The 142,598-nt window shown below is 43.0% G+C and overlaps 5 protein-coding genes and 1 pseudogene across 9 annotated transcripts; 2 read left to right on the top strand and 4 right to left on the bottom strand.

The window, feature by feature from the left end:
* Positions 1-40,618: 40,618 nt before the first annotated feature.
* Positions 40,619-53,078, bottom strand: CCKBR (cholecystokinin B receptor). 2 transcript variants are annotated; one of them, XM_003254853.3, is made up of 5 exons: positions 52,609-53,078; positions 42,818-43,069; positions 42,401-42,650; positions 41,935-42,092; positions 40,619-41,733 (listed from the first exon to the last, which is right to left on the bottom strand). In XM_003254853.3, exons 1-5 carry the CDS (start codon positions 52,757-52,759, stop codon positions 41,201-41,203), a joined length of 1,344 nt encoding a protein of 447 aa, XP_003254901.1. In that variant the 5' UTR covers positions 52,760-53,078; the 3' UTR covers positions 40,619-41,200. The 2 variants fall into 2 exon arrangements, with proteins under 2 accessions (XP_003254901.1, XP_012358736.1); XM_012503282.2 differs by having other exon boundaries at positions 40,619-42,092.
* Positions 53,079-67,149: 14,071 nt separating this feature from the next.
* CNGA4 (cyclic nucleotide gated channel subunit alpha 4) lies at positions 67,150-74,191 on the bottom strand. The gene is made up of 6 exons (XM_030829094.1): positions 73,150-74,191; positions 72,933-73,034; positions 72,624-72,730; positions 71,703-72,348; positions 70,634-70,983; positions 67,150-68,473 (listed from the first exon to the last, which is right to left on the bottom strand). The coding sequence occupies exons 1-6, from the start codon at positions 73,563-73,565 to the stop codon at positions 68,013-68,015; spliced, it is 2,082 nt and encodes a 693-aa protein (XP_030684954.1). The 5' UTR covers positions 73,566-74,191; the 3' UTR covers positions 67,150-68,012.
* Positions 74,192-77,756: 3,565 nt separating this feature from the next.
* Positions 77,757-105,490, top strand: FAM160A2 (family with sequence similarity 160 member A2). Of its 4 annotated transcripts, none has more exons than XR_004033615.1 (12): positions 77,757-77,905; positions 92,090-92,418; positions 92,548-93,186; positions 93,558-93,716; positions 93,909-93,995; positions 94,197-94,364; positions 97,764-97,843; positions 98,051-98,256; positions 98,663-99,442; positions 101,923-102,124; positions 102,261-102,423; positions 104,967-105,218. XR_004033615.1 is itself a non-coding variant. In XM_030829123.1 (12 exons), exons 2-12 carry the CDS (start codon positions 92,281-92,283, stop codon positions 105,326-105,328), a joined length of 2,919 nt encoding a protein of 972 aa, XP_030684983.1. In that variant the 5' UTR covers positions 77,757-77,905; positions 92,090-92,280; the 3' UTR covers positions 105,329-105,490. The 4 variants fall into 4 exon arrangements, 3 of the variants coding, with proteins under 3 accessions (XP_030684983.1, XP_030684982.1, XP_030684984.1); XM_030829123.1 differs by having other exon boundaries at positions 98,051-98,214; positions 101,923-102,101; positions 104,967-105,490; XM_030829122.1 differs by having other exon boundaries at positions 101,923-102,101; positions 104,967-105,489.
* Positions 105,491-105,702: 212 nt separating this feature from the next.
* C15H11orf42 (chromosome 15 C11orf42 homolog) lies at positions 105,703-112,214 on the bottom strand. The gene is made up of 3 exons (XM_030829125.1): positions 111,475-112,214; positions 106,186-106,984; positions 105,703-105,923 (listed from the first exon to the last, which is right to left on the bottom strand). Exons 1-3 carry the CDS (start codon positions 111,544-111,546, stop codon positions 105,793-105,795), a joined length of 1,002 nt encoding a protein of 333 aa, XP_030684985.1. The 5' UTR covers positions 111,547-112,214; the 3' UTR covers positions 105,703-105,792.
* Positions 112,215-117,024: 4,810 nt separating this feature from the next.
* Positions 117,025-118,121, bottom strand: LOC100582981 (olfactory receptor 52W1). The gene has a single exon (XM_030794683.1). It carries the CDS (start codon positions 118,051-118,053, stop codon positions 117,091-117,093), a length of 963 nt encoding a protein of 320 aa, XP_030650543.1. The 5' UTR covers positions 118,054-118,121; the 3' UTR covers positions 117,025-117,090.
* A 22,785-nt stretch (positions 118,122-140,906) lies between these two features.
* On the top strand, positions 140,907-141,877 carry LOC100594984 (annotated as a pseudogene).
* The last annotated feature ends 721 nt before the right edge of the window (positions 141,878-142,598 follow it).

The raw sequence follows: 142,598 nt of genomic DNA, 5'->3' as shown, positions 1-142,598 counted from the left end.
TCAAAGAGAATATCAGAGTTAAAATTACCAATTTACAACCAGCAAAGGAATAAGTACTTACAGTTTCAATGTTTTGACTTGTTTCCAGTCTTTTATTTGCCATTCCTTTAGAGATGGTTGGTGAATTTGGAGAATATACGTATCTCCATTGTCACCCTCTTTCATGTCCAAAACCTTGACTTCTATCCAATTTCTTTTGCTAAATTAAGATTCTTCATTATTTCAGATCTTCTTCATTTTAAAGTTGACATTTTACATGCCAACTTTATGTAAAATGTGCAGGAACATTTTACGTGCCAACTTTATGTAAAATGTGCAGGAACATTTTACATAAAGTAGAAACTATTACTTTTTAATTTGATAGAATTTGTTTTTAAAATTTGCAGAACATGACAGATGCAGTAGCTCACACCTGTAATCCCAGCACTTTGGGAGGCCGAGGCGGGTGGATCACCTGAGTTCAGGAGTTCGAGACTAGCCTGGCCAATATGGTGAAACTCTGTCTCTACTAATAATATATTTAAAAACATTAGCTTGGCATGGTGGCACGTGCCTGTAGTCTCAGCTACTCTGGAGGCTGAGGCAGGAGAATCACATGAACCCGGGAGGTGGAGGTTGCAGTGAGCAGAGGTTGCACCGTTACACTGCAGCCTGGGCAAAAAGAGCGAAGCTCCGTCTCAAAAAAAAAAAAAAAATTATGTCATTTTTTTCTTTATGTCATTTTGGTTTTTATTCTTTCATTTTTCTCTTTTAGCTACATATAGACACATGCATAGCCCAGGAAATTTTTACCGTAAAGAGTTACGCAATCAGCATAGAGCTAATATCATAAAGAAAAATACAACATCCACAATCATAAAATTTCATGCAGCTATGAAAAATGATTTAAACTAATTTTAATAAAGTGAGAAAATTCTAATAATATAATGGTTACAAAACCAGAAAACAAAATAATTTACATAGTATGATTCCAACTATGTTTTAAAATTAAAATGTGCATAAGAGGAAAAAGACTGGATCAAAATGTTAATAGTGATGAGAGTTTAGGTCACATACTTTCTTCTTTATATTTTTTTCTTAATTTCCAAATCAAGTTATGTTTACAATGAGTACATATTCCTTTTATAAACAGTAAAGAGTAAATATCAAAAAATGTTCAGCAACATTGAAAAATAGACCCAAGCAAATAAAAGCTGTCAGAAGTGAAAATAAAATTTATGAGCATAAAGGAGTAGAGAAAGGAAGATTGAGGCAATTCTATGCTGACATATGGAGAATTCAGAGAAGAGTTGAAGAGACTCAATTTAGTAAAAATGCTTCATTTGATTTATAGAGAATCGTGTCTTGAGACTGTAAATTTTATCCTTCCAGCATCCACATCAGGTTCTGTCAGACTGTGCTGAGAAGCAAGAAAAAAAAAAAAAAAAAGAAAAGAAAGAAAAAAGAAAGAGAGAGAGAGAGAGATTGAGAGAGAGGGAGAGACAGTCTCTGAGTTGCTGCAGTCAGTCATTCCTCCCCTGACAGAGCTTTATAATGGCGTACTCCTCCATTCCAGCTGAGCGGGCTCATCCCAATCACGTCAGCGCCAGCACGTGCAGGAAAATAAAACCGTAGGCATTTGAGTTACTCATAGGGAGCTAAGGCTAAATAAAGAGGTGACAGGGTAGAGGCGGTGGTGATGGTATGAGTCCTAAGCACTGGCTTTCAAGGCATACATACTTATGCTTCTCAGAGTATCTTTAAACCAGGGGTGTGACTGTGAACAGACAGAATCAAAAGACAGGAGTCCTCACTAGGGGAAAACAAGGTGAGGTGACAACACTCTATATAATTACCAACTTCTTATGTATGCAGTGTTTCAGCCTATATAATCACCAGCCTCTTGTATACTCAGTGTCTTGTATTTACAGCAGCATCTCAAAAAGCAAGCTTGCCATCTTCCATCCAATTTCCCTTTTTCTTCGTTACTTTAGCTAACCCTATCTCCATTGTCCCAATTCCCAGTGCTTCCTTTCTGCCCATCTCAGTTATCTCCCATATGCAATTAGTCAACAAATCTTGAAGATGCTAGGTATACATTTCACAAATCCATTCTTTCATGTCTGTTTCATTGCCACTATCCTAGAATAGAATCTCATTGATTCTCATATGGGCTCCTGAAATTATCTCTTAAATGTTTGTACTTGAATCTATTTTATATGCTCAGTTGGTCAGAATGCTATTCCTGATTTTTAAAACCATATGAACTTCTCTTCCTTTTAGTCAAAGTAGCATTCTTGTATGACATTTGTTATTATATATTCTGTTTGTGCAATTGTTCCATTCTTCACTGTATTGTAAGCTCCCTGAGGGTAAGGACATACTGAGTTTATCTTTCAGAACTTCGTAATGCTACATGTGTATTCAGAAGTCATAAAATGCTTGTTCCACTTCATAGTGGGCCCTTGGTGTATAACTTAGCATCCCCTCTCCTCTCCCCTGAGTAAGAAGAAGTTCCTTCCAAAAGCATGCCTTAGGTAAAAGAAATGGAATTGATATGTCCTCTTTGAACCATAAAATCTACCTCTGTAGCCTCTGTTTCTCCCCAAATCACCAATTAGTGATGGAAATACATTAATTCCCAGTCCATCCAAAACAGGCTGAGCTTATCATCCTTCTTTCATAATTGGCTGTTTCCTGGTAGGTGTTAGTGCCTCCATCTTTGTTGAGGATTGATGCCTATGAAGTGTTTTCTACTAGGCACAAGTAGATGTCCCTCTTGTGCTTTGATAGACTCAAGTTCCTGACTGCACCCAACTCTGAGATGACTGCTGTCACACTGTCACCACCACCCAGAGTGCTTTGCTTACCTTCCTGGGAGCAATTTGCTCTGTCACTAGGAATCTGTGTTCCTCAAGCTTTCTCCCACTCTACCATTGCCAGTGCTTTGATATTCTGCTATAGAGTGGGGCCTCTCTGCCCTTGCTCCAACTAGGTTTGGGGATGAATGCAAGATTTCAAAGGGGAAATCTTGCTGATCTCACAATGTCTCTGACAGCTCTCAGCTCTTTCAAGCATTCTATTACAAAAGAAAGTTCTCATGTTTTAGGATTTATCTTCTGAGTTTCTCAAATTCAGTTTGCAACATTTCTCTTAAGGGAAGGGCTGAAATCTTGATCTTTTCTCTAGATCAGTGGGTTGGGGGATCTAAGAGAATACTTCAAGCAGGCTCATTTTGATGTTTAAGCATTAATTACCCAGCCAGACTGTTAAATACATTGGACTTTATGATAGGGAGGGGTTTGTTCTTCTAATCCTTTTCAACTAGCTGCTAAACTTGGCCCTAGACTTCCAAGGTTTATAAACAAGTGAGCCTCAAATATATGGTCATGACCATCCACCCTTTATTTCTTGCTGAAATACAGACACAATAAAACCCACACATTTTGCCTAGCAGATTTCAGGTTATACTAATGAGAGGAAAGTAAATAGAAAAAAACAACATTCTAACTCAGATTGAACAAAAATCAACTTAAAGCTTACTTGAAGATAGCAGAATACTAAAACTGTAAGGATAATGAAATACCTAAAACAGGGGAAAAACTTCAAAAACAAGAAGTAACTACAGACAAAAATTAAAAATAAATATAATAAATTAAAAAGCTTAATAGCATGTTTTAGTCGGTTGTGGCTACTATAAGAAAATACAATAACTGAGTAGCTTATAAACAACGGAAATTTATTTCTCATACTTCTGGAGACTGGGGAGTCCAAAATCAAGATGCTGGCAGATCCAGCATCTGGCAAGGGCCTGCTCTCTGGTTCACAGATGGTGCTTTTTCTCTATGTCTTCACATGGTAGAAGGGCTGTGGACTCTCTCTTAGGCCTTTCTTATAAGGACATTAATCCCTTTAATTCTCATGATCTAATCTCTAATCACCTCCCAAAGGTGCCATCTTGTAATATCATCACCTTGTCTGTTAAGATTTCAACATATTAGTTTTAGGGGGACACAAACATTCAGACCATAGCACAACTTCAACAAAGAGCAAAGATGCAAAGCCAAACCCTAGAGGGAATCTCCGCAGTGTGGTAAACACTCACTTAGCAGACTGACTTTTCAACACTGCTTAAAGGAGCAGCCACGTAGATTCAAATAGAATTATGCTGTACTTTACTGATCCTTGCTCCTTGATTCACAGCTAACTGATCCAGCACTATGCACTCCATCTAAACTAGGTCAGTTACCGTCTTTTCTCCAGACCAGTTGTTCTCAACTGCAGGCATCCCCTCCACCACCGACCCCAGGGGGGACATTTACCAATGTCTGGAGACACTTTTTAGTGTCACAACTGGCAGCTAGTAGACAGACATCAGGGATGCTGTTAAACATCTTACAATGCACATGATAGTACCTTATGACAAATAATTAGCCTATCCAAAATATCAATATTGCCGAGGTTGGTAAACCTCAACATTTGAGTGATCCCTGATGTGACAGTTAAACAGACTATTTCTTACTTTGGTATCTATAGTTAAGAATTGGTGAAAGATATTCTCCTAGCATGTGATGAAGGGTGAGATGGGGGAGCTTTAAGTTTTACCACTTCTTTTTCTTTTTTTTTTTTTTTTTAGTTTTACTTATTTTTTAAGTTAGAGAGAAGATATTGCCTAGAATTCATAAAAACACTGCAACGATACAGGTTGTAATTCCAGATAAATTGTTTGGTAAAGAGAAAGTTGGGTTTATTATTTTTTTTCTTAGTTAGTAATAAACTTTTCTATGCCTCTTTCTCTACAGTACTCAATATAAGAGACTGTTGAAGCATTAATGTAACAATATTTATTGTTAGTCAAGATGAATCCCTCACTCAATCTGGAGTCCTGTAATACAGAACAAGCTATTTCTTTTGTGAAGACTCTACAATTCATGCTTCTGCATATGGTGTATAATGGAAAAAGATGCAAAGTTAATTTAGGATGACCTTCTACCTTGCCAATGATAGTACATCAGACAAACTCCAGGAATGTGTAGAAATATTTTCACAAGGATGTGGTGAAATTTTGTTTTTTGTTTTATTTTCCAAAATACTAGTACTCATTATCAGAACACCTTTCTGTGTCTGTGGTATAATAGAACATGGTTCTGGAATGTTCCCCCAAAAAGGCACCAGTGAACATATAACATCAGAGCAACCAGCAAAGCAAAATAAAAGGGAGTGAAAGCATATAAGATTATTTGCAAAAAGTAATTTTTAGGGTAAGATACAAAAGGGTAGGAGTATGTATATATCTGTGTATTTTTCAGAGATATCTTAAAAATTAGTTTTTTAGAGGGTTTAGTTCTTTATTTTTAAAAATAATTGTAAAAACTTTGTCATTCGTAAATTATTTACATATATATGCTGCTATCAAATGCACTTTTCACCTGTAGAGAACAACTGATGTCAACACGAAGTTAATAGCAATAGTAAGTGAAAATAGAAAACTGTCACGTGGTAGTGTTATTAAGGGGTCTCACCATAACACCATGTCATTAATTTTAATATGAATTTTAATATTTAATATGCATGCAAATTAGCTTTATCTGTGATTTTTCTGCTTTTGATTTAGGTGTGATTAAACAGAAAGGGGGAAGAAACATAGTGTGGATCCAGTGCAGATACACATCATCACCACAGCAGGAAGTTAAAAAGGGGTTTAATGATGTAGAAAAGGGCATTCAGGTCAGTGCATGCTGACCAGGCTTGTCAGCAGTTTGTCTGAAAGTAACAAGGAGGATTTAAAGTCCCAGAGACTCATGTCGGCTTAAGAGTCATGCCTCTCACGAACATCATTGTTATGGAAAGGGCACCTGTGCAGCCAAGTCACTGTCCATAGTGCCTGGTTTGGTGATTTCTTCAGCTTAGGCAGGACAAAGTGGAGGGGGCAGAGAAGGCTTCTGTGACAGGGAAAAGTACTAAAATGCTTAGGAGAAGCTGGGTGGTACCTAGGGCCCCTTAAGAAAGATTTGAGGAGGTAGATATACCTCTGGAACAGATTAAGCACTGGCAAAAGCTTATAGATCATTAGGGCTGTTGAATGTTTCTATAAATTTTGTTTCTGTTTAATTTAATACCCCAGAAGGTGGTCAAGAGGGGATATTCAGAGACTCCTGAAAAAATCAGAAGCGAGTCTCGAATATTTTGTTCAACTCTAATGGGTTAGGGAAGAGCCAAACAAATCATTATTCTCATGGTATGGCATGTTGAGTTGTATATAGGAACTCTCCCAGTGTACATTTCAAACATTACAGTAATTCAAAGCTTATTGCAGACAAGTTATCAAAGTTAACAAGAACTATTAGAAAGAATAGAGGTAGGCCGGACACGGTGGCTCACGCCTGTAAACCCAGTATTTTGGGAGGCTGAGGTGGGCGGATCACATGAGGTCAGGGGTTCGAGACCAGTCTGGCCAACATGGTGAAACCACATCTCTACTAAAAATACAAAAATTAGCTGGGCAAGGTGGTGGGCACCTGTAATCCCAGCTACTCAGGAGGCTGAGGCAGGAGAGCCACTTGAACCTGGGAGGCAGATGTTACAGTGAGCCGCGATTGTGCCACTGCACTCCAGCCTGGGTGACAGAGCAAGACTCCATCTCAAAAAAGAAAAAGAAAAAAAGAATAGAGTTAAACAGAGGACAAAGAAAGCATTTTTCTGGTCAGGTAATGGTCATCAACATGTCCTGTGGACTTCCATTATCCGAGGTCGGGGGTTGGGGATTGAGATGGCTAACACAATCTACAGTGGGAAGCTGTTGGGCATATGGGCAAAACCTTAAACAGCTACCTCATGGACTCTTTAATCTTCCCTGAAGCTTACAGAAGCTAAGGCTTTTCTGGAAAATAAGGAGAGACTCCTCACATCTTTTAATATGGCTCTGAGCCAGCATTATGTGGGTCCTGGGCCAGCTCTCAAAACAACAGCCCTGAGCAGATAAGGAAAATAAAACACAAGACACTGACCTCTTTTAGTATGTTATGCTGCCATTCATCCTTATGGCCCTATATAAGCTTTAATTTTTACCAGAAAGAGAGCTGCCTCTATCACCCCTCTAATGGAGCCTCCTCTCTATCCAAATACTGTGCTATTTGGCCTGCAGGTGAGGGGTTATCTAGCAGGCCATGCCTTCCAGGAAGGGAAGTATCTGTCAAGAGCTACTTCCTAGATGGCTTTGCAGTGATCAAAGGAACCAGGGCTGCCTTTGAGTTCAGTGGTTGTTCTCCTCCATCCCCCTATGGCTGTAAGAGACTACAACCCTGGAAAACAAATCACCTTTGAACAACATTGCAATGGAACTCAGATCAGATCTTGCCATGTGGACAGCCTTGGGTTTCTAGTATATTTCTCATTGCTCACTTGGGTGGCACAGTTACAAAAAAGAACAAAAATGATCAGGAAGCGACATCCCCAAATTTGGGTCTTTTCTGTGTGTACAACTTAACTATTGCCTCTGGAACGACAAGAAGCAGCACATGGATTTTTGCTTTTGTGGGGATGGTTTTACAAGTAATGCCAGTAGGTTACTCTGCTACAGTGCTTGACAGCAGCACCCTGGAGGGCCATACCCCTTCCTCTGTGCTTCCCTGAATATTTGAGATGTGCACAGCCTGCCAAGCAGGTGTGTAAGACTCAGTCTCAGGCGGTACTTGTCAGCAGAGGGACTTTTTAGACCCATCAAGAGGATATCTTGTAGGGGCTCTTAGTGGTATTCTGTTTCCAAAAAGAAGGGTGATGGAATGGGGGTACATCTGTTGAGCCAACAGTTATAATTAGTCATGGTAGATTTTAAAAAGAGCCGTATATTTAGAATTCACATTTATGATGTGGTTTCTCTTGTTCTGGCAAGATACACTCTGAATGATGTAAAGGATTCTGAGATTCTGGATGTGCTGAATGTGGAAAAGCATTGTTCAATTACATTCTTCTCATGGGCCCTCTTCATTACACATCCACAATCACCGTGTCCACAGTGTCCGTGGAAATTGGGTTTTCACATAATTTTCCACAGCTGTTTTCTAATTTGATACCCTTAAATGACACGGTAACTCCCTGTATGATGACTGCCAGAAGCTAAAGCCCCCAGGCAATTTTCTAAAGAAACATTGATAATAAATATTGGGGTGTTAGATGGCCCAATAAATGGCATCTCTGTTCCCTAATAAAGTTGGAATAGAAGTATGTGGCAACAGTAGACTTCCCAATCCTGAACTCCTCTGGTATCAGAGAGATTTGCCAAGTTATGGTCTGACCTGAAAAACCAGAGTCAAGCAGCCATCAGCACTACCGCTCTGTAGATAGGAAGATTCCCAGAGGGAGAGAAAGAGGGCAGGAGGACAGGGCTGGGCCACACACACCCAGTTCCCCTTTCAAGGCAGGTAATTCACTTGAGAGGCATAAGACCGAGGGTCAGAGGGTTTAGGGAAAAATCCTTCTCATGAAAACAATAGGTACTGCAAAGGAGCCTTCCTCTACTAACACTATTTTCTCAATTTTCCAGAAATTTCTTTTCCCTAGCTCAAAATAGCTTTGTCCTAAATTAGATGATTCAGAAACGAAGGACTGAGTCATGATAGGCTGTACATCAAACTGTTAACATGACACACTTGTGGTAAAACTTTTTAATTTGTTTTGTTCTTTTGTTTTTTTTTTCGGAGACAGAGTCTCACTCTCGCCTAGGCTGGAGTGCAGTGGCCGATCTCGGCTCACTGAAACCTCCGCCTCCCGGGTTCAAGTGATTATGGTGCCTCAGCCTCCTGAGTAGCTGGGATTATAGGCAAATGCCACCATGCCTGGCTAATTTTTTTTGTATTTTTAGTAGAGATGGGGTTTTGCCATGTTGGCCAGGGTGTTCTCGAACTCCTGACCTCAGGTGATCCGCCTGTCTCAGCCTCTCAAAGTGCTGGGATTACAGGCGTGAGCCAGCTTGCCTGGCTTGTTTTGTTCTTTTTACTTACTTTGACTCATCTGTCACAGAAGTCCTCTGCTAAACAAAGATGTTGGTGGATGTTTCTTCCCTGAGCCATAATTAAACAAAGTTTTTCAAATTGTCAAAATCATTCCAGCATTCTGGGGGATGCCCTTCACCTTGATGATGGACTTTCCAGCTACTCACTTTGGGCTTTATGACTCAAAAACTTGACATGTTCCCAAGGTAGCATTAACTTCTGGGTTTGTTTATTAACTGTCCTAAGAAAAGGTCTCACTCTCTGCTGTTAGGAATACATGTTTTGATAATGACGATGGTCCTACACACATTCAAGCAAGCCATAAAAACCCAGGAGGGCATATACTGTGGTGAAAGATGCAGGTTTTTTTTCTGAACTGGACAAGTATCCTCAGCATTTTTCCAGCAAGCCATTATCATTACCATCTTCTGTGCATTGACAATAGGATATATTAGCCATTGCTAAAGTGGGGTGCACAATCTCAGGGGCTACTCAGGATAGCCTTTTGAAATTTCCATTTTGATGATGAGATACCTGGTACAACTTCTCAGCACATTACAATGTCTGCCAAAATAGTGTCAGGACACCTCAGTCAACAGAACAGGAAAAACACCAAGTGCTTCTGAACAGGGCTGTCATGATAAAGCTTCTAGAAAGTTTCTGCGCTGGGTTGCTGGGAAGGTCGCCAGACTGGGCTGCCTCAAAAGTCTCTGATACTTTGCCTTAAAGTCTTTAGGCCCTCTGTGGCTAAAGCAAAGATGGGGATGAGCCATTAAAGGATAATTTAGTTCTAAGTAGGCATTAAAAGATAATTTTCATAAACAGGTAAGATCAGTACTCTTATACAGGTATAAGAATAAACATGAGTTAAAGGTTTTATTTAACTAATTCACGAGGAAAGCAGTGAAGTATTACAACCAGGTGAAAGGAGAATCCCAAGGACAGACACATTTATAGATCCAGACTATTAAAATGACTGTGCAAATACAACCAGATGGGGTTTCGTTGTTGTTGTTTTACTGGACACAATTCATCTGCATGTCTATGGACAAGAATGATTTAGCATTGCTGCCAGTTATCTACACTTTATAGAGCTGCAAAACAGCTCCCACAGAATTGGAATCAGACAAGTCAGGTGTGCTCCGGAATGACAACACATAATTTTCAATTTAAGCACAATTTTTTCCTTATAGTCTCCCCACTTTTAATTACAAAGAACCTCAAAGATTCTTGATGACAAAATGAGTATGGTCTTGTTAGATTTGGCCTAGTTCTTTAAACAGGTGCAGCAAGAATGTTAACCATATGGGCCTTCTTTAAGTTTGTTCCGCTGGAGGTTCTCTAAGAAATCTCAGCTTGATCTTTTACAAGCTTCTATTCATTTGCTGTCTTGAAGCTAAGACGGTAAGTCCAAGGAAATTTCTCCATAAGATTTCATCTGTAGTATCTATACATTTTGGCCTGATTCCTTTCTTCTTGAATCTTCCTTCCTTCCTTCGCCATGTTGGCCAGGCTGGTCTCGAACTCCCGACCTCAGGTGATCCACTCGTTTCGGCCACCCAAAGTACTGGAATTATAGGCATGAGCCACCGTGGCCAGCCTCTTCTTGAATTTTTCAAAACCTCTCAAGGCTCTTGGCCTGCCACGAAAGTGACTTCCCTTACCATCTCCAAGGCTGGATTCTGGATAAATCCAGGTACGAGGACAGTTTTCCTTGGAGAGCTTTGCCAGCACTGGCTCCATCAAATCAACCTTAGTTTCCTAAAAGGGGCTGACCATGCACAGGCTATGGCTTCCCTGGGCTGGCAGGAAGCTCCTCTGCAGCTGCTGTTCAGAGAGCTGCAGCCTGGTGGCTACTGATGCCAAAGACTGGGTACTTGGAGCCATTGGTGCGCTGGTCAGCAGAAGGCGTGCTCCCTGCCACCTGGGCGGAGAGGACTGGGGAGGATGAGGTAGGGTGAGGTTGGCGGGCTTACTACCTTAATGCTAACTCTCACAGCTGTTCGGAGATGAGCCCACCACCACCTGCCCCTGCTGGTCTCAAATCTTTTCTAAAAAGGACAAAAGAGGCTCACCAGTTGTTCCTCATGTTCCTGGTTACAAATTATTTGGTAAAGTTTATCCCAGAGATTATCTTTAGAAAACTTTCAAAAATAATTTAGCAAGAATATGAAGCACAAACAGAAGGACCTGTCAACCACCATGTCAGGCTTCGAGACATAAGAATTTTGGATCTGAGCCATTTTTACCTGTACTCTGATTTCCAGGTATGAGCCGTCATATGATCGATTGCTGATTTTATGTTCTGCTTAACAAATCTTTGCCCACTCCAAGGAAATCTTCTTGTCAAGTCATTAGAAGAAGCTTTAGGTCACCAACAAGAATGTGGGACTGTGACTCAGTCTCAAAATCAAGAAATTAAAGCAGTCAAAAGAGAGAGAGAAGGAAAGAAAGAAAGAAAGAGAGAAGGAAAGAAAGAAAGAAAGAAAGAAGGAAAGAAAGAAAAAAGTAAACAGGAAGAAAATATTGCCAGTTGCAGTGGTTATTTGGACCAGTGAAAAATAAGGCATAGTAGGAGAAAAGGTAAATTATGTTCAGGGGTTGCCCCCTAGTGTTCCTGGGCAAATTTGTAGTCTAACTGTAGGAAATGAACAGATTACCATTCCTGACCTTTGTGAACTATTCCCCTCAAGAGGAAAGGAGTGGTGAAAAAACTTTGGTGAAACAAGTTCTCTCTGAACACATCATTCTTTCTGATAGAGAAGGTGTACCTGTTGGTGATCCTGGTGCTGGTCTGGAATTAAGCTGGACAGATCCTATGCATTGCCATCTCTCTACCTACATCTTTTAGAAGAGCGGCCATTTCATGATGTTTTACATAGTATGGTAGCAGCATATTTATGTTACAGTCCTGATGTTAGTTATGTCCAAGAATGCATGTCATTGTGGTAATGCTCATTCTCAATTTGAAAGAGACCAATGCCTTCATTGCATTTGCAAAGATCTCATAAATAAGCCATGCCAGTCGGTCTTCTGTGTGGATCACAGCAAGATGTTAAGATGTTTTGCAACGTTTGAAGTATTCTCTGAAGACAATTTCTTCAAATTGTTTCTTCAAGTCTTATGGCCTTACATCAGACACATACTTAATACATAGGATCTTCACACTGTATCATAAATCACTACTCTACTTAATCTGTTCTATCCAGTCTGAGATATTTTGCAGAGACAGGAAGAAATTTTTATTTAGAACTGGACTAGGAACCCTTCATCTGTATGAAGACAGTTTCCTACAGATGGACTTGATTTATATTGCACAGTTTCTAACTAAACTGGCAGAGGCTATCATATCAGAAAAGCTGTTTAACTGTATTGCAGTTACCTGGACACAGAAGAGTACCAAGAAATGGCCCTAGGTCTTTGTGTCTGTAATGAAGCATATTAAAGAAGGAGATAAGGATATTTTTAAAATGTAGCATATTTAAAGTATTAGAAGTTCTAATCCATTATTTTCTGGGAATTGTAAGAATATTCTTTTTATATAAGTGCTTTCTTATCTCTATCAGCCAATCAGAAAAGAGCCTCTTTAAAAAGAGATTGATAATGTAATTTATTAGTATTATCTAGAGGTAGGAAAATTTTATGTACTTACACTGCGAAAGGTAAAGATCTTTCTAAATTATGGACACATAGACAAACAGAGACAAATAAAGCTTATACTTCAATTAAAAATTCCATCATGGGTTAAGGGTAATACAGAAACCCCAAAACTCACCAGTCTCAGTATGAAAGATTTGTTCTCCTTCCCAGTGAGCCCAGGATTCCTAATTCATTTGGGCTCAAAGTAGACAAATAGACAAACAAAAAGAACTAATAATCCAGATTCTCCATTTTCTCCCACACAAAAGAGAATATATCTCTACAAGTCATTCATCTATTTATAGAGATCACCAAATGGTCAGACTATGAAACCCAATTCTCAATCATTGCTGCTGCTAATGATTATTGCCTACAAATGAGCCAAAACCAAAACACAAAATTAGTAAAGAGAAAAATTAAAATTACAAAAATAGCAAAGATGCATGTGTAAATTGAGCCCAAACTCGTTTTTATTTGGGGGTGGGGTGGGGTAGGGAGGTTAAGGGGGAATGGTGTTTTGCATTGCTGTTATTTACAGCTTAGAGTTGTAAAAGAGCTCCCATAGAAACAGAAAGAGATGATAGGAAAGCTGGGCTATTGACAATGCATGGTTTTATTGAAACTCAAACTCTACTCTACATAAGGTAATCATTAAGGTTGGGATGCTGATGCCATTTTCAGTGTTAGAAAGCTATGGTCCTAACTGGGCCTGCCTGTAATCTAGTCACTTCTGAGCCCCAGCACACGACTCTAGGATTCTGTTTATAACTCTTCTCCAGTCCCAACCAGCCCCAGGACTTTCATCCCACCAGGACAGGCACCTTCTCGTAGCACTCACAATATCACCAGTCAGGCCACACACAATGGGGAGAAAAAAATCAACCCTCTTTCCATGTTTTTGAAATCCAGATGTGAAGAGCTAAACATAATTTTTTAAAACTTGAATTTGTTTAAAATCTCCCTAACTTTAGTTTCCAATGTAAAAAGCAAAGCAAAGCAAAGTAAAACAAACCAAAAACCCACTTACAAATCCAAAGGGATTTTCTTGAACTGTTTCAACAAGAAAAACAGCAGGCTTTTCCTACTTCTCTGAAGCTCCTAAATAAAATTTTTTTCTGACTCAGAGTTATAGTGAATTGCTCAACTTTATTTCTCGATGTAAAAAAAGAGAAAGAGAAATCCTCGCAAAAATACTGTAATAAGGCCAGGCGCACTGGCTCACGCCTGTAATCCCAGCACTTTGGGAGGCCGAGGCGGGTGGATCACGAGGTCAGGAGATCGAGACCATCCTGGGTAACATGGTGAAACCCCGTCTCTACTAAAAATACAAAAAATTAGCCGGGTGTGGTGGCGGGCACCTGTAGTCCCAGCTACTCAGGAGGCTGAGGCAGGAGAATGGCGTGAACCCGGGAGGCGGAGCTTGCAGTGAGCCGAGATTGCACCACTGCATTCCAGCCAGGGCGACAGAGTGAGACTCCGTCTCAAAAAAAAAAAAAAAAAAAAAAAATACTGTAATAAACTGTTAATGAGGACAGAAAGAAAAAAAGAAGGCAGTCCATCATTCACATGTCTAAAATAGTGCTCGGAAAAGGTGGAGATGCTCCCTTCTCTGAGAGCTTTGAAATGAAACTTTATGGCCACAATGTGGAGCTACAGAAAGTATGACATGATATTAAAATGAGTTATCTCTGTCTTAGATGCAGCTGAAGCCCAGAAGCAAAGTAGATAACAGAAGGTGGCAAGCCCCCTACTTCAAGGTGGAGTGTTGTACTACCAACGCAGGACCAGCAAAGGTTTTGTGAGCTACAGGTCAATATCCATTCCTCAATCCCTCATGGTTTGAGGTTGAAGAACTGAGGGAGCGGTGGGGTGCGGCGGCTTGTGCTTGTAATCCCAGCACTTTGGGAGGCCTAGGCGGGCGAATTACTAGAGGTCAAGAGTTTGAGATGAGCCTGGCCAACGTGGTGAAACCCTGGCTCTACTAAATAAAATACAAAAATTAGCTGGGTGTCAGGGCAGGCGCCTGTAATCCCAGCTACTCAGGAGACTGAGGCAGGAGAATTGCTTGAACCTGGGAGGCGGAGGTTGCAATGAGCCGAGATAGTGCCACTGCACTCCAGCCTGGGCAACGGAGCAAGATTCTGTCTTAAAAAAAAAAAAAAAAAAAAAAGAACTCCAGAAGAGAGACTCTGGAAAAAAAAGGTTGAGGCACTGTGGCACTTTTTTCTTCCACCTTCTAACCTTGTGGTAGGTTGGAGGTGGTGAGCTCCTCCTCATCCTGAGTCTCGTGAGATGGGGCTTTAAAAGATCAGCTGGAAAAGCTGGAAAACAATGTCTGTAGAATTGACAGGGCCAAAGTGACTCGTCTTTGACCCATGCTGGAGAAGATTAAAGGCAAAGGCAAAGATTAAAAGTAGGGCTGGACCGTGTATTTCTTGTGAACCAGATAGGGGAAGGGAAAAAATAAACATGAAGGTTGTTTTCCAGGAGATCCCACTTTAGTAAGTCGGCTTCCTCCTAAAGCGTGCTAGGCAGCAGAGGGTTAGAATCAAAGGCAGAAATGTATGGAGTAAGTGGCCAGCAGGAGGGGCTGTTACAGACCCATGTGTTCAGTGGAGCCATCTGTAAGGGCCCCACATAAGTGCCCTGTGTGAGGAGTCCATATTAAGCATCTGCAAAGATCATGGAACACTACCACCAAGTACTACTGTTCCCCTGAACTAAGGCCTTTTCTCCTTTCTCGCTCTTTCCTTCTCCCACCTCTACCCCAAACCCTGTCAGATCCATACCCTAGAGAAAGTAGGGGAGGAGAAGTAGAAGGATTAGGTTGGGAAACAAAGAAGCTAGCTGTGCCAATGCCTACCCACACCCCCACCCCTGCCCCTGCCCCTGCCTCCCTCTCTTCAGTTCAGGCTTCCTGAGTGAACCTCTGAGTATATTCAGCTTCCAGCCTGAATCGGCTTGAGCTGGGGAAGGAGAGAAAGAAGAAAAATTTGCCTTAAAGTTCAGAGTTTTGACTATTATGAGACTGTTTTATGATTAAAAATGACTGGAGGACTTTTTAATTTTTCTGAGTGTCTGGAGAAGCTACAGGAACCCACCTACCTGAGGTTTTACTAAGGGGCAATGAAGAAACTAGCCCCTGAGCAGAGGGAGCAGGTTAAAAAAAAAAGTTGCCTTATGATTGCATACTATCAAATGCCATCTGTTTTAGTCTTTTTTGTGCTGCTATAGCAGAATACCACAGACTGGGTAAGTTACAACTAAGAGAAATTTATCGGCTCAGAGTTTGGGAGGCTGGAAAGTCCAAGCTCAAGGGGCCAGCTTCTGGTGAGGGCCTTCTTGCTGTGTTAACCCATGTTGGAAGGGCAAAGACAGGGTGAGAGAGCAAATGAGGGCCAACTAAGGGACCCACTCCTGCAACAACAGCGTTAATCTACTTATAAGAGAAGAAATTTTATGGCCTAAACATCTCTTGAAGATTCCACCCCTTAATCTATTACAACAGTGATTAAGTTTCCATCATGTGCTTTTGGGAGCCATACTCAAACCACAGCACTACCCTTTTAACATAATGGCTATACAAGTTTGCTCCAAAGAAGGCAGTCTCTCTTTCCTAACTTCTGGTGAACAAACTACTATCCCTCTCCGGTAACTAAACAGGACTTGAGAAACTTTTACCCTGAGGATATTTGAAATGGAAAAATACCCTGCAGTCTCTGAGAAATTTGTCAACTACAAAGGACAAAACAATCAAGCTGGAAAATAACTTTCTGACTTGAGCTTTCTAACATTGGCTTCATATTTTTTTTTTTTTTTTTTTTTGAGACAGAGTCTCACTCTGTCTCCCAGGCTGGAATGCAATGGTGCAATCTTAGCTCACTGCAACAACTGCCTCCTGGGTTCAAGCAGTTCTCTCATCTCAGCCTCCTGAGTAGCTGGGATTACAAGCACGTGCTGCCACACCTGGCTAGTTTTTGTATTTTTATTAGAGATGGGTTTCATCATGTTGGCCAGGCTGATCTTGAACTCCTGACCTCAAGTGATCTGCCCGCCTTGGCCTCTCAAAGTGCTGGGATTACAGGCATTGGCTTCAAATTTTTAATATGTCATAGGATTTATCAGACAGAAAGTTCTGGAGATAAGGGCTTTTTAGAGGAGAAAAATAATACCCCAATGTTGGCTCATTCAGCTGGTCAAAACCATAGAGAAAGCAAACTAGACAGAGGAAACAATGAATTCTAAAACCTTACAAGGCAGGTCTTTGTATTTTCTGAGACTTATGTCCTAGGAAGCATGCCAAAGAACCTCTGAGTGAATTCTAGAGGCTTTGCACCTTAGAGTGGCAGGTAGACACCAGCTAGAGCCCTTTTCCACCTCTCTGCTGAGAGTGGTACTGTCCTTACCAATCTTTGATATAAGTTATGAGCTGATGAAAGAATTATCTTTAAGGACCTTGTGCATGTATGATTTCAGTGTAAGCTGCGCTCTTTATTTCTAAGTACAGTGAATGTTTGGGTGCATTTCCTAACGAGTAGGTGCATTATAATCAATTCCTTCTTTATAATGTATTGAAGTATCCTTTTTTTTTTTTTCTGACACGGAGTCTTGTTCTGTCATCAGGCTGGAGTGCAGTGGTGCAATCTTGGTTCACTGCAACCTCCGCCTCCTGGGTTCAAGCGATTCCCCTGCCTCAGCCTCCCGAGTAGCTGGGACTACAGGTGCCCACCACCACACCTGGCTAATTTTTTGTATTTTAGCAGAGGCTGGGTTTTATCATGTTGGCCAGGATGGTCTTGATTTTCTGACCTTGTGATTTGCCCACCTTGGCCTCCCAAAGTTCTGGGATTACAGGGATGAGCCACTGCGCCCAGCTGAAGTATCTTAAAACACACCTGAAGAAGAGGGTATTATGGAGTTACTGGTGCAGATGATACCAACATTGCTTCAAAATGAAAAGATGTAAAGCTGCCTAAACAGAATCCCTGCAGCACTACTGTGGTAGACCCTGTACGCTGACTAGCTAATTAGGCAAGGAGTCCTTGCTGGCAGTGAAGACCATAGGCCAAAGGCAGGGAAATGGAGCTGTGGGGCTAAAAATGAACTTAAGTATGAATAACTGGGGTGGGAGAATCCAAAAACTCTGTCCTATATATCAGTACTTTTCAAACTGTAATCTGTATGGGAATGATCTAGGGGTGTTGTTAAAGTACAGGTTCTGATTTAGAAGGTCTGGGATAGGCTTGAGAGCCTTCATTTCTAACAACTTCCCAGGGGATCACCCTGCTAAATCATCTTTTAAAGAAGGAAATAAATTGAGGGAAAGATTAAAAAAAAAGAGGGGAATGAAGGTGGAACTGAGCAATGTAAGCCCCAGTGCTCTCCCCAGGCCATGCTCTGGGACCACTTCCAGGGGAAGACTTTCAGATTCTTCAGCCACCAAATCTCCTTGGAGGAGTCTATTGCAGAATTCTCTTACAATAACTGCACCACCTTGCTTATTTAGAATCTCTGTTGTATAGAGTTGGGGCGGGAGGGGTGTTCCCTCTGCATTTGGAGGAAAACTTCACAGCTCTAGAGTAGTGAAACCCTGGTGGTGGTGAACAGCAGTGTCCCAGGGCAGTTGAACTACTCCAAGGAATGGAACTGAGATCTCACTGAGACTGCATACAAGGGAGCGCATACAAGGGATCTCATGGAAGGCATACAGAGGCATCACTGAGGATTCCTACATATACATTTCTGGTGGGGGGTATTATAAGGGGGCATGAGAAGAATTAGACAAATATGTGACCTCCAGATAACTACATATATGCTCCAAAAGTGCCAGCATCTGGACACCTGCCTCACAGAGGCCGTCACGCCAGTCTGTGTTAGCCAGAGAAGCAGTAACCACCCACAGGGAAGGGAGCACAGCATCACCTGGCCAAGGAAGGGGATGCTGCCTTTCTGCTTTTCCTTCTTCCCCAACACCAGTGGGAGGAACTGTAGCAGGAAAGTTATGGAAGTATCCGAGAGTCAGACTATACTCCATCTGTCCTTTTTACTCTGATAATAACATTACAATTTTTAAACATATTTCTTTCTATGAATTTGCATGTTTATAATGTTTGCTCATTTTCCTATTGTGCTTGTATTTTCTTATTGATTTATAAGAACTCTTTATATACATAAGTATATATACATATGTATGTGTGTGTGTATATATATATATATATATATATATATATATATACATACAAAGATACACAGATTTGTATATATAATGAGAACTTTCTTGTGGGGAAAAAAGCCCGATAGCTTGAATCTTAGAGATTGCCAGTTATTAATGACAATAATAATGGCAGCTAATCTTTATCAATAATTTTCCAGGTACTCTGTTAGATGTTTCACATGGATTTTCTCATAATCCTCCTAACAACCCTACAAGGTAACTGCTCTCACCTCAGAAAACTGAGATTTAAACAGTAGAGACCACTTATCCAGTGTAACACAGCTAGTGAATATTAACACCAGGATTTGAACCCAGGCACACACTCTAGAGAAGAAGACAGGAAAGGCAAGAGGCTCTTGAGAATTCAGAGGGTCCTGAGAAGGGGGTATGCCAAGGTTGTGGGCTAAGAGTTATTAAGGTCACAATCCTCTCCTTCCTCTCTCTTTAAAACAAATATTAATGGTGAGAGTGAGCTCTGGGCTAGGTACCGAGTAAAGGGTGGTGAAGGACACAGATAGGTCCCAGAGCTTACTGTGTGAAAGGAGAGAGTCACAACAAAAATAAGCATGTAATCTTGAATATTTGTACATGCTATGATGAAAAATTAGAAGGGCGTAACAGGTAACGGGTGGAGGACAGTTTAGACTAAAGGAGTAGGAAAGGCTTCTTTTGAGTAAGAAATATTTAAATAGAGACCTGACAAAGGAGTATAATAAGTTAGTCAAATGAAGAAGAGGAGAAAAGAAGAAATTGCTAATGAAAAGAGAGAAATCATTCCTGATGTAGGAACTGTAAAAGGAAAGTAAATCTTGGGACACCCAAATCACTAAGCCAAAAGGAAAAGTCAAGCTGGGAACTGCATTGGGAAAACCTGCCACCCGTTCTATTTTGTCCTTTCACAGAACAAACAGGACTTTTGAACAAGTGAAAGATGCTGGATCAGTAGGCAGGGGTTAGAGTAGGCAGAGAAGTGTTGAAAGTTTCAGGAGGGGACTTACAGGGTCCCTACTACTGGAATGAATTAGCAGAGGGTTTTGGCATTTTGAAGCTAAAGTCTCAGAATTTGTTGGTCAGTTATGGAGTCAGAAAGTGACCCTTGAAAGTGTGGGGATTGGGGCTCCTGAGGCAGGAACTGACCTTGGGCTTTGCCTGTCTCAGGGGCTCCTGGTCTCAGTAGATTTTTCAGGGTCCACATTCTCTTCTCACCTACCCATTCTCTCCCACAATTTGGTCAGACCTCTGCAACAGATTTTCAAACTGTCCACTCATTTCCACCTGGCCCTTTTCTACCTCTCCATCCACTTAGCATAGCATTTTCTCTTTGGGTATGGAAGAAATAGCTCAATTTTTTTGTTTTTACTCAAACCAGCTCTGGCATTTTGTACCTTTCTTCCTTTGCTCAAAACTACTTGTCATTCTTGGAATTTGACTCTCTTTTCATATTCACCTGGGAAGAATTTTAGAGCTGTAGAGAGGAGTCTAGCTCAGAAGGTACTTCCTCCACAAAGCTTTCTCAGACCCCAACAGTCAAAACCTCTATTTTGCCCATTATTGCCCATTCAAGGAGATCATAGTTGGCTTGCCTTAAAATTTTATTTCCTGTACATCTGTGCCTTCCAAACGTGAGTGAACCTATCTAGGGATGGACCATGTTACATTCATCTTCCCAGATCTAGCCCCTTGCCTGCAGTTTCTCCTCTCATTTCCTATAGTGGGGAATATTCATTCACTCAAATTGATCAATGGTGTGACCAACTTTGTAATCCTCACCTTCTAGCCATATTCCCAATATTCCACAAAGGTAAGAGTCACTTGGATGTTTGTTAAAAGGTCAGATTCCTGGGCTTTGCCCTAAACCTAATGAATCAGATTCTTCAGAGAAGAGAATCAAAAAGTGTATTACTAATAAGTCCCTGAGTTAATTCTTACCATAATAAAAATTTCTAAAGTACTGCTGAGTACATTTTAATTCAGAGAATTATCAGGCATACTCTAAGCTAGGTATTGTTCATTGACTTTTTTTTTTTCTCATGCTGTGGCTGAGCAGGTGTTATTGCAATAGGACTGCTTTTGCTGAAGCTTCCTGCCCTTTATACTGGAAGGAAATATGTGGTAGATATGTAGGTATTTCAAGATGACTTTTTGGAACTGAGAAGAAACCTGGACTGGAGATCTAGACTAGAGAGTAAATTTGCACAAATCAAAAACCTGTTAGGGAAAGAATCTGCATAGATCAAGAGTACCTAAATTACAGTAGAAACTATTAGGTGCTTTATATAAACCTCAATACAAATTTAATCCTCACAATTGTCCTCATAAAGTAGGTATTGTTACTGCATTTTGCAGATTAGGAGACTGAGTTTCAAAGACATCAAGTGATATGAGTTATAGGGCGAGTAAGAGGAAAAGCTCCCAAATGCAGTGCGAGTATTTATTCACTCAACAAATAGAGTGCCTCTCACATGTTATATACCTCTCTTTAAACATAATTTATATTTTTCCCTAGCAGCTTTTAAGCTTTCCTCTTTTTCATTGGTTTTCTTTATTTTCACTATGATGGCTCTATGTGTGTATTTCTTTTGTATTTGCTGGAATTCATAGTGTTACAAGAAAGGGGTCCTGATTCAGACCCCAAGTGTGGGTTCTTGGATCTCACGCAAGAAATAATTCAGGGCGAGTCCATAGAGTAAAGTGAAAGCAAGTTTATTAAGAAAGTGGAAGAATAAAAGAATGGCTACTCCATAGACAGAGTAGCCCTGAGGGCTGCTGGTTGCCCATTTTTATGGTTATTTCTTGATGATATCCTAAACAAGGGGTGGATTATTCATGCCTCCCATTTTTAGACCATATAGCGTAACTTCCTCATGTTGCCATGGCATTTGCAAACTGTCACTGGTGCTGGTGGGAGCGTAGCAGTGAGGATGACCAGAGATCACTCTCATCACTATCTTGCTTTTGGTGAGTTTTAGCTGGCTTCTTGACTGCAACCTGTTTTATCAGCAACGTCTTTATGACCTGTATTTTGTGCTAACCTCCTAACTCATCCTGTGACTTAGAATGCCTTAACTGTCTGGGAATGCAGCCTAGCAGGTCTCAGCCTTATTTTACCCAGCTCCTATTCAAGATGGAGTTGTTCTGGTTCATATGCCTCTGACATGTCCCTTCTCCCTTTTATAAGAGAACCCTTAATCCTAAGGTTGCAGAGGGATGATGATCCATCTTTTGTAGCGGCTTCACCTGAATAGAGGTGATGATATTCCTGCCTAGCTACTAGAGCCACTTGTGTTTAGGGTAGAGAGGAACTCAATCAGAAAGCACTGGTATGGCGAGGGCCAATCATAACTTTGAGTTCCGAGAAAAGGTGGTATCTCGAAGATCAATACGTATTTAGTTTAAGAAAATGTTCAGTAAGCTTATCCTACATTCCTACACAAAGAGTACAACAGCAATATATTCCACAACAGTAAAGCAAAATAAGTAAAACTATCTCAGGTAAACTAAATTAGAAGGCTTTCTATGAATTGGGCAACTATTGGAACCAAGCTGATATAAGCTTGCTAGATGATTCCGGTACATGCCCAGAATTAGAATACTGATTCAGATTTTCACATTACCCTTCCCTTTTGTTTCTTCTGAGCAGCAGTCAGGGATTACTGGTTGGTTCACAGAAATAAGCAGGGTTAGCCTAAATTGCAGAAACAAACTTAAAAACAACTGATGAGACTAGAATTTAATGACCAGTGTACCATAGTTCTTGAAACATAATTTCTGTCTCCAGTGTCCCATTTTTACTAAAGATAAGTTATGGTAAGAACAATTTGCTTTGTTTTGCTTGGCCTGATTACTTGTATAAAGTGCAGCAAAAATAATTTTTTTTTTCATAAGCTCTTTTTGCACTGGCTTTGATGGAACTCTGTTCCATAGAAGGAATCTTACATAAGAGTTTTTTAGAGCTGAGCCCTTCCATGGGTTTTTACCCTCAAATACCTATGAGTTGAGTAAATTCCTCTCCTCTTGGGGTCGCAAGATAACCTGGGGCTTCTGGACCTGTTAGAAAGTGACATTCTTTACTTACCACAGATCAGAAACCTTGTATGGGGAGTGTTGTAGACAAGGTCTGAGGCCAATTCCCCAAGGGGCTTTTATTGGCTTTACAAGTCAAGTTTGATTCCTTAAAGAAAAGCACACCATTCCAGTCAAAGTGTTGGTAAAATAACCAGTTTCTCCAATCGTGTCCTGTTGCAAAAGAAAACATTCGTATTACACTTATGCAAATACCTATACTGCCATAACTTAATATTCACAACTAGCTTCCAAATTCTGGAGAAATCAGGTAGAGAGAAACAAATAAGCTCCAAATTTTGTTCAGAGGAGTATACTTTACTCAATTGCTAAAAGCTGTAAATAGCTAAAAAAAAAAAAAGTTTTCTTGACGCTGAAAAACAAAACAAAGGATTAGCAACGTTTTAAGCAAAAAGTTTAGAAGATACTTTAGACTTCTTTAGTTTAGTCTATGCAGTTAACTTTTGTTTGATATTCATGAACATTTCAGCTCCCTGTGAGTGTTCTGAAAGTTTTTTTCTTCTATTCTGATGTCACAATCTCCGAAGTTATCAGAAAACCTGCATTTAAGAACACCTGTATAGCTCTATAGCTGATTGTAAACCACCTTCTAAAGAGGAACAAAACAAGACAACAATTTTTTTGTGGATGACAAAAAGTTTTAGGACAGCCACTATTAAAGCCAAAATTAACTAGGAAATTTTAATTACCTTTGTGGCACACAATGATTTTATGTAACAATCATACACTAAATCCTATCAGAATTACAGGAGTTTTAAAATAATTTTGGAACACATACCAATAACACATTTATACAAATACAGTCCAAAGAAAGCTAAACACTATTTTATATTTAACGATGCTTCCTGTATGATATTTATGCCAAAAAAGCCAAATGTCACTGTTGCATTAGGGCATTATTGATGTCAAACCCAGTTCTTAATAAAACCTTATAGACAAATCTACCAAATCTTAATGTTTGGCCATAAGGTAAGATTCTCATAAACCTTTTATAACCCTTAAAAATTTTTGTTAAAGAGCAGATTATAAGGAGGTTTTTGCTCTAAGAAAAACCTGTTGTGCTTTTGTTCCAATGTTCAGTTTACAGAAAAACTGAATAATGCCACTTTAACTTTAGCCAACATGTTTACACACACAATTTCTTTTACAATTAATTCTTTACAAACCTTCGATAACTTGTTCAAACCTTTAGCTTTATTCTATTTAACTTAAAACAATCCTTTGACCCTTTAAACTTAGGCAAAAAATCCACATCCCTGTGCCTTCTTATAATCTTTTACCAAAAACACGTTTTACTTTTCTTACATGCCTTACATGTAGAACCGTTTCCTCAGTAGTCTCAATTACATGTTATAACGTCAACTCCTGGCAACCTTTATTTTTGGTGAAAACCTTGGTAAGTTTGGGATTTTAATGATGTACTAGGTGTGGAGCCTAGCCTAGGACACACCAAGCAGAAGTGCAGATAAGAGCTGACCCTCCAGCATAGCTAGGGGACATGGCTAACTCCACATGTGCCCAGGCCTTACCTAGAATCTAATGTCTCCAAGGTAGGTAAATTGAACAATTTTTAAACGTCAAAGAAGCAGTTTATGACCTTAAAGCCTTTAGCAAGCTTAATATCTAACCTGTGTAATTTAGACCAAATGTTTACATTTTTGAAGATGTTTTTATTTTACCAATAATCTTTAAAACTGTCTTTATTTTCCAAAGATTACTTAAGTCGCATGAACTAAAAGGCATTATACTTTTTACTTTTCCGACAAAATAGTTGATTTAAGCTTTTATTATTATTATTAAACCAATTAATCAAAGCTCTTTTAGATATAAACGTCACACACACAACACATGCAAATACACAGACAGACAGAAGATAAAGGATTCATCCCTAAGCCAGGAATTGCACCCTAAACTTGGGCCACCATTGTGAAAAGAGAAAACACAGCCACGTGGTTACAAGGTCAGGCTCCCAAGCAGATGACTGACCAGAGGGAAACCTCATCCAGTTTACACAAACACATACATACACACACACACACACACACACACACAGAGAGAGAGAGAGAGAGAGAGAAACAGAGAGAGAGAGAGAGAGGCCAGGAGTCTGACTGGTAAAACATTCTTATCCTTTTGCTGGCATGCCAGGTTTCTGGGTTCCCTTTCCCTGAGTGTTCCTAGTGACCCGTCTGGCTGCACCACAGCCCTGGGGGCCAAGACGCAACACAAAGGAAAATTATCTTTTTCCGTTCTGGTCAGAGCAAAATATGTGTGACAAAACATAGACATTAACCACTCTGCTTGGCACCCAGTATCAAACTGGCAAGGCTCAAACTTTCCCCTGTCATCGTAAATCCAACCTCCGACCAGGAGTTTCAACATGTGTTCTCTGGGCAAGATGGTCACCCTGAGTAATAGAAAAAAAAAAAAAAAAGAAAGGAGAGAAAGAAAAGCATTGCTTGTGGCAGGGTGGGGAAGGCGAGGCTCTCAGGGAGGCCAGAGAAAGACCCACCCATTGCAGCGACCATGAAAAGTTCAGGCGGCCGCTTGTTGGTCGTGAAGGGATCTTTTCCAGCAGTCTCACCAGCTCTCAAGTTTCCCCTTTTAGGAAGCAAAAAGCTCCCCATGTCCCACGATCCTGTACGTGCCTAATTCTGTCACTCATAGCCGTCAGCAAAGAGTGCAAGGCAGATTAATCCAAAGAAAATAGCAGTTAACATCCCATAATGCCAAACCCTTCTTAGATGAGAGGGACTTTACTGAGAGGGGCCTCTAACCTCCTAAATCTTAGGAGGGACTCTAACCATCCTAAGTTGGGCCTCTAACCCAAGGTCAGTCAAGTATCCTTGCCTTTTATTAAGAGGGGCCTCTAACTCATTCTGTTTTGGGAGAGACTCTAACTAGCCTAAGTTGGGCCTCTAACCCAATCCCATTCTTTACCTGGGTACTCCACCACTTACCCAAAGTCGTCCAATCAGTGCTGCAGTCTATTTCGTTTGGGTTGGTGGGTCTCCTCAGTTTCGTCCCTTCTGGGGCTCATGAGAAAGATGCCACAGGACCCCACCACTTACCCAAAGTTACCCTTTGGGTCAGAGGTTTCCACACTATATTCCCTTCTGTGGTTGCCAGAAAGATGTTACAGGAAAGGGTCCTGATTCAGACCCCAAGAGAGGGTTCTTGGATCTTGTGCAAGAAATAATTCAGGGCGAGTCCATAGAGTAAAGTGAAAGCAAGTTGATTAAGAAAGTAAGTAGAATAAAAGAATGGCTACTCTATAGAGCAGCCTGAGGGCAGCTGGTTGCCATTTTTATGTTTATTTCTTGATGATACGCTAAAAAAAAAGGGGTAGATTTTCCATGCCTCCCCTTTTTAGACTATATAGGGTAATTTATAAACTCCTGGTGCTGGTGGGAGTGTAGCAGTGAGGATGACCAAAGGTCACTCTCATCACTATCTTGCTTTTGGTGGGTTTTAGCCGGCTTCTTTACTGCAACCTGTTTTATCAGCAAGGTTTTTACTTTGTGCCGACCTCCTAACTCGTCCTGTGACTTAGAATATCTTAACCATCTGGGAATGCAGCCTAGCAGGTCTCAGCCTTATTTTACCCAGCTCCTATTCAAGATGGAGTTGCTGTGGTTCACATGCCTCTGACAATGGGGCGTCTTGAGTCTGTAGCTTTAATTTCTTGCTGGAAGCTGCCCTGAGTTTCTTGCCATGTGGGCTGCTCCATTATGGCCACTTTACGACAGCTTCCTTCTTCAAAGCTTGCAATGGAGAGAGTTTACTAACAAGACCTAGTCTTTTATAACATAACTACCCTGGGAGTGATATCCCATCACTTTGCTACTTTCTGTCAGTTACATGAAAGTCACAGGTCCCTTTCCTGACACTTGGGGTAGAGGGAGCTTAGAGGCTGTCCACCACAGTCTTCTATGAGACTCCCTACTTTGCCAGCCCCTGGCCTTGATTTCTGTACACTGAGGCCCCCAGTGATGGTGTCAAATATTCGAAATGGGAGAATATGCAAGTGCCTTCAGGGCAAAAGTGGTTTCCATGGTTTCCAAACCCTCTAAGCTTTCCCTTCACTTTTTGAAATGATAATTCTTTATTGTTTTGCCATCTCTTTATTGATTTTAAGAAAATATTTCTTATATTTTGTCCAGTTTTTCTTTTTAAAATTATTTCAGCGGGAGGGTTGATCTAAATAACCTAGCCAACCACTTATTAGGAAAAAAAAGTCCTGATTTTAGGGCTTTAGAAGTTCTAAAAACTTGTTTAGTAGTTTTTAGAAGATTCACTGAGACTGCTTGGGGAACACATGTAAGGATGCAAGCGTGGAAGCAGAAAGATAAGTTAGTTATTAATATTACAACAATGCAATTGAGAGATGATGGCGGCTTCATCTAAAGTGGCAACAGTATACAGAAACCCCAGACGCAAGAGGTAAATAATTTTCAAATAAGCCCTCTAAAAACAAATACCTAAGAGTTTAACATCCTCATTTTCTCTCAAGTGGCACAACTGAGATCTACAGGGTAGTGTTACCTTTCAGTATTTTGTTTGTTTGTTTTGCTTTCCAGGACTTTAGCCTCCGTTTCAACCATACTTACCATCAGACAACATGTTAAAACCCTGTATATTCTAGCTACACATTTTTAGAGAACAAGTCCTGAGCTACTGTGTAATAATAAACTTTCATGTACCGCCATCAATAAAATGTTTCCCATTTTTCTATTAAGAGAACAATGGGGCCGGTCGAGGTGGCTCATGCCTGTAATCCCAGCACTTTGGGATGCCGAGGTGGGTGGATCACCTGAGGTCAGGAGTTCGAGACCAGCCTGGCCAACATGGTGAAACCCCATCTCTACTAAAAATACAAAAAAATAAGCTGTGCATGGTGGCAGGTGCCTGTAATCCCAGATACTCAGGAGGCTGAGGCAGGAGAAAGGCTTGAACCCAGGAGGCAGAGGTTGCAGTGAGCCGAGATCATGCCGCTGCACTCCAGCCTGGGCAACAAGAGCAAAACTCCATCTCAAAAAAAAAAAAACAAAAAAAAAACCCAAAAAAACAGAACAAACAAGCAAACAAAACAATGGGAAGGTACCGTACCGCTCCAGAGGTGCCCTCTAGAGGGAAATCACCTGGGACGATCTGCAGCTTTAAATCAGGATTATATCTCAAATATCCTCTCGAACCACCCTTGTTCTCTAAGTTGGAGAAGTTGGTGTGGTGCTTAACAAAGTTATTTAGGCCACTTGCTTTTTGTGTTGCAAACTGGTGGTCTTTGTGTTTCCTCCCAATCACCCACCTCATTTCTAACAGCCTCCTTTGTTTAGGGGCTCAGCATGGTTGGAATGGGTTTCCTCAGTCTCACTTTCTCTGCCATTCTGTAATATTAAATTGGGGACTCCAAAGGGGACATTCCTATCTCTTCTGGCAGCCCATCCCTGTCCAGATTTCATACCCTACATTGCAAGGATCCCATAGTTGAACCTGCCTTCCTCTCTGACTTTTTTTTTTTTTTTTTCCAGAAACAGAGCACCCAGGCTGGAATGCAGCGGCGCGATCTCAGCTCACTGCAACCTCCACCTCCCAGGTTCAAGCAATTCTTATGCCTCAGCCTCCTGAGTAGCTGAGACTACAAGAGTGTGCCACTATACCTGGCTAATTTTTGTATTTTTAGGAGAGACAGAATTTCACCATGTTGGCCAGCCTGCTCTGAAACTTCTGGCCTCATGTGATCTGCCCACCTCAGCCTCCCAAAGTGCTGAGATTACAGGCATGAGCCACTGCATCTGGCCTTTTCATGCCATTTTCCCACTGCTCCCTGCATTTCAGCCTCACCAAACTTTTGTTTCCTGAACTCACCAAGATCACTCTTGCCCTAGAGCCTTTTTGTCTCTGTTCCATCTGCCTGGAAAACTCTTTCCCCAGACCTTCAGGTAGCTGACTCCCTCCCAGCAATCAAAAGTTTTGGAATCCCTAGTGTTCAGCATCAATAGATCAAATTGTTATACCTAAACGAGTCAGAGAAAACGCCACACTTTGAGACGAATTAAGAGTCCTTTATTTAAGCCGGTGGCCAAAGAGACGGCTAACGCTCAAAATTCTCTCGGCCCCAAGGAAGGGGCTTGATTAACTTTTATACCTTGGTTTAGGAAGGGAAGTGGGGGGGTCTAGTTAGAACAATTTTACAGCAGTTAAGTAGTCAAAAAGTTAAAAGGATAAATGGTTACAGGAAAGTAAACAGTTCCAGGTGCAGGGGCTTTAAGACTATTACAAGGTGATAGATGCCGGGCTTTGGGCGTTATCAATCAGACAAATTCTTGGGGACTGCGGATATAGCTTGCCACAGTATCTTATCAGTTAATTGCATTCTTGGATGTGCTGGGAGTCAGCTTGCACAAGTTAAGTCCTTGAGGAAGGGGCTGCCAGTGAAAGAGCCAAGATGGAGTTTGTCTGGTTCTCTTAGCTACGGGAGAAACAAGGCTAGGTGAATACAGGAAAAAACAAGGTTGGGCATTACAAAATGACCACCTAAGTTATATGGGTCTTGCACACCAACCAGAGAAAAAGCTAATCACTTTCTAAAACAATAGGGCAAGCAAAGCAGCCTAAGAGATAAGATAGAGGTGTGTACCTCTATCCCGAAGAACAAGGAGCAGTAATTTCACTTGCACGTATTTGACAATATCTAAGCCATGAATGAGTTCTTGATGGCTCCCAAATTACTAAACTGATTATTGTTTTCACTAAGAGAATGCTCGACATGGGGCTCCACACTGAGGACTCTCAGAGCTGCTACAGAGGGACCTGGAGACCTGAGGTCTAGGGTGAGAAGCATCTGCCTTCGTCGACTTTATGGACAAAGAAGGAATGGTTTTTGAGGGTGGGGATATTTTTTGGTGGGCTCAGCCCGTCATCACCTGTATGTTACTTCTTGTCACTGGGTCACTTCCTGCTATAATAATAATTATTATTATATTGAGATAGAGTCTCACTCTGTCGCCCAGGCTGGAGTACAGTGGTGTGACCCTGGCTCACTGCAACCTCTGCCCTCCAGGTTCAAGCAATTGTCCTGGCTCAGCCTCCCGAGCAGCCGGGATTACAGGAGCCTGCCACCATACCTGGCTAATTTTTGTATTTTTAGTAGAGACGGGGTTTCACCAGGTTTAGCCAGGCTGCTCTCGAACTCCTGACCTCAGGTGATCTGCCCGCCTTGGCCTTCCAAAGTGCTGGGATTACAGGCTTGAGCCACAGCAGCCTATAATCTCAGACGGGTCAATAATGGTTTTGGTAAAATCACAACCAACCTGTTGTTTCTATTCAGTCACGTACTTGATCTATGACTCTGAGCAAGTTGTTTCACCTGAGTCTTAATTTCTTTCCCTGTAAAATGGGGATAATGGAACCATCTCATCATACTGGTTAAGTGTTGCAGGAACCAGATAAGAACAAAGGAAAGCACTTAGAAAATGTTGTTATCTGGCTGGGTGCAGTGTAATCCACCTGTAATCCCAGCACTTTGGGAGGCTGAGGGGGGTGGCTCACTTGAGGCCAGGAGTTTGAGACCAGCCTGGCCAATATGGTGAAACCCTGTCTCTACTGAAAATAAAAAAATTATCTGGGTGTGGTGGTGGGTATCTGTAATCCCAGATACTCCGGAGGCTGAGTCAAGAGAATTGCTTGAGCCTGGGAGGTGGAGATTGTAGTGAGCTGAGATTGTGCCACTGCACTCCAGCCTGGGTGATAGAGGGAGACTCAGTCTCAGAAAAAAAAAAAAAGGTTATTATCTGACTAGGAGGTGGAATTAGTACAGTTACTTGCATTTGCCAGATCACGGGAAACCCAAAAGTTACAGTAATGTTGGCCAGGCTGCTGAGAGCCCTATCCCATCATCAACACATACTAGAATCAAGCCTTACCTAAGCAGCCTGCTACGTCTGGGTTCCACAGCAACACTACGTCTTTCCTGTCCCTGCTGGAGTAAGTGAGCACACTGGTTTTCCTCCAAAGTTCTTTCTTTTTCCCAAGACAAATGTCCGTCTTCGATTTCATTTTCCTCTTTCTCCTTCTTGACCATCTATTTCCCACTCCCTTTTGATCACTCACTCAAACTGCCCGTTCCCCGCACCCTGGACCCTTCCTCTCATTACCCCTCCTTGGTCCCATTGACCTGACAGGCTTTTCCCCAGCCCTTCCTCCTCCTAGCCTAGCCACCCCTCTTTGCACTTATTCCTCCCCTGTCTCCCACCTCCTTGTCCTGAATGCCCGTTTCAGCCTGAGACACTACTGCGTGTCAGCCTCTTTCCCTCCTCTCAGCTGATGCTGGCCTTAGCCATTTCCGTGCATCATTCAGGTTCTCCCAGTCAGGCGTTGGAAGTGCAAAGCTCTCAGCAGCACACAGCCTTCAGTATGTGGATGGGGGTTCCAGGGGTGTGGAGTGGCACCTGAGAAGGCACATCCTTGGCTTCCTTGGGGCTTGCCAAGGAAAGGCGACCTATAGGTCAGTACCCACGGGAACCCAAAATTTTGCACGTCTTGTGTCTCGGGATCTTGCACTGAACTGCCTTCCTTGAGCGTGCATTGCATCTTTACATCTTCTCTTGATCTGTCTTGTGTAGGTCCTTCCTTCAGGCCCTATGCTTAAGACACTTACTGGAAGGCAGCCTGACACAAGCCCTGAGTATAGAATTCTAGGATGAAATTTTTTCCCAAATTTGGATCTTGTGGGATGGCACTACATAGGGGCATGAATACAAGGAGGTGAGAGACTCATTGGTGGCCCTCTTGGAGTGCCTGGTTGTCACATAACAAAAATTAGAATATGATTAAATTTGGAGGAAAGAGGATAGTAGAGTGTGTAGTGGCCTGGTGGTAGGAATGAGAGTTAAACCTTCATCTTCCATGGTGTGTAGTCAATAGAAACTAATACCAAATAGAAACAAATGAGAAGTAATATTCACATGTTATACAAAGACATGGAGATAAATTTTAAAAAAAGATGGATAAAAGATTGGAAAGTGATTCCTTCTGGGGGAGGAGAATTGGGGTAGAGCAAGGCACAAGGTAGGGGGCTGGGACTACTATTTGTCTTAATATTGTGGAACTAGTTGACTTTTTAAACTATGTGCATTTATGACTAATGAAATAAGTAAATCAGTGTTTGGCATTTCAAAAAACTAGTCTAAAGTACTCATGATGGGAAAGGCAGAAGTTTATTGAACTTCATTGCATGGATGTTACAGTTCGGTATCATTGTTACTTTGAATTACACATGAGTGTAGGTGCCAGAATTGTCTCAGTGCTAGAGTCTCTACCAATCTTTCCAGGAGAGACAGTTAGTCCATCTCCCATAACCCTCACAACTACATAGCAAGCCATGAAATATCTACACAGAGATGTGGGACAGATGAGGGAAACTGAGGCTAAGAAAGGAAAAATAGCCAGTCAGAGCTAGTCTTTCCACAGTTAGCAAGTGGCGTTGGAGTAGACTGGGTCCTAGAGCCTTCTGCCAATGAGACAGACCAGTGTTCATACCTTGACACTGGTGTTAGCTCCCTACACTGTAGCTGCATATTGGTTTCCTCTGGCCAGATCCCCACATTTCCTGTCTAGTTCTGATCTGACGTGCATTACCTTTCCAAGTTGGTGGGTGCAGCTCCTTCCTGCCATATGTGAGAGTTCACCACCTCTCCGGTTGTAGTAGCTAAAAATTCCATGCTTAAAGTTTCCTAAGTCAACCACCACATTGCTTTTGCTCTTGCCTTTTCTGGGCTAAATTGAACTGCAGGTCCACATATCTGGGCAACCTGGGGGCTGGCCTTCAAATGCCCCAAAGCGCTACCCCATTATTTCAGGGAGGGCTGATACTGCTAAATTTGGAAGGACCAAAGACTTATCTCTGGTTTTAGGCAATAAAGAGGTTTTTTCCCCCTTCCCACAAGCTGGATTCCCCTGGAGGGATCTGCCTCTCTCCAGATTGGGCCTTTCCACCTGCCCCTACTTGCCTACATTCACTGTTACAGCCCTGTTTCTTGAACTATACTTGGGATCATATATCCTAGTAGGGAATGTCTCAGGTTTCTGCCTCTCCCATGTTACTCAAAGCTTGCTTATTTCAACCTGGAAAATTGGATAGCCTTATCACTCAAACCAGCCTTATCATTCAAATGTACATTTTTCAAGAGACCTCCATGTCTTATCTCTCACTACTTATATGCCCAATTAGGGTTCTGGTGCCCAAAACTGGTTAAGACAAGGTACTACATCAATGGGCCTAATTGGTTAACTATTTTCTGCCCTGAATATTTGGCTATATGGCTGGGTTAGCATTTTGTTTCCGAAGGATTGGACCCTATTGAGATGGAGGTGCTAATCTTTGTGCATGTTGCTAGTGATGAAACAAGAGTCTGGCTGACCAAGTGCTTCCTAGGGTTGAGAGGCAGTAAATGAGGCTCACAGAGCAGGAAGCAGCCAAAGGACGATGGCTAGCATCTGTAGTAAGGGTTATAGTCTCTAGGAGGCCCCACCTGTAGGCAGTGTGTCTCAGCAACAAAGTTTAGACTCCAAATGGTACCTGCTTTCTCACCACCCCTTCTATTTTCTTTCCTTCCCTCCCACCTGCTCTCTCCTATAGCTAGCTTGAAGGAACGAAGTTTTTCCATAAAGTATCTCTTGCTCCCTACTAGTCAAACATATAATAACTAACCGGAGTGTGTGGTCATTCAAGACACTGGTTGGGAGTGTCTGTGACAGGTGCCAGCTTCTGGCCTAAGGTTCACCCTGTGCATGTTTACTGTGACACTTCCCTGTCTTTGGTTTGTCCCCATATCACCCAGAGTTTCTGAACCTTAGCATGAAACCTGCTTTCTTAGAAGGTTGTGAGTGAGATTTCCAATACAGCTACTCCCCGTCTTGTTTATGGATGTTAATCCATAAACAAGATGGGGACTTCCCTGCAGGGATGGGGACAGTACACCCGGGGTTTGCTGAGGGATTGAAGTCTGCAGAGCTATAAATTTAAACCTCTTTTCTTCTACATTGGGCTCAGGGAAGAGTCTTGAGTGATTCCAAACTGCTCCCCAACCAGTTCATTTCTTTCCAGCCCTGAATGATCACTCTAGGTAGAGTCAGAATATATAGTGAAAAGAGCATGGCCTTTGGGATCAGGCAGACCTGGGTTCAAATCCTGACTCCATCACTTAAAAAAATTTAATTTTTTAATTTTTTGTGGGTACATACTAGGTGTATATATTTTGATATAGGAATGCAATGTGTAATAATCACTTAAGAATAAATGGGGCATATCTATCACCTCAAGCATTTATCTTTCTTGTTACAAACAATTGAATAAGTTATTTTCTAATGTACAATTAAATTATTTTTGACTATAGTCACCCTGTTGTGCTAGCAAATACTGTCTTATTCATTCTAAATTTTTTTTTGGTAATTATTAACCATTCTCACTTCCCCTCCGCTCCCCCACTACCCTTCACAGCCTCTGGTAACCATCCTTCTACTCTCTATGTCAACGAGTTCAATTGTTTTAAATTTTAGCCCCCACAAATAAGTGAGACCATGCAAAGTTTGTCTTTCTGTACCTGGTTTATTTCACTTAACATAATGACCATCCATCAGTGTTGTTGTAAATGACATGATCTCATTTCTTTTTATGGCTGAATAGTAGTACTCTATTGTGTATATGTACCACATTTTCTTTATCCATTCATCTGTCGATGGACACTTAGGTTGCTTCCAAATCTTAGCTATTGTGAATAGTGCTGCAATAAACATGGGAGTGAAGATCTCTCTGATTTCATTTCTTTTTCTTTTTTTTCTCTGAAACCATGTCTTGCTCCGTCACCCAGGCTGGAGTGCAGTGGCGCGGTCTCGGCTCACTGCAACCTCTGCCTCCCAGGTTGAAGCGATTCTCCTCCCTCAGCCTCCCGAGTAGCTGGGATTACAGGCACACGCCACCATGCCCGGTTAATTTTTGTATTTTTAGTAGAGATGGGGTTCCACCTTGTTGGTCAGGGTGGCCTCAAACTCCTGACCTCAGGTGATCCACCCGCCTTGGCCTCCCAAAGTGCTGGGATTACAGGCATGAGCCACTGAGCTCAGCCCCTCTGATTTAATTTCGTTTGGGTACATACCTAGGAGCAAGATTATTGAATCCTATAGTAGCTCCATTTCACTCTTTTGAGGAACCTCTAAAGTGTTATCCATAGTGATTTACTAATTTACATTCCCACCAACAGTGTATGAGGATTCCTTTTTCTTGACATTGTCGCTAGCATTTGTTATTGCCTATCTTTTGGGTAAAAGCCATTTTAACTGGTGTGAAATGATATCTCATTGTAGTTTTGATTTGCATTTCTCTGATGATCAATGATATTGAGCACCTTTTTTTGTGCCTGTTTGCCATTTGTACATTTTGAGAAATGTCTATTCAGATCTTGTGCCCATTTTTTGATCAGATTATTAGATTTTTTCCTATAAAGTTGTTTGAGCTCTTTATACATTCTGGTTATTAATCCCTTGTCAGACAGGTAGTTTGAAAATATTTTCTCCCTTCTGTGAATTGTCCCTTCACTTTGTTGATTCTTTCCTTTGCTGTGCAGAAACTTTTTAACTTGATGTAATCCCATTTGCCAATTTTTGTTTTGGTTGCCTGTGATTGTGGGGTATTCTTCAAAAAATCTTTGCCCAGTCTAATGTCCTGGAGAGTTTTCCCAATGTTTTCTCATAGTAGTTTCATGGGTTGATGTCTTAGATTTAAGTCTTTAATCATTTTAATTTGATTTTTATATATAGCAAGAGATAGGGGTCTAGTTTCATTTTTTGCATATGGATATCCAGTTTTCCCAGCACCATTTATTGAAGAGACTGTCTTTTCCCCATTGTATGTTCTTGGCGCCTTTGTCAAAAAGAAGTTCACTGTAGAGGTACAGGTTTATCTCTGAGTTCTCTGTTCTGTTCCCCTGATCTATGTGTCTGTTTTTATGCCAGTGCCATGCCATTTTGGTTATTATAGGTCTGTAGTGTAATTTAAAGTTAAGTAATATGATTTCTTCAGTTTTGTCCTTTTTGCTAAGATAGCTTTGGCTGTTCTAGGTCTTTTTTGGTTTAATATATATTTTAGGATTTTTTTGCTCTTTCTGTGAAGAACATTGGTATTTTGATATGCATTGCATTGAATCTGTAGATTGCTTTGGGTAGTATGGATATTTTAACAATAGTGATTCTTCCAATCCATGAACATGAAATATCTTTCTTTTTTTTGGTGTCTTCTTCAATTTTTTTCATCAATGTTTTATAGTTTTGATTGCAGGAATCTTTCACTTGTTGTTGTTAATTCCTAAGTATTTTATTTCATTTGTAGCCATTATAAATGGGATTACTTTCTTTTAATATTTTTCTTTTCTTCTTTTTTAAAATAGGAATCCTATCAGCTGGGGGATTACTTTCTGGATTTCTTTTTCAGATTGTTCACTGTTGGCATATAGAAATATTACTGATTTTTGTATATTAATTTTGTATCCTGCAACATCACTGAATTTGATTATCAGTTCTAATAGTTTTCTTGTGGAGTCTTTAGGTTTTTCCAAATATCAGATCATATCATCTGCAAATGAGGATAATTTGACTTCTTCCTTTCCAAGTTGGATGTTCTTTTTTTCTTTCTCTTGTCTGATTGCTGTAGGACTTCCAGTACTATGTTGAATAATAGTGGTGAAAGTGGATATCCTTTTCATGTTCCAGAGCTTAGAGGAAAGACTTTCAGTTTTTCCCCATTCAGTATGATACTAGCTATGGATCTATTATATATGACTTTTATCATGTTGAGGTATGTTCTTTCTATCCCCAGTTTTTTGAGGGTTTTATCATGAAGGGAGGTTGAACTTTGTCAAATGTTTCTTCAGCATCAGTTGAAATAATCATATGGTTTTTGTCCTTCATTCTGTTGATATGATGTATCACATTGATTAATTTGCCTCTCAGGGAAAAATTTTATTTGGTCATGATGAATGATCTTTTTAATGTATGGTTGAAATTGGTTTGCTAGTATTTTGTGGAGGATTTTCGCATCAATATTCATCATTGATATTGGCCTATAGTTTTCTTTTATGATGTATCTTTGTCTGGTTTTGGTATTGGGGTAATACTTTCCTCACAGAATGAGTTTGGAAGTATTCCCTCCTCCTCTATTTTTTGGAATAGTTTGAGTAGAATTGGTATCAGTTCTTTAAATGTTTGGTAGAATTCAGCTGTGAAGATACTGGGTCTCGTGCTTTTCTTTTCTGGGAGACTTTTTATTACGGCTTAAATGTAATTACTTATTTTTAGTCTGTTCGGGTTTTGGATTTCTTCCTTTCTTTCTTCTTCTTCTTCTTTTTTTTTTTTTTTTTTGAGACAGAGTTTCGCTCTTGTTACCGAGGCTGGAGTGCAATGGCGTGATCTCGGCTCACCGCAACCTCTGCCTGCTGGGTTTGAGCGATTCTCCTGTCTCAGCCTCACAAGTAGCTAGGATTACAGGCATGCACCACCACGCCTGGCTAACTTTTGTATTTTTAGTAGAGATGGGGTTTCTCCATGTTGGTCAGGCTGGTTTTGAACTCCCGAACTCAGGTGATCTGCCTGCCTTGGCCTCCCAAAGTGCTGGGATTACAGGCGTGAGCCACTGCGCCCGGCCTGGTTTTGGATTTCTTTATGGTTCAATCTTGGTAGATTTTATGTATCTAGGAATTTATTTCATCTAGATTTTCCAATTTATTGGCATATAGTTGCTCATAGTCATCACAAATGATCCTTTGAATTTCTGCAGTATCAGTCGTAATGTTCCTTTTTCATGTCTGATTTTATATATTTGGGTCTTCTCTCTTTTTTCTTATTCTAGTTAAAGGTTTGTCGATTTTGTTTATTTTTTCAAAAAGCCAACATTTTGTTTCATTGATCTTTTGATTTTTTTCTTCATTTCAAATTCATTTAGTTCTGCTCTGATATTTATTATTTCTTTTCTTCTGCTAATTTTGGGTTTGGTTTGTTCTTGCTTTTCTAGTTCTTTAAGATGTATCATTAGGCTGTCTATTTGAAGTTTTTCTTCTTTTTTGATGTAGGCAAGCTATAAGCTTCTCTGTTAGTGCTGCTTTTGCTGTATGCCATAGGTTTTGGTATGTTGTTTTTCCATTATCATTATCATTATCATTTGTTTCAAGGAATTTTTCATTTTTTTCTTAATTTCTTCATTGATCCACTGTCATTCAGGAACATATTGTTTAATTTCCATGTGTTTGTATAGTTTCCAAAATTTTTCTTGTTTTTGATTTCTAGTTTTATTCCAGTGTACACCACTTTCTTTTTTTTCCTATCATTTATTTGCCTACACATATCACTTTCTAATATCATCTCATAGCAAGCTCTGAGCCTCCCCTTGGACCCAGAGTTCTGTCCTATTCAATTATGGGTGGCTACCTGTCTACAGAAGGCTTTGTTTCCTGGTGCTTTTGTTTCCTCCCAGTCTTGATGCATCTAACTCTTCTTATGCTATGTGCCTGATACAATGATACGCACTTTCTATGCATTATTTTACTTAATTTTCAAAATGGCAGTGTAAGGTTAATATAATATTACCGTTTTACACCGGAGCCTGAAACTCACTTAGATAACGTGTACAAAATCACACAACTTTTAAAAGATAGAACTAGGACTGGAAAGACTTGAAAGAAGGCAACACAGTATGATGGAAAGAGAAAAAGCTTTGAAGTCAGATACCCGAGTTCAGCTCTTGGCTGTATTCTGGCTGTAGGACCTCATATAACTCCCTTAAGCTTTCTTAGCTTCACTTTATTTGTCTTTTGAATGAGGAGAAATGTTCTGCGGAAGTATTCAGAGAATGAAATGAATCAGTGTATATAAAATGCCTATCATTTAGAATTAGATCTTACCACTACCCTCCTCTATCACCTGACCAGGCTCAGTCATCTTCCTACTACATCATGCTGCTCTCAGGCTGATAGGATAAATTAGGCAGGAACACAGATGACTATGACAAAAAAGAGAAAGCAGTAAGTACCATATGAGCATACAAGCTTTGTCAGAATGACAAAGTAGGATTTCATGGGGACAGTGATATTAAACCTAGACCTGACATGTTTTATCAGATTCCAAGAAACGGAAAATAGATGGAAGGAGCTCAAGAGTCCATATCTGACAGCTGGATAGGGCATGGAGTGGGGTGATGGAGGTAAAAGTATTCTGTAGACCCAGCCCTCCACTACCCAGCTCCAGGCTGCCATTTCGTGGTCATCTGGAGCCCAGGCTCCAGCTAGAAGGGGCTAACAGCCCCAGGCAGTCTTTAGAAGGAACGGTGGAGTGCTAGGTAGCCTATGGGCCAGCCTACTCCCACTCCACAGAGAAGCTGGCATGAGAAAGAAAGGCCCAATATCTGCCTGCAGCTCCTCAGACCAGCTGGGATTCTATTTTTAACCATCCCTGTCATAGTTGACAGCTTGGAACGCCTTCTCCCTCCTTTTCTTCGTTCTTCCTTCCTCTTGCAGCCGAGAATCCTGTAGAAACGATGGATGGGAGCAACCCCAGCACTGGTAAACAGAAGAACCACTCTCCTTTCTCACTGTCCTCTACGCCATGCAGCCTTCTCCAGGGTAGTTAGTGGGTGTATTTTAGAGGCATATTGGCTGGGAAGTGAATGAGGCCTAAAATTGAGGGCTCGTCACTTGCACAGGCCCCTTTCAAGGCCCTGGTCAGGGTCCCAGTAATTTTGTATGTGTGACTTTGTATTCTTTTTATTTCTTAAGAAAAGAGCACCCAATTTTATAAACTTTAGGTCCCATAAAACTTGTCTCTGCTCCTCATGGGTGGGTCTTCTTCCCCATCTCCAGCCCAGTGTCTACTTCAACACCATTATTCTATCTTACTCTAACTTACTGTATGACCTTAGGCAGCTTACATTCCTGCTCTGGGCCTCAGTTTCCCCTGTCTGTTACAAGATGAAGCATCAAAAGACCCCTCCTCCAATATACTATGCCTCTGATTATCCACGTATGTCCTCTTAGTGAGGTCCTCAGTTCCTGTTCTTCCTCATTTGTCATTGTGTGTGGGGAGGTGATATTGTTCTTTGCCTGTCTCTGGGGCTAGATCATTCTTACAGTAAAACGGAGACTGGGTCCTCAGACTCCTATTCAGGACTTTTTTGTTGTAGCTACTAAAAGTGCTTCCATTTGGCAGAATCTTGGCCAGGTTTTGACACTGGGGAAGAGAGTACAGTAAAAAATCCCTACTCTTTAATTAACTTCTGTATACTTGTCATGGTCTGATCTCTGGTGTTTCAAACACACATTGAATAAACTTAGTCTTATTATACAGTGCTTCCTCTTTTATCTTTTCATCAAAATTTAATAAGCATCCATTAATATAGTACCTTAATAGTGGCACCACTTTGGGATAATGTGATCAGGAATCATGATATGTCATGGATGTGCCATTTTCCATCCCCATTCACAGTTATTGCAACATTGGAATGTAGGTAGAGGATGAAAACTCAGAAAGAATATGCACAGCCATACTGAACCTCAGAGGCTGGGCTTTATGGCAAGGGGTTGTGCACAGCAGTGTGCAACAGTGGGAGAGACCTGACAGAAGGATACTGCAAAATCCTATGCCTCCTTACCTGCCCCAAAAGAATCCATAAAGGAAGTTCAGGAGGAAGCCAAATAATTTATTATTTCTTTAACAGTTTGGGTAAGGAAGGAGAGGGCAGGGCCATGGTCCTTAACTGGAAAGGGATGAAGAACCTTTTCAGTGCAGAACAGCCAGTTGGTCAGAGGTATGAGATTAGGCCTGATGGTATTTTCAGTGCTGATTGGGAAAGGGCATTGTGAGGTCAAACTAGGAGCATCCCAGTCAGCCCCGTGCCAGGCTGCATAGTCTCTAAAACAATCAGTGCCACTAATCTATGTGTGCGAGAGGCAGGTCAGCCCTTGTCAGAGTTCCCACTGTGTAGAAATAGTTCACTGCTAGGGATGCTGTGTCTATCCAAGGTCAGTGTCATGTTTCTATGGGCCAGGCTCAGTCCCATATCAGAGGCATGCCTCCTTTCCTGTGTACTGCTCCATTCTTGTTCCTCTTGTGTCAGGTAAGCTACCTTTTCCTGTGCGTTGGGGTTAGTCCATGCTTTGGGTGTTGGTTTCCTGTGTCAGTTGTGGTTTGTGTTTTGTATGTCTGGAAGGGTCAGTGCATGTCATTTGCCCTGCCTCAACCCCCACGGCCCCTCTACTCCTCAGCCAGGGCCCAGCGTGCTGATGGTGGTGTAGCTAAGCCTGGACAGGGAAGCAATGGAGGGAGTGGGAGGGTCCTCATCGGGAAGAGGCCTGGGGCGAGCTCGTGGAGGCCGGGGGCAGCAGCGAGCGCACGTTTCCAGGCAGGCCTGGCGAAAGCGACGGTGCATGAAGCAGTAGATCAGGGGGTTGACACAGGCCGAGGCATAGCTCAGCAAGTGAATGAAGGAGATAGGAGCACCTGAGAGTGCTCGGTGTGCACCCGGGCCATCAAAGGCGCGCCACGTGTTGGCACTATAAACTGGCAACCAACACAGAAAAAAAAGCACAACGATCACCAGCAACATTCGCACCACGCGCTTCTTAGCCAGCAGCTTGGCCTGGGTGGGCCGGGAGCCGGATCCTGGCCCAGGAGCCGTCAGCGCCGTCAGCTCCAGGGCAGGCCGGGAACGTGGAAGTTGCACGTAACAGCCATCGTTGTCTTCGCCAACGGCGCCGGTCTCAGGCCGGCAACGCCCGTTCTGGTGAACAGCACCTGAGCACAAAGGGTGGGCGGTCAGAGAAAAAGGCGAGTCCTCCCAGTCTCCAGCCCAATCCCCACCTGACCTCCGCTCCCAGCTTAACCCCATTTCCAGCTTTCTTCTCGCCTTCATTTTGGCCCCACCCACTCCAGCAGGCCCCGTCGCCCTCCAAAGCTCCGCCTCTCCCAGATTTTGCTCACGTGGTCCAGCCCCACCTGGCAGCCCGCCTTGGTTTCGGACCCTGCTTTGGCTGTCGCTGTCACTGTCACCGTCAAAGCGAAGCCCTAAGTAGAGCTCTCGAGAGATAAGCCCGTAGGCCACGGCCATAACCACACCCGGGATGAAGAACAAGAGCAGGAGCAGCAGTACGGACCTGAAGGCAACACAGACAGATCACTCGGGTTTCTGTCCAGCTGTAATCACAGATGGAGAAAAAGCCAAGGACTAGTGTTTCTAGGGCTGTGGCCAGGTACCTGAAGTAGGAGTAGGATTTGGGGGTGCCGCTGGGAAGGGAGAGAGAACTGGGGAGGGGACCCAAACTGGAACTCCAGGGTGGTGGATGCGGAATAGGAATTGGCGTGGTAATTCTCCGGGAAGCTGGAGGAAGATTCTGGGCAATGGTCGTAAGCATCTAATAGGGGTGAGAAAGGAATTCCTAGGATAGTTTGTGGGCAAGCTCACCAGGTCTGGCGGACCCGCGCACTGGGCCAGCGATGCATGCACTGCAGCACACGAGGCCCCACTGGTTGCACGACAGTGTACACGGGGTAGGGCACCATGAGTAGTCCAGACAGCAGCCACGTGGCTACAATCACGCGAGCCGCGTGGGAGCGCGTCTGCCACACTCGTGCCTGCAGTGGTCGGCAGATGGCGCTGTACCGCTCCAGTGCGATGGCCACGAGGCTTAGCGTGGACACGCTCACAGACACCCCTAAGCAAGGGAAGAGAAAGGAAGGAGTCACCTAGGAAACTTGCACTACACAACCGTCAGTGGGACTTCCTCACACCCCTCCCTGCCAACTGGGGAAGACCCCTACATCCACAAGAGCTTTAGGAGGGGAGAGTGGCAAGTGGGGGTGTGGTGGTTGTCTCACCCACCCATGAGGTAGGAAACCGCCTTGCAGATGACTGTGCCAAAGATGAATGTGCCCATGAGATTGGGCAGGAGGGTGAAGGGCATGCAAGCCACAGCCAGCAGGAGGTCGCTGACTGCCAGTGAGAGGAGGAAGGCATTGGTGACAGTCCTCAGGCGGCGGCTCAGTCCCAGGACCACGATGATGAGAACATTTCCTCCAACGCTCATCAGGAAGATCACTGCGTAAAGAGTGATTCTAATGGCCAGCTCCAATTCTGGGTAAGAAAAGGGAGAGGTGGCAGTAGGGGGTCAGCCTTCATTCAGCCAAATCCCCCTCCTTCCCTCTTATCCCCAATCCTCACTACCCAGCCAGATGCCTACATCCCCCACCCATGAACTGCTCAGTAAATGGTGAACTTGAATCCTTTAGCCTTCTAACCCCTTGAGGTTTGGTTAAATTGGCCCAACTCTGCCCTTCCTTAAGAAAGCCTGTCTCTTCTCAAGGTTTGTTCCAAATCTTTCCTTCTTTTTGCAGCCAAACTTCTTAAGAGGATATTTGTGTCTTCTCATTTGCTCTTCATTCCATTACAATACAATATTCTGTACCCTATCAGTGCATACTTCTTCCCAAGTACACTAATCTTTAACTGCTAAATTCAAAGGTCCTTTCTTAGCCTACTCTATTTGACACCCCCAGAGTGTTCTACACTGTTGACAACCCACTACCATTTGAATCACATCAGATCATGTCTTTATTCTTTAAAATCAAAAGCAAAAAAAATACTTCACTTACTCTCTACTGTCTGCAACCCCTCAGAATATCATCAAGATCCTCCCAGAAGGGACCTCTTTCTCTCCCACCCCCTCCGTGTACTGCACGCATTTAAGCAAGCCACTGGATGACTCAGTTTCTTGAATGCATCATTTGCACTTGTGACTCTCTCCCTGCTCAAGCTGGTTTCTCAGACTGGAATACTCTTTTACCAACCCTCCTCACAACTTCCACCCCTCATCACAAGCTTATTTTCTGTATCTGGTGAATTCCTATTCACCCCTTGTTGGTCAAGACTCAAATTGACTGCTACTTCTTCTGTAAGGCCCTTCTGGACACCTCATTTGGTATTACTCTCCTCTTTCTCTGACCCACGCCTGTTTCTTACACAACTATTAAAGCCTATTTTACTTCTGCCTTGTATTTTAATTCTCTCCAAACATTCATTCTCACTCTATAAACATTTACAGAGGACTCCCTTTGTGCTAGGCACTGGGGACAAAGAGATGAACATGACAAGCTCCCTGCCATTTGAGAGCTCACAGTGGGGAAGTAAACTCAGATACATAAACAGATGTGATAAGGAGTGAGGCTGAAGGATGTATAAGGTGCTGTCGGAGCTCATAGGAGGGACACCTGTGTGAGGCAGAGGGGCTGGGAGGCTGACCCCATTCTTTTGTGTCATTGTCTATTAAAAGATGGATTAATCTTTGGACCACCACACCACAGCCAAGCAGATTTAGATAAAATCGAATTGGATTGAACAGGACTGAATCACTGACACCTATGGCCTTAGCATGAGAGGGATTAGAGCTCGAAGGTAGAGAGGGCAGGGGACAGGGCCTCCTAGATTGCAGAGAAGGAAAGGCTCAAGGCTGCAGCTCTCTCTTCCAGAGCCCCATACTTTGACTGATTCTCATTTTAGCTCCCAAATTGAAAACTACAGCCATGCACTGAATAACGATGTTTTGGTAAATGACAAATTTCATATACGATGGTGGTCTCATAAGATTATAATGAATAGCTGAGTGCAGTGGCTTATATTTGTAATCCCAGCACTTTGGGAGGCCAAGGTGGGAGGATCACCTGAGGCCAGGAGCTTGAGATCAGCCTGAGCAACATAGCAAAATCCCATCTCTACAAAACATAAAAAATTAGCTGGATGTGGTGACACGTGCCTATAGTCATAGCTATTCAGGAGTTTGAGGCAGAAAGATTGCTTGAACCCAGGAGTTCGAGGCTGCAGTGAGCTATGATAGTGCCACTGCACTCCAGCCTGCACAACAGAGTGAGACTCTGTCTCAAACAAAACCCAAAATAACAACAACAAAAGATTATAATGGAGCTGAAAAGTTTCTATCACCTAGTTATGTTATTGTAACATTGCCGCATAATGCATTATGTATGTGTTTGTGGGGATACTGGTATAAACAAACCTACTGTGCTGTCAGTCATATAAAAGCCTAGCACATACAATGATGTACATAATACCTGATAGTGATAATAAATGACTGTGTGACTGGTTGATGTATTTACTACATTATACTTTCAATCATTATTTTAGAGTATATGCTTACTTATTTTTTTAAAAAAGTTAACTATAAAACAGGCTCAGGCAGGTCCTTTTAGATGTATTCCAGAATAAAGCACTGTTATTATAGGAGATGACAGCTCCATGTGTGCTGTTGCCCTGATGACCTTCCAGTGGGACAAGATGTAGAGGTGGAAGATGGCAATATTCATCCTGACCCTGTGTAGCCCAATGTGTGTGTTTGTGTCTTGGTTTTAACAGAAAGGGTTTTTTTTTTTTTTGAGTTAAAAACAGAAAAATGCTTATAGGATAAAAGTATAAAAAAAGAAAATATTTTTGTATAGCCATACAATGTGTTTTTTGTTTTACAAAAGAGTAAAAAAGTTTATAAAGTAAAAAGTTACAGTATGCTAAATTTAATTTATTATTAAATAAATTTAGTGTAGCCTAAGTATCCAGTGTTTATAAAGTCTACAATAGTGTAATGTCCTAGGCTTTACATTCACTCACCACTCACTCTCTGACTTAGCCAGAGCAACATCTACTCCTGCAAGTTCCATTTATGGTACGTGCCCTATACAGGTGTGTGATGATTTATCTTTTATGCTGTATTTTCACTGTACCTTTTCTATGTTTAGATACACAAATACATAATATTGTGTTACTCTTCCCTACAATATTCAGCACAGTAATATACTGTGCAGGGTTGCAGCCTGGGAGCAATAGGCTATACCATATAGCCTAGGTATGTAGTAGGCTATACCTTCTAGGTTTGTGTGACAAACACTCTATGATGTTTACACAATGAAATCACCTAATGATGCATTTCTCAGAAGGTATCCCCATGATTAGTTAGTGCATGACTGTATTTTCTCATAACAAAAACCAATTTATTTAGAAATTGTAGGCATCAAATAAATGCTATTTATAAAAACTTCCAAACTGAACTCAGCAGTAACATTCTTTGCTCAAGACCACACACCTGATAAGGGGCTGAATCAGAATAGAAGCCAAGTCCCTGATCCCTAATGTGCTTTGCCTCCTACTGTTTGTTCCTGCAGTACTCTGTTATTCATCATACTACCTCCTTGGTTTTTTTTTGTTTGTTTTTGTTTTTATTTTTGAGATGGAGTTTTGCTCTTGTTGCCCAGGCTGGAGTGCAATGGCATGATCTTGGCTCACCGCAACCTCTGCCTCCTGGGTTCAAGCGATTCTCCTGCCTCAGCCTCCTAAGTAGCTGGAATTACAGGCATGCACCACCACGCCCAGCTAATTTTGTATTTTTAGTAGAGATGGGTTTCTCCATATTGGAAAGGCTGGTCTCAAACTCCTGACCTCAGGTGATCGCCTGCTTTGGCCCCCCAAAGTGCTGGGATTACAGGTTTGAGCCACTATACCCGGCCCATACTGCCTCCTTCTTAATCAAATCTCAATCTAAATGCCTCTTTCTCCCTCTCTCCATACTCAACCATGGCATTTCTCACTGTGTTAGTATATATGTAATTCTCTGTCTTCCCCACTAGACTAGGAGCTTCTTGAGGACAGGGGCAAGGTCCATCTCGCTCTCCAGTATATCCCTAGCACTCATCATCCCTAGCACAGAGGAGGCAGTCAACACATGCTTGTTAATGAATCTTGGATGATTCTGTCCTTCAAGACAGAAGTGCATCTGCTTTCCCCCTCCTCATCCATGCATCATCTCTGCAGAGGTGCTCCAGCATGCCCTCGCTTCTTCTTCTTTGCCTCTGTCTTTTTGGAGACGCATGTTGGAAGGTCCTTGTGGGGGTCAGTGAGAGGTTATGATTTCAGATGCGTAACTTTTGTTTTTTATTTGCAAACCATCTATATTTCCTTTAGAAGCTGGGCCTCTCTCTGTAAGGAAGGATTACAGAAGGCTTATAGGTGACAAAATTTGAGGGGAGTAAGTGTGTATGGTGGAGAATAAAGGACCTTTAGGAGGGAGACCTCTGTCAGAGACGTCCTTGGACTCAGAAAAGAGCTGGTGGTTTATCTTGGACTCACTGTTTCTCCTCCAAATCCATTGTCCTCCCACCCCCAGCCTCCACCTCTTTAATCTTTCTGGTTCCATTATCTTGCTTACATCTGCCTCTGGGTGTCTTTCTTCAACTAATTATTGCTGCAGTTGCCACACCTCAAATTGGTACAGTACTGTGAAGCATGAAAAGCAATTTCTCATTCATTCATCCAGCTGATGTCCCATGTGTGTGCCCTTGAGCTTGGCTAATTGTAATGGACCATAAAGATGGAGCTAAATCTCACCCTTATAAAGTTTGCAAAGATTGCAAACTTTACTTGCTTGGGGACTCCTGAAATTTATAAGACAAAGTCCCAGTAAAAATGACCAGCAACTGTGCAGTGTTTTGCTGTTTTACTGGACATTCCTAGCTATTATCTTATTCCCAGCCACCACTGTCTCCACAGGTCTTTGTTGTTGAACAGTTCAGAAATGTGAAAAATTCTAATTAAAAGCAATTTTACAGCCAGGAGTTTGGGGAGGCAGAGCGAGGGATAAATAGGTGAAGTATAGGGGATTTTTAGGGCAGTGAAACTATTCTGTGTGATACTGTAATGGTGGATACATGCCATTATACATTCGTCAAAACCTATAGAACCATACAACACAAAAGTGAGCCCTAATGTAAACTCTAGAATTTAGTGAATAATGTATTGATATTGGCTCATAAATTGTGACAAATGTACCACACAATGTAAGCTGTTAATAATAGGGTAAATTCTGTGTATATGTGTGTTTGTGTGTGTGTGGGCACTCTGTACTTTTTGTAAACTTAAAACTGCTCTAAAAATAATCCATTAGTTTAAAAAGTCATGCACAAAATAAATCAGAATTAGACTTGTATGCGTGTACGTGTGTGCGTGTGTGTGTGTATTGATGTGTGTTTGCGTGGTGGAATATGAGTGATGACAGTGGCTTCAGTGACTAGGAAACAGGCATGGGTAGAAGGATGGGAGATGGCACCTCCTGGGGTACATCCACAAGTGCCTTGATAGTCTACCCGTGAGCATCATCTCATCATCTTCCTGGGGATGAGAGGAAAACTGGCATCAGACCAGGGGACTCAGAAGACTGGGACAGTTCAGTTCTTCTCCTGGTGTTTGGAAGATCTGTATTTGTTCTGTCTAGATAATGGCAGAGAGGTATGAGCGCAAAAATCCAGACAATGTGACATAAAATGAAAACGAAGGCTTTCTAACGAAAAACTCCACAGAACACTGAAGCTGCTGGTGCCTCAAATTCTGCGTTCTACTGGCATGTTTGATCTGTTCACCCATGCACACAGACATCAAAGTAATATCCTTGTCTCTACGATAAGCAGGGATCACATCCAACTGACTGTGGGTAGTGGCTGGGTGAATGGGGGAATCCACATAGTGGGTACTGAGGGAGCAGAAGTAATATGCAAGGGTGTGTAGGTAATATCAGAGTGAGTGTTGGGCATACTTTAATCTTTGAAATAGTATATAGGTAGGTGAAAGTCACGCTTATTTCTGTGGGACATATCTGGAGAATGGTAACATCTACATGCTTATAGGTAATATCTGATGGAATATGGCTTACATTTAAGTTTAGATAATATCTGAGTAAGTGTAGTAACATTTGAAAGAGCAAGGTTAATATCCAACTCTCTGTAGATGACATTTTGTAGGTAACAACTTCAGGAAGCATAGATTACATTCAGAGGTCTACTTGTGAATAGTGGAATATCCAAATAATGATAGAAATTGCTGACTGGGAAGAAGTAATATCCAAGTGTGTATGGGTAGTATTTGAGTACGGATGTTAGATGTTAGCATTTTAAACTAAATTAAGATATTAATCTGGGCCAGACATGGTGGCTCATATCTGTAATCCCAGCACGTTGGAAGGCTGAGGTGGGCAGATCTCTTAAGCCAAGGATTTAGAGACCAGCCTGGGCAACATGGAAAAACCCTATCTCTACAAAAAATACAAAAAATTAGCCACTTGTGGTGGCACATGCCTGTAGTCCCAGCTATTCAGGGGGTTGAGGTGGAAGGATCACCTGAGCCTGTGGAGGTCAAGGCTGCAGTGAGCCACGATCATGCTACTGCACCCCAGCCTGGGCAACAGAGGGAGACTGTCTAAAAAAAAAAAAAAAGATGTTAATCTGAGTAAATGAAATAACTGAGCACCTGAGTGAATGTAAGTAATATTTAAGCTTTTGTGGGTATTATCTGAGTATGTGAGAGTAATATTTGTAATTTTATGGGTAGTATCTGGGAAAAGCTTACTGAAGTGAGCATAGGTAATATCTGATGGTGTGTGGATAATAATAAAATGAAAGTGAGTAGTGTTTGATGGATGGGTAATACCAAAATGACTTCGGACAATATTGAAGTGAGTGTGGTACCATTTGTCTTTCTGTGGGTACTATCTGAGTGAACATGGGTAATACTCAAGTCTGCATGGATTATATAAGAATAAAGTGGTAACATCCAAATTCCTATTGCTAACATTGGAGTGAACCTGGGTAACCTATGCATCTGCGGGGATAATATCTGAGTGAGTGTGGCTGACAGGGTCTCTGTGTGTAACATCTGATGGGCTGGGTAACATCCAAATGTGTGAGGAGCATTTAGATGAGTGAGGCAAATTTTTGCACCTGTGCTCTGAATTGCGTCACATCCTGCTTTCACAGGGAATCTTCTCTATTGACTATCCCCTTTCTTATCTGCACCTTCAATCTTCCTCTCTTGGCCCAATCACCATCAAACATTTTAAAAAGCTCTTGTTTTAAAATGCGTGTCACACATGTGCACACACACAACAAACCTACACACATACCCGCCCCCTCCCCTTCCTCAATCTCATGCTATTTTTGGCAATATCCTGCTTTTCTTTCTTTCTCTCTCTCTCTCTGTCTCTCTCTTTCTTTGCCTACTAGACTTCTTGAAAGTTTTGGCTACATACCCTGGTTCACTTCTCATAACTCCCTCTCTCACCAGCCCAGTCTTCAACCTGCCATAGTTAAGCCTCAATACCTACAACTCCTAAATATTTTCTTGTTATTGAATGTGAAGGATACTGTTCTGACTGTCCTGTTTTTTATTTATCCAACTTATGTCAATAGCATTTGACATCACTTACCCCAACCTGCTTGAAACTCTCTTTTTCTTGCTTTCTGGAAGGGCATAGCTCCTGCCTTTCTGATGGTTTCATCTGAATCTCCTTCATAAATTCTCCTTTCTCTGCCAGGCTTTTAAATAATGGTCTTATGCAGAGTCTTGACCCAGGACCTATTTTCTTCTCATTCTATACAAAATTTCCTGATTTTAACTATTCTCATGGCTTCTACCTCCTGTAGGCAAAGACCTTCTTCAAGTCTGTATTTCCACCTCAGACCTCTCCTGTAAGTTCCAGACCCCTGGATTCAACAGCTTACTAGGTAACCTCACCTGGATGTCCCACTAACATTTAAACTCAGTGGGTTCCAAACTGAATTTATAATTCCCTCTTCCAAACCTGTTTCTGCTGTTTTGTTATCTTTCTCATTGTATACAATTGCTATAGCACCAATATCCACTCAATTGTCCAAGTTAAAAATCTGAATGTCATCCCTTGACCTCTTCCATCCTCTCTGCTTCTAATCTGTTGATTCCATTTCCAGAAAAGGCTCTCAAATCTATCCACCTCTCTCCATCCCCCTTGCCATTACCTTAGTCTCAGCTAGTATCGTCTTTCACCCAGACCAGTGTAATATAGTAACCTTCTAAAGTATCCCCCTGCCTTCCATCTCATGTCTTCCAATCCGTTCTCCACATTATAGAACTAATCCTGGTAGTACTACTGAATCTTTTAGTAGTTCCTATTGCCCTCGGGATAAAGTCCACATTCCATGGTCAGGCCTAGCAGGCTCTCTGCAAACCCTCTAGGCTGGTCTCCAGCCTGTTCATTATTTCCTTCTTAAGATATATGTTCTAGCCACTCAAAACTATTTCACAGTGGATAAAAGTGCCATGAATTCAAACTTTGAGCTTTTTATATATCTTGTCCTTTTATTTGGGATGCTTTCTGCCTCTTCTGCCTGTTCACTTGGCTGGCTCTCCCATATGTATGTATGTGTGTATATATATATATATATATATATATTTTTTTTTTTTTTTCCAACAGGAAGCTTAGAGCCAGTCTCCCTAATTTTTTGGACTTTGTATCTCATTTCCTCAAGAGGCCAACTTTAATTCTCAAGGAGGCTAGGCTGGGCTAGAGGTGCTCCACTTGTGTTCCCACTATCTTTTCCGTATCAAGGCTCTTCCACTTTGTGCTGCAATCTCTTGCTTGTCTGTCTCACCCATTAAACTTTGAGCTCTGTGAAGCAGGAATTGTGTCGGTTTTGTTCAACTTACATTCCCACTGCCTAGCACAATCTCTGGTTCAATAAATATTGGCTGAATGACAGAATCCAAGTGTGAGTGTGTAATAACTCGGCTGAGAAAGCATAGATTATTTCGTGGGGTAAATAAATACTTGGATTACCATTTATTCCAACTTTCCCTTCTTGAGTTTAGAAAAATTTCCTTCTGCTTAACATTGTTCCTTCACCTGGAATCCCACTCCTTCCTTTTCTGCCCACTCAACTTCAAGACCCAGCTCCAACATTCTAGCCTCTGTGAAGTTCTTCTGGTGCCCACAGTTTGGACCCTTTCATGGGACTTCCCTTGTGTCTGTGATTTTTCCATTTGCTTGTTTTCTCTCTGCACTTGGCTATGGGCCATGAGGGTCCAGACTGGGTCTAATTTGCCCTTTGCTCCCAGCACCTAGCCTAGGGCTGGAGAGAGAGCTTGGAAGATAGCTGGAAACATTACTTGCAGACAGAGAGGGCACAGAGCCTTGAAAGCTCCAACTAGGGAGGCAGAGGGGTTTGAGAAGGAGTGAAATGGAGACAGGCAGCTCTAAGGAGCATCCCCTAGTGTCCAGCCTAATTCAGATTTGAGGATCTTTTTTTGGGATGGCTGGGGGCTGGGGTGGCAGATGTGATCACAACTTCAGCTTCCCATTCAAGCTTTCCAGAGTGCTCCCTCCCTCAACCAGCCCCCTTCATTTCCCAATCCTGCCTTCCTTTCTTCCTTCCCTTCTCTGTTGTGGCTCTGTGAACTGGATGTAAGAGGGAAAAGGAGATCTGCAGGGTTGGCAAGAGGAGATCTCACCTTCTGACTGGTGTCTAGGAGGGGCTGCGTGTTGGGGAAGGGGCTGTGCTTTGGGGTGAGCAGGGGCTCTAGGTGTAATCAGGGGACCAGGATGTGAAGGAGTTCCGACCAGGTGGTGTGAAGCTATGACGAAGTTGTAAGCTGCGGGGGTGAAGGTGTGAGGGGAGCTGTTTGGGGGCTGAGGGAGTACTATGAGGGGCACGGTGTGGGCGTTTGAGGAGGTAGTGTGGGGCTCGTGGGGGGACTCTATTAGTGTTCTGGGGTACAGTGAGAAAGAGCTTGTGGAGGGGGCTGAGGGAGGCACCCACCTCGTGTCCCGGCTCCGCGAATGCGAGGGGGCTCGCAGCTGAGGTTGCCCACACTGCTGCTGTTGAGGAGAGGCGCCCCCGGGCGGCACAGGGAAGCCCCCGGCCCGGGTCCGGTTCCCTGCACGCTCCGGTTCAGCTTTAGCAGCTCCATGGCCCCCGCCGAGCCCGCCGCCTTACTCAGCTCGACCCGGCGGGCTCCCACCGCGGCTCCACCTGCTCACGCTGCGATTCCGGCTCAGGCTCCCGCCGCCCTCCTCCCCCGCCCCCCTGCCCCGCCTGGTCCCCGCCCCCAGCCCAGGCGCCTGCCTCTCCACTCTCCCGCGGCTCGCCCCGCCTGGGTTCCCGTCCCTCCGCCAGCCTCTGTCCCACCAGGTGACTGTGCACCCCCTCCCTGGCTCGGGAGTTCTGCCCCTCCCTGTGCGACTGTCCTCCAGGCTCGCCCCCTCCCTAGATGTGTCCCATCTCCTTTTAGAGATTTCTCTCCTGCCCACCTCTCTTTGTCACCCGCCCCCACCCCCGATTCCCCGGAATGAGAGAGAGAGACAGAGAGAGAGAGAGAGAGAGAGAGAGAGAGAGAGAGATTGAAGACAGGAGTGTTGGCAGCGTAGGGGGAGGTTTCGGGGAAGGGAGGGTAGGAGGCGTTGGGTAGAGACGGCTGCCACGGATCCAACATCTTTCTCTGGTGTATCAGGGAACGTGGAGGTGGCGTTGGAGACCGGGTCTGCGTGCGTCACCTGCTGAGGCGCCGATGCTTTAGTCTGAGCCTAGAGCCGCGTTTACCGTACTGTGTTGCAGTGGCCGCAGTGACCGTGACACTGTTGCTACCGTACTTCCCTGCAGCTCCTCGCTGCGGGACTGGGGTAGCTCCTGCATCTGTCTCCGCACCCTCCATCTCCTGTCTGAGGCTCAACACTCAGGCTTCCACTTAAGGGTCCCAAGGAGCCCTCCACAGCTGGGCGGGAGTGGGGGTGGGGCCGGGGCCGAGATTTGGCCCCAGGGAAGCCTTGCCAGGGGAAAGGGCTCCCGGGAGGAAGCTTCTGACGTGAGTGTTGAGGGCAGTTGGGGGTGGTGGCAAGCACTGACAAGGATAAACCCGAGTAAGGTGAGGATGGGATATAATTCTAACGCCGGCCCAGCGCAGGCAAAAGAGGAGGAGACGGCTGGCTTTCTCTACCGTCTCCAGGCAGCGCCCACACCCACCCGACACGCTAACGCTCCCTGTTTGCTCTCAGTGCAGGCAGAGCTGCCTGTGTAGGGTGTCAGGTTCCCACGAGAGGGGGCTGGAAGGGGACTGGGTCACTGGGGTGCAGCGGGAACAGGGCTGAAGGGTGCAGGACTGAACCGTGTTCAGCTTCTCGGGGCAGGATTTGCCTCTTCTACTATTTCAGCCCTGCTCCCTATGCATTCTCTTATCCATTCCTTTTCTTCCCCAGATTCCTATCTCCAGATTCCTATCCATTCTTCAGATTCCGGATGAACTTCAATACGATGTGAAATTCTTCTGACCCCCAGCAGTAGCTGTAAGAGGTGGGGGGCAGGCATCAGTGGAAGAGCAAATTAGAGAATGTAGTCTGGCTTTATGGGGGATTCAGCAGGCCCGTATCCAATTAATCTTTTGGAGAGGACCTGGTTCAGCCAGCCCTGAGTTTATAGGAGCTGAAGCATTGAAAGAGAGTTGAAAGACAGTTTATGCCTGAGATGTCATCAACTGCTCCCCCTTTCCTTCCTCCTGGTACTGCCTGTCTTGCCCATCAGAGAGCCTGGACCAGAAGAGCTTGATTTGCTATTTGTTCAACTCCAGCACAGGTGGGGCCTCAGATAACCTGCTCAAGTTTTCCCACATTGGATGACAGTACCATGAGGAGGGAAGGGAGCAAAGGATGTAACGGAGAGGGGAGTGAAAATAGAAGTAGATGGACATTCACTTATTTAGCAAACTATGCCAGTTCCAGGGGTGTGCACTAGTTGTCCAATATAGTTTGCCCCTGAGTAGCACCTACTCTAGTGGGGATTTTCCCAAGTAAGCCAATGATTGTAATATATGGTTGTTAAGTGCACCCACCAGGATGTACAAATCATAAATTTAGGAATTATTATTGATGCCTTACTCCCCTATGCTCCTTCACCCCTGTGCTGCATGCTGTGATGCAAAACCCAGAACCCTCTTCAAAAATGAAGGATTTATTTTCCAGCTGTGGAGAGTGCTGCTAAAAGATGGCCCTCAGCCGTCATAACCCTTCAGGAGTTGCCTAAGCAGAAGAAAGCCAGCTCGTCCAAGGTTACGCTCCCTTTCTTGGGCATTCTATATCCAATGGCCAATCAGCACAGAGGCATAAAGGTTTAATCCCCTCAACCCTCTGGTGGACAACTCTGAAAGATGCTCACACCCCTAGAACTCTTCATAGGGTTGACTGAGGTCTTTGCTGGGACTGAATTACTGCTCAGCCTCTCCTTTTGCCCAATCCTATTTTCATCCTCTCTCTTGCACAGGTGTTAACTCCAAGAGGACTCCTTAGTAAACATCCTCCACAGTAATCTTTGTTTGAGAGTCTGCTTCCTGAGGAACATAACTACATCACTCCCATATTGAATCAATCACAAAGTCCTGTTCATTTTAGCTACAGAGTTTTCCTTGAATCTGTCTGCTTGTATGTCCACTGATATTACCCTACTCTTGACCCACACTCCTAACCTCCTAAGTGGGCCACCACATTTTACTGATGCCTCTCTACATCTATCCTTCACCTTATAGCCCAAGTACTATGCTCAGAATACAAATCTGACTGTCCCACTCTTTTGACCTTTGCTTTTGGGAATGAGAAAACATTTTAACAGAATTTAGAAAGCCTATGTGGCCTGGCTCCCACTTACCTCTCTAGCCACATTATTTCAAATCACTATGAGTCACTATGATTCTTATTCTCTCCACTGTAAACACACTGGCCTTTTTTTGGTCACTCCCTCTTTTTTCTCTTTTCTTTTCTTTTTTTTTTTTGCTATATGTCCTCCAGTTGCATGGCTTTTCCATATGCTCTCTGGAAGCTTCTTCTTTCCTTCCTTACCTAATTAACACTTACTCAACCATCTGATCTCAGCTCAAGCTATGATTCTTCAGGGATATTTCCCCTGGCTTCCTCTCCTTGGGTAGGCAGAATTAGAAGATGACCCCCAATGACTCTCACCCTTATATAATCTTCTTTTGTGTGTGGATGGACCTGTGCATATGATGAGATACTACTCCCACAATTATGTTATATGGCAAAAGGGATTTTTTAGATGGAGTTAATTCTACTAATCAGTTGATCTCAAGATAGACAGATTATCTGGCTAGTCCCAACCAAGTCACATGAGTCCTTTAAAAGCCAAGGGTTCTTTTTTTTCTTGCTGGTAGCAGAAGAGGAAATCAAAGAGATTGGAAGAATGAGAAGAATTCAACACACTGTTGATAGCTTGAAGATGGAAGGGATAATGTGGCAAGGAATGCAGGTGGCTGTTTTCTGGCTTGAGAGTGAAGGAGGGCACAGGGCAAGTCCTGAGGGTGGCCTCTAGTTGACAGCAGTCTCTAGCTGACAGCCAGCAAAAGAACAGAGACTTCGGTCCTCCCCCGAGTCTGTAGAAAATAATTCAGTCTGGCTGAAACCTTGATTTTTCATACCCTGAGCAAAGAACCCAGCCACACTGTGTAGACCTCTGGCCAATAGATCTGTGAGCTAATAAATGGGTGTTGTTTTTAGTCACTGCATTCATGGTAATTTATTACAACAGCAATAGACAAATCATACACCTTCTATCTCATGAGGCAGCAAATGCAGACCCTTGCAAGCCATGCAAGGAAGAATTGGGAGCATTGAAAATTTGTTAAGATTTAGAAAGATTTGGAAAGATTGCAGTAGAGCCAGTGTGGACAGCAACTTAAAAGGTGGGACTAATTGGGAGTCTATGACAGTAATTTGGGTGAGAGATGGTAGTGGCTTGACCTAAAGTCATAGACGTAGTGGAAAAGATTGATCTAAGACCTATCTAGGAGGTAGAAACAGAATTTAAAGGTAATTTGCATGTGGAGGGTGAGAAAGAAGGATGAGATAAAAAATGAATAAGGTTTCTGGTAACTCAGTATAAACTATTTGATGATCACCTATGATGTTCAAGGCACATTACCTGAAGGTACATTTAATCCTCATGAAGAACCATGAATTTAGGTCCAATATTGTTGATCACTATTTTAGATGAAAAAACTACGGCTTAGAGAGAGTTTAAGTAACTTGCCCAAAGCCACAAAGCTACTAGGTGAAAGAGCCAAAATTCAAAGTCAGGGATTTTGGAAATCAGAATTCAGTTGTTCATACTGTGCTGCTTAGAATGAGTAGATGTCTTACCAAATTTCTCTGATTACCTTCTTTCTCTCATTTTACACAATATTGTTTTCAAATTTTCTTGTCTCATAAAATCTCTAATTTCTTCTCCCACCCTGACACACACACACACACACACACACACACACACACACAGAGCATTCTTCACTCTCAACCTAGACTCCAACTTCATAGAGAAAATAGTAACTAGCAGAGAGAAACTCCCACCATCAAATCTGTTCTGTTTTGGACATATTAAGTTTCAGATATCTGTTAGATATCTAAGTAGAATTCCATTAGGAAGCTAAATATAACAGATCATATAGGAAGTAATGCAAACCACAGAATTAGAGTGTGTAGAATGAGAACAAATGAAGGATCAAGTCAGACTTTTAGAGGTCATTATTAAAGACTGGATAGAGAAAGATGAGCCTGAAAAAGACACCAAGAAAGAGCAGACAGAGGGACAGGAGGAAACCCAGAGAGTGAAACATCATAAAAGCTAAAAGCGAAGAGGTGCAAGAAGAAACTGGTGAACTCATTCAAATGCTGCTCCTGGGTAAGCAAAATGAGGAATGAGAAATGTGGTCCAAAATTAGTAACCTGGAGATCTTTGGCAACCTTAGAAAGAGCCATTTTAGTGAGGTTGTTGAGGCAGAAGGCAGGGTAGATGTCCTGAAAACTGAATGTGATGGGAGGAAGTGGAGTAAATGACTTCAGGCAAGTTTTTAAGAAATGTAGTTACTAAGGAAAGGGGATAGAGCTGCAAGAGGATGTCAAATGAAAGATTTTTTTTTTTTAAGATGGGAGGACTTGAACTTTCTTTCTTTCTTTCTTTCTTTCTTTCTTTCTTTTTTTCATTTTTTTGGCAGATGGAATTACTCCAATATATAAAAAGACTAAAGATAACAGGAGAGAGAGAATGATTAATTAATAATGCAAGGTTCCTGAGAAGTCAGGGATGTATGCAATCCAGAGCAGAAGTAGAGGATCCTAGCTTTTGATTGCAGTAGAGACTCAATTGTAAGAGGAAATTAGTAGAAAAAGATGATTATAGATGAAAATAAGTTATGGCCTACAAATTAACAGCTACATTTCCTAGACCTTTTTGCAGCTAAGTGCAAAAACTGCACATTATGACTAGGTCATATCTGTAGGTAGAAGTGATACGTGCAGCTTCCACATCAAGGTCTTAAAGGAGAGAAATGGACCTTCTCTTCCTCTTTGCCCCTGTGGGAGGGCAATAGGAATGTAAATAGGAAAGCAAGCCACCTTCAATCATGCAGTGAGGGTAACATATTAGGGATGGCAGAGTGACCAAATGGAAGGAGTCTGGGTCTCCTATACTCTCAAACCATTTTATCATCCCTGATTCTTCTGCATGAAAAAGAAACTGCAGTCTTAACTCCTTACAATTTTTTTCTCTATTGTCATGGCAACCTAACCTGCATCTTAACTAAGACAGTTGTTTGTAGTTTTGGTAGGGAGTTGCTGTCTGATAGTTTTTATTTTGCTATGGAGATCTGGTTATCAGAGAGTGGTGTGTGTGTGTTTGTGTGTGTGTGTGTGTGATGACAATTTTTAGTAGTCAAGATGGTTTAAGAAAACAATATATAACGGGAGAAGGGAAAAGGAGACCTGAGGAATGTAGTGAGATAATAGGAAAATACTGAGGGCCCACTTAAGGGTTGATGACTACAAATTTCTAGTGGGATGAATTTCTCAGCAGAGCTCAGCTGGTTGGATGCAAGCAAGGAGAATGTTGATGGTTCAGTTCATCCAAAGTTGGAATTTTACCAGATGAATGGAATGGCAAAATAAAGGGACAAGTGTGAAAAAATGGGCCATAAAATCTCAGCTGGACATGGAGAAGAGAGAATTATATTCCAAGGGTCTGGCTCCTGCCCTTGTTACTGTATTTGGAGATGGGGCCTTTAAAGAAGTAATTAAAGTTAAATAAGGTTATAAGGGTGGGGCTAGAACTGTTGTCATTACAAGACAGGGAAGAGACACCAGATATCTTCTGATCCACCATTTCCCTCATCCCCTGCCACCCCTTCCTCCTGCAAGCCACACACAGGGGAAAGACCATGTGAGGATGCTTTCTGCAGGCCAAGAAGAGAGCCCTCACCAGAAATCGAATGTGTTGGTACCTTGATCTGGGTCTTCTAGGCTCTAGAACTGTGAGAAAATAAATTTCTGTTGTTTAAGTCATTCAGTCTCTGGTGTCCTGCTGTGGCAGCCTGAGCTGACTAATACATGTCCCTTTCTCCAATAGTCTCTCAGACTTCTCGTCACACTGCTGTCATTACTTACTTTCTATCTTTTGTTTACTCTCACACCCAAACACTGGCTCTAGCTGGATGGTCATACTTGGCTTCAGGAACCTCAAATATCTCATATTTTCCTTGTGGATGCCATGTTTTCATCATCTTTGTATCTTGCTCATATTCTCCCCTCTAACTAAATGCAGATGGGTTATGGAAGGTGAGGGCTAGGAGATGGCATGTGTAGATTGATTTCAAGATGTTTTGTAAAAGGGAAAATAAAAAAACAAGTAATAGCTATAGTGAAGAAGGGAGGGGGAGCAGAGGATGGAGGGGAAAGGAATGAAAATGTAGGGCTAAAAGGGTAGAACTCATTTCTTGAAATCATGAAATTCCATCTATACTTCCTTTGCTAGACATAAGCCAGCATTTTGGAGAGAATGAGATATCTCAGGGCAAGAAAATAGGGATGCTTTAGATCAGAGTAAGGAAGGAATTGCAAAGCCAATATGGGCAAAGCCGTATGAAAGAGACTTGGACCCTTTTCCAGGAACAAGTCAGAAAACTAAGAGGTCAAGGAAGCACATGCAAGAGGTCCTGAAGTAGGCCTGGGCTCAGTCCTGAGGGACTCTGTCTTTCTAACTCGAGCTTTTACCTGCCAAAGTTGTTCGTTATTTGGTTTTAGTTTTGGTTTTGGTTTTTTAGAGGGGGATTTTGGACCACCTAGCTTGACTCTTGTAGCTAGAACAATTTACTTTCCCTTTTAGGAAGTCTCAATCTCCCATGGTACTGCCCCATTGGCCCAAATGTGGGCACATGATCCTTCTTTCAATACTCTATATCACAACTGAGATAAGAGGGGAACATTTAAATAAAACTTCAGTAAATATTCATGGGAAACAACCGCAGAGAGCAGAACATAGTGCCTCATGCACAGTGCCAGATAAGCTGCTTTATAAGGGACTGCTTATTCTAGGTAGCTCGCAAGGTCCACAAAATATCAGTGCTTTAACCAGGAAACCCAGTGTTTACATTCCCAGTAGTGTGAGGGTCACGTAATATGCTCTGCCTCTAGCACTCTTGGTTCTGACGCACACACGTGCAGCTGAGGTCTGGTGCTAGGAGAGAAATCAGCTACAGTTTAGTCCTTGGGGTGCCCAGCTTGCCCTTTTCCCCATTGGCTCAGCCCTGCCCTCTGTGTCTGATTAGGCCACCTTCTCCTTATATCTTTCAAGGCCTTCTGTTCTCTGCATTTCTATGATGTGCAGACTTGCTTCTGTGCTGAGCTCCTGCCCACACATTCCCTGCCCATGCAGGAGGCCCTTCTCTTGGGATGATTAAACAGAGGAAGCCAGCTGAGAAGGCAGATGGGCTAGAGCCAGAGCAGGCAGGGCTATTGGGCAGACGAAAGAAACCAGGATGAGGACTGGCCTTTCAGAAGCCTGGGGCTTGTGCTGGGGAAGAGCAGAGGCACCCATTCAGGGGCTGGCTCTGGCTGGATACTTGACTTCAGATGTAGACCCTCACGGGTAGGCCAAGAGAGGCCTAGATCTCCCAGGTCAGGGCCTCATTCAAAGTTTAAGAGAGCCAACAGAAGATCATTCCGAGAGAAGGCTTCCATGTACGCATACAAGCTAATAGCCTCTGGGGCCCTGTCTGTTGGACATACTGGTGAAGAAAAGGCTGAGGACAACAGGCCAAGGTATGGGAACTGAAAAGGTGAAGACAGACACAGAGAGGGTTCATGTGAGCTAGTGGTGAGAAGCACAAAGAATTTTCAATCTGTGGGGAGGGCAGTCTGAATGTTCCCAGTCATTCAGTGGTGCTGCCTGCAACAGGGCTGCTTTAGGCTCTGATTAGCACATCCTCTTCAGTAACGTCTCTCAGCATTACCACTGATATATTTCGGTCATTGTGAAAAAAGCTTAAACAAGAGCAGTTGAGATCACAATTCCCCAAGATTGTTCCCTGTCCCTAAGATTCCATTTCTCCCTGAGAAATTCTCCAAGCTTTTCAAGGCAATGCAATCCAAAGGCCTGGGAGGGAGCTGGAAGGAAGGAAGGAAGGAAGAAGTGCCTTCTGCTCTCTGCTGGTTAGACCTGGTATTGCCTGCACAACCTGGAGGCCCTGCCAGAGGCCTGGGACAAGCAGAGCAGGACAACCTGTGCTCAGGGCCCTCAAAGACACAATAGCTGCTAGAGGGACACGAATAATAGTCATAGCTACTGTTAATTATTAAGAAATTATCACCTTCTAGGCACTAGTAGGCAGTTTACATTCATTATCTCATTTAGATTTTTAAATCTTCAGCATTACTCTAAACAACCCTGAAAGATTTTGAGGAAGAGGCTGAGAGTCCCCCAGCTAGGAAGTGATGTTTCAGAACTAAAATACAAGTCTGGCTGGCACCTAATGCATGCTGTTTTCTATATGTTGTACTTTAAGGCCAGCCTAACATTTGCCCTGACTTGGGTCATGGTTCTGATCCCAGCTCTAACCCAGCTTGACCACCACCACTGATCCTAGCCTCAAGCCAAACTCCAGCTTAACTCAAACTAGAATCCTCCCACCCTGCCTCCTGCTTCTGGCTCCTAGTGTTTGCACTAGGAGCAAGCACTCCACTGGATTGAATGGCCCCTTTCCCTTGGAGTCTGATTTCCTCCCAAGCTTGATACCTTATTTCCATCTGCCTTACGGGGCTAGCAGCCAAACCCCAAGAAAGAAAGGGTGGGGTGTGGTGGGTCCAAGAAGATTCTGTGGGGGAGTAGCTAACTGGGAACACCAAGGAGGAGTCTACATCCCAAATCTTAGTCAGACTGAGGTTTCCTAAGGACCCAAGGAAAGAAGTAAGTGAGGATCCAGGTCCTGTAGGAGGGAACAGAGCTAAGCCCGAAGTAGTAGGGCTCTCAGAAGGAAGGCCCTAGAGCAGTCTTGACACCTCTGTAGAAATCTAGCAGTGACTCTCAAACTCCTGCCCTCCTCTCACAGCTGTATTTTGTGCAGACCCTGGGGTTGGAACTGGGAGCTCTTATCCAGAGTAGCTGGTGGTCCTTTATCTTTGCTGGCAGACAGCCTTGCCAGTGACTCACAAGCTTTCCCTGGCACAGCTGGCTTCTTCCCCCTGGTTACTGCAGTTACTGCCTCTGATAGTCATTCTCAAGAAAGGAAGAGCTTGCTTGGCCCTGGCCTCAAACCAGGTGATTCCTTTCCTTATCTCCCTAAAAGAAACAACATGACAGACCTAGGCTTCATTCCGTGTGACTTAGGGGCCTGTGATACTGGGCAAGTTATCTAATCCCAGAATCTTGGTTTCCTCATTTCAAAATGGGGTAATAATGACATCTTTCTCATACAGTTTTAGGATTGAGACAATGCACTTAACCCAGGATCTGGCATAAAGTAACTTCTCAATAAATCAGATCTAATATCTTTAGTGGCTCCGTGGGCTTCAGATTCCTGATCTGGAAAGATGAGCATCATTATCAGCAGCAGCAGCAGCAGCAGCATCATCATCATAGTATTAATAATAATTTAAATTTCCTCACATTGTTTTAAGAACCAAATCAGATAATACATGTAGAGCAGTTTGTGAATTGTTCCACAACAGTGTGTAAAAAATTAGACATTTGATTGTCTAAATCAGATAATTCTCGTCTGAACTTTTAAATACTTACTTTATGAAAGATCTATCTATCTATCATTTAATTTCAATAGTTCTGGGAGTACAAGTGGTTTTTGGTTACGTGGTTAAGTTCCTTAGTGGTGATTTCTGAGATTTTACTGCACCCATCACCTAAGCAGTGTACACTGTACCCAATACATAGTCTTTTATCCCTCACCCCCTCCCAACCTTCCCCTTGAGTGCCCAAAGTCGATTATATCACTCTTATGCATCCTCATAGCTTAGCTTCCACTTGTGAGAAATACAATATTTAGTTTTCTATTCCTGAGTTACTTCATTTAGAATAATGGTCTTCAGCTCTATCCAAGCTGCCAAAGACATTATTTTGTTCCTTTTTATGGCTGAGTAGTAGTCCATGGCATATACATACATTTTCTCTCTTTCCTTCTTTCTTTCTTTTTCTTTCTCCCTTCCTTCCTTCCTTCCTTCCTTCCTTCCTTCCTTCCTTCTTTCTCTTTTCTTTCTTTCTTTCTTTCTTTCTTTCTTTCTTTCTTTCTTTCTTTCTTTCTTTCTTTCTTTCTTCTTTCTTTCTTTCTTTTCACCAAGTCTCCCTCTGTTGCCCAGGCCAGAGTGCAGTGGCGGGATCTTGGCCCACTGCAACCTCCACCTCCCGGGTTCAAGCTATTCTCTTGCCTCAGCCTCCCGAGTATCTTGGATTGCAGGTGTGTGCCACCATGCCCAGCTATTTTTTTTTAATTTTTAGTAGAAATGGGGTTTCACCATGTTGGCCAGGCTGGTCTCAAACTCCTGGTCTCAAGTGATTTGTCCATCTCCGCCTCCCAAAGTGTTTGGATTACAGGCATAAGCCACCGCACCCGGGGCCTTATATACCGCATTTTCTTTATCCATTTGTTGGTTAATGGGCGCTTAGGTCAGTTCCATATCTTTGCAATTGTGAATTGTGCTGCTATAAACATGTGTGTGCATGTGTCTTTTTCATATAATGTCTTCTTTTCCTTTGGGTAGATACCCAGTAGTGAGATTGCTGGATCAAATGGTAGTTCTACTTTTAATTCTTTAAGGAATCTCCATACTGTTTTCACTATGTGGGAGATTTAATCTCAGTTGGGTTTTGGGCTTTCTTCCCACCGTCTTTCCCAATTTAGGGCTTTGCAAAAGTCTCTGGGGCTTTTATGTTGAACTGGGGCAGGGCCTCTGGTCTTTGGAGCATGCTGATAATGCTGGTATGTGCCTTGTTCAAGCCTGCACACTTCTAGGGGATGCTGCTCTGAGTCTGCAGTACCTGTTCCGGCATAGTGATCATTCTCCAATTCTTTCCAAAGACTCAACTCTTAGTGTTCCCTATTTTGGGCCCCCATAGAAAGTGGAGTCTAGGCTGCTTTTTTCCTTTAGAAATCCTGTGGTAGAATTTTGACTTCTATTACTTTTACCCTCTGATGTTATTCCCAGGGTTATGGCAAAAGGGACATTGAGAATGTAATTAAGTTAGTTAATAATTAGTTGATCTTAAAATAGGGAGATTATTCTGGATTATTTAGGTGAACCTACTCTAATCAGATGAACCCTAAAAAGGAGAGCTCTTTCCTAGCCTGGTAGTAGAAGGGGAAAATTAGAGATTTGAAGAATGAGGAAGATTTAATACACCTTTGTTGACTTGAAGATGAAGGGGCCATGTGTCAAGGAATCAGAGATCTTTCTCCTACAGTCAATGGAATTGAATTCTGCCAACAACTTGAATGAACTTGGAGGCAGATTCTTCCCTACAGTCTCCAGGTAACAGCCTAGTCCAGCTGACACCTTGATTTCAGCATTTGGAGGCCCTGAACAGAGGTCTAGTTGACTGACACTGGCTTGGATTTCTAACTCACAGAACTGTGAGAATAAATGGGTGCTGTTTTAAGCTGTTAAATTTGTGGTAATATGTTACAGCAGCAAAAAAACAAAAAAACTAATATAACTCTCAAGAATCTCATTCCTTTTCCTTGTCTTAGGGAATTTCCACTTGTCAGAAGAAAATTCTGCTTCTTAAACTCTTCTTAAGCTCTCACAGACAACAGGGCACATTTTACCCCTAACTCCATCGTTTGTGAAATCCTAGGAGCCCTATTTTTCAAAAACAAAATCTTGGCTGAGCGTGGTGGCCCACACCTGTAATCCCAGCACTTTTAGAAGCAGAGTCAGGCAGTTCTCTTGAGTCCAGGAGTTTGAGACCAGCCTGGGCAACATGGCAAAACCCCATCTCTACAAAAATGCAAAAATTAGTCAGACGTGGTGGTGCACACCTGTGGTCCCAGCCACTTGGGAGGCTGTCGTGGGAGGACTGCTTGAGCCAGGGAGGTAGAGGTTGCAATAAGCCAAGATGGCACCACTGCACTACAGCCTGAGCAACAGAGTGAGACCTGTCTCAAAAACAAAACAAAACAAACTCCAAGACTCCCACAAAATCTCTGGCAAAAAGTTTCTGTCAATTTCTGTTTCTGATCCTATAATTCAAAAAGGTTTAACTTTTTTTTTTTTTTTTTTTTTGAGACGAAGTCTCGCTCTGTCGCCCAGGCTGGAGTGCAGTGGCACGATCTCGGCTCACTGCAAGCTCCGCCTCCCGGGTTCACGCGATTCTCCTGACTCAGCCTCCCGAGTAGCTGGGACTACAGGCGCCCGCGACCATGCCCAGCTAATTTTTTTTTTGGATTCAGGGTTTCACCGTGTTAGCCAGGATGGTCTCGATCTCCTGACCTCGTGATCCACCCGTCTCGGCCTCCCAAAGTGCTGGGATTACAGGTATGAGCCACCGTGCCTGGCCAAAAGCTTTAACTTTTAAGAGATGCAAAGATTTAGGTCCTTTCTTGTGATGGGAGGAGGGATAAAATCAATAAAACCCAAATGAAAATTTTAATAAAATTTTTGGCCACATTTGTAAGTGTATAGCCTAGTGCTTCATACACATTAGTTAATATTCTTTGGACTAAAAGAATTTATTATTATTTCTTGGTTATTCCAGGAACTTAAAATTGTGTTCAATTCTGAACATCCTGACCTAATTTTACCCAGCTTGATCCCAGATTGTCCAAATATTGTCTTCAACAGAGTGATAAAAACAATTCTACAACTAGAGGACATCAGAAAGCAACTGATGCTATTCAAGGTGTCTTATGATATGGTGGCTCCACCATGAAGATTCTGATCTCCTCATCCTGGAATAGCAGAGGCAGAGCAAAATGGATAGCTGGCCCTTTGAGAGTTTTGTTTCTGCAACCATAAAATGCCAGATAACCAGTGATCACCCTGCTAGTGCTATAGACCAGGAATAGATGGCATGGCAGAGGCCAACTTTTCCAAGACAGCCTTCACTGGGGATAGCTGTGCACATTGTAATATGTCAGTGAAAAACTTGTTCTCAACTCCCTAAATCCATCAGATGCCACCCAAATGGCCTTTACGATGTACCCATCCATTCTAGTTCAAGATGATATGAGGGCAGAGATGATAGAAAAACCTCTCAAGAAATTGACACACATCTTCCTCCAACATTTGTCCTCTATCTGCTTCAACTCTTTCTTCTTTGGTTACCAAATATATATTTGGGTACTTACTAGGTGCCAGTCACATCCCTGGGGACACAAAGATGAACAAGAAAAACTCAGTGTTGGTCTTGTGGATCTTATATTTTGTGAGAAGGACATATCACAAAAAAACTATATATTTTAAGATGATTTAAAGTGTGATTACCCTCATAATCTCTCCTGAGAGTAGAGACACATCACTCAGTTATATCTATAAGTTAAATCCTCGATACATTTTAAACTACCACCTGGCACAGCTCAGACTTCAAGACTGGCCAGGCCCTGGAGGAGCTGCAGTGGTGACTCAGGGTGAATCTGGTTCAGACATGATACCAGACTCCTCCCCATAGACCCTATGATATCTTTCCTGCCCCAAGTGCAGACCTCCTTCCAAGTACACCAGATTTAACTCCAAAATTCCCAACACCCTCATCTCTAATTGCCTCTGACTGTAATATTCCACTGCACCTAGTCTCTACTCTCCCTTATATTTTGGAATACTGTGCAAAGAAGAAAGGCTGGATTTCCACCAGCACCAACACCAGTTCCAACAACTGTCATGGTAGGGCTGGGCCAGGTGAATGGTCCTGTTGGAACTATTCACCCTCTTTCTGTTGGGAGAATGGAACTATTCTCCTCTTGGAATCAGCCCTGAACACAGGGAAGCCCTGGATCCAGGCTCCATGGCTGGCCAGAGGGAAGAAAAAGAAGAAGTATCTGCTCTGGCCCATTTAACTAGATGAAACCCCTCAGAGCTTATAAATTGAGAACATATGCTCTGGTGTAGGATGCAAAGACCAGTGTGCATGGGCACTCTTACAGCAGTGTGATGTGAGAGCCTGCTTTGCCTAGGCTGAGTATTGATTCTCTATTCTTCAGGTACCTCCCCTCTGACTCTAACCCACTAGCTACTACACAGTTCATGCTCATCACCTCTGTGACTCAGAATTCAGGCTTCAGACTTCAGAATTCAGACAGAATCCATCCTGGCCCACCACTGACTTTGCCTTTTCTTTCCAGCCCCATAAATGCTTAGGGAGGAGGCAAATACTTTATTGAAGTGCAACTTTCAGGGTATACTTTTGAATCGCCCATATGGGAAACATTCAAAAGACATCTTAGACCTAGAGGGCTCAGGGTGTGCTTTTGTGTTTTCACAAGTGTGTGCACACCTGTGAAGGGCATCTGTGTCTATTGGTGTATGACTGTCAGCATATGTGTGTTTAGGAGGTGCATGCCTGAATGTGTATATATTATGTGGGTGTAAGATACATCAGTGCTTGTGAGAAAGCATGTGTGCTGAGAATGGAAATACCAGAGCATTTTAGATGGAATGCACAGTCTTGGGGCCAACAGGTCTATGAGCAACTGTGTGTGTGTGTGTGTGTGTGTGTGTGTGTGTGTGTGTATTGGTAGGTGGGGGCTGAATGTGTGCTATACTCCTATATCTCTAGCTGGGCATCTACAGACCAATTTGCTCCTGTGTCTGATCTCGCAGACAGGATGACAGAGTTGCAGCAGTTAGGCTTTACTACAACTCTGGATTCACTAGGAGGTGGGAATCCTAGGGATGGGGATGGGGTCACTCTGGACCTGAGGGTCCCTCCTGGCTGGCCCTGCCCTCTTCATCTTTGGAAGTTCCCTCCTCAGGCTCACCCTCGTCATCAGCCTCAGCCAGGTCCTCGGGTATCGGCCACTCTCGAGTCTGCCACTCCAGCCGTTCAATGCGGTAAGCAATCTTAAGTGCGCTGGACTCCAGCTCAGCCAGGAGGCGAGCAAACTTGGTCTGTAGATCATCCAGCTGCTGGTCTAGGCCTCGTAGCCGGGACTCTGTGGCCTCCTGCAGGGCAATCTCAGCTGCCTCAGCATTCACATCCAACTTGTTCATTTTCAGCAGGATCTCACGTCCTTTCTCCTCCATGATGGTCTGTGCTTGTGGATACTCGCTCAGCACCTCCCGCAGGTCCTCCTTGCTCAGGCAGAATAGGTCTGAATAACCTAGGCTCTTGATATTGGCTGTGCGGCGGTTCCCAGACATGTTCCCTGTGGCCCATGGGCAGATGGGAGGATAGTTAGTAGGAGGGTGAGGAGGTGGCATTTCACTCCTGAACCAGGACCTTCACCTCCATATTTGTGCTTCTGAACCTCTCCTTCTGCCTCATTAATTCTTTCATTTAGTAACATACTGGGGACCAGGCTCCATGCTGGGTGGGTATCAGTGACCTGCCTCAAATAATTCACAGTCTAGAGGAGATACACATATATTGGAATATATAACAGTATGGCTAGTGCAGTGAAGACATATTCATCAGGTGCTGTGGAAAGGCAGGCAAAGAGCTCCTACCAAACTGTAAGGCAGGGAATTTAGGGAAGTATGGAGGAAGAGATGTCCTAAGATAAAATGTGAATATTTGTCTCTGCCCAAATCTCTGTGAAATGTAATCCCCAATGTTGGGGGTGGGACCTGGTGGGAGGTGATTGGATTATGGGGGCGAATCCTTCATGGCTTGATGCTGTCCTTGAGATAGTGAGTCGAGATCTGGTTGTTTTGGTTGTTTGAAAGTGTGGCACCTCCCCCAACCCTTGCTCCTGCTTTCACCATATGACATGCCTGCTCCCAATTTGCCTTCTGCCACAATTATAAGCTTCTTGAAGCCTCCCTAGAAGCTGAGCAAATGCCAGCACCATGCTTCCTGTAAATCCTGAAGAACTGTGAGCCAATTAACCTCTTTTCTTTATAAATTATCCAGTCTCAGATATTTCTTTATAGAAATGCAAGAACAGTCTAATACACCTGAACTGAGTAGGAGGTTAACTAGGGGGAGGAGGGGGACAAGTGGGGGTAGGGCAATCTAGGCAGAGGGAGGAGCAGGAACAGAGGGAAGGGGGGTAGAAAAGAGTCAGTTGGATGCAGAAAATAGTAAGCAGTTCAGAGTGGAAGAAGGGCAGAGTGTGGGGAGGGTGGAGAGAGGGGAGATCTAGGTCACGCTGGGTCTCATAAGCCATGACATGAAGTTCAGGCCTTATGCTGAGGGCAGTAGGAAACTATTGAAATATTTTTAGCAGGGAGCTGTATGATATCCTTTGCAGTTTAGAAAGATGTTGGTGGAGAATGGGTGGGGAGATAGGTGAGGCTGAATACTTCGAAGTCTTAGAGCCAGAAGGACCTTGGACAAGGGAAAGGGAGGTACTATCTGTTGAACACTTGCTGTATGCCAAGCACTGCGCTGGATGTCTCACTCACATAGCTCATTTATTCTCACAAATAACTCATTGGGTTTTTATTATTATCCTCATTGGATAGGTGATTAAACTGAGGCCTAAATAGGGAAATGACTTGTCCAAAGTCAAACAGACAGCATCCTACCACATACAGGATGTGGAGCTTGAGGGGATCATTGGAGGACAGATGTGAGGCTTTCAGAATCCCTGAGGGTAGAATTCTCATGCTGAGAGAGCCAGAGCACATCCAGCTTCTCAGTCCGTGACAGTGTGCTCACCCCATTTGCAGGATTTCCTGCTTGCACAACCTCATGCCTAATACCTGTGATTAGGCATAACAATTCCTACTGCACAGGGCTGATGAGAGGAAAAAGTAAGCCAGTAGGTAGTACCTGGCTTGGCCTAGAGGTGATGGTCAGTAAATGGGAACTTCTTCTCTTCTACCTTTCTCTTTCCACTTGGCTGTAAAAAGGTTGTTCTTTCCACGCATCCCACATGTGCATACCTGTGCAACGTTGGGCAAATTACCCAACTTCTTTGAGTTTGATTTCCTTATCTTTAAAATTGGGATAAGAATAGTACTTATCTTATAGAACTGCTGCGGGAATTTAATGAGTTAATGTCATGTGAAGCACTTAGAAAAGGGCATGCAGTAGGCAGGTAATAAATCTTAGCTATTATTATTATTATCTCTATCACTGTCCAGTAGTCTATTGGTGCTTCAGCTGAATATCCACAGAGCAAGTTTACTCTCTCTTCCACGAACCCACCCTGTTCACTGGCCTTGGCTCAGCTTCTTCTCAGGGAATGGATCTTCTATGTGTTGTTTTTCCCCTGAGCCATCTAGTGACTCAGAGAAGGGCCAGGTTTCCTCAATCAGAAGTTTAGGCTTGAAGTACTATCTGGTCCCAGCGCTGGGCTCTGCTGTTCCCCCCTCCCCCACCCCCTCCTTGTCCCTGGAACAAATACTGAGATACCCACCTTTGATGCTGATGATGCTGATCTCCCCAAAGTAGAGCCCTGCACCGAGCACAGCATACTGTGTGATACCATCATCTGCCACCACAGCCAGTTGACCCTCTCGGATGATGTACATCTCTCGGCCAATGTCCCCTTTGCGGCATACATATTCGCCTGGTGAGTAGGTCTGGGGCTGCAGCTTCAGCACCAGCTCCTCCAGCAGGCTGGCCTCACAGTTCTGAAAGATCTGCACCCGGCTCAGAGTGGACAGGTGCACAGACACAGCCACTTCTGCCCGCAGCCGCTCAGGCAAGTGCTGTAAGATGGCTACCTCGTTGGTCATCTTCTTGTTGATCTGCAGGTGCTGATACCTGAGAGTAAGGACAGTGCCATTTCCTTACCAGCCCTTTATGTGCCTGCCTCCATCCCTTCCATCAGGGCTTAGCTCAGCTCCAGCCAAGAATCCCACCATACTGAGATCTAACAGGGGTCATGGGAGTACCTGACAGTTGGATCATCTGTTTTCCAGGGCATAGACACCTCTACCACTTTACATAACCCTTCACCTCCTATCAGGCTCTACCCTACCCACCAATCAGTGATGTCTTGTTCCACTCCTACTCTTAGCTACCTCAGCCACCAAGGGCCCCTCGTCTCTGGAGACCCTCTGCTCTACTTCCCCAACTTTGCGACACTTCCTTTTGTTCAGTCCACAGTATGAATCACCATAGGTAGCCAATGATCTTGTTGCTGACCATTCTCAGGGGGGATTGCCCTTCTTCACCCACTCCTTCCAGAGCCTTCTGAGCCCTACCAGGCAGTGGCAGTTCCCATTCCCTGGTCTCCATGTTATCCTTTTTTGAGTATGAGTTCCTCTCCCTATCAGTCTCTTACCTACCCCTCCCCCAAGTCCTGATTCCCTCAGTTGAAATTAGTTCCCTCTTTCCAAGCCCCAGCCAGCAAACCCGCGGCTGAATGCTACATTTTGACAGCCTTGCCTGGCTCACCAGGCACTAAGTACCCAGTTACCTCCCTCGGGTTCTATCACCTACACTGGTCCCTGTCCTGGTCTGGAACCCCGCCTTCTCACCAGTTAATAACTCGCCGCTCCAGCTTGCGGTTGACGTGCTGCAGCTTCATGTACTTCTTCACCAGTGCATGATCTGGGTAGAAAGCCGCATCTGCAGTGTTCATATTGTAGATGACAGAGCTCATGCTACCCATGATGGTGGCGAAACCCATGACGGCCAGCAGGAAGTCGCCCACCATGAAGAGGTACTCCTCCTCCCTGGCTGGCGGCGGTGTATCGCCCACTGTAGTCAGGATCAGCGTGGAGAAGTAAAAGCTATAGAGGTACTGGCGCCGCAGGCGCTCAAAGCCAGGCTGCGCGGGGTCCGGGTACACCCATGTGTCACGCCCGAAACCCAGGTACCGGGATAGGGCAAAGTATAGGCAGCTGTTCCAATGGATGACGACAAAAATGTAAAGCATCAGCTTGGCAATGCGAAAGGCATTTGGGTAAGCTGTGCGGGTCTCTGTGCGGTCGAAGGCCTCGAAGAGGCGGGGCGCGCGGAGAAAGCGGTTCAGCCTCAGGGTGGGTGTGTGCGGGCCCAGCCGCACGTAGACCACGTCTGTGGGCATCAGGGAAGCCAGGTCCAAGAAGAAACTCCAGGTGCGAACGTAGCGACTCGAGATCCTACCCTTGTCCACCACCAGGATGCCCTGTTCCAAGAATCCTGGGGAGAGGGGGCCGGTAGGAAGGGGACCTGCTGTAGTCAAGCTTGGGCTGAGCATGAGCTGCCCAGGGCAGGCCAGGGAGACTGTCTGATGGACAGAGAGAAGCCGGGCATAACTCTGCTCCCGGGTTTCTGGGGTGAGCGCTGGGATGCTGTCAGGCATAGAGGCACGCGAAGGTGCTATCATGGTGGGAGTGCCTTTCTTGTTACCTCTTAAGTGTCTGTCTTTAGGAAGGGAACGTGGAACAAAGGGTCATTCCTAGAAGCTCACTGACCTGTGTGGAAGTGCACCACCATGTCTAGTAGGTATAGCAGGTCACTCGTGTAGTCCAGCACCAACCAGGCCACCAGATAACTGTGCTGCAAGTCGGGGAAGCAGGCTCTGCAGGGCAGGGTTAAGCATGATTGGATTAAGGGTACCCTCTTTGTGCGAGGCGTCTCCCCAGGGCCCTTAACCCTCTGCCTCAGGCCCTCCCATGGGAATTGCTCCTCCTCCCTGCCCCACCAAGGGTCTGCCCTTCTCCTTGACCTCTCTTTAGTCCTCTTTTTGGCTTCCAGCCCCTCCCTTAGCACCCCTGCCACACCTGCACACGAGGATGATGAGGTTATACATAACTGGGAAGACCATTGTGTTCAGCCACCAGTAGTAGTAATCCCCAGATGGGTCCAGGACAGGCAGCGACTTCCTGTAAGAAGGAAAGTCTTGCTTCATTTTTTCACCAGGTATTCAAAGCTGCAGTTGTGACTGGGGCACCAAGAGGAGTGCGGAGAGATCCCACACAAGAGACCAGGACTTCTCACCTGGCCTTGGATGGGGCTGGGGGACTGGACTCTGTTGTCTTCACTTTGGTGTCCCGGCTCATGGTTCTGTAGTCTGGTGCTGGGGTGTGAGATGTCCCCACCCTCTCTGCCTGTAGGGGACTTCTGGAGTTGGGGACTAGTGCCTGACTGCCTGAAGGAGGCTGCCCTTGGGCTCCGGCTGTGACTTCTTTGTCTTTGAGGCTCTTAGCAACACAACCAGAACTAGCGCTACTGAAGGGGTGGAGATAGTCTAGCTCTAGCACTCTGCCCTGTCTCCCAGGGCCTGAGCTTACACCTGCCCAGCTAAACACCTCTAATGAGATCCCTGGAGAAGGTGGGGGTACATGCCTCAGAGGGAAGCCTGAGTCTTGTCTCTGTTTTCCTTCTCCCCTCTTTCCACAGCAACTGAGCTCCATAGGTGTCCTCTGGGTCAGAAGACCTGAGTTTTAGTGTAGGATCAGACACTCAGTCTTTTATCTTTGCAAATTTTGTTTGGGCCTCGCTATTTATTTATTTAACAACTATTACTGAATGGCTCATTTATGTCAGGTGCTAAACTATTCTCCAGGGACAAAGAGATGCCTCTCACATGAGAAGTGAGCTCTATTTTTGTAACCTACTTCCTACCCATATCTACCTCCACATATACCTTCCCCCATCACACTACTATCATAGATAGTGTGATAGGGGCCATCCTATGGTGCTTTTGTCTTCATTTCCTTCTGTTACTTCTAGTGCCTGATCCTACCAACTATTCCATGTGTTTTATGGTTCCCAATCTTTCAACTTTTCTCTTTTTGTGAACCTGCTTAAATATCTCCTATATCAAAACAAACAAAAACCCTATAATTTCTCCCTCAACCTGATGTTCCTTTCACTGCTATCATCTTTCTCAGTCAACAAATCAAAATCAGAACACCCATAGGCAGGTGTTCTGTGTGTCAGGCCAATATTGTGCTAAGTACTAGGAATTGGAGATGAATAAGACACACTCCCCCCTCTCCAGAAGCTCACAGTCTGCTAGGTGAAATAGTCAGGCCGGCAGGTAATTACACATTAGGTAATTAAACAGCAGCAGTCATTGCCAGGCTACTGATGAGTACTCTGTTAGGTGGATACATAGAAAGCTATTATAGTACACATGAAGTGTCCCTACAGAGCCTGGGCTCTGCAGGATGAATAGGAGTTGGGTACAGAGATGGGAGGGTGAAGAGCACTAGAGGCAGAGTGCACAGAGTGGGCAAAGGCATAGAGATATCAAAAAGCATGGGTGACTGGGCAAATATCAATTGGCTTATTTTAGAGGGCCTAGCGGGTAGTGGTGAGAGATGAGGTTGAATGATAGACAGAGGCCAGCTCAGGAGGAGTTCTGTCAGCCATGTTATAAAGCTTGGATTTTACCCAACGGCAATAGAGAACCTGTGAAGAGTTTTGCACAGTTCAGTGATAAAATCAGGTTTGTGTTTTTGGAGTGTTTTTTAGAAGAAAAACCTGTGGTCCCTAATTAAATTTTGAAAAACTCTCTTTTCCCATGGCTTCTTAATTTCTTTTTGCAAAGTATTACGCTTGTTGAAATAAAAGGACAATATTCAAAGTAATGCAACAAAATGAATAAAATCCTTTATGATGCCATAATGTCTTGGTTTTCTGTTTCTTTTTAGTGTCTTTCATAAGCTCCTCTGTCTATTCCTTCTATGATGGTGTTTTTTTTTTTTTCTTGGATTCTGTTCTAGGCTTTCTACTTTTGCCATCCTCCTAACTCTGTCTGGTTGACGTCAGTCACCCACAGGACTTCCTTTCCCATATAGTGGCTCCCGAGAACTCTCCCTGAGTTGCGGTTATCTATATGACTAACTGCTCACTGGATGTTCCCACTTGGGTATCCCGCAGTCACCTTCAACCCATTGGGTCTATACCTGAGCTCATTATCTTCCTCCACTTTTTCTTCTAGAATTCCTATCTATGCCCTTTCAGCAAAAAACCTGTGACAAGCATTTATTATTATTACTGTATAACATTGTGGCAGTTAAAAAAAAATGGTCACAAATTCTCCAACACCACTCCCTTGTGATAGTTTGTATAGCAGGAGTGATGTTGTATGACTTCTAAGGCTAGATCATAAAAGGCCATGCAGCTTCCCTCTGGTTCTCTTGGAATGCTTGTTGTCTGGTAGCTCCCTCTCAGAATGTTCCCTCTTGGAACCTACCCATCACATTGTGAGAAGTTCTATTTGACAGTTCCCCCAATGAGTTCAGCTTTTTCATTATCCCAGCCCAGGAATTAGATGTGTGACTGAAGAAGCCTCCAGATGCTTCCAGCCACCAGCCTCAAATCACCCCTAGATGTTCAAGCTTTACAAATAAGGCCCCAGACATCATGGAATAGAGACAAGCCATTCCTGCTGCATCTCGTCCAAATTCCCAGAATTTGTGCACATAATAAAATGGCTATTGTTTTTATGACACTAAGTGTGGGTTGGTTTGTCACATAGCATAGTAACCAGAAAAAACAAACACAGAGAAAGGTGTACAATCCTTAAGTATATAGCTTAATACATTTTCACTGAGTGAACACACCCATATAACCAAGCACTCAGATCAAGAAACAGAACATCACCAGTGCCTCAGGAGCCCCACTCTGCCCCTTTCAGTCAATGTTTTTCCAAGAATAATCACTATCCTGAATTCTAATATCACAGTTTAGTTTTACCTGTTTTTGAATTTATATAAACTAAGCATTAGTTTTTAATTCTTCCTCTTATTTTCCTCTTATATCCACCCAATCATCAAACCATGGTTATCTACCTTCTAAAAATCCACATGTCCACTTCTCTGCATTTTTACTACTCTAGTTTGGGCCTTATCAGCTTGTTTGGTCTTTTGCAAAGTTACTGTATAACTATCAATCTATGTATAAAATTCTTTATAACTATCATCCCAAAAATAAAATCTGAATTCCTTAACAGGGTTTATAAAGTTCTCCAGTCCATGTCTTCAACCTCATCTCACAATGTTTCCTCACATGTTCCCTAGGGTTCCGACACACTGTACTGACTGCAGTTCTTATAGCACCTCCCACATGCTGTCCATTCTTCCTTTCCCTGGTCTGATCCTTTGGTCTGAAACTTCTATTTCTTTTTAAATACTTTTTATTTGAACTAATTTTAGGCCTACAGAAAAGTTGCAAAAATAATACAGAGTTCTTATAAATTCCTTATCCATGTTCCCCTAACGTTATGATCTTATATAACTATAGCACAATGATAAAAACCAGGTATTTAACATTGGCAAAATGCTTTTTTTTCTTTTCTTTCTTTCTTTTTTTTTTTTTTTGAGACGGAGTCTCGCCCTGTCGCCCACGCTGGAATGCAGTGGTGCGATGTCGGCTCACTGCAACCTCCCCCTCCCAGGTTCAAGCGATTCTCCTGCCACAGCCTCCCAAGTAGCTGGGATTCCATGCGCGCGCCATTACGCCCAGTTAATTTTTGTATTAGTAGGGTCGGGGTTTCACTATGTTGGTTAGGCTGGTCTCGAACTCTTGACCTCGTGATCCGCCCGCCTAGGCCTCTCAAAGTGCTGGGATTACGGGCGTGAGCCACCGCGCCCAGCCGGTAAAATACTTTTAAAACTACGTGCCTTATCTGAAACTTCTATTTTTCTGTTTTAGTTTATCTTACTCTTGCTTGTTTCCCAAGACTCGGCTTAGACACCATCTCCTCCCGGAAGTCTTCCCTAAGCTCCTTCACCATACCTTCCTCTCATCCTCTATACATGCAAATGATGCTAAGTGCTGCTCCTAGATGGCCCCCACAGTAATGCACTTATTACACTATGTTGCAATTCTCTGAGGTCCTGGAGAGCAGAAGCCGGTTCTAATTGATCTGGAATCCAGCTGGGCAGGCAGGCACTTATTCCATGTTCCTTGACTAAGTGCTCAAGGGGTCACGGAGCAGCACAGCACAATGGTGTTGGGGGAGCCAGGGGCAGTCGCCGCTGGGGTACTAAAGTAGAGACCAAGCTATGCACGACAATGGAGCAAAACGAACTACAGTGCCCGCAGTCAGCCCTCTCCAGGGCTCCGCTTTTCCGCAGGCCCGGCCCACCTACTGATTCCTCCTCTCTTTTCGTGATAGCCACGCCCCTCCACACCCACTCTTCCACTCCAAGCGTCTCCCGGAATCCATGGCCCCACCCCTTTCTCTCTCATCTTTCTTCCGGCTCCATCTCTCCCAAGCCCCGCCCTTCTGATCTTTCCCTGCCTGTAAAAGTCGCGTCTCTCCTTAGTTCCCGCCTTCTGCCCTCTGGTTCGACCTTTCCTTCCTGGGCTCCGCCTCTGCCCTGCCGGCCTCCACCTTCCCAGAGGCCTTCCCCTATGACACGCCGGAGTTCTTCTGAGGGGCGGGGTTTACGTACGAAGGGGCGGAACCAAGAGGAGAGGCGGTGCTCCTCTCTCGGATAGCCGTCGGCGACCCCGCCCCTGCGTTCAGCCGTTGCCAGGAAACAAGCGTCCTTGCTCGGGTTTGGTTGGGCTCAGCCAATGAGCTGGCACGCCATTGCCCAGTCGTGCGCCGCCGGGCGGTTACGTGCGGTGCGCGGCGGGGCGCGGGCTGCGTGTGGCGCGGGGCGGGGCGCGGGCTGCGTGTGGCGCGGGGCGGGGCGCGGCTGGTGCGCCTGAGAAGCGATGGCGGCGGCCTGAACTCACCTAACACCGCCGCAACAACCGGGCCCGGCCAGGTTCGGCTTTCCGTGAGTGAACGGTACGCATGGGCCAGAGGGCCTGAAGAGGCGTTTAGGGGGATGAGAGACTGGGAAAAGACGGTACCGGGTTTGGTTACTGTACTGGTTGTGAGGGGTTGGCAGGTGGTGAGGGTCCGGGTGTGAGTGTCTAAGATAGGGAAGGAGAGTGAGAGCTTACAGGTGAGTGGACAAATGAGGGGCTGTGAGAGGCTGGGTGCTTTCGGAGGTGCCAAGTTGAAGGGACTCCTGAACGCGGTTTACTAGGGCTGGGGCTACTGAGGGCTGGGGTGAAGGATACCCTGGGACTAGAGTGAGGGGGTAAGGCCTGCGCGAGGAGAGGGAGAGTCAAAGGCGCAGGTGGGAGCCTGCGGGGTGGCGGCAAATTGGTGAGGGAGTTGAAGGCGGGGCATGGAAAGGGGGAATTAGGGCTGTGAGACTTGGATAAAGGTGAGAGGTTGGTTCTGAGGCCTCCTTCGATGGACTGCCCTGTCCAGTGAGAGCAATAGTTTTAGACAAAGTAGGGCAGCTTAGATGGAAGTGTTGTGCACCTGACTCCTCTGCTCCCATGGACTTTCCGTATTCTGGAGGACGAGAAAATGAAGGTGTCATGGGCAATAGTACTATGGTAATGAAAATCATATTTGAGGCTCAGACTTCAACAGAGTAATCACAGAGACTTCAGTTCCTTCGAGTTCCTTCTGTGGACTGCATAGTTGAAGATGGGCCCTCTCATGAAGGGTTTTGCGCTGTGACAGCTTGTGTTTTCTCTCTACTTGCTTCTGGACAACCTTATTCCACTGTTGCTCCTTACCTGTGCTTAACTGTGGGTCTTTGATTGGATTGACCATATTCAGTTGCTAATTCTACTTTTATGGAGGTCATCTTACTAGCATTTTTTTAGGTCCTCTTCTCCCCGCCAACCCAAATGCACATGAAACTCTAGAAAGTTGGGTTGGCATTCAGTGATAGTGACCACTTTCACACTACTAAATTTTCCTTTCTACTGCTGGTCTGCCGTGGGGTCGGGACATCTTATTCTTTCCAGACTCAGAAAGAGTTAAGTCTTTCCTTAACTCTACATTGGACAGGGAGAGACCATTTCCTGAGAATTAGACAACCTCAGTCTCCATTCTTTTCCAGAGTCTTAGCTTCAGAGCCAACTCTTCTATCCTGTGGTATATTCTCATTGCTTCTTTCTGGAGGCCAGACAGGCCTCCATATTGGTAGAACCCTTGGCAACTTGCCCAGACAGTCAGAACTTACAGTTCAGTGTTTAGAGTAGTGGTTCCTAAACACTGGACCAAGGACCCTGTACATGATAAAATTATCATCTATCCAAGATGGAGGGAGAGAAACAAAGACAGCATCATTAGTTATTCATGAAGATAAATTTATTCTCAGAGATTATCATTCCTATTCTTTTGGTGTTGAAGTGCTCTTTCATTGATGCAGTAAAGGCAACAGTAGATGGTGGATTAAAAAAAGATCTAATTTACCCAAATAAAAAGTGTCAACCCAATTTTTAATTTTAAAAATTATTTCTATAGCTTTATGAACTTCAGAAATTTAAAGTGATGATGGCGTGGCTGTTGTATTAGGTTGAGGAAGCATACATTTATACAATGATTCTGTATAACTTGATATCTGAACAGCATTCACGCTTTACATAGGGATTTCAAATTTTATTATACTGATTTATATAGATACCTTGTAAAGTAGACAAAGACAGGAACTTTCATTTTATAGATGAGAAATTAAATTCAATAGCCAGAGGGATACAGTGGCAAAGCTGAACCCAGAATTTTGTCTCAGAGTGAGAGAGACTTTGGGAAAGAAGATTTATAATAGACACTGAAGGTGATGTGAGAAGATTTTTTAATGATTTGTAATTGTCCTATTTCCAAAGGACAGAAAAGGGACTGTGAGGGTGACATAGGGATGAAGGTTATGTTTAATGCTGTCGCAGTGACACTGGAACAGGTATATATAATACCTGGATCACATCTTGATAGTGGATCATATCATGATGGTGATAGGATGAATCAAATCAAATATTAGATGGTTCTTAGGGACTGTCTAAATTCTTGGTTATAATGGAGAAAGCACTGGATTTGATAAGCTTATTGTTTGCTATCCCAAACTCTGTTGAAATAGTAGTGCATTAAGTATAATGGATTTTGATTTGTGTCATATAGTGAGTGGTAGTTCTGAGAGGATGAAACATACATGAGGATGATGATGTAGAGATAGAAACATGTTTAGGGTACTGTGTTAATCATTTATTCCATATCTGCTCTGTGCCAGGCACTCTACTAAGTGCTAGGAGAATGAATTCATTTATTCATTCAGCAAATACTTCTTCAACATATAGTTTGTGCTTGTGATGCTCACATTTTATGGGATAACAAGATGAATAAAACATGGTCATCTGAGCTCTCAAGGGATTTTCAGTGTAGTAGGGAGAGATAGACACATGAAAACATAATTTCAATTTAGAGAGATAATGTGAAATGTGAAAATATATCATAATAGGCCGGGCGTAGTGGCTCACGCCTGTAATCCTAGCATTTTGGGAGGCTGAGGCAGGCGGATCGCTTGACCTCAGAAGTTTGAGACCAACCTGGGCAACATTTTGAAACCCTGCCTCTACCAAAACAGCAACAACAACAACAACAACAACAAAACCACCACCAAAAAAACCCACCAAAAATTAGCCTGGTGTGGTTGCACGTACTTGTGGTCCTGGCTACTGTGGAGGCAGAGTTGGGAGGATTGCTTGAGCGTGGGAGGCAGAGGTTGCAGTGAGATGAGGTCACGCCACTGCACTCCAGCCTGGGTGACAGAGTGAAGCCCCACCTCAAAAAAAAAAAAAAAAAAAAAGAAAAAATATATCATAATGAGTTGATTACTCCTCTGTATCTAGTGTCAGTCTTTCCCTATATTCCAAATATACATGTTTATTGATCTGTGTATCTCCACAGTGTCTCAAAATTAACATGTCCAAAACAGAATTCATAGTCTTTGCCCCAAAAGCCCACCTTTGCCCTCATATTGCCTATCTCAGTCCAGGCAAGGACTACATTGTCATCTTTCATACTTACTGCTCTTTTACTCCCTGCATTCAATCATTTGCTAAAATCTTAATACATTTCCCTCTGTGTTCTCTCTCTTCTCTATATCTCCATTGCTACATCTTCACTGTCAAAGCTTTAGTTTAGCTCCCCCTCACCTCGTGATTTTTTTTAAACAATTTTTTGTCTTAAAACTTGCTCATTCTAGAATGATTTTTCTGAAAATACACATCTGATCTCCGAACTCCTCTGCTTAAAAACTTTTGGCTCTTTGTGTCCTGTAGGACAACATCCAAATTTCTTAATATGGCATCATTTAGCTTCAGCTTACCTCTCTAGTCTCATCTGCCACTCCCTAGTCTGTGTTCTAGTTTGAATAAATTGTTCACAGTTCCCTAAAACCATGCTGCTTTTTTGAGCCTTGAAATCTTTGTAATAGCTGCTTCCTCTACTAGGAATGCCTTTTCTTCTGTGCCCAGTGAACTTTCCTTATCCTTTAGGATCTAGTTCAGTTTAACCTCCTTTTTGACATCTTTGTCAAGGTAGAGATAACTGTGTGTGACATGAGGATTCATTGCTATAAAGAGGAGTCACTGTAGAATAGAGGTTCACTTTTGTGAATTAGATGGACCCCGCTGGAGTCACATGAGGAGATCCCTGCAAGAAGCAGAAGTGATATTGCGGGGAGGGAAGGGAATGAGTTGGGACCATACCCTGACATCCCATTTGTCTGAGGGATAGAAAAGCAGGGAAGATATGTGTAAGCTGAGCTCTAGTAAATTCCTAGTAGGTGGTGTTTTTGGTTGGTTGGTTTGTTTTTCCCTTTGTATTTCTATGAGATTTTAATCAGGTCATTCAACTTTCAGTATTTAGGGTAACAGCCCATTCATCCTTCTTATGTCAGTAATTAGTCTTCTTGCCTAGGAAGAGCCACTGTAAGGAGAGAGAAACCACAGAATTTTACTGACCTGTTCCTGGAAGATCATTTTGGTCTCTCCCTGTCCAATGTAGGTGTTGCAGGTATATCCCTTCCCCCAGCTCCCTCCTCTTTGCCTCTCCCAGGGCAAAGGTTCATAAGTGAGGCTGAGCCACTTCCTGCCCTGTATCTGCTGTTCCGAGGTTGGTTGTCACCCTTGCTGTGTGTGGCTGTAAGGCTGTATTTTGGGCTGTAAGGTGAATGCCTGATCTTGGCCATTTTGGGTCTGAGAGATCAGCTCCTTCCCCTTTTTACTGTGGCTGAGGCTGAAGGTAAATCTGGAGAGTGGTGGGTTCTGCTTTTTTTTTTTTTTTTTTGGACTTTGCTATGGGAGGAAAGGACACCATGAGAGGGTGGTGATTTTAACCTCTTCTTTCTCTTGTTCTGAACATTGCAGAGAGTCTAAGTAGGTGATAGGAATACCAAACTATAGCTTTCTTTTATGCTTTTGTTGTATGTGAACAGGGCCCAGTTTAAGTATTGGCTTTTGGAATCTGAGATGCTGATTCCAACATCTTCTCTTGGGGTCTTTGAAATGGGATTGTAGAACTAGGGTGGGTAGGTGGGTGAGGAAGGGTCCTGGAGGCTAATCTTCCTTGGTTCCATGAGCAGTGCACTTTGTTGGTCAAGTGGTGGAGCAATAATGGGCACCTCAGGTATACTGCAAGGTAGGAGCAGTTAATGTTTGAAATTAATTTCCAGAAGCTGGAGGCAGTTTAGTTTTGGACATGTTAAGACCTTACTGAGACTGAATGCTTGGCCTTTCTTCAGCTAAGGTATGTATGGGAGGGGATAAGGATGGACACTTCAGAGCAGGTTATATCTCTCTTCTCAGTCAGAGATATGGGCACTTGGGTCAAATAGGATCAGGAGAAGGAAGGAGGAAAGGGAAATGTAATTTACAGAGTACCTTCTTTATGGTTGGAATGCTACATAGGTTATTATATGACTTAATTTTTAAAACTAGCAATACTTATTTCATCAGGAGTTTATAGATGAGGAAGCTGAGGCTCAGATATGTGAAATGATTTATTTAAGATCACACAGCTGGAGAATGGTGGACTGAGATTCAAACCATTGAGGGACTCCAGAGTTCAGACTTTACCTGCTACTCTGTATTATTCTTGTTTGATTGTCTTTGTTTTCAGTCTTCAAATGAGATACGATTGAGAAAAGTGTTCCATAAACAGTAATACTCTTTTTTCAGTGAGGCCCTTTGCAGGTGGCAGATAGCTCAAGCTGGGTTTGGGAAGAGTTTAATAAAGGGACTATATTTACAAAGATATGGGTAGGGTTTAAGGAAACCAACAAGGGATGGTACAGTATCCCAGGGCTAATAACTGTAAGAGGGGCTAGCCATAGGGGAGAGTGCTTACCACTTTTCTCAACCGTTGACTCTATCTTTTAAAGTCCATGCCTAGTTGGGACCATAAATAGCTGGGTGGATGGATAAGTACTTGTTCCAGTGCATCCCTGCTGATGGCTACTAGTCTTTGTGGCTGTGTTGATGATTTATTAAGAAACCATGTATGAAAGATTGAGCAGTGCTTCTGTGGCTTCGCCACCTTCTCACCCATTTTCTTCTCTCTCACCCCCATTCTTCTAGGTGAGTGAGGGAAGGAAGGTGGGGCGGGATTGGTGGTGGATTGGATGTTAGCTTCTGTTTTTCTTCACGTTCAGATTTGCCTGAAGTAGCACCCATCCTTTATTTATTACTCGTTTCTTCCTTTTTCAGAGAAGGTGTCTTACCTATTTTTCTGAGTATACCTGATTTTAATGCCATTTATCTCTATCTTATTTATTTATAACTCGTCACTTTCTTCAGACTACTTCTTTCACTTGACAGACACCCTTGAGCCTCCCCATCCTACAGCAGAATCAAAACGCTTTTTCTTGACTCCCCTTACCAAAACTTCTTTAAGCTATTGCCCTATTTTTTTTTTTTTTTTTTGACAGTTTCACTCTTGTTGGCCAGGCTAGAGTGCAATGGCGCGTTCTTGCCTCACTGCAACCTCTGCCTCCTGGGTTCAAGCGATTCTCCTGCCTCAGCCTCCTGAGTAGCTGGGATTACAGGTGTGCACCACCACACCCAGCTAATTTTGTATTTTTTAAAATAGAGATAGGGTTTCACCATGTTGGTCAGGCTGGTCTCAAACTCCTGACCTTAAGTGATCTACCTGCCTTGGCCTCCCAAAGTGCTGGGATTACAGGCTTGAGCCACCGCACCTGGCCTACCCTATTTTTATCCTTTCTCATTTCACTGAATTTCCTGAAAGTACATCTTACTTTTCAATTCCTAATCTTTAACCAACTAATTTGACTAAGTTTGTAAAAAACTTGATTGCGCCATTTTTAGTCGTCATTCTACTTGATCTTTCTATAGGGCTCCCTTCAAAGTCTTCTTTGAAGACTCCTCCTTTTTAAGTTTCCTACATCCTGGTTTTCCCCAGGATTTTACCCTTACCTCCTTTCATGATCTGCTGTTCTTCTTGGATAATTCCATCTACTTCCATAGCTTCATAGTTGTCTATAAGCTGCCAACTCTTGAGTTTGTATCTTTTGTCTTGATTTTATTCATTATCTCAAGTATGGTATTCCTACTTGCTTTCTGGACATCATGATTATCCTGTAGATGTCTCAAAACTTAACATGTTCAAAACTGTACTCAACCTCTTTTCTAAAACACAGTTCCCCTTCTTATGTGTTTCTAGTCTGTTAATGGCTTTATTTTTTACTGAATCTCCTATACTTCCTATGAGAGTCTTCTCTCATCCCCCATTTATTTGCCGGGCCTTGTTACTTTTACTTTGTGGTTAATTTAAATCTGGAGGCAGATATTCTGCATTTGCATTTTAGTCCTGTCACTTACTAGCTGGGTAATGTTGGGCAATTTATTTAACCTCTCTGGGCCTTGATTTCCCCATATGTAAAATGTGGATAATAATACTTAAATGGGCTTTTATGAGGTTTAAATTAGCTACTTCATGTCGTGCTGGAATGGAGCCTGGCATGTAGTAAATATGTTTGCTGTTAATACTTATTAATTCAGCATTCAATTTCACAAGCATATTTGAGTTCAGGCTCTGTGTTTGCACTGGGATTTCAAAGAAAAATGAATGATATTTTTATTTTGTCAAGAAACTTGCTATTGATTGGCAGAGGTATTACAGGTATAAATAATTTCAGTATTGCATGGAACATATTAAGATAGAGGTGAATCTCAGATTTATCTTTCCTAATATTTCTCTTAGTTCATGATGTTACTTTTTTATTTTCAAATGGGCTATTGAAACAGCTTCTTATAAATTGTCCACTGCAATCCATCTCTCTCTGCTCCATCTGATACTGTTACCCAATGTATTTTTGAAGGACAATCTGATCTTACCATTTTCTTGTTTAAAAACCTCCTTTGTTTCTAGGGTGTCAGTAGATAAAACCTAAACTCCTTCGCATAATATTTAGTGATACTTATAACCTTCACCCACATTTACCCTTCAGCTAATGTTGTGCCTCTCTTCTCAATAGTCTGTGATTAAGGCACACTAAATTTGCAACTGTTCTTTGAGTTTTTTGTGTTCTTTCACAGTACCATAGTTTTGTACATACTGGTTTTTTTTTTTGACAATGAAAAAAGAATTTATTGAACCTCATGTGTATTATCATGCCAGTTACAAAACTGATGTAAAAGGTAAAAATAAAATAAACATTATGGTACAATAAAGGAAAAAGGAATAGATTAGCACTTTTAAGTTGGGGTTTGTTTCTGGACTCTCATTTTATTTTATTTTATTTTATTATTATACTTTAGCTTTTAGGGTACATGTGCACCATGTGCAGGTTTGTTACATATGTATCCATGTGCCATGTTGGTTTGCTGCACCCATTAACTCGTCATTTAGCATTAGGTATATCTCCTAATGCTGTCCCTCCCCCCTCCCCCCACCCCACAGCAGTCCCCAGAGTGCGATGTTCCCCTTCCTGTCTCCATGTGTTCTCATTGTTCAATTCCCACCTATGAGTGAGAACATGCGGTGTTTAGTTTTTTGTCCTTGTGATAGTTTACTGAGAATGATGGTTTCCAGTTTCATCCATGTCCCTACAAAGGACATGAACTCATCATTTTTTATGGCTGCATAGTATTCCATGGTGTATATGTGTCACATTTTCTTAATCCAGTCTATCGTTGTTGGACATTTGGGTTGGTTCCAAGTCTTTACTATTGTGAATAGTGCCGCAATAAACATACGTGTGCATGTGTCTTTATAGCAGCATGATTTATAATCCTTTGGGTATATACCCAGTAATGGGATGGCTAGGTCAAATGGTATTTCTAGTTCTAGATCCCTGAGGAATGGCCACACTGACTTCCACAATGGTTGAACTAGTTTACAGTCCCACCAACAGTGTAAAAGTGTTCCTATTTCTCCACATCCTCTCCAGCACCTGTTGTTTCCTGACTTTTTAATGATGGCCATTCTAACTGGTGTGAGATGGTATCTCATTGTGGTTTTGATTTGCATTTCTCTGATGGCCAGTGATGATGAGCATTTTTTCACGTGTTTTTTGGCTGCATAAATGTCTTCTTTTGAGAAGTGTCTGTTCATGTCCTTTGCCCACTTTTTGATGGGGTTGTTTGTTTTTTTCTTGTAAATTTGTTTGAGTTCATTGTGGATTTTGGATATTAGCCCTTTGTCAGATGAGTAGGTTGCAAAAATTTTCTCCCATTCTGTAGGTTGCCTGTTCACTCTGATGATAGTTTCTTTTGCTGTGCAGAAGCTCTTTAGTTTAATTAGATTCCATTTGTCAATTTTGGCTTTTGTTGCCATTGCTTTTGGTGTTTTAGACATGAAGTCCTTGCCCACGCCTATGTCCTGAATGGTATTGCCTAGGTTTTCTTCTAGGGTTTTTATGGTTTTGGGTCTAACATGTAAGTCTTTAATCCATCTTGAATTAATTTTTGTATAAGGTGTAAGGAAGGGATCCAGTTGCAGCTTTCTACATATGGCTAGCCAGTTTTCCCAGCACCATTTATTAAATAGGGAATCCTTTTCCCATTGCTTGTTTTTGTCAGGTTTGTCAAAGATCAGATAGTTGTAGATATGCGGCATCATTTCTGAGGGCTCTGTTCTGTTCCATTGATCTATGTCTCTGTTGTGGTACCAGTACCATGCTGTTTTGGTACCACAACTACTGTAGCCTTGTAGTATAGTTTGAAGTCAGGTAGCATGATGCCTCCAGCTTTGTTCTTTTGGCTTAGGATTGACTTGGTGATGCGGGCTCTTTTTTGGTTCCATATGAACTTTAAAGTAGTTTTTTCCAGTTCTGTGAAGAAAGTCATTGGTAGCTTGGTGGGGATGGCATTGAATCTATAAATTACCTTGGGCAGTATGGCCATTTTCACGATATTGATTCTTCCAACCCATGAGCATGGAATGTTCTTCCATTTGTTTGTATCCTCTTTTATTTCATTGAGCAGTGGTTTGTAGTTCTCCTTGAAGAGGTCCTTCACATCCCTTGTAAGTTGGATTCCTAGGTATTTTATTCTCTTTGAAGCAATTGTGAATGGGAGTTCACTCATGATATGGCTCTCTGTTTGTCTGTGAGTGGTGTACAAGAATGCTTGTGATTTTTGTACGTTGATTTTGTATCCTGAGACTTTGCTGAAGTTGCTAATCAGCTTAAGGAGATTTTGGGCTGAGACAATGGAGTTTTCTAGATATACAATCATGTCATCTGCAAACAGGGACAATTTGACTTCCTCTTTTCCTAATTGAATACCCTTTATTTCCTTCTCCTGCCCGATTGCCCTGGCCAGAACTTCCAGCACTATGTTGAATAGGAGTAGTGAGAGAGGGCATCCCTGTCTTGTGCCCGTTTTCAAAGGGAATGCTTCCAGTTTTTGCCCATTCAGTATGATATTGGCTGTGGGTTTGTCATAGATAGCTCTTATTATTTTGAGATACGTCCCATCAATACCTAATTTATTGAGAGTTTTTATCATGAAGCGTTGTTGAATTTCGTCAAAGGCCTTTTCTGCATCTATTGAGATAATCATGTGGTTTTTGTCTTTGGTTCTGTTTATATGCTGGATTACATTTATTGATTTGCATATGTTGAACCAGCCTTGCATCCCAGGGATGAAGCCCACTTGATCATGGTGGATAAGCTTTTTGATGTGCTGCTGGATTCAGTTTGCCAGTATTTTAGTGAGGATTTTTGCATCAATGTTCATCAAGGATATTGGTCTGAAATTCTATTTTTTGGTTATGTCTCTGCCAGGCTTTGGTATCAGGACGATGCTGGCCTCATAAAATGTGTTAGGGAGGAATCCCTTTTTTTCTATCAATTGGAATAGTTTCAGAAGGAATGGTACCAGTTCCTCCTTGTACTTCTGGTAGAATTCGGCTGTGAATCCATCAGGTCCTGGACTCTTTTTGATTGGTAAGCTATTATTGCCACAATTTCAGAGCCTGTTATTGGTCTATTCAGAGATTCAACTTCTTCCTGGTTTAGTCTTGGGAGGGTGTATTTGTCGAGGAATTTATCCATTTCTTCTAGATTTTCTAGTTTATTTGCGTAGAGGTGTTTGTAGTATTCTCTGATGGTAGTTTGTATTTCTGTGGGATCGGTGGTGATATCCCCTTTTCCATTTTTTATTGCATCTATTTGATTCTTCCCTCTTTTCTTCTTTATTAGTCTTGCTAGCGGTCTATCAATTTTGTTGATCTTTTCAAAAAACCAGCTCCTGGATTCATTAATTTTTTGAAGGGTTTTTTGTGTCTCTATTTCCTTCAGTTCTGCTCTGATTTTAGTTATTTCTTGCCATCTTCTAGCTTTTGAATGTGTTTGCTCTTGCTTTTCTAGTTCTTTTAATTGTGATGTTAGGATGTCAATTTTGGATCTTTCCTGCTTTCTCTTGTGGGCATTTAGTGCTATAAATTTCCCTCTACACACTGCTTTGAATGTGTCCCAGAGATTCTGGTATGTTGTGTCTTTGTTCTCGTTGGTTTCAAAGAACATCTTTATTTCTGCCTTCATTTCATTATGTACCCAGTAGTCATTCAGGAGCAGGTTGTTCAGTTTCCATGTAGTTGAGCGGTTTTGAGTGAGTTTCTTAATCCTGAGTTCTAGTTTGATTGCACTGTGGTCTGAGAGACAGTTTGTTCTAATTTCTGTTCTTTTACATTTGCTGAGAAGAGCTTTACTTCCAACTATGTGGTCAGTTTTGGAATAGGTGTGGTGTGGTGCTGAAAAAAATGTATATTCTGTTGATTCGGGGTGGAGAGTTCTGTAGATGTCTATTAGGTCCACTTGGTGCAGAGCTGAGTTCAATTCCTGGATATCCTTGTTAACTTTCTGTATCGTTGTTCTGTCTAATGTTGACAGTGGGGTGTTAAAATCTCCCATTATTATTGTGTGGGAGTTTAAGTCCCTTTGTAGGTCGCTCAAGACTTGCTTTATGAATCTGGGTGCTCCTGTGTTGGGTGCATGTATATTTAGGATAGTTAGCTCTTCTTGTTGAATTGATCCCTTTACCATTATGTAATGGCCTTCTTTGTCTCTTTTGATCTTTGTTGGTTTAAAGTCTATTTTATCAGAGACTAGGATTGCAACCCCTGCCTTTTTTTGTTTTCCATTTGCTTGATAGATCTTCCTCCATCCCTTTATTTTGAGTCTATGTGTGTCTCTGCACGTGAGATGGGTTTCCTGAATACAGCACACTGATGGGTCTTGACTCCTTAAGTTGAAATGAAGGAAAAAATGTTAAGGGCGGCCAGAGAGAACGGTCGGGTTACCCACAAAGGGAAGCCCATCAGACTAACAGCTGATCTCTCGACAGAAACTCTACAAGCCAGAAGAGAGTGGGGGCCGATATTCAACATTCTTAAAGAAAAGAAGTTTCAACCCAGAATTTCATATCCAGCCAAACTAAGCTTCATAAGTGAAGGAGAAATAAAATACTTTACAGACAAGCAAATGCTGAGTGATTTTGTCACCACCAGGCCTGCCCTAAAAGAGCTCCTGAAGGAAGCACTAAACATGGAAAGGAACAACCAGTACCAGCCACTGCAAAAACATGCCAAATTATAAAGACCATCGAGGCTAGGAAGAAACTGCATCAACTAACGAGCAAAATAACCAACTAACATCATAATGACAGGATCAAATTCACACATAACTATTAACTTTAAATGTAAATGGGCTAAATGCTCCAATTAAAAGTCACAGACTGTACATACTGTTTTTAATATGAAGAAAACCTTTTCCTCTGCCCTCTGCTTAATTAGTATCTCATTATTAAAGAGAGAAGTTCAATTTTAACTCTGTGGAATCCTCTAATAGCACCCCAGGCAGAGTTAGTTGCTTTCCTTCATGCCCCCATGACACTTTTTGTAAATACTTGTGTTTACAATATTTGTTGGATTTATGTTTGTGCTACCTCAACTGTTTTTATCCGTCTTTGTTATTTCGAGTGCTTACTGAGTACAGTGCCCAGTATTTTATCCATATGGATGTACATTGAGTTAATCAATGAGTAAGCCCTATCTGCTCTTTGGGACTGGGCCCCTCCCTTTATAAGACTCACCTATTCTGTAGAAATTTTCCTTAGACATAGTGGCTACCTTCCTTTAGTTGTGAGCTGGAAATTGTGTGAGAGAGTATGTGGGTGAAGGGAGATATTGTTAATATAACCTTAGGGCAACATGTGGGGCTGGTGCCAGGTCTCTGGATTCCTTCAGCCTTTTTTGAGTATAAAGAGGAAGGACAACTGAACCACCCCTTTCCTCTCAAGGTTTTATACTTGTGAGAGACAGTACTGATGAGGGTGTGGTGGCTGTAAAGGAGAAGGAACTATGGTTCCTTCTCCAATAGCTACTTGGTACTTTTTTCCTTTGTCTTGTGAGGATGTCTTATCATTTTCTTTGGAGCGAGTTTTGGATGTGTCTGGCAGGAGTGGAGATGGGAATGTGTCTGTCTTCCTTACTGGAAAGGAAATAGCTCTTCTTTATTGGTTGGCTCTGAATTCTTCCTCTTAAGAGTATTCAGTCAGTTAAGGGTCTATTTGCTCATCTCCCATAGGTCGCTGGGTAGGTTTCTAGGGAAGCACCTGTGATAGACAGAAATTTGTTCTTCAGTAGTCCCAGAGGGCTAGAGTGAGATCAAGGCTGGATTTCTTGATTGATTGTTCATTCATTCATTCATTCACTCACTTATTTGCTTCAGCATTCATACATTCAACAAATATTTATTGAGTCCCTAGGGCCTGGGGATACAACAGACACAATAAGACAAACCCTGCCCTCAAAGAAGCTACCTAATGTGGGGAACATAGACAAATAAATAGTTTCAGATAGTGAAAACTGCTAAGAAGAAAGGATTAGGAAGCTAGAGAGTGAAGGTGAGAAGATGTGCTATTTAGACAGAATTGTTAAGCAGGGCCTCTCTGGGGAGATGATTTGAAACAAACAAACAAAATGAGAATGACAGCAATGTGAAGAGTGGGAGAAGGACTTTCTGGTCTAGGCAGAGGGAACAAAAAGTATTCAAGAAGGCCTGTGTCACTAAAGTGTGAGTGAGAAGGAGAATGGTAGGAGGTTACACAGATTAGATTATGTAGGCTCCTGTAGGCCAAGATAAGGAATTTGAACTATGATAGTGTGTTAGGAAATTATTGGAAAGTATTCAGCAGAGGACAGGTCATATAATTTAGGTTTTAAAAATATCACTCTGGTTGTTGTGATAACTCTCAGGAGGATAATAAAGGAATCATGGAGACCAGATTGGAAGCTACTGCAATAGTGAGACACATTTTGAAGGTAGAGATGATAGAGTTTGCTGATGAACTGGATATTGGAAGTAAGGAAAAGAAAAAGCAAGGATAACGTGCACATTTTCAGCTTGAGTATTTAGGTTAATTTTGGTATCATTTTCTTTTGAGATGGAGAAAGTTGAAGGAGTAACAGGTTTGGTGGTAGAAATCTGAGTTCTGTTTTAGACATGTCAGTTGCTGACTGTGTGTGTGTGTGTGTGTGTGTGTGTGTTTGTGTGTGTGTGTATGTATATATAGGTGTGTGGAGTTTTCAGTGGAGTGGTGGTTCTAAGTTCTGGAAAGTGAGCTTCTATTTATCCCTTCCATTATCTCTTCTCTGAATTAGATTTAGAAATCTGGACTGGCCAGTGACCTCTGGGCTTGCCATTCCAGCCTGGTATAACCTCTGGCTCCATGGGCAGCTACTGGCTCCTACAGACCGGATGAAGCAGACTGGAGACACAAGTGGAGAAAACCTCCAGCTGGCAAATCCTCAGAGTGTAGGCCTCTGGCTGCCAGTCCTGCCCAGCCTGCCTCATGGAGAGGATGAATTGGCTGAGCAGACTGGCCTCCCGGGGCCCTGGGCACCGTATACCTCAAGGGGCCAATCTCCAAACCCCAGTCATGGCTGATCCCGAGACCTGCCTCATGGTCTTCAAGAATCACTGGTCCCAGGTAGGAGACTGTATGGCAGAGGGCCTCGTCTGCTGATCACCTGAGTTCTCCCAACCTTCTGTATTCTCCTCATCCCATTTCGTCACCTTATCAATTAGATTCCTTCCATCTTCTGTCCTTTTTCCCTAGGTGGTGCGAATCCTGGAGCGGCAAGGCCCTCGGGCAGCTCCTGGGGGTGCAGACGATCTCAGTGCTGTGCGCAACCACACTTACCAGATGTTGACACTGCTGGCAGAGGATCGTGCAGTTCCCTCGGCCCCCACAGGCCCTGGGCCCCTGCTGGAGTTTGCTCTGCGCGAGGATCTGCTGACCCGTGTGTTGACATGGCAGCTGCAATGGGATGAGCTTGGGGATGGGGTCGAGGAACGGCGGGCTGAGCAACTGAAACTATTTGAGATGCTAGTGAGCGAAGCTCGCCAGCCACTGTTGCGGCATGGTCCAGTTCGTGAGGCTCTGCTCACCCTGCTGGATGCTTGTGGCCGCCCTGTGCCCAGTAGCCCAGCACTGGATGAAGGCCTGGTGCTACTTCTCAGCCAGCTGTGTGTTTGTGTGGCCCAGGAGCCTTCATTGCTCGAGTTCTTCCTGCAGCCACCTCCTGAGCCTGGAGCTGCTCCCCGTCTTCTTCTCTTTTCTCGCCTTGTCCCTTTTGTGCATCGAGAGGGCACCCTGGGCCAGCAGGCCCGTGATGCCCTACTTCTTCTCATGGCTTTGTCAGCTGGGAGCCCCACTGTGGGCCGCTACATCGCGGATCACTCTTACTTCTGCCCGGTTAGCACCCCCTGGCTTGGAGGGTAGGGTATGGCGTGTAGATACTGGACAGCACCTTCCTATCCAGGAGATGGGGAGAGGCTATGTACCAGGGCCCGTTCCTCTAGGGAGCAGTTCTTGGATTTGAAAGCAGCCCCCTGGAGTTGTAGTGGGGATGAATCATGGGCTTAGATGGATAGGGCAGATACTAAGGCTCTTCATAGGCCTGTGAATTCTAGGTGAGTTTCTGGCACATTGGGTAGCCAAATGTTTGCTTTGGTAATAGCTTATACCCCTATTCCCATCAAAACTCTGGATTAATAGCTCCCCTGTTCCACTTTTTATATTTTGTAAATATATTTTATATATGAGCCTTTGGTAACTTCTCACAGGTGCTGGCCACAGGGCTCAGTGCCCTGTACTCATCACTGCCTCGAAAGATTGAGGTTCCAGGGGATGATTGGCACTGTCTGCGACGGGAAGACTGGCTGGGAGTGCCAGCCCTTGCACTCTTCATGAGTTCCCTAGAGTTCTGCAATGCAGTAATTCAGGTAGGACTGGAGTTTCCTGGAAGTCTGGCCCTTGGTCATTCTTGGGAGATGAGGTAGGAGGGGGTATATTCCCTGGAGTTCTGTCATTTTTCCATCTTGGAAGTAGGATGCCTCTCTGTAGTGTACTGTTCTACTCCCTTCCAGGCAGTGGTCTCCTCATAACCCTCCCCCTTCTCTTTGGCACTCCTACAGGTAGCTCACCCCCTGGTACAGAAGCAGTTGGTTGATTATATCCATAATGGGTTCCTGGTGCCTGTCATGGGTCCTGCCTTGCACAAGGTGAGAGTCATGGGTGGCAAGGCATATAAGGGGCTAAGCTGCAGTGGTAACCTTAGTGTCAGGACTAATGTAGGAGGCGGTGGGTAGAGTACTCCTCCCTTTTCCCCTGTCTGCTCCTGATTTCTCTTAGAATCCAGGGAAAATGGCCCTGTATGTGCAGGGAAGCTGTACATTTCCAGACTTTCCCTTCTTTTTGTCCAGACCTCTGTGGAGGAGATGATCGCCAGTACCGCCTATCTGGAACTTTTCCTACGGAGTATCTCAGAGCCTGCTTTGCTCCGTACCTTCCTGCGATTCCTGTTGTTGCACCGGCATGACACCCACACCATCCTCGACACCCTCGTTGCCCGTATTGGCAGCAACTCCCGGGTATGGCCCTTACCCCTGTCCTGGCTTACCTGGGTGAGCCATCTTCTCTCTCTGACCTTTGTTCTGGGAGGGTATTCCTGCCCTTCTTTTGCCTGTATCTCCAGCAGTCACCTCAAAATTAAGTGGCATTAACTTTCTAGCATTAAGCTTTTAACCATTTTGGGTACAGATTTTAATCTACTCCCCTGCTTTTATGATAGATGAATCTAGAACACAGTCACCTTTTCTGTATGACTTTGGCTGTTCATCATGACTATAGGTTTTGCTACTGTGCAGTGTTTGTAATGTAGTATTGGCCTGAGTTCTCTTAAACTGTTTATCACTCTGTGGCCTGCTTTGGGTGACTCGAGAGCACTTTAGGTTGTGTGTTTGCTTTGGTAGATGATCCAGGTGCTACTGATATGCTTACCTTCTTTCTCCTTTGGATTTGCTGCTTTTGAACTATAACTTGGAGCACTCATCCACCCACCTATCTACTTTCGGTCCTTCCTCCTAAACATTTTTATTGAATGTTCACTGTGTGTCATACTGTTTGCTGGTGCTGGGGATACAGTGATAAATAAGGTAGACATTGTTGCTGACTTCATGGAGTTTACTTTGTAGAGAAGACAGACAAGCAAACACATTAATAAGTTGTGGTCAGGGTTATGAAAAAACTAGAGTGCTTAGAAATAATAGGGTGGTTAAGGAAGACCTCTCTGAAGAGATGACATTGAACTGAGACATAAAGATTATAAAGGAGTTAACTTACTGATCAAGTAGAAGTACAGGAAAGCAAGGGAAATAGCATGCAAAGGACATCAAATGGGGGAAGAGCTTAACATGTTTGAGGAAATGAAAGACGAGGTGTAGTGAGCAAGGGGAAGAAGGGAATGAGATAAAAATAGAGGGGTAAAATTCAGATCATGCATGACCTGGAAGACCATGGCAAGAACTTTGGATATTAACAAATAGAAATATATATAACATGGGAGTGGATAGTTTCCAAGTTATAAAGACTTAAGCCTTTCTAGGAGAATAAAGCATTAATTTTGCCATGGACTTCATGGCATTTATTTTGCCTCTGGGACCATTTTTGCTTCCTTTTTTTTTATTATAAGTTAAAGTTCCCTGGATCCATGTGTTTAAAATAGAAGTTCTTTCATCACTAAGGGCTCTAGAAAACTTCTAGATAATGAGATACTTGGTAGAGTTTCCGGTCAGTTTCCTGGATAGCTGTGTTTTGTATAGGTGCAGTTTCTGAAGCTAAGTTAGGGTGTATAAGAAATATTCCAGACTGACTGATTAAACCAGTGTTTCTAAACCAAGTGTATACTTTAGAAACATCTGTGAATCTTTGAAGATGACAACTAACAACTACAACAGATTCTGAGCTCTACCTCAGATCTCTTGAATCTTTGGGAGTAGGCTTAGGACATGTGTATTTTTAAAATTTTCCAAAAAGTGATCATGATAGATGCCTTGGGTTAAGATTTATTGGAACCAATAGGGAATAGGTATTAAAGCTTTAATTTTACAAAGATACCAAAAGTATTTTTTCCCCTCATTATGCTGAAATTAGGCCGTGATTAGCCTCACATTGTCCTGTTCATGTTTAGAGACAGTTGATTTTCTTTTTGAGGTTTTATCTGTTGTTTCTTCCTTTTGTCTTAACTTATCCTAACTTTGATTCTTACTCACTATCTTTCATTTTTTTAGTAGTTGTTTCTATTAGTCTCCCATTTGGTCCTCTGGTCTTAGGAGCGTTCCATGTTCTTGGGATGTTTCTTGGTTCCTGGTTCTTGGAGGAACAGATCTCTTCTAATTTCAGGATGCCTGTGTTAAACATGTAGATGCTGTCCTTTCCACTGTGGTCCTTTCAAGCTTGATTCTTTGGCTTGACTTTGTAACTTATATAGCCTGTCTTGTGTGCCTTGAAGTGACTAATTTTGGCTAACCAGCCTGTGTTAATTTCCTATTGCTGTCATAACTGATTATCAAACCTAATGCTTAAAACAGATTTATTGTCTTACAGTTTTGTAGGTCATGCATATGACATGGATCTTGCCAGGCTAAAATCAAAATTTTGGGGGGTGGGGTCTGTGTTCTTTCAGGAGGCCGTAGGAGAAGATCCATTTCCTTACTTATTTCTATTGGCAGAATTAATTTTCTAGCAGTTGTGGAATTGAGATCTCTGTTTTCTTGCTAGTTGACAACTGAAGAACATTCTCAGCCTGTAGAGCAACCAGATTCCTTGGCTCATGGCCCCCATTCATCCATAGATAATAGATATCTATGGATCTCTATTATCTGTGGATATCTAGGATAATCTCATCCAGGATAATCACGTCTGCGAAGTCGTCTCTGCCATGTAAGGTGAAATATTTTTAGGGTCTGGAGATTAGGATGTGAGCATCTTTGAGGGACCACTTTTCTACCCACTTACTACTTTTCAGTGAGTCTGAATTTTTACATTGCTAGCTAAAGTGGTCATTTAGGATAGCCTCCTGAACATCCATGCTATTCAAAATGTGAACTGCTGTCGCGTGTTTTTCTTGCTGTGTGGTGTACTTTTAATTCTCCCATGGTCATTTAGCAAATAAAGAATGCCTAAACTGTTCAGGTAGTGCCGTAGACCAAGACCCATTTGTTGTCTTCAGGGAGCTCAAGGTGTCTGACACACTTGCTGTAAGGGAAGTACAGAGAAAGTGCTAGGAAGATTCAGAGAAGTGAGGGAAAGGTTACATGTGTGTTTTCTTTGCCTAGTCAGAGATGAACCAACCTTCTTCCTTTTCTAAAATAAAAGGTTTCCTCTAATCTTGACCCACCTACTTTTTCCTTTTCCTGTCAGCTGCGCTTGAGTTGTTCTTTATCCTGTCTTGTGAGAGGTACACTAGTGTTAGAGAGGTGACTCAGACTTCATGTTCGCAACCCCACCTACTTCCCAGTTGGGAATCTTCCCGGTTCCCTCTAGTTTCTTATTGGTAGGCATTCAGTTACTGTGTTGCTACAGTCCCTTCTGGCAGGCATTCAGTTAATTACCGTGTTTCTGTTGTCTCCTGTTAGTCATTCACTCAATCACAGTGTTTCTTAGAGTCTCTTCTCATGGATTTTCGTTCAAGTGTTGCTGGAGTCTCTGCTGACCAGGTGTATATATAGCTAGAGAGTCTATAGTAAAGTCCATTGGGTCTGAGATGCTCCATTTGTATGAATAGTAAAGTCTTGCTCACAAAGATTTTGTGATCATCTAGCTAATACTTGAATGACTTATGTGCCAGGCGTGGTACACGGGCCTCTAGGAGTTCCTCTAGGAGTGGTTGGTTGGGCCAACTTGGGGCTTGGGGGGTTCCCGTTTGGTGAATGGCTTGGAGGGCAGAGAGCTCTTATGGTGACTCCCTCCCTCCGCTCCACCCCCCCCAGCTCTGCATGGTCTCTCTGAGTCTCTTCAGGACCCTCCTGAACCTCAGCTGTGAGGATGTCCTGCTGCAGCTGGTTCTCAGGTATCTGTTGGGGCAGGGCTGAGGGATGGCTGACCCTGAAGCCTCACAGTCTTGTGCATTGCTGGGGCAATGGGCTGTATAGGGGTTGCTCATGAGTTTCCACTTGGATCCTGGCTTAACCATGCAGTCTCATTGGCCTGATGTTCTTCTAGGCCCTGTCCTTCCTTCCTTATCTACCCTGTGTCCCCTTTCTGATGTCTTTCTCAGGTATCTTGTTCCATGTAACCACGTTATGCTGAGCCAGAAGCCGGCTGTGCGTGATGTGGACCTATATGGACGAGCAGCTGACAAGTTTCTCTCCCTAATCCCACGCTGTTGTCGGCACCACGCCCCCAGCCCACCTCGTCCGGAGCATGCCTCATGGGCACGAGGTGGGCCTAGCAGAGAGACAGGGAGAAGGGAGGACATCACGGGTATGGCCTGGGTTCTGGGGGAGCGTAGCAAGGAGGGGCTGGGGTGAGGGGAGGAAGGTGGCCATGAATGATATTCTGTCTTTGGGGAGGTTGATGAAGGTGTCTTGCAGGGAGGATCCTTAACATTCACCAAAGAAAATTAGTGTGGGACTTCTGGGCAAAGCTTTTCTTTTTCTTCTCTCTAGTCGTATACTCTTCCTGTTTCCATTGTTTCTTCAGTGGTGATGGTGGTGAGTGGGGGTGGTGGATGAGGATAAGGTTAATTAGGAGGTTGGAGAGTTAGCTGTCTGAATAGATTACATGTTTCTGCCTCCCCATTGTCTTCTTTCTTAGTCTCCCGAGGTGTCTTATCTCTCCTCCTGAACCTCTGTCTCCTTGATTTCTCTTATATCTTTTCCCTTTGCAGGTCCTGGAAGCCCAAGTGTGGACTCCTCTTCTGTGATGACAGTACCGCGGCCCTCCACACCATCTCGTCTGGCTCTCTTCCTGCGGCAGCAGAGCCTGGGTGGCTCTGAGTCTCCAGGCCCAGCCCCTTGCTCACCAGGGCTTTCTGCATCCCCAGCCTCCAGCCCTGGCCGACGGCCTACCCCTGCAGAGGAGCCTGGAGAGCTGGAAGACAATTACCTGGAGTACCTGCGTGAGGCACGTCGTGGTGTGGACCGCTGTGTCCGAGCCTGTCGTACCTGGTCTGCCCCCTATGATGGCGAGCGGCCCTCTCCTGAGCCCAGTCCTTTTGGCTCCCGGACTAAGAAACGCAGCCTACTGCCTGAGGAGGACAGGAACAATGTGGGGGAAGGGGAGGAGGAAGAGCTGGGGAGTAGGGGGCTGGCTGGGGGTGCAGGAGAGGGCCCTAGTCACCTGCCCCCTCCCCAGCTCAATGGAGTGCCAGGATCATGGCCTGAGGGGGCCAAGAAGGTTCGTCTGGTGCCAAAGGAGGGAGCTGGGGAACTGCTAGAGGGCACCTCCGAGGGCATGGCAGGACTAGAGGGCTTTGGGCAGGAGCTGCGGGAGCTAGAGGTGGCATTGAGCAATGGGGGAACTGGCTCAGAGTCCCCCTTAGAACCTCCACTGCCCCTTGAGGAGGAGGAGGCCTACGAGAGCTTCACCTGTCCCCCTGAGCCCCCTGGCCCCTTCCTCAGCAGCCCTTTGCGGACTCTCAACCAGCTGCCAAGCCAGCCCTTCACTGGTAAGCTACTTAGCCTAGGCCTTCCCTTCTGTGTACTCTGCATGTTCTCGACCTGTTTGTGCTGATTTCTTGGACCTCTTGGCCATGTCATTTCTGTGTACTTGCCTAGCCCCTCATCCATCCTGCTTGCATCACTTCCAGATACATGTCATGTCATACTTGTGTCCCTGTGTCTGTCTGTACGTCTTCCATGCTTGTGCTGGTTTGAGTATTGACTTATATCTGAGCCTTGTATGTGTGCCCTATGTGCATGTTCCTCCTCTTTCCCTAGTCTGGCCATTTCCTGCGATTTGTAATTAGGATATTCTGTGTTTGGTGTTTCCTGGTGAATCACAGTGATATTTCTGAACCATATGGAAGACATGTGCTGTCCTGTATGGAGAGGCATCTAAACTCTCTCTATGCCATTCCCTCCATTTTATCTGTCTGGGTATTGGGTTTTCTGTCAGCTCTACTGGGGCCTAGGGTTAACCTTCTGGTATTTTTCTCCCTACTCAGCTCCTTCCTCCCCACCTCTTCAAAGAAGGACTTGATTTCAAGTTTTTCCTGTTCACTTTCCTTGTACCTTCTTGGTTGCTGTGACTGTCTACTAGCAGTAAGACTGTCTTAAGCAGATAGAGTGCAATTTCTTTGAAGGCAAATGACAAAGCGTGGCCCTGAGCTCCCTGACTGAGTTCATTTGGACTCTCCAGGATGCCCTGGAGCTAGACTCGATCTGAGTGGTTGGACTAACTCCTCTTTGTTTTTGTATGAGAGCCAGCTTACCCCGCCATTCTAAACCTCAGGCCAGGAAAACCAAAAAACCAAACAAACAGAAAACAAACCCACCTCTGAGAAGCAGTGGCTAAGGCTAAGATCACAGGCCTTGGATTAGGCATACCTTAATTAGCCTCCCATCTCTGCCATAGATGCATATAAATCATTTACTACAATTATGGCACATTGTGAGAACTCAGCAAATGGTAGCTTTTCACTAGGATCTCTGGGTGCATAGCAGATTTGAGTTGACTAAGGCAAACACTCATCTTCCAGTTGTTCATAGTCAGATTGTCATGCCTTTATAAATTCATGCCCTGACTGGGCCTGGGAGATGCTGGCCATCCTGCTCATACAGCACCAGGGCTTCTGCCATGGAGTTGTGCCAATTCCCTCTTCTTGCCTTCTACAGAAAATCTGTCTTTCCATTTATTTAGCCTCTGCTCCTTTCAGCTCAGTACCACTAGGTGATAACGTGCAGGTTTTACCACAGTCTTGAAGTATTAATTGAAGCTTTTGTCTTTTTCCTTTGGTAAACTTATCTGAGCTTTTCGAATTTTTTTTTTTTTTTTTTTTTTTTTTTTTTTTTTTTTTTTTTTTTTTTTTGCAAGAAACTTCCAGGAAATGAAAGGAATAGGACAAAATTATGGGGTATCTTAGGACTCTGTTAAGCTAGAGTTGTTTTGAAGCTAATGCTAGACATGTGCACCTGGAGTGAAAAATGTTTTAGCATCTTTTTCAGGATTCACTCCCTCCTGCCCTCCATCATTCTCCTGTCTCAATTCATAGTACAGTTCTTAGATATACTCCCATTCCGCAAAAAAATCCCTAATCAGAAGGACTGTGATGGTTATAGAGGCCTACTGCTGGTGATCTGGCTTAGCTGAGGTCAGTTTTCCCAGTGGATAATGCTGATCCTTTCCCTTCCGTTCTGTCCCATCAAAGAGTCTGTCCTCAGTCAATTTCTCTGCCCCTGCACTAAGCTATCCTTTTACTACATACTCTGTTTCACCATCTTGGTTCCCAGCTTCTGAAAGACAAAACCGATGTCTTCTCTGGTCCTCCAAAGGTTTTTTTCCCTAACTTAAATTGGCTCACATAGTTACTTTGTCTTTGCAACACCGTCTTCTAGCTTTCTTTCTGAGCAGGTATAGTGTTATCCTCCATTTTTTGTGGAACCTAATTCTTTTTGGGCCTAATTACTTTCTCAGCCTATTTGTTCTTCTGTTGTGCCTCTTGGGTGAATCTTTTATAAAAACAGAATATGTAATTGTAGCTTATGATTATAATTGAACAGTTAAAATTTGCCAGATCTGAGGCTAAATGCTTTATATTGATAACTCTTTGATCCTCTTCATCACCTTATGAGGTAGGTATATTTTCCTATTTTATGAACTAGGAAACTAAGGCTTGGAGAGTTTTGGCCTGTCCAAACTAGTAAAGGGCAAAGCCAATGAAACCAGATCTTTCAGACTCCAGAGCCTAAGATCTGGCTCGTCAGCTCGAATGTGTGTAAAGCTGGCATCTGGAATCTTGTGGGTCCATATGGTGTCTGCCATCTTACTTCCTCCAGAATAGGTGGCCACGGGATATTTAAACATACCCAGAGGCTGACATACAAATACTTTTCATCTGGTGGGGGTCTCTTGTTTTGGGGAGGAATGCGTGCAATGTGCATTGTGTTCAGGCCTTGTATCCTTGTGCCCACCTCCCCCCCAACCCAGGCCCCTTCATGGCTGTGCTCTTTGCCAAACTCGAGAACATGCTGCAGAACTCCGTCTATGTCAACTTCCTGCTGACGGGGCTGGTGGCCCAGCTGGCCTGTCACCCCCAGCCCCTGCTCCGCTCTTTCCTGCTCAACACCAACATGGTCTTCCAGCCCAGTGTCAAGTCCCTGCTGCAGGTGTGCGATGCATGCATGCATGGGTGCGTCCAGGCTCCGTGGTGGGCCAGGCCCACAGCTGGAGTGACCCTGGGTGGGCTGGGAATAGGCCCAGTGGGACTAGAAAGGACTATATCAGTCTAGAGCTGCTCAGAAATGTCATGAAGGTGTGCTTTATAGGTGCTGGGCTCTGTGAAGAATAAGATTGAGAACTTTGCGGCTTCCCAGGAGGACTTCCCAGCACTGCTGTCCAAAGCCAAGAAGTACCTCATTGCCCGTGGCAAGTTGGACTGGGCTGAGGGCCCCGCAGCAGGACCTGCCCCGCGTCGTTCTGATCCCCTAGGTGAGGCCTATCCCACCACACCCGTACCTGCCCTCCTTAGATAGCCTATTAACCCAGGTTGATTGAGCTCTTATTAAGAGTGAAATGTTGTGCCAGGACCTAGTGAGTTGTAGAAAATTGAGTCTTCATGTTTGTTCTCAGGCTTCTGGTCAGAGGATAGAACATAGTTCTATCTATTAAGAGCCAGATCAGCAGTTCTAGCAAAAACTACTCTAGAATTTGGGGACAAGAAAGAGGACAGAGTAGTCTCTAGGTTGTGATATTATTATAGCTTAGTAAAGGACATGACATTTGACATGGGCCTTGAGAGATGGATAGGACTTAGGTAGGCAAAGGAGTGGGGAATCTTTTTTTTTTTTTTTTTTTTTTTTTTTTCCGGAAGAGATCCTGGACTGTTTAGTTGGAGTAGGGGATTTAAAAGATGGTGGAATAATTGGTAGTAAGGCTGGAGAGATTTGGCTGGAGCTGAATTTCTCAGAGTAGAAGTTGGGATGTTTTAGGCAGTGAAAAACCACTGGAAGTTCTAAATCTGGAAGTGGAGAGATTAGTATGTTAGCTCAGATGAAGTCAAGCTAGGAGAAAAGAGTCAGGAAGCATCAGGAGGCTTCTGCTATAATGTAGATGTTACCAGGGAGGCTTGAATTAGAATAGTGGACATGGAAGGGAAGCATTTAATGAGGCAGAAATGAGAAGGAAGTGTTGGTGGAGTTTGGTGAGTGGTATAAGGAAGGAGGAGGAATTAAATATGGTTATGAAGTTTTAAATACAGACTTTTCACTTACCAAGTATCTTGAACATTTGCCATGTGTGCCGGGTATTGTCTTTGGTACAGGGAATTCAGGGAGGTACAAGATGTAATTTCTACCTTCAAAGAATGTACAATCTGGAGAGTGACTAGAGGAATGTAATAGCAGAAGGAGCAAGGTCCTAAAGGTGTTGGGAGTAATGGGATCTAGAGCAATAGAAAAGGGTTAACTTTGGACAGGAAAAGGCTTTTTGTTTTTCTCCCTTTGAGGAAAATGAGCAGAGAGCAAGGAGGAACTGACATGTGCCAATGTAGTTGTGAAGTGTAAAGGAGAAAGGGATTTCACATCATTCTTTATTTACTAATCAAAGTAGAAGGCAAAATGATATGCTAAAAGCAGAGATGGAGGCTTAATGAGAAAAGTGTATAGGTTGGGAAGAGAGTACCACAAAAGTTATTGCACAGCTGTGAAGTCTCAGGTAAAGTTCTTTTGCATGATTTCTTCATGGTCTGGTATTGTGAATATTTCTTCCTTCCAGAGTTCTGGTGCTGGGGTCACTTTAGAGGGGCCAGGTAGACAAGGTACGCAAGACACAATCTAAGCCTTTAAGCTCACAGGTTAGTGTATGAGGTAGAAGACATAGAAATAAATTAAGTATATTGAGTTAAGGGAAGTAAAATTGGAAGTCAGTGGAAGACAAGTCAGAGGAGGCTTCCTAGAGAAGTGGGGATAGTAAAATTTCACCTAAAATGATGAAAAAAGTAGAGAAAAGAAAATTTAGGCAGAGGGAGCTACAGGTGCATGAAAAGTGCCTGGAGGGTTCCAAGATGATAGATGTGGATGCAAAAGCAAGGTGGGGTGTGGAGAGTTTGAAAAGAAATTGTAGAAGGAGTGTGAACCTGATTGTGAAGGGCTCTGAATGCCAAATTTAATAGATCAGTATAGTATTTCTGTAGCCAGTATTAGATGTAGGAAATGGGAATTGTTATTATGATCTAGGCCTTTATAGTAGATTTGGATCCAGACCCAGAAATCTAGGCAGAATGTTAGAGTCAAGAGGACATTGTTTTGAATGGCTCACTTGAGCCTAAGCTGACTTGAAATTGGCCGCAACCAGTGGGAGAGAGGCTTTGGTGCAGGACAGGGACTGGTGAATGGTGAACTGGTGAATGGTGAAGAGCAGATCTTGGAGGGACAGTAGAGTATGACAGAAATGAAATTGTCACTGAACTATAATTGCATATATAGCCCCTGTGGATGTTGTAGGAGCAGAGGATGTGGGTTGGGTGTTATAGATAGGCTGAGGAATAGGGAAGTGGTTGACTAGTTCGGAAGGGTTATGGGAAGCATGAAATCAGGGCATGCTATAGACAGAGGAGAAATAGCTTGGTGGTGGTAGATTAGTGATTGGAAATAGGAGAATTCGTCAGGGTGAGAGGGCATGGAGAAGGAATGGATCTTAACTGGGAATGAAGTGGCTAAAGTGTTGACTGATTAAGACTGAGAAGGATGGTTGGCTGGGTGGGGAGGCTGGATAGAGGGAAAAAGGCTGGGCAGGCAGTATTTTTGGTGTTAGAGTGAGAAAGAACTCCTCACTCTAGTCCTCAGAGTCAACTTCAGGGATGGGACAGGCAATGGTACCTGAGGTTCATTTCTGGTCCATTTTGTCCTTTTTTCCATTTCCTCAGAACCCTAAAGGAGAAGTCCAAGAACCTAGGGGGTGGGGGAATCTCCCCTCTCAGTCCAAGGGAGGTTCCCTGATCCCAGCACCTTCATGATACCCCTGTTTATTCCCAGTGAAGAGCCGGAGGCCATCCTTGGGGGAGTTACTCCTGCGGCATGCACACAGTCCAACCAGGGCCCGGCAGGCGGCACAATTGGTCCTTCAGCCTGGGCGAGACGGAGCAGGACTTGGCCTAAGTGGGGGCTCCCCTGGGGCTTCAACTCCAGTTCTGCCCACCCGGGGCGGGGCCCCTGAACGCCAAGGTGAGGCTCTTCGAGTCAAGAATGCTGTCTACTGTGCAGTCATTTTCCCTGAATTTCTCAAGGAGTTGGCTGCCATCTCCCAGGCTCATGCTGTCACCTCACCTTTCTTGTTGGAGACTTCAGAGGAAGGATCTGGCCCTCTCATCTCAGGCTGTGGGCCCCTCAATCCTTAACTTTCTTCCATGGACAATCAGGGCCATGGGTGGCCCGGGCTGGGGCTAGGGCACAGGCTCCTTTTTATGCTTGGAGGCAGTGGCAAAAGGACTTTTTAATTTATTTCAGATGAATGTTTTATGGAGAACTTGTTGCAATATGTATAAAAGGGAAATCTCTATTCTGTGCTCATTTTTCTTTCCCATTATTTTTCTGTGGGGCTGGGGCCCCAGAAGAGGTTGTACATAGTGGGGGAGGTGGTCAGAAGTATTTTCTCTTTGGTGAGGACATTGCTGCCAAGGTTTCAAGGTACCCCTTATGCCCTTAGAGGGTGAAGGGACTCTTCCCTCTTCTCTGGATCCCAGAAGGAATAAGTAGCATGGGCCCAGGATGGTTTGGGGGAGCAGCAGCTGAAGTTTATTAGAGACCAGTACCCCTATGCCAGATCTTGGGGGCTTTGCCCCCGGAATCTTTTGCTTCAGCTTCAGTTGTCGCTGTCGAACTCCGAGGATAGACCCTGCAGCAGGGGCAGGGACATGGAGTGCCCGTTGGGGTCCCTGGGGCCCCCACCGTGGGCTCCTGGTGGAGGGCTGCAGGGGCTGAAGAGCCAGTTCTCTGCCAGGGTTGGGGATAGTCACAGCTTGACTCATGGCTGGTCTTTTTCCTCCCTAGCTTTCCCTCTGGTCCTCTGTGCCATCCCAATCCCCTTACTAGGGCCTCCTCATTCCATCTCACCCTCCCCGGGCTCCCTCATTCCATCTCTTTCACCAGAGCCCTGTGCTGAGTAATGGATTCGCCACATACTTAATTCTCATGCCTTCTCCCTCCTTCACTTTGTCCCTCCCATCCATCTCATCATCATTTCCCCTAGTAATACCTGACAGTATGTGGGGCCCCCTCCAGAAGGGGTTTCGGCCCTTGTAGGAGAATCTGGTGGGTTTGCCCTCTGGCCCTTCCTGGGGAGGTGGCGTAGGTGGGGCTGGGACAGGTTGGGGCACATCAGCAGCTTCAGTTATATCAGCAGGTGCTGATGTGGGGGCCAGAGGTGGCATGATGCTGAGGTTGGGTCTGACCCAGTTGGCCCCATGGGGCAATGGGTCTTTAGTCAGAGGCTTCTGTGGTCCCAGCACGCCCTTAGACTGCAGTGAAAACTTGAGGCAGGAGAAGGCAACAGGTAATGACCGAAGTAGCCGGAGGAGCTGGGGCTCACGGGCTGTAGGCATCAGCCCCAGCTGCAGCCAGGAACAAGAGAAGACCTGGTAGATGACATAGATGCTGTGGGTGCTTCGGAGCCAGGGAAGAGTCTGCTGTAGGCTCACCTGCCCTGGTGGCAGCAACAGGAAGGCAACCTTCTTGCGCAGGCCACCCATATGTAGGCGGATCTTGCAGGGCTGTCCATCCAACATTCGCATCTCTTCATAGGCTATCTCTTCTCGGCCATTTGGTGAGTATTCCCGAGTGCAGTGGGCGAAGGCACCCTCAGATCCTGCCTGCTCCAGGAGGCTTGGTAGTGGCCCCACTGGTTTCAGTGCCCTCCGGCCCTGCCGACCTGGCAAAGCCAGGCGGGTATGGGCTGGGCGGGACTGTTTTACCAGCACACCCAGTAGATCATAGCAGACTGCATCTGACAGGAAAGGTACTGGTACTGCATTGGGCCCAAAGTGCTCCTCGATGACCTGCAGGTGGCCAGTTTATAGGTCAGGGACTTAGGGTCAGAAGTTAACTGGTTGCCTACTTTAAATTGACCCCCAGGTTCACTGTTCAGTTACATCTCTATAATGTGTTCAGATTTATGCTTTCTGCTTATCTCCCAGCTCTCCTGCAGCAAAACCTTGAATGTCTACATGTCAAACTATCTAGGTACTGGGAAAACATAAAAGAATGAGACTTTGTCTTTGTCCTAATATAATTTAGTCTACTGGAGAACACAAAAATGTAAACAGTCTGCTATGTAAAATATTAATAGAGAGCAAGGTTTGAAGGAGACAAGAAGTGATTGAACAATCTTTACCTTTCATAGAGGATCAAGGAAGGTTTCTAGATGGTGATACTTGAGTTTTGAAGGAATTATCTAGGTAGGAGAATGGTCAATTCAGGCATAAGAGTCAGTCGGTGAAAAAACTTGAATTTACAAACCAAGGGGGGCACATTTAGGAACACATAATTTTATATTGCTTGTATGTATGCTATGAGGAGGGAAAGGCACATAGGAACTAGATTATGAAAGGCGTGTATGTATGTCAAATGAACTTTGTCCTGAAGGCAGAGGGAAGCTGCTTGAAGGGCTCTGGGTAGGAGGAACAGGATCAAATAGGTGTTTTTGAAAGCTAATTTTTTTTTTTCTTTTTTGAGTCGAGTCTCCTTTGTCGCCTAGGCTGGAGTGCAGTGGTGCGATTTCAGCTAACTGAAACCTCTGCCTCCTGGGTTCAAGTGATTGTCCTGGCTCAGCCTCCCAAGTAGCTGGAACTACAGGCACCCACCACCACACCTGGCTAGTTTTTTGTATTTTTAGTAGAGATGGGGTTTCACTCTGTTGCCTAGGCTGGTTTTGAACTGAGTTCAGGCAGTCCGCCTGCCTCGGCCTCCCAAAGTGTTGAGATTACAGATGTGAGCCACCGCGCCTGGCCAGGAAGCTAATTTTTAATAGGAAGGCATAAAATAAGGGGCGATAGATCAGCTAAGAGTATTGCAATACTCCAGGCAAGGTAAATAAGGTCCTGAACTAAAATAGTGGGGGAAGATATTAGAGATTTTTAGGTTACAGAATTAGTAGAACTTGGTCACTTAGGAGGTAGGGAAAAAAGAATCCTTGGCCATGCACGCTGGCTCATGCCTATAATCCCAGCACTTTGGGAGGCCGAGACGGGTGGATCACCTGAGGTCAGGAGTTGGAGACCATCCTGACCAACATGGTGAAACCCTGTCTCTACTAAAAATAGAAAAATTAGCCGGGCGTGGTGGCACATGCCTGTAATCCCAGCTACTCATGATACTGAGGCAGGAGAATTGCTTGAACCTGGGAAGCGGAGGTTGCAGTGAGCCGAGATGGCACCACTGCACTCAATAGAGTCTCAAGAAAAAGAGAAAAGAATCTTCAAGGATTCTTCTTAGGTGACTGGTTACATGGGTGATGTCTTTAATCAATAGTAGGTTACACAGAAATAGATTTGGAATGTCCATTCTTATACCATATCTCTTACCTCATAGTATATACCTTCTGCCCTAGCTGCAAGGGGTAGTTCTTGTAGGGAATTTGAGGCCTCATCTTTATAATGTTAGTTACAGTATGCTTTCAGGGATTTTAGTTAATCTTATGTGTATGTGTGTGTTTTTTTTGTTTGTTTTTTGTTTGTTTGTTTAGTCATGGCCTTTTTGGGGTTGGTAACCCTGGAAAATTTATTTCATGACTAATTGGGAAACATATAAGAGCCTCTCTAGTAATTGTACTTAAGTATGGTTTCAACCCATTCAGGATTTTGTGGCTGACGTTTCTGGTTCTCTGCTCTACTAGGGAGCGAGGGCACACAGAATTTCCTCTTTGGGCATCTCTTATATTTGAGCCCAGTGCTTACAGTGCTGTACTCTACTCCCTACCTCCAGGCCCAAATTTCGCATGTCTATGCCCCTACTGATGGCATTGCCCTCTTTGTTGGCGTTCTGGTAGAATTCACCAGTGGCTCCATAAAGCTGATCTGCTTTTTCTACAAAGCTGTTTTGGAAGTACTGCCTCCTAGCATAAGAGGAAGGTAGCTAACTATGGAGTTGCATCTGCACCTTGGATAAGCTGAAGTAGCTTGTAGACTACTGTCTTGTCACCTGGCTGAAGGAATAACTGATGTTCTTTTGTGGTCTGCATGGGACAGTTTCCCATTATTCCTTCTCCTTTGCTTCACTGGAACACTTCCTTTTGGGTGGGGCTCTGAGAAGGACCAGTTGGGTTTCCAGGGGAGAGTGCAGAACACTGGTGGGTTGACATTTTTGGATGCAATGCTCTACCCCATGACCATGAAATCAGGCACCAAGCATGACATCAGAATCTCACCCTAACTGCTCCTTTGGTGTCAAGGATCCTGCACAAATAAGACAAATGGGAGTGTCTCTAGAAGAGGCCCCTCTGATAGGAGTGTGACATTTAAAATACCTGGTGCTTATTATCCAAGTTTCTGCTAAAAGGGTGTAATCTCTGATTTAGCTGGAGGCTCTTTATTCCCCATATGCTCTTCCTATATGCTGACAGGCATTAAGTTGCCTAATTCTAACCCTCCTTAACCTCGACAGCCCCAGTGGTTATCCTAAAATAGGAAAAATAAGGAGCTTGGTTCTTTGTTAGGGAGAGTGTGTTCTTGGTAGAATCACTATTTAAGACTACTATATGCTCCTACTGAACTTCTGCTTCTGGATAGAAATTATATGGACCTTAGACCCACACATTTAGGTTTTCCAGGAGCATCCCAGGAAAGTGATGGTGGAATATTGTTTTCCTATATGTCTCTTGGTTGCTTCGAATTCTGAATGTGGAGCTCTTGAGCCACATTCTCTTTAGCCAATGTTTTACCATATGTTCAGTAAACTGTCAGTGGTTTTGGACACAGGAAACCAGGTCACTTAAAGGTGACCTAATCCTTGAATTTGCCCCGTAATGCCAGTGATTTATCCTGCATATCTCTACCCCGATTTTCCTGACAATTTTCAATTTAAATAGGATAGTGAGTTTTTCTGATACTCAGAGATGGCATAGCTTTCTAATAGTGGGAGACTCTGTTTATTTTCAGTCTAATTCTGCTTGATCTAGTCCAGGACCAACCTTCTATACTGCTGAAACCAGTTGCTCTAATACTTGGGAAGACCTTGAGCTCTCCTGTTTTTGCTTCCCTGGGAAGCTGGCCTTTGTGGTAAGCAGCTACTGTATTTGGAATGGAAGCAGTGTGCCATTAAATCTTCTTTGAGTGTGGTAGGCACTGCTTTAAGATTTTTTTTTTTTTTTAAGCCTGGTAGGCTGACTTCTATGAATGTTTCAAATTCACCTTCCTTCAAATCTCACAGTCAGAATCTGGTTCTAAATTCTCTGATCTGAAATTTCCAGTCTGCAGCTGAAAAGTGATTTGGTAGGATTTGTTGGATATCTGCAACCCAGATACAGCTGAGATTGTCCTGCTCCTTAAAATATATAAATTTGCCTCGAAATCCAGATTTCTTATTTTGTGGAAGTTAAGGTGGAGGAGATCTGTGAAAGAGTTTCAGATAAAGTTCAGATTCTATAGGAAGCTGGTTCAGGAAGTCCAGGTTCTAAGACTAGCCCCTATATCTCTTTGGCTTTATTTTTACCACTGCTTCTTTGAACTCTGCTCTAGAAGATTATCAGGAGTTCTCAAATATGAGTTGTTCTTTTTCCTCTCCTCATTTTTACAAATGCTTTACATTTAATTACCATCAAATTACTGTGCAGTCACCACCCCCCTGCTCATTAATTCAGATATTTATTAAGCCCTTTTTTTTTTTTTTTTTTTTTTTTTTTTTTGAGACGGAGTCTCGCTCTGTCGCCCAGGCTGGAGTGCAGTGGCGCAGTCTCGGCTCACTGCAAGCTCCGCCTCCCGGGTTCACGCCATTCTCCTGCCTCAGCCTCTCCGAGTAGCTGGGACTACGGGCGCCCGCCACCACACCCGGCTAATTTTTTTTTGTATTTTTAGTAGAGACGGGGTTTCACCGTGGTCTCGATCTCCTGACCTCGTGATCCGCCCGCCTCGGCCTCCCAAAGTGCTGGGATTACAAGCGTGAGCCACCGCGCCCGGCCTATTAAGCACTTTTTATGTCAGGTTCTCCTCTCCCTCTTTGTGTGAATAACTCCTGCTTACCTAGCTAGAATGTCACTCTTTCCAGGAAGCCTTCCTGATCTCCTGTCTCACCCCTGACTTAGCGTGTCTCCTCTTTGCTCATAATTCCCAATACGTTGCTTTTCAGTGAACCTTTTTTACTGTTTTTGCAGTTGTCATTAAATGGGGCAGTTCGTGCCAATAACTTTACTGCAGTGCCTGGCACATGTGGAAGCACTGAGTAAATGTTGGTTATTATTGTTTTCAGACTTCCCACCCCATCCTACTCACAAGCTGCTCAGACCCATGCAGGTCACACTTCGTTACTTCCTCTTTAGCCTCCTTACTTTACCTACCTTATCCTTGATGAGGGTCCAGGTGGTATCAGCTTCATCCAGTGTCAGCAGGTTGGGAGTACCCACCAACATGGTGGGGTGTGGGAGGGATTGGGCAGGGAAGTGGCTGCTACAGGAACCCCAGGCGGCCCAGGGAGGTGAGACCTGAGGTCTTGGGCCCTAAGCCACTGCATGACATCATAGAGGTCCTGCTAGATAATTGTGCCTTGGATAGGGGAGGGACAGTGACTTTCCTAGCTTCACTGCAGCCTGTAATTCATACTCTTGAGTCACCTATCCATCCTTCTGCATTAGGGGAAGAAAATGCAGGTGTCTGTTAGGGTGTGTTTGTATATGTGTATGTGTTTGTGTAGTTCTTGGTCTGAGTTCGTCAAGGAAACAGGATCAGGCCTCTCCTCCCTTCATCAGCATCTCTGAAGCAATTTACTGTCTTAGCTGCAGATGCTTCTCTGTGAGGTTGGATTGGGGTCCTAAAGGACATGGGAGAAGTACAATCATGAGCCGCATAACAATGTTTTGGAAGATGATATGTGACTGACAGTGGTCTGACACTGTAAGAGGATAATGCCATGTTTTTACTTTACTTTTTCTATGTTTAGGTATGTTTTGATACACAAATACCATTGTGTTACAATTTCTTATAGTATTCACTACTAACATGCCGTACAGATTTGTAGCCCAAAAGCAATAGGCTATACCTCAGAGCCTAGCTGTGTAGTAGGCTATACCATCTAGGTTTGTGTAAGTACACTCTGTGATATTTGCGCAGTGATAAAATTGCCTAAGGATGCATTTCTCAGAACATACCCTGTTGTTAAGCAATGCATGACTATATAGATCAGGGCTTATACTGAGAACCAAGCAGTGGTTCCCAACCTTGGCTGCACTTTGGACTTGCCTGGGAGCTTAAAAATAACTGGTGCTTGGATCAATTACTGGTGCCAGAGATTCTGATTTAATTGGTCTGGGGTGTGCCTGGGCCTCACAATTTCTAAAAGTTCTTCAGGCAATTTTATTGCATAACTTAGGTTGAAAACCATTATTAATGGGTGGGTTACAATTGCAATGAAAAACAGGTGTGTGTAGGAGGTTTCTGTGCTGAGCAGTGTGACAATGTGGAGGGTAAGAATATAATTGGGATAATGTTGCCTTAGTAACGAGAGAATTTTCAGGAAGCCAGAATTACCCAGGTAAGTTTGAGGAAAAATTTCTTCATGCTCCACTCCCTATCCTAGTCTGATTTGTGCCTAGCAGCTAGATAAGAGCTGGAATATTAGCTATGTGTTATCTCCTTTGCATCTTTGTCCAGAGATCTCAACTGTGTTTTGCTAAAGAAGAAACATTCTAGAGAGCCTTTCCTATAGTTAACTTTTCTACTCCGTACCTTATCTGTTCAAGGAGTCCTTTCTCTGAGTCCCTTTGGAGAGTCTCTTTTGTGCCCAGGAAGACCTCTTGTGTGTAGGAGGTATCCTCCCCTAGCCCAGCCCAGCATAGCTCTGTAGAGCAGTCCCACAAAGTTGGCTGTCATCTGAGCTGGCTGAGGTGGTATGAGTGGGGGCATAGGCAAAGGTCCTGCAGTGGTGAGAAAGAGTGTTAGGAAAGTTTTCCTAAAGGGGATGTAACTGGCCTCGGGAGGGCAGGTGTCCTTAGATAGAGCTATGGATATGGGTGCTGGGTCTTTGAGCAAAGGTTTTATAGTGGGTGTGGTCCTATTTTCCAAGAGAGGAGTTCATATCAAATATTTCCAGGAGAGGAGTTATACCAAATATTAATGTTGAGCTCTTTTGTGCTAGGGGCTGTGCCAAATACTTTGAATTCATTATATTAGTTAATCCATTTGGTATCCTCTTGAAGTAGTTACTACTGTTATCTCATTTTACAAGCAAAGAAACAGGCTTAGAGAGGTTAAATAATTACTCCAAATCATATGGTGAGTTTATAGAGGATCTAGGATTTAGGTAAAAGTCTGCTTGACTGAACCTTTAACCAACACATTCCTTTGGCTCACTTTAGTGTGTGGTGGGAGGAGTGTCTGCCAGATGGAAAGTACCAAGTGGTTTAGTGAAAAGGAAATGGGCAGGATAAGAGAGGAGCCACGATGGGCCAAATCAGAAACCCCAAGTTTCTTATTAAGACAGGTGAAACCAAATTCCTTCCTTTAGCGCATTTTGATTATGGTTGACAAAAAGAGGTCACCTGGTGTAGTATAGCTGCACCTCTGTTCTCTCCAGGAAAGAATTCTGAGTGAGGCAGGTGGATATAGAGCAAGAGAGAGACATACACAAGGACAAGAGACATAGATATGGGATAAAACTGACAAATGGTACAGGGAGACAGATGCAGTGGTACAGAGACAATGAGAGTGACTGATAGAGAATGGTGTACATCCAGATCCCGAGGGGATTCCATAATGAGAAGGGGAGGGATGAGGTAGGTGCAGGGATGGTGGATTGTGGTGACTTTACCACTGTGCAGTCTACGCATATAACAAAATTGCACTTGTGCCCTTTGAATTTATACAAAAAAAAAAAAAGGACGAGGAGGATCTCTTTAGGACTTTTGGGAGAGGGGCTCAGAGGGGAAATTGTGACTGAAAACTTCTGACTGATTACTCCTCAGTTAGAAGCCCGTACATTCTTCTGCTGCCTGATTATCATGATTCCCTAGGATCCCTAAATTCCCTACTGATCTACCCCAACACTAAGTAAGTCGGTCTTTCCTTTTGACTCAGAGAGAGACTGACCCTAAAAGTTACTGAAGGAAAATGGATGACAACTGGGTCCTGGATGGAGATGATGAGCCTAAGGGCTGGGCTCTTTGGGCCACATCCTGCTTATAGGATTTGCCTCTGGTGTGGCATGAGAGACAGGGTATCTGAGGGTGATCTGAATGGAGAGCATGAGGGGAATAAAGAGATGGATCTTTTTATCCAGAGAACATGAGGTTCTCAGTATGAACCTGTAGGGCAGTATAGAATAGTATTGACAACAAAGACTTTAGAGTGATAAAGAGCCCTAGCAAGTCTCTTCACGTCTCTCAGACTTCAAGGATAATCACACAGACCCCTCATACCTTATTTGAAACTTTTAGGGACAGATAGTTTGGAATTCAGTTTTTTTCAGATTATAGAAAAGGAATATAATATATATATATCATATATTAAGGAATACCCCAGTGGGATTCAGGACAGTGCCCTATAATCAAACACATCAACATTTCTATTTGATGTATGAATATTTACACTAAATAAATAAAGATTATAAATAGGGTCATGATGGTTGAGGTGTCAGGTTTTGGGCCAAAGTTATAAAAAATATTGTTTCTTCAGAGTTTTTTTTTATTTTGGAATTATGGATGAGGGATTGTGGGGTTATAATTAATTCTCAGGTTGTCATGAAGAATGAGAGTGTGTAAAGCTCTTGAAACATGTCGTATGGTAGGTATGTATGCAATCTCAATTTGGGACAAGATACAAATGTCCAAGGGAGTGGATTTTTAGCTTGAAGGAAGAAAGTTGCTACAGTGGACAACGTACAACTCTGGAACCAGCTACCTTGAAAAGTTGTGCACAACCAGGGGTTGAAGGTGCCTTAGAAGAGAGTCTTCCTGTGGTGGGAGGGTGACAGAATTCATTGTTTATGAACGTTGGCTGCAGATGATTTCCCTTTCATGTATCAGAGGGGAAAGGCAAAAAATGGTATACCTGTATGTATATGAGACACAGGATTATCACACATATATTTATAATCAATAAATATTTTACTGCATATATGCTTGTTCACATCTCAATTATTTTCTTAGGATAGATTTATTAAGGGAGAACTTACTTATTTTTGAGACGGGGTCTCACTGTCACCAGGCTGGAGTGCAGTGGTGTGATCACAGCTCACTGCAATAAAGGGGAATTTAGAGTAAGAGAAGGATATGAACATCTTCAAGACTTGTGACTCATTAGGATTAGAATTGTGTCACAGTTATCTGCAAAATCATTGCTTGGAGGCCATTTAAACTTAGAACCTCATGAAAAAAATTAGTCTTGAGAATGAATGAGCCCACACTTAGGTTGACTGTAGATTTCCTCTGTATCTACTTGTATGCAGTGTGATGATGCCTCTGAAAATCATACAGAGCTTCTGGGCTCTTGAGTGCTTGTTATTGATGACCTGCTAAGACCCAGTGTGGCACTGGAGATGGCATCATCTGCTTTTTCTGATCTGCAGCCTCCTTATCTGTGTGGTGTTCCGTGGTCCAGCTTGGTCCAGCTATCTGTGCTGAGTGGACTGGGTTGCTCCTGGCTTCAGGTTTTCATGGTCCAGCTTGGTCCAGCTATCTGTGCTGAGTGGACTGGGTTGCTCCTGGCTTCAGGTTTTCATGGTCCAGCTTGGTCCAGCTATCTGTGCTGAGTGGACTGGGTTGCCCCTGGCTTCAGGTTTTCATGGCTAACTCCAATACCTTGGTTATGATCGTTTTCCTGGAGAGCTTGGGTTTGCCTTTGCAGTCTGCAGATTTTTCTGATCTCATAACGGTGACTCCCTGCCTTCTGTCAGATTATACTTCTTCTGAACTCCACGATGGTATTAAAGACCTTTTGTTATGTAATGTCCCTTCCAGTGTAGTTATCTTAGCTGAAAATGAATCCCCTGTTGGGCAACACCACCACACTTCCTGTTCTTGCTGCCCTGGCAGTTACAGAAGTGTGAAATGTTTCATTTCATCATATTGCACTAACATCATGTGCTTCTAATGATGTTGGCTAAGACAAATGGGGGTGCCGATGGGGATTTTATTTGGGAATTGTACCTTCTTGTTGAGGGTGCACAAAAGGGCAGATTGACAAGAAACCATAGTAATTCAGCCTCAGGCAATCAGATGATGTGGCTGCAGTGATTTTCTGGGATATCAACATTTCTTTCAGTGTACCCCTGACCTCTGCAGCTGCAGTCACAGGGGAAGAAATAGCTGTTAATTTGGGGGGCTTTGGTGGGAGTTGGGGGAAGGAGGAATAGTAATTCCACGAGACCAAAAGAGAATTCTTTGAATTTGAAGTGGCCAAATTGGTACCACAGGGCACATTATTTAGATTATCAGAAGGTGGGAGATGAGCCTGTATAACTCGTTTCCTGAGGGCAGTCTGAAAACAGAATCTGGCTCCAGGAGTAGAGAGGGCTGTGATTTCAGACAGGTGCCTGAGCACTTGACTCCAGGGACACCACCACCATCTGCAGCAGTGGCAAGCACTTCCCTTAAGTTTGGGATCTATAGAGGAGCTTTTGCCTGGGAACATGGGCAGACTTAGGTTGAAATAATGGAAGTGGGGAGCAGGAAAGGGAGTTAAGTTAGATCTTGTTTATTATGATCCTTCACTAATTTTTCCTGTGTGGTAGTGTAACCCCCTGACCTCTACCTCCTGCCTCCTCCCAAGCAGAATACATGTTTAAGTCAAAGTCTACAGATGCCAGTGTTGCAAATAGTAGGGACTCCACAGCAAGTACCTGTTAAATGATGATAACAGTCATATGCAGACAGTGGGATGAAGATAACATAATCCACACCCCAAGACTCCCCTCCAATTGTCCCTTCACCTCCACTCTTAGGCTCCATTGTTACCACTGGACATTACAACGGGCTTTTTCTGAATGTGAAGGTTTCCAGGAGTCGGTCCCTGATCTGCTTGGTGTGGGCCCCATAGATGAGGGGGTTGAGGGCAGGTGGCAGCAGCAAGTAGATGTTGGAGAGAAGGATGTGCACAGGCTTTGGGACAGTGTGATGACCAAAGCGGTGTGTGAGGTAGGAGAAGAGACCAGGTATGTAGAAGGCCAGAATGACACAGATGTGAGAACTACATGTCCCAAAGGCCTTGGCACGGGCCTCCCGGGTAGGCAGCTGCAGCACAGCATGGGCAATGAGTCCATAGGAGCCAGTGATACCCAGAATATCCATACATGAGATGGCCAGTGAAAGTGCCAGACCATATAAGTTGTTGGCCCTTGTGTTACCCACCACCAATTCTGCCACCGCCATGTGTGCACAATAGGTATGGCCTATGGTCTTGGCTTGGAAGTGCTCAAACTTTGCCACCAGTAGTGGGAAAGGTACAACAATAGCCACAGCTTTCAGTGCCAGTGCCAAGGCTGCATAACCCACATGGGCTTTGGTGACCAGGACAGGGTAGTGCAGTGGACGCCCTATTGCCGCAGCACGATCATAGGCCATGGCCAAAAGCACACCTGATTCCATGGGAGTCAGTGCATGTACAAAGAACATCTGGACCAGGCACACAGCATATGGCACAGATCGGGGCCCAAGCCACAGCACAGCCAGCAACCCTGGGGCTATAGATGTGGCTAAGCCCAGGTCTGTGGCTGCCAGCATGGCCAAGAGTAGAAACATGGGCTGGTGCAGTGTGGAGTCTATCCACACCACTGCCAACAGTGCTCCATTGCCCAGCAGGGCCAGCAGATAAATGGGCCCAAAGACCAGTGTCAGCCAAGTCTGGGCACTTCCTAGCCCCGGAAAGCCAGTCAATATGAAGAAGGTTGGGTGTAGGAAGGTGGAATTGAGTTGTAGAGTTTCTGCCATTCTGTGGTGGGCACAACTTGAGGGCTCATGGCATGACTCCTGACATGAAAGACAAGGGGAGGGATTTTGGGGGTGTCACAGTGGCACAAACCCATCCATGGCATATGTGTAGGAGTAGTGCAGGGCTGGGAGGATCACAGGGTTATAACTTTTGGTTTAGGGGGGTTTGGATGGATAATTAAGGTCGCAATTCTAGCTAAGATAGGAGAATCCTTCGCTCCTAAAAGTCTATGTATTGTAGTAAGAGGAAGGGGTAGTGAGGAAGAGGCTGCCTGCTGCAGTGGTTGGTATAGATAGCCTGAGAGAGCCTTCTAATTGGATGTCAGCAGAGGGTGGAGTGGGGATGAATACTTTTCTTCCTCAGCGTCCAAATAGAGTCAGTCTCAGTCTCTATATGAGAAGAAAGCCAGTGCTGGGGGCAGGGTGGGGAATCAGGCTTCTGGCTGTCCTGTCCCTGCCTGTGTATCCTTGGGCAAGACCTCTGGACCTCAGCTTCTTCAGCTGTATAGGGCTGGTGGGTACAGTGATATTAAGGTTTGCCCAGCTCTGAGCAATTGCCCATTCTTGGCACTAACCATCCAGGAAGAGAGGAGGCAGAGTAGAAAGAAAGGGAGAAACCGTAGTGGGAGGCAGATGGAATCTGGAGTGAATCTGGGAGCTTGGTGTGTCAAGGGGAAACTTGCTGGGTTTTTGGGGTGCAGGGTGCTTACGTTCTGAACTTGATGCTGAACACCAGCTGGAGAGTTGAAGTTGGGGCTGGGGAGCAACAGAGAGAGAGATGGCAGTATGAAATAGGACTTTTCTTCTCCATTTCCTTTCCTTCTTCACGATACAAAAGAGGGTCCCACTAGAGTCTTATTCCTGGCATGCCAGAGGGAGTGGAGGTGACATAGAGGGAGAAAATGGCACTCAACTCAGAGTAGCAGCCATCTGAGGAAGAAGCACCTCTGACATTGGAGGAGGCAGGACAAGTAAATTGACTTCTCCCAGGATCTAGCCCACCTAAGAAGCTTAATATATGTTGAATGGATAAATGAATGAGGAAGAAATCGCCAGCAGAAGGCTCGACTGGGAAAGATCTCGAGCACTGTGTGTTGGCAGCTTCTCTTCGCTTCAATCAGTGCCTGTGGGGCTCTTTATGTGGCTGTTCTACCTGCTTCCCTCAGGGCCTTTCTCCCTCCCACCTGTGCCACATTAACTCTTTTTGTATCTCTTTGCTCAGTGCTGATGGGCTGGTGACTCAGGAAGTAGAGTAAGGAGGCAGAGATGGGGGCAAGCCAGGAGAGAGACTATCAGGTGGAAAGGTTTGGGTAAGGAACACGTTCTCAGGGAGGTCTTTGCTAGCTCACTGAAGTCCGGGAGAAAATTACTTGCTTTATTCTTTAATAGCATTTAGCCCACTCTGTTGTAATTTCTTGTCTCTCAATTCCCCACTAGACCAAAAGAGTTGCAGATATTGCTTTTTGTTAGCTACAGTGTCTCTACTGCTTACCACAATGTCTGGTATGTAGTTAGCTATGAATAAATATATATTGCTTTTAACTGTGGGACAGACTGCTAGTCCAAACAGCCTTTGCTGACCAATAGGGGCTCCTATTAGTTGCAGCAGCTTTAGGTATCCATGAAGAAAAAGAGTTATTTACCATCAACCACAAGTCTACTGAATACAGTTCTTTCTATTATAAGGAGACATATTCTTAAACTCACCACACTATGTAAAGTCACACAATAAAGACCACAGGGCCTATTGGAAAAATGAAGCTAGGGGCACAACACTCAAAAACTTCATCAGTGACACATTTAAAAAAAAAGATGGGCTGGGCACAGTGGCTCACACCTGGAATCCCAGCACTTTGGGAGGCCAAGACAGGAGGATCAAGACCAGGATCAAGATTGAGCCCAGGAGTTCAAGACCAGTCCATGCAACACAGTGAGAGCCCATCTCTACAAAAAATTTAAAAAATTAGCCAGCCATGGTGGTGTGCACTGGTACTTCTACCTACTCGAGAGGCCGAGGCAGGAGGATCACTTGATCCCAGGAGTTCAAGGCTACAGTGAGCTATAATCATGCCACGCACTCCAGCCTGGGTGATAGAGTAAGACCCTGTCTCTAAAAAATAAATACAATAAAATGAAATTGGGCAGAAAGTTGTAATACCAGATGTGAATGGGTGTGGCTCGTAACACAAGTGGTGAACTGAAGTAGCTGATCGATGTTTGAGGTGTGTGCACGTGTGCATGTTGAGCTTTCTTAGCTCAGTTCAGCTGGGTTCAGTTTTCTGTGTTCACCTACTTTTTTGGAAGTGGAGTTACATGCAAGCAAACATGAAATTCACATTATTATCAGTTCCCTAATACATATGTCAATTGTCTTTGAACAATTTGTATTTCAAAACTAGCATTATAGCAGAACTAGTTGAATCTCTTTTCTGCCTGGCCTTGTGTCATGTGGTGAGAATACAGTGGCAAAAATAAGACTGCTGCTCTCAAGGAGTTCACAGTCTAATGGACACAGTGATCTAAACAGTTGTTGAAGGGTTGTTAAGGTAATTGCCTTAAGTCAATACCAGATACGATGGCAGCACAGAGAAAGAAGACTTTCACTCTTCCTGGGGGAGTCAGGGAAATCTCTGAATCATAGTAGTGGTTAAAAGTCTTGTGGAGTTTCCTGTGTACATGCACTGCTCTAAGCCTTAACCTCACAACAGTCATTTAAGGTGGGCAAAATTCTTTCTTCCATTTTACAAAAGAAACTAAGAGACAGACATTAACTTGGCCAAGGTCATATAGCTAGTAAATAGCAGAGTTAGGATACTAACTCAGTCTGGCTCTAGCATACTTGCTCTTAGCCACTACCTCAAAAATTGTAGCTGAGGTTTAGAACATGAGTTTTTAGAATAGTTGGAGCAAAATGCACCCATTCCTGGGAGAAGGAGTTCAGGAGATTTTGGGATTGGCAGGTGATCCTAGGGATTGCTGAATGGAGAGATGTACAAAGAGCTGTAATTATTTGGCAGTAAATGGTGAGCTGTCATCAGTTCAGGGAGGAGAGGAGTACTGAGCAGGTGGGAGCAGTGGGTTAGGAGCCATGAAGGAGAGGGTTAAGAAAAAGTGCTCTTGGCCTCCAGAGAACACTAATGGAACTTTTGGCTGTCTTGGACACTTGCTCTTTGTGCAAAGATTGTTTGTAAGATAAATTACAGAATCCATAAGCCCAAAAAGTCCAAATTTGAAGTCACTGGGTTCTTGGAAATCTACTGTGTTATGCATTTCCCATTCTCCAGTAATCCAAGATACACTGGGAGATATCATTGACTTCGTCTTTAGAAGATTCCTTGGTTAGTCTCCCAAGCTCCAGTTCGTACTTATAGAAGCTATCTAAGCACATCTTGGGAACCAACTGGCTGGTCTTTTCCTGTGACATTGACCATTAGAGGAGGGGATTTGACACCTGTGATCTGGGGGCTATATACCAGAGCCTGCTCCCCAGAGCAGGGTGTCAGCTCTCTGTGAGGAGTTGGGTGGGGTAGGGAGAGGGGAGGCTTGTTGGATTTCTTAGTTGCTGTTAGACTGACAAGAAAAATAGGATAGGAGGGTTCTGTCTGGAGACTGACTCTGGTTTTCCCACATTTTTGGCTAATGCAGCTACCACCAACCTCTATAGAATAGGGTTCTTAGATAACAGCTGGCTCCATGTGGGCCTGTTCTATTGTTTTTTGCTTAAAATGATCCATGAGCAAGAACACATATGAATAGCTTATCACTTTACATGATAGATTACAGATCAGAAATCTTGGGTCCGCGTGGTGTCGTACAGTGCTAAATCCTCTTCCAGAAACCTACTAAAGCAAACTCAATTGTCAAATCCCAATTCCTGGGTCAGTATGAGATCCTTTTGTGACTAATGGTAGCATAGTAGCCCAGGCTTCCTTCACTCAGTTTCAGGAGAGGTAGACTCTGTAAGATCAGGTTTGCCCTACCCTACGGAGATGTGGAAGGAGTCGTGGAACCACTATGCCCATTCTTCTAGTATTGGTTTTACTCCTCTACTTCATGCTTCCCAGCTCTTCCATGAGCAGGTCCTTAGTATTCCATAAAGCTCTGGAGCATTGGGCATCCCCAGTTCCTAGGAGGATAGTAGATGTGCTTGCATTGAGGTTGTAGATTTGAGAAGGGAAATGTTCTCCCTCTCCATCATAATAAGATCTTCCAGAAGTCAGGTTATGGTAGGGGTATGGAATAGATCACGTCTAGTTTTTAATTAAACCTCTTTTGATCTTGTCTACTCTCCTTATCCATGTCTCCTTCCTCTGCAATAGGGTCATTCCTTCCAATCCCAGAATCTTTGGAACTGACAGTAACTTTGACCATATATAGAAGTGACTCTATGCATGCCAAGGTTACAGTTGCCATCTTTGTTTCCAAGGCAACGCTATATCTGTAAAATTGGGTTAGGACCCTGATACTCTCTTAACTTAGCAAATCATTCTATTCCTTCAAGTGATGTTTTTTGACTAAGTCTCTCTGACCAGTAGTGGCTGAGGAGAACACTGTTGGGATGGTCTTCCAATGACTTTTAAAAATAGAAGACAAGTAGTTCCCTATAAGGGTTCTCTAGCATTTAGAAGAGGGCTTTTGAAGTGACTCACCTTGTTGAGACTGGGTTGAGGTTATTGCTCAAGAAATTAATGCCCTGATGTTGTTCTCTGAGGTAATAGATAACACTTTTATCTTTTCCCATGATTATCTCCCTCCCTCTGAATTCACATAGCATGGGTGACTCTTACAACCACCAAAAGTACGAATGTCATTCACAGAATTCAGCAATCATTGTTCAGAACTCATTATGTATCAAGCAAAGTACTGCAGATGGGTAAACAGCCTCTCTTATCATTACATTTGTTATGTTGGTGTCCCCCTACTAAATTCACATGTTCCAGCCGCAACCCCCAAGGTTATGGTATTTGCAAATGAGACCTTCAGGAGGTAATTAGGGTTAGATGAGGTCATGAGGGTGGGGCCCTCATGAATGGGATTAGTGTCTTTATAGGAAGGGGAAGAGAGAGAGATATATACTCTGTCTCTCTCCTCCCACACTGTGTGAGGACACAGTGAGAAGACAGCACGCTGTAAACAGTAAGAGAGTCCTCACTAGGAACCTAATCTGTTGGCAGCTTGATCCTAGGCTTGCTGACCTTCAGAACTATGAGGAAGAAATGTCTGCTGTTTAAGCCACCCAGTCTATGGTATTTTGTTATGGAAGCCTGAGCCAACTAAACATCCAAACAGCCACTAAGACCTATCTGCTTAAGAGCTGTGTATCTGACTCCTCTCTGTCTCCAGTGTAATATGACCTATTTTACACCTCAACCTTATTGTGGAATATTGCAGCAACCTCATGACTGATCCTCTGGTCTATAATGTACTTTTTTGTATTTTATTTTTTGTCATACTTTTGAGAAGTGACAAATAGATACAAAAGTGTAAAGAATAAGAACATGCACATGTATCAACACACCCAGAATTGACGGTTATTAACACTTTATCCTACTTGCTTCCAATTCCTTTTTAATAAAGACAATAACAATTACAGGTAAAAATGTATCTTTTTAATCCCCTGTAGTGTCTCATTCTCTCACCTTAGAAACAATAATTTATCATGAATTTTGAGTGTACTCTTCTGATTCAGTTTTTAATGCTTTTGCTATAATACTTGGTGCTTTTAAGTGTTTACATAAATTATTTACTACTGTATATAGCAAGTTAAGTTTTTGAGTTCCTTTTATGTGAATAAACAGATCTTTATTATCCCTTTGAATTGTTATATAGTTTTATAGCATATGATTATGCCAAATAGTTATCATTGATAGAGTTCAAATTGTTTCTGGTTATCTTGCTATGTATACTGCTATGGATATCTTTATACATGTCTCCATTTTCACATATGTGAAAGCTTCTCTTGCGCATATATCTAGAATTGGAATGGCTAGGTCATAAGGCATGTACATTTTAATCTTTAGCAGGTATTGTCAAATTGCTGTTCAAAATAGTTGTTCCAATTTGTATTCCCACTAGCAATTTTATGAAAGATCCTGTTTTTTTAAATGTCCTTGAAAACACTATATTATCAGACTCTTATGTTTTTATGAATCTGATTTATTTTTATTTTATTTTATGTATAGTTTCATTTGTCTTACAGAACATTTAAATTTTAGCTGAAAGCACATCAAGGACATGTGGTTTCTGTATATTATTTATTTTTTCTTACCCTGAAGTATACAGTATTATATATTTTCTTTTTATAGTGTATAGACCTTGACAACACTTAATATTGCCTCCCAATTTATGATGTATTGAACACTTACTGTGAGTGAGGCACTGGGCCAGGCACTTTATGCATACCATCTCATTCAATATAATATCCCTATGAAGTAGACACTATTATTGTTTCCATTTTACAGATGAAATAGCTGAGGCATAGGTGGCTTACTTCAGATCACAAAACTTCTAATGTGTCTTAATTTGAATTTAGGTCGGTGTGAGTTCAAAACAAGTTTTCTTAATGATTATGCAGTATCAGAGTTATACGGGCTTCATAAAACTAAACAGGTTAGTTTTCACTTTTCTCTCCTAGGTAATTTCATTTCTGCTCAGTCTGCATTTCCCCCTCCCTTCCCTAGACAATGCACCCTTCAGGGTTGAAGGAGCAGCCACATTGCTTTGCCTACAATCTGTCGGGAAATAAGATGGCTTTTCTCCTGACCTCTGAATTTATTTGAATATTTTTGCATCCACCCAAATAATTATCTTCTTTATCTTTTCCATTATAGCTTTTTGTCCATGATACAGCTAGGACTTTCTGCCTCCCCTTTGTAGTTGCTATTGTGAATTCTATGTCATACAAACCTCCCTGCCAAAGGTCTACAACCGTGATTTTCAGCTTCCCTAAAGAGTTAGTGAAAAGTTCTGTAATTTCCTGGCCAGCATCCTTTTTCTCCTCTCGCTTCTCTTGCATACTCACAGCAGTGTAAGACACTCTATAGATGTTGCTGTACTCCAAGTGTGTCACTGGCCAGGGCTGAGAATTTATTGCAAATGTCAGTTTTGTCCATTTTCACATTACTCAAGTCTGCAATGTGTCACTGCCACTTCCCATATTGGCCAACCACCTTTGTGTATGTGTTCCTAGCCCATCCTTCTTCATTTTTGTGTGGAGAAGGTAATATTATAGAGTTTTTTGGTAGTCTATGGAGCCTGAATATGGACTCCATAGACTCTTTAGTTCTGGCCAACATGTCATCACAGAGTTTTCTTCTTCATTTTGATGTTTGTTTCTTGTGCTTCATCTGTTGTCATGAAACCTCTCAGCTTTCTTCTTTCCTTGGGCCCTCACCACAACATCCTTGAAGAACTGCATTTACCTCATTTTGCAAATTTTGTTACATTTGACCATCACTGTGCTAAAATCATCCTACAGTCATATTCATACTATTCATATTTTTTGCTTTTCATCTTATTAGGTTGTTTGCTTTTTTCCAAATCATTTAAATATATTTTAAAATACTGTTTATTGTCTATGAAAATACAAATTTTGCAAATATTTACTGCAACCAAAATATAAAGATATGTAAAGAGAATTTTAATAATCTTTTCATCCTGTCCTCTCTCTAGCCTCTCCTCTACTACTAAGGTACTTTTTATTAACATCTTCTTATGCATCTTTTCACACCTTTCTCCATGCTCATATGTACTTATACAAACATAAATATTTTTAGTTTTTTTATTTTTATAATTTTGGAATCAAATAATATATATATTTTCCATAATTTCCTTTTAGTCATTCAATAAATAATGAGCACCTACTTTATACTGATACCATACTTAAATATTTAACAATAACATATTGCATACATTCTTTAGGTCAATAGATACAGCTGTTCTTTTTAAATACAGTTATGTGTTGTTTAGTGTTGTGGGTATGTTCTAAGAAATACCGGGCGCGGTGGCTCACGCCTGTAATCCCAGCACTTTGGGAGGCCGAGGCAGGTGGATCACGAGGTCAGGAGATCGAGACCATCGCGGCTAACATGGTGAAACCCCATCTCTACTAAAAATACAAAAAATTAGCCAGGCGTAGTGGTGGGCGCCTGTAGTCCCAGCTACTGGGGAGGCTGAGGCAGGAGAATGGCATGAACCCGGGAGGCGGAGCTTGCAGTGAGCCAAGATTGCACCACTGCACTCCAGCCTGGGCGACAGAGCCAGACTCCATCTCAAAAAAAAAATAAAAATAAAAAATAAATGCATCATTAGGTGATTTAGTTGTTTTGCGAACATCGTAGAGTGTACTTACACAAACCTAGGTGGTATAGCCTACTACACATCTAGGCTGTAGGGTATAGCCTACTGCTCCAAAGGTACACACCTGTATAGCATGTTACTGTACTAAATATAGCAGGGAGTGGTAACACAATGGTAAGTCTCTAAACATAGAAAAGGTAAAGCAAAAATATGACACTATAATCTTATGGGACCGTGATTGTATACATAATCTGTCTTTGATTGAAATGTCATTATGTAGGGCATGACTGTAGCCAATTTCACATACACATACATTTTTTATTATAGGTTACTATATATTCGCATGCAGTTGTAAGAAACAATACAGAGAAATTTCAGGTAATATTTGTCTAATTTCCCCCAATAATAATACCTTGCAAAACTCTAGTACAGTATCCACAACCAGTATAGTGACACTGGTAAAATCAAGACACAGAATAGTTGCAGCACTGCAAAGATCCCTCCTTTTGCCCTTTTATAGGCATATCTACCTGATTCCTTCCTTCCTACACCCCCAGTGATAACCCCTAGAAACCACTACTCTTTTCTTTTTTTTCCATTTCTGTAATTTTGTCATTTCAAGAATGTTATATAAATGAAATCATACAGTATGTAACCATTTGGAATTTTTTTGATTCAGTATATAAATAGTTCATTCATTTTACTACTGAGTGTTTTTTTTTTGTGTGTGTGGGATGGAGTTTTCACTCTTGTTGCCCATGCTGGAGTGCAGTGGCATGATCTCAGCTTACTGCAACCTCTGCCTCCCAGGTTCAAGCGAGTCTCCTGCCTGAGGCTCCCAAGTAGCTGGGATTACATGCATGTGCCACCACACCTGGCTAATTTTGTAGTTTTAGTAGAGACAGGGTTTCACCATATTGGCCAGGCTGGTCTCGAACTCTTGACCTAGGTGATCCACCCGCCTTGGCCTCCCAAAGTCCTGGGATTACAGGTGTGAGCCACCGTGCCTGGCCAAGTGGTATTTTATTGTATAAATATGCCTCAGTTTGTTTAACTGTTCATCTGTTGAAGGATATAGAGCATGTTTCCGGTTTTTGGCTAAGAGTAATAAAGCTTCAGTGAACTGTTGTATATGAGTTTTCTGTGGGAACATTATTTTAATTTTTCTGAGATAAATGCCCAAGGGTACAATTGCTGGGTTATATATAGTTGCATATTCAGATGTCTAGTTTTGTAAGAAACTGCCTGCTATAGACTGAATGTTTATGTCACCCCAAGTTTATATGTTAAAACCTAATTCCCAATGTGATGGTATTTGGCAATGGGCCTTTGGGAGGTGGTTATGTCATGAGAGCAGAACTCTCATGAATGGGATTAGTGCCCTTGTAAAAGAAACCCCAGAGAGCTCCCTTATCCCTTCTGCCATATGATGAAACAGTGAGAAGACAGCTAGCTATGAACCAGGAAGCTGCTTATTAGACACTAAATCTGCTGGTGCCTTCATCTTGGATTTCCCAGCCTTCAAAAGTGTGAGAAATAAATGTTAAAGTCACCCAGTCTATGATATTTTTGTTACAGCAGTCTGAGCTAAGATACCCAAACTATTTTATGAGTGGGTATACCATTTACATTCCTACCAACAATTTCCCATCTGTATGACTTTTATTTCTTTCTCTTATCTTATTGAAGTGGCCAGAAATTCCAGTATGATGTTGAACAAGATTGATGAATGGATATCTTTGTCATGTTCCTGACCTTACAGAAACAGCATTCCATTTTCACCATTAGTATGATATTAGCTGCAGGTATTTTTGTTAATGCTGTTTATCAAGTTATGGTAGTTCTCTGTTTCTACATTGCTAAGAGTTTTAGTTATGAATGGATATTGGGTTTTGACAAAAGTTTTTCCTGCTTCAATGGATATGATTTTATGATTTTTCTTCTTGAGCTTATTCATATGGTGAATTACACTGATTGATCGTTGAATGTTGAACCAACTTTACAAACCTGGAAAAAAATCTCACTTGGTTGTGGCGTATAATTTTTTAAAATACATTGTTGGTTTTAATTTGCTAATGTTGTTTTGAGGGTTGTTTACTGTATGGTCTTCATCTGATTTTGGTTTGGGGCAATATTGGCTGCTTGAGAAGTGTTTTCTAGTCTTCTATTTTCTGGAAAGAATTATGTAATAATTGGTGTTAATTCTTTAAAGTTCAGTAGAATTCTTCAATGAAACCATCTGGGCCTGGAGATTTCTTTTTTATTAATTAAAGACTCCATTCTAAAAATAGATATGAGGCTATTCTCAGATTATCTATTTTGTCTTGAGCTTAAAGAAAATTTGTGGGTCTTGATAAAATGGTCTATTTTTTCTAAACAGTCAAATTTGTGAACATAAAGTTGTTCATATTATTTCCTTATTTTCTGTGGTGATACTAGAATCTATAGTGAGATTCCCCAATTTTATTCCTCATATTGATGATTCGTATCTTCTCTTTATCTTTGTCAGTCTTGCTAGATGGCTTATTAATTTTAGTGATGTTTTGAAGAGCCAGCTTTTAATTTTATTGATTTTTTTATTTTTCCATTTTTCAATTTCTTTAATTTCTGCTCTTAACTTTATTACTTTCTTGTTTTTGTTTGCTTTGAGCTTATTTTTCTCTTTCTCCCCTAGTTTCTTGGGATAGGAAATTTGATTATTGATTTGAGACCTTTTCTTTTTTCTAATGTAGGCACTTAGTGCTAAAAATTCCTTTCAGCATTTCTTAAGCCACATTCCACCCATTTTTATATCTTGTAATTTCATTTCCATTCAGTTCTGTTTTTTAAAAAATTATTTTATGACTTTTTTGACCCATACTTTATTTAGAAGTCTATTATTTAATTTCCAATTATTTAGAGACTTTCTTGTTCTCCCTCTGTTATTGATTTGCAGTTTGATTCCAGTATTGTCAGGAACATAGTCTGTGTAATTTCACTTTTTGGTAGTTCTATATCCTTATTGATATTCTGTCTTGTAGCTCTGTTTTTATATATATATATATATATATTTTATTATACTTTAAGTTCTAGGGTACATGTACACAACGTGCAGGTTTGTTACATATGTATACATATGCCATGTTGGTGTGTTGCACCCATTAACTCATCATTCACATTAGGTATATCTCCTAAAGCTATCCCTCCCCCTTCCCCCCAACCCCACAACAGGCCCTGGTGTGTGATGTTCCCCTTCCTGTGTCCAAGTGTTCTCATTGTTCAGTTCCCACCTATGAGTGAGAAGATGCGGTGTTTGGTTTTTTTGTCCTTGCGATAGTTTGCTGAGAATGATGGTTTCCAGCTTCATCCATGTCCCTACAAAGGACATGAACTCATCCTTTTTTATGGCTGCATAGGGTTCCATGGTGTATATGTGCCACATTTTCTTAATCCAGTCTATCATTGTTGGACATTTGGGTTGGTTCCAAGTCTTTGCTATTGTGAATAGTGCTGCAATAAACATATATGTGCATGTGTCTTTATAGCAGCATGATTTATATTCCTTTGGGTATCTACCCAGTAATGGCATGGCTGGGTCAAATGGTATTTCTAGTTCTAGATCCCTGAGGAATCACCACACTGACTTCCACAATGATTGAACTAGTTTACAGTTCCACCAACAGTGTAAAAGTGTTCCTATTTCTCCACATCCTCTCTAGCACCTGTTGTTTCCTGACTTTTTAATGATCACCATTCTAACTGGTGTGAGATGATATCTCATTGTGGTTTTGATTTGCATTTCTCTGATGGCCAGTGATGATGAGCATTTTTTCATGTGTCTGTTGGCTGCATAAATGTCTTCTTTTGAGAAGTGTCTATTCATATCCTTTGCCCACTTTTTGATGGGGTTGTTTGTTTTTTTTCTTGTAAATTTGTTTGAGTTCTTTGTAGATTCTGGATATTAGCCCTTTGTCAGATGAGTAGATTGCAGAAATTTTCTCCCATTCTGTAGGTTGCCTGTTCACTCTGATGGTAGTTTCTTTTGCTGTGCAGAAGCACTTTAGTTTAATTAGATCCCATTTGTCAATTTTGGCTTTTGTTGCCATTGCTTTTGGTGTTTTAGACATGAAGTCCTCATCCATGCCTATGTCCTGAATGGTATTGCCTAGGTTTTCTTCTAGGGTTTTTAATGGTTTTAGGTCTAACATTTAATTCTTTAATCCATCTTGAATTAATTTTTCTATAAAGTGTAAGGAAGGGATCCAGTTTCAGCTTTCTACATATGGCTAGCCAGTTTTCCCAGCACCATTTGTTAAATAGGGAATCCTTTCCCCATTTCTTGTTTTTGTCAGGTTTGTAAAAAATCAGATAGTTGTAGATGTGTGGTTTTATTTCTGAGGGCTCTGTTCTGTTCCATTGGTCTTTATCTCTGTTTTGGTACCAGTATCATGCTGTTTTGGTTACTGTAGCCTTGTAGTATAGTTTGAAGTCAGGTAGTGTGATGCCTCCAGCTTTGTTCTTTTGGCTTAGGATTGACTTGGCAATGTGGGCTCTTTTTTGATTCCACATGAACTTTAAAGTAGTTCTTGTGCCATGGTTTTCAGCTCCATCAGGTCCTTTAAGGACTTATCTGCATTGGTTATTCTAGTTAGCAATTCGTCTAATCTTTTTTCAAGGTTTTTAACTTCTTTGTGATGGGTTCAAATTTCTTCCTTTAGCTTGGAGAAGTCTGATCGTCTGAAGCCTTCTTCTCTCAACTTGTCAAAGTCATTCTCCATCCAGCTTTGTTCCGTTGCTGGTGAGGAGCTGCGTTTATTTGGAGGAGGAGAGGCACTCTGATTTTTAGAATTTTCAGTTTTTCTGTTCTGTTTTTTCCCCATCTTTGTGGTTTTATCTACCTTTGGACTTTGATGATGGTGACATACAGATGAGGTTTTGGTGTGGATGTGCTTTCTGTTTGTTAGTTTTCCTTTTAACAGTCAGGACCTTCAGATGCAGGTCTGTTGGAGTTTGCTGGAGGTCCACTCCGACCCTGTTTGCCTGGGTATCAGCAGCAGAGGCTGCAGAACAGTGAATATTGCTGAACAGCAAATGTTGCTGTCTGATCATTCCTCTGGAGGTTTCATCTCAGAGGGGTACCCGGCCGTGTGAGGTGTCAGTCTGCCCCTATTGGGGGGTGCCTCCCAGATAGGCTACTCGGGGGTCAGGGACCCACTTGAGAAGGCAATCTGTCCGTTCTCAGATCTCAAACTCCATGCTGGGAGAACCACTACTCTCTTCAAAGCTGTCAGACAGGGACATTTAAGTCTGCAGAGGTTTCTGCTGCCTTTTGTTTGGCTATGCCCTGCCCCCAGAGGTGGAGTCTACAGAGGCAGGCAGGCCTCCTTGAGCTATGGTGGGCTCCACCCAGTTCAAGCTTCCTAGAGGCTTTGTTTACTTACTCAAGCCTCAGCAATGGTGGGCACCCCTCCCTCAGCCTCGCTGCTGCCTTGCAGTTCGATCTCAGACTGCTGTGCTAGCAATAAGCGAGGCTCTGTGGGTGTGGGACCCTCCAAGCCAGGCACGGGATATGATCTCCTGGTGTGCCATTTGCTAAGACCACTGGAAGAGTGCAGTATTAGGGTGGGAGTGACCCGATTTTCAGGTGCTGTCTGTCACAGCTTTGCTTGGCTATGAAAGGGAATTCCCTGACCCCTTGCGCTTCCCGGGTGAGGTGATGCCTCGCCCTGCTTCAGCTCACACTTGATGTGCTGCACCCACCGTCCTGCACCCATTATCTGACAAGCCCCAGTGAGATGAACCCAGTACCTCAGTTGGAAATGCAGAAATCACCTGTCTTCTGCATTGCTCGCACTGGGAGTTGTAGACGGGAGCTGTTCCTATTCAGCCATCTTGGAACCCTGTAGTTCTGTTATGAGTTGCTGAGATAGAACTTCAACTGCAAGGTGGCTTTTGAGGTCCCAAATTTTAATTGTGGATTTGTCTATTTCTCCTTTCAGTTATTTCAATTTTTGCTTCTGAAAATGTTTTGAGACTCTGTTGTTTGAAGCCTACATACTTGAGATTATATCTTCATGGTGAATTTATTACTTTATCATTTTGTAATGTGTGACTTTATCACTAGTAATTTTCTTTGCCCTGAAGTCCACTTTATCTGAAATATTAGCATTCTTGCTTTCTTTTTGGATAAATAGTTGCATGATACATTTTTTGCAAACTTCTATTTTCAACCTACCTACGTCATTGAATTTGAAGTTAATTCTTGTAAACATTATATAGTTGGATCATGTTTTATTTTTCCACTTTGCCAATCTGTTTTTTAATTGGTGTATTTAAACCATTACAGTTATGGCAACTATTAATATGTTACGGTTTACCTACCATTTTATTGTTTTCTCTTTGTTTCTTCTGTGTCTTATTCCTCTGTTTCTGTTTTCTTCCATTTCTGTGGGTTACTTGAATATTTTTAGGATTTCCTCTTGATTTATTTATAGCACCAGTCCTCACCCGTTTTTTGGCACCAGGGACCAGTTTTGTGGAAGACAATTTTTCCACAGACAGGGGAAGGGCGGGTAGTTTCAGGATGAAACTGTTTCACCTTAGATCATCAGGCATTAGATTCTCATAAAGAGCACGCAACCTAAGTCCCTCACATGCTCAGTTCTCAATAGGATTCAGGCTCCTGTGAGACTGTAATGTGTGGCAGATCTGACAGGAGGCAGAGCTCAGGCGGTAATGCTTGCTTGCCTGCCTCCCACCTCCTTCTGTGTGGCCTGGCTCCTAACAGGCCACAGGACCCCTGATTTATAGTGTTTTTCAGTGTATTGCTTTGTCTAGTTTTCTTAGTGATTGGTTTGTGTATTAAAATATACATATGTGACTCATCATAGTCTGCTAGTATCAATATTTTACTTTTGTGGAAACTTTACTTTTATTTAAGTTCCCTTACTCTTCCCACTTTTAAATATCTTGTCTTTACTATCATATGGTTTATAATTTGTTTTAATTATTGCATATATTATAAAGAACTGATGAGAAGAATTTACTCATATTTCTGCTCTTTCCATTGCTGTTTATTCTTTACTAATACCCCCAAAAGTCCTTTGGACAGTTGCAGACACCTATGTAACTTACACTCACCTCAGAATGTAGAATATTTTCATCAAAGAAATGTCCTCTGGTTCTTCCCACCACAGAGACAATTGCTATTCTTATTTCTACACTGTAGACTAGGTTTTATATGTTGTAGAACCTCATATAAATGCAATCCTACAGCATGTAGACTTTTGTATCTGGATTCTTTCACTTGACATAAAGATCTTGAGTTTAGTCTGTATTGTTGCATGTTTTAGTAGTTTGCTCATTTTAATTGCTGAATAATATTTCATGGTATGAATATATCACAATTGGTTTGTCCATTCTCCTGTTGGTGGACATTTCTTTTTTTTCTCAATTTTTGGTTATTATAAATAAAGCCACTATAATTTGTGTATAAGACTTTTTGTGTATTTTTTTTTTAGTAAATATCTAACGCTGGTATTCTATCCCCTTTTCCACATTGTTGGATTCCTAGCTATTTCATTGCTCCAAAAGTTACAAGATGATTTGGGATGAATTATTCTCCTCCCAACACTGTTGGAGCACTTTAATTAAATGCTCATAGAAGGTAAATTTGCTTTTTTCTTCAGTTTTCTATTATGGTAAAATATACATATCATAAAATTTACCATGTTGACCATTTTTTAATTGTATAGTTCAGTGAGATTAAGTACATCTATATTGTGCAACCATCACCACAATCCATTTCCAGAGCTCTTTTCATCTTGTAAAACTAAACCTCTATACCTACTAAGCAATGACTCCCCATTCCCTTTCCCCTAAGTCCCTGGTAACCACCATTCTACTTTCTGTCTCAATGATTTTCACTACTGTAAATAGCTCATGTAAGTGGAATTGTATGATTCCACTTGTCTTTTTGTGACTGGCTAATTTCACTTAGTACCATGTTTTCAAGGCTCATCCATATTGTTGCATATGTCAGAATTTCTGTCCCTTTTAAAGCTGAATAATATTCCATTGCATGTATATATAATATTTTGCTTACCTATTCATCTGTCGATGGACACAGTTCCCTCCGTGTTTTAGCGATTATGAAAAATGCTGCTGTGAACATGGTTGTACACTTATCTTTTCAGGACTTGGCTTTCAATTCTTTTAAATATATGCCTAGAAGTAGAATTGCTATATCATATGATAATTGTATTTTTAAGTTTTTGAGGAACCACTATTCTGCTTTCCACAGTGATTGTATCATTTTACATTCCCTCCAACAGTGCACTGGGCTCCAATGTCTGCAAATCCTGGCAAAAACTTACTTTCTGTTTTTAAATTTAAATTTTAGATTTTTTATGGTAGCCATCCTAATAGGTGTTAGGTGTGCATTGTGATTTTTGATTTGCATTTCCCTGATAATTAGTGATGTTGAGCATCTTTTTCTGTGCTTATAAATTTTTTTTTGAATGGTGCAAAAATTTTAATCAATCTTCATTTATTCTGTTTTTTCTTCAACTTATCTTCAGTGATTGACCCTGTAGGGTTGCTTCAAAATTACTCCTCCAAAATTATAGTTTCTGAAGAATTAATGAGTGTTTTCAGACTGAGTCAGAACACTTTGACATGTTCACTTGAGGGCTTTTGTCTTTCTCCTTATCAGCTACTTAGTCTTTCTAAGCCTCCATTTTCTCATCTGCAAAATGGATATATAATAATAGTGCCCTTTCTCATTGGGTTGTTCTGATAATTAAATGAGTTAATTTATGTTAAAAACAACATAGTGACAGGGATATAGTAATCGATCAACAGATGTTAGCTGTTATTATGTTATTTTATTGTTGAGATTTCTGTCATTGCTCTATGCTGTGTCTTCTAATACTTTATGTGCTTTCTGTCTGGAGCTACTAATTATCCCTAGAGTTAGGTTCCCTATTGGCACTAGGGGAAGTGTTTTTGTGTCTCCTTTTGTTCATTGACCCCATGCTTAATGATCCCAGGGGTGACTCTGACACCTGCCTCCAGAAGAAGGAAGCATGTAGCTTCTCAGTCTGCAGATACAAGGGTCCTGTACAGGGCGGGAACAGTGACATCTCCTCATGCCAACATGAACAGTCTCCAGCTTTCTCTTTTCTTTTCATTCTTCTTTCCTCAGAATAAGCAAAGTGAGTTTTTTTTTTCAGCTCTTCCCTACCATTTTCTTAATCCTTCAGCTGATATTGTGATACAGTAGGTGAGTTTGAGAGCATTGATGGTGGCAGAGGGAGGGACTGGCAGGTGTGTGTGTGAGAGAGAGAGAGAGAGAGAGAAACAGAGAGAGAGAGAGAGAGAAACAGAGAGAAAGAGAGAGAGAGCGTGTGTGTTTGTGTATTTAGGGGTATCTGTAAAGGACAAAGGCTGCAGTTGTGAAGAAGGAAATGGGTATGTGGGAGAAAGATAAGGGGTCAGTGAGACAAAGGATGAGAGAGGGATTGCAGCATGACAGAGCATAGAGTGGGGAGTGTTGGCATTGGGAGATACATCAGTGGGTTTAGGTGGTAGACACTGATGAGAGATGGGAATAGGAATGCAGAGAGGGGCCAGGAAAAGCACCAGGAGCACGTGAGAAAGACAAAACTTCCTGTTTAAGGGTTTGGGGGCAGTTTTTAGAGCCGTCAGAATCAGACTTTACCAGGGAAGGGTATATTAGTGGGTGCTATTCATAAAAATGCCTTGGGTTTGATCAATACCTTGTTTTGGGGAAACAAGCAAAGCTACTGGAGAAAGATTAATTCACTAATTCCATGGCTTATTTTTTTCAAATATTTCCTAAGAACCTACAATGTGTCAGGCTCTGTACTTACTGCTATGAGCTCCTCAGTCTCAAAGTCTTAAGGAAACTTTCTTTTGGTAATCTGGGTGTCAGATGTGTCTAAACTTGAAAAATCCTCTTTCTTCTTCTTTTTTTTTTTTTTTTTTTTTTTTTGTCCTGCATCTTGTAGAACAGATATAGACATTGGGAAGGAAGAGCTTTGGAGCTGGGGTTCTCCACATTTTTGCTACTACATCACAAGAACATAGAAGATATTTACACATGATACATCACCATATGCTTACTCAAGTTTTGACAAAATACCCAAAATGTTTATAGATAGTAAAACAAATGGATAGGTGGGAATTTTTCTCAAGATGTTTATTCATTACAAAAGTAAATCATGCTGGTTGCCAGAGTCTTGAGGTTCAAGGGTGATTAGAGAGATGTTGGTCAAATGAAAAAACAATACAATTAGGAGGAATACGTTTAAAAAATCTATTGAACATCATGCTGACTATAGTTAATAACAATATATTATATACTTGAAAATTGCTAAGAGAGTAGATTTTAAGTGTTTTAACAACAAAAAATAAATATGTGAGGTAATAAGCATGAATTGGCTTGATTTAGCCATTCCACAATGTATACATTTATCAAAACATCATGCTGTACAACATAAATGTATACCATTTTTATTTGTCAGCTAAAAAATAAGTAATTAAAAAACCATGAGTTACTATTAAGGGTTGTCTGAATTAAGGGAATTTTAGTGCCTCTGCATCATGGATAGCACTGGCTTTAGATTATGAAAACATCTTCTTACATGCTGGCTTTAAGTGCACGTGGGCAAGAGTGAGCTTATTAAAGGTATAAATCCTTATTTTCCCCAATATATTAGAAGGGTAAATAATTTATAAATTTTGAGACCTTATATGTTATTAGAAACAAATTTCTTATGACACATATTATAACAAAGCCTGCAATATATTGTGCTGCAAACAGAGACCAGTCTTACAAGCAGAGGGCAGTGGGGTAGTGAGGTTTGCAGCTGTTTTATCCATTAGGGACATGGCTATAGTGTACAGAGACTGTGCATTTTGAAGAACCTAAGATTTGTGAAAAATACTTGACATCTAAAATGTACATAACAAGGAAAATGGCAAAGTGAAATTAATACTTGTATAAATAAATATCTAGATAATACAACTCAGCAAAAAGGTAACTCAACTCCTGTATAGTTACGTAAAAATTATATCACAGTGGTTTGTGAACACATTTGAATACATCGTTATGATGGAAGGAGAGTCTTCTGAATTGAGATTGCATAAAGACATAAAAGACCTTTATATAACCCCTAAAGAGGAAATAGTTATTACCAAAAAATAGAGCTGGTTAGGCAGTCTGGTCAGGAGCTGTGGAGAAGTGGCTCCATTTCACCTTTAAAGTGTGGACCAAATCTTCTCTATGATTCCCACTTCCAAATCTCCTTAATTCTACAGTTGAAGCTGACTCCCATTGCTCTGCGATGTTCCTGAGGCTTCTGTAAATGATGGAGATAATTTCTCTTTGTATTGAGACAGGTGGGTGTTTTTCAGAGCATTTGCAGGAAGACTGCCAGGTAGTCCTCACCCAAGCTAAGTCCATCAGTAGTGGATATGCCTGGTGCACCACCCAAAGCCCTTGGGTCTGGTTTTTGAGACACCAGGTTCATCTGAGAGATCTGGTCTCAGGTTATTTTCCTTTCATTGGGCACTTCCTTCATTCCTTTTCCTCCTCTTTCTTCCTGGGAAAGGAGTTTCCTTTGGTTATATTTGGATGAAGAATAAGACTTTAATGTGGCTAAATATTCATTAAGGTGTTTTGCCTACTGGAAAAAATACAAGAGAATGATGGCCAAACAGAGGTAATAATAATGATGATGATGATGATATAAACAAGAATAATAGCCTACTTTTCTGAGCAGTCAATACAAACTTATTTAATCCCCACAATTACCACATGAAGTTTTTTTGTTATCCACATCTTACAAATAGAAAAACTGAGGCATGCAGAAGTAAAGTGACTTGCCCAAGATCTAGTTAGTTAGGGAAGAACTGGGAAATGAATGCAGAAAGTCTGGCTCCGGAACTTAATATCTACACCTTCTTTGTTGTGTTCTTTCCCAGCTAGCTTGGCTCCGGCCCCATCTCTACTATTCTGGCTCTTTTTTTTCTCGCTCAGCTGGATGTTCGCTTGGGAGCTCTGGGAGGTACTTCTGGGAGATGTTGGATATTCCTCTTTTTGCCGGTGAGTTTCCTTTCTTCTCACCCTTAACTCTTTCCTAAATGAGGCTTGAACGCTCCAAAGGTGCTTGACAGAGAAGCAGCAGGGCTTTGATGGAGCTCTAAGAAGCCACTGAATAAAATGAAAGTCCTTCTTTCCATGGGCCGTAACCTCCTTTCCAGGACCTCATTAACAGCCATCTAGGCCTCATTACCCCTCTCTCCACCCTGCCTTTGGTATCTCACTGTTGGAGTGATAAAACATCACAGAGTCATAAGCAGAGAGCAGAGTTGTTTTGATGAGGACATATATCAGGTGTCTTACTGTTTTATTGAGAAGGAATATGTTAATAACTGGAGGGGTTGGGAAAGTTGTGAGAAAATAAATGTCCAATAAATTTCCTCCTAAGGAAAATGAATGTGTTTTTTGCTGGGGCTTTTGCTTGTATAAATTTGAGTTCAATACTTTAAAATAGAGCCAGAGCAATGCTACTAATGACTTCTTCTCTGTGCTCATTCCAGCAAAGCTCAGCCTCTCTTCTAAGTAGAAGTTGAACATATATATATATACACAAGCACATATATATACATATATGTGTACACATAATATGTATTTTATATATACACATATAAAAATATATGTGTATATATGTATATATATACACGTATATATATGTATATATATACACATATAAAAATATATGTGTATATATGTATATATATACACGTATATATATACTTTAAAGAGACAGAGTCTTGCTCAGTCACCTAGGCTGGAGTGCAGTGGTGCCATCATAGCTCACTCACTGCAGCGCCAAACTCCTGGGCTCAAGAGATCCTCCTGCCTCCGCCTCCAAGTAGCTGGGACTACAGGTGCGTGCCACCATTCCCGGCTAATTTTTAAATTGTTTTGTAGCGACAGGGTCTTGCTATGTTACCTAGGCAGGTCTTGAATACCTGGCCTCAAGCGATCCTCCCATTTTGGCCTCCCAAACTTCTGGGATTATACGCATGAGACACTGGGCCTGGCCCCAATATTTAAAATATACTGGCTTGAATGATATCAAATTATTAGCCTGCCTGTGGCCTTTACTTGTCTAGATCTGGCTCTATTCCCTTCCTTGTATCCATCTGGAGTCCCATTGCTCCCTCCCCACAGCCCACCGTGCTCTGAGCAAGTTCATTTGCATAGAGGCAGAGGGATGGACTAATAAACTGAGGATTTTATTCCTTTGCATCTCTTCTTTGGGGCCCTCTGAATACCATTATCAGAAGATCAATCTAGTGTTTATTTGGTACGTTTATAGTTCTGATTCTCTCTTTACTGTCTCTGTGGTCCCTTTTCTTCATGTTCCCTTCTAGATTCTTAATCATACACTCTTTCCCTAGTCCTAATAGCTGACAGATAGTTCAGAACTTTAGAAGGAAACAAATATTACCTGAGTGGCAGGAGAGCCAAGAAGGGCTCTATACTTAATCCTTTTTGGCAGCAGGGAAACATGGTTCTTTCTGAGGGTTAGGGAACAGTGGGGTGGGAAGAACGGCAGTATTAGTGGAGTCAGCAGGGGTTACAGGTGGGCAATATATTGATTTCTTTTGCTCAGAATCGTTTTCCTGGGGGACTTCTACAGATAAGGAAGCCCAGACACAACCAAGAGGCTCCTGTATAGAACTATTCGGGGAGGAGCATGAGAAGTCCATGAGGAGCCGGTGATGAAAATTGCCTGTCTCAGCTTCATTGGCTGCCCCATTGCTCACTGCATTAGGGAAGATATGAATCTGGATCAGAGTGGAGAAATGTACCCCTCTAGGCTTCCTCTGGATTCCCACTTGATACTCTACTTCCTTGCACAAGGGGCCAGAAGTGCAAGTGTCCTGTGAAATGTTCAAGGCAACAGCCAGATAAACTTAATAGGATTAAATATAACCAAGTTAAAATATAGTTTAGTTATTAGTTTTTTGGGAAGGAGATATATTGCTATGAACACAGACCATTACAAAGTGCTATGTCTTAAGGAGTTATTTTAAGGTTACAATTTTGTTAAACAGAAGTAGAAGGGGAAGGAAATTAAAGGTAAATGCAGAACAAAATCTTGGGGAAAGGGACAAGTACAACACAGGTAGGTGGAAAATGCTGCTTGTGTGGAAATAGTAGAATGAGGTCAGAAAGGGAGGGTGAGGCCAAACTCTGGGGGCAGGGTGGTTGGAGGCAGGTGCTGCCACTTCTGTTCATACTTGAAGCATTATTGCCACAGAAGCTCTATCTGCAAAGGAAGCACCATGAGCCAGAAGCCATTCCTACACCAAGTGAACATTCTCTGGGAGTACTTGCCGCTGGAGAGTCCAGCAATTTAGAAACCCATGCTGTCTTTTATGATATTTATACATATTCAGGAGTGCTTTCTGTTTCTATCACTTTCAGCAGACTCATCAGCTTCTAAGTCATTATAGAGAGGACCATAAAGTGCATCATGAGTCACACCAACGTTATCATCTTCCATCCTGCAGTTTTTGTCCTACTTGGCATCCCTGGGTTGGAGGCTTATCACATTTGGCTGTCAATACCTCTTTGCCTCATTTACATCACTGCAGTCCTGGGAAACAGCATCCTGACAGTGGTTATTGTCATGGAACATAACCTTCATGAGCCCATGTATTTCTTCCTCTCCATGCTGGCCGTCACGGACATCCTGCTGTCTACCACCACTGTGCCCAAGGCCCTAGCCATCTTTTGGCTCCATGCACATAACATTGCTTTTGATGCCTGTGTCACCCAAGTCTTCTTTGTCCATATGATGTTTGTGGGGGAGTCAGCTATTCTGTTAGCCATGGCCTTTGACCACTTTGTGGCCATTTGTGCCCCACTGAGATATACAACTGTGCTAACATGGCCTGTTCTGGGAAGGATTGCTCTGGCCATCATCTCCTGAAGCTTCTGCATCATCTTCCCTGTCATATTCTTGCTGAAGTGGCTGCCCTTCTGCCGAACCAACATTGTTCCTCATTCCTACTGTGAGCATATTGGAGTGGCTCGTTCAGCCTGTGCTGACATCACTGTTAACATCTGGTATGGCTTCTCAGTGCCCATTGTCATGGTCATCTTGGATGTGATCCTCATCACTGTGTCTTACTCACTGATCCTCCGAGCAGTGTTTCGTTTGCCTTCCCAGGATGCTCGGCACAAGGCCCTCAGCACTTGTGGCTCCCACCTCTGTGTCATCCTTATGTTTTATGTTCCATCCTTCTTTACCTTATTGACCCACCATTTTGGGCGTAATATTCCTCAACATGTCCATATCTTGCTGGCCAGTCATTATGTGGTGGTGCCACTGATGCTGAACCGCATTGTCTATGGTGTGAAGACTAAGCACATACGTGAGGGTGTAGCCCACCCCGGTTCTTTGACATCAAGACTTGGTGATGTTCCTCCCCTCTGGGCTGATGGATCCTCATGAATCTTCATGTCCAGCTCCCTCAAGGAAGCTAGAAGTGAAATGCAGAGATTTCCTGGACTGAGAAGGCTTTTCTTCCTCTTCTTTCTATTTCATCCTCATCCCCCCACTTTTCTTTTTTTTCTCATAATTCTTCCTTCTTCTCTTATTTGTTTTCTCTAACCTCTTTACACATTCCTCCGTACAACCCAGAAATAATGACTAAACGTACATGCCTTTGATATGAGGCTTTGGTACCCTCAGTAGACTGGATAGATACCAGAAGCACAAGGATCTGAACACCACATGAAATGAGGTTATAAAGAAGTGGATAAAAATAATTTTATATTTACCATTTTAAGGGGTTTTAATTTTTTTTTAAATCCCAAATGTACATTGATTATTTGTACAGAATCAAGTGGCCTGCCACCCACTACCACAATGGCAGGTGAGTTTGAGGAAGAGCCATGGATGACCTTTGGTCATCTGGAAAAACTTCCTCTCCTTCAAATTTTAGTTCAAGAACTGCCTTCCCTGAGAAGTCTTTTCTAATTTCTCCAGGCAAGCCAAGGGTCCTATCTTTGCATGTCTAGTGTATCTTGTACAAATCTCCAAATGTGCATAATAAATTGTAGTGTAATGAGTTGTTCATTTATTTGTACCCGCAATTGACTGCAAACTCCTTGAAATCAGAAGAGTGTATATTATTCATATTTGTATCCCCAATGCATT

Source organism: Nomascus leucogenys, chromosome 15 (assembly GCF_006542625.1).
Source record: "Nomascus leucogenys isolate Asia chromosome 15, Asia_NLE_v1, whole genome shotgun sequence".
Taxonomy (NCBI): domain Eukaryota; kingdom Metazoa; phylum Chordata; class Mammalia; order Primates; family Hylobatidae; genus Nomascus; species Nomascus leucogenys.
This window is presented reverse-complemented; position numbering and strand designations above follow the sequence as displayed.

Excerpts from the sequence above, each read along its gene's own strand:
- CCKBR (XM_012503282.2), bottom strand. The coding sequence starts at position 52,759 with ATGGAGCTGCTAAAGCTGAACCGGAGCGTGCAGGGAACCGGACCCGGG. Across the intron at positions 43,070-52,608 it reads TCGCGGAGCCGGGACACGAG|AATTGGAGCTGGCCATTAGA; the intron begins GTGGGTGCCTCC and ends TTTCTTACCCAG. Across the intron at positions 42,651-42,817 it reads GGCGGTTTCCTACCTCATGG|GGGTGTCTGTGAGCGTGTCC; the intron begins GTGGGTGAGACA and ends TCCCTTGCTTAG.
- CNGA4 (XM_030829094.1), bottom strand. The coding sequence starts at position 73,565 with ATGGAGCTCAGTTGCTGTGGAAAGAGGGGAGAAGGAAAACAGAGACAA. Across the intron at positions 70,984-71,702 it reads GAGCGGCGAGTTATTAACTG|GTATCAGCACCTGCAGATCA; the intron begins GTGAGAAGGCGG and ends CCTTACTCTCAG. Across the intron at positions 68,474-70,633 it reads CAGCATCATCAGCATCAAAG|GGAACATGTCTGGGAACCGC; the intron begins GTGGGTATCTCA and ends CATGGGCCACAG.
- FAM160A2 (XM_030829122.1), top strand. The coding sequence starts at position 92,281 with ATGGAGAGGATGAATTGGCTGAGCAGACTGGCCTCCCGGGGCCCTGGG. Across the intron at positions 93,187-93,557 it reads ATCACTCTTACTTCTGCCCG|GTGCTGGCCACAGGGCTCAG; the intron begins GTTAGCACCCCC and ends AACTTCTCACAG. Across the intron at positions 93,717-93,908 it reads TCTGCAATGCAGTAATTCAG|GTAGCTCACCCCCTGGTACA; the intron begins GTAGGACTGGAG and ends GCACTCCTACAG.
- C15H11orf42 (XM_030829125.1), bottom strand. The coding sequence starts at position 111,546 with ATGTTGGTGGGTACTCCCAACCTGCTGACACTGGATGAAGCTGATACC. Across the intron at positions 106,985-111,474 it reads GGACCCTCATCAAGGATAAG|GTCATCGAGGAGCACTTTGG; the intron begins GTAGGTAAAGTA and ends GGCCACCTGCAG. Across the intron at positions 105,924-106,185 it reads GGGGCCCCACATACTGTCAG|AGAACTGGCTCTTCAGCCCC; the intron begins GTATTACTAGGG and ends CAACCCTGGCAG.
- LOC100582981 (XM_030794683.1), bottom strand. The coding sequence starts at position 118,053 with ATGGCAGAAACTCTACAACTCAATTCCACCTTCCTACACCCAACCTTC.